The 121921-nt window shown below is 38.3% G+C and overlaps 7 protein-coding genes, 1 long non-coding RNA gene and 4 other non-coding genes across 13 annotated transcripts; 11 read left to right on the top strand and 1 right to left on the bottom strand.

Moving 5' to 3' along the window:
• Positions 1–598: 598 nt before the first annotated feature.
• LOC148188132 (uncharacterized) lies at positions 599–3438 on the bottom strand. Its single transcript, XR_015778146.1, has 3 exons — positions 3115–3438; positions 2922–3032; positions 599–1487 (listed from the first exon to the last, which is right to left on the bottom strand). It is a non-coding gene; the product is annotated as an uncharacterized LOC148188132 (long non-coding RNA).
• Positions 3439–4128: 690 nt separating this feature from the next.
• Positions 4129–59206, top strand: glis1a (GLIS family zinc finger 1a). The gene is made up of 9 exons (XM_042497823.2): positions 4129–4265; positions 27934–29033; positions 35562–35723; positions 39910–40023; positions 43472–43580; positions 44784–44940; positions 54450–54580; positions 54656–54754; positions 55544–59206. The coding sequence occupies exons 2-9, from the start codon at positions 28146–28148 to the stop codon at positions 55684–55686; spliced, it is 1803 nt and encodes a 600-aa protein (XP_042353757.1). The 5' UTR covers positions 4129–4265; positions 27934–28145; the 3' UTR covers positions 55687–59206.
• A 62-nt stretch (positions 59207–59268) lies between these two features.
• On the top strand, positions 59269–70987 carry LOC148188131 (uncharacterized). 2 transcript variants are annotated; one of them, XM_088085839.1, is made up of 3 exons: positions 59269–60810; positions 65793–65933; positions 66042–70987. In XM_088085839.1, exon 3 carries the CDS (start codon positions 66044–66046, stop codon positions 67244–67246), a length of 1203 nt encoding a protein of 400 aa, XP_087941965.1. In that variant the 5' UTR covers positions 59269–60810; positions 65793–65933; positions 66042–66043; the 3' UTR covers positions 67247–70987. The 2 variants fall into 2 exon arrangements, with proteins under 2 accessions (XP_087941965.1, XP_087941964.1); XM_088085838.1 differs by having other exon boundaries at positions 65793–65958.
• A 3138-nt stretch (positions 70988–74125) lies between these two features.
• best4 (bestrophin 4) lies at positions 74126–78099 on the top strand. Its single transcript, XM_042497441.2, has 10 exons — positions 74126–74228; positions 74297–74474; positions 75390–75490; positions 75566–75799; positions 76333–76487; positions 76602–76679; positions 76940–77092; positions 77169–77249; positions 77323–77477; positions 77590–78099. The coding sequence occupies exons 1-10, from the start codon at positions 74126–74128 to the stop codon at positions 77855–77857; spliced, it is 1506 nt and encodes a 501-aa protein (XP_042353375.2). The 3' UTR covers positions 77858–78099.
• Positions 78100–78485: 386 nt separating this feature from the next.
• Positions 78486–90819, top strand: hectd3 (HECT domain containing 3). Its single transcript, XM_042498400.2, has 20 exons — positions 78486–78604; positions 78961–79434; positions 80906–81159; positions 81258–81393; positions 82139–82260; positions 83805–83918; positions 84299–84381; positions 84500–84665; positions 84902–84983; positions 86022–86204; positions 86379–86431; positions 86857–87025; positions 87116–87229; positions 87313–87402; positions 88004–88210; positions 88364–88493; positions 89183–89257; positions 89373–89454; positions 89576–89647; positions 90594–90819. The coding sequence occupies exons 2-20, from the start codon at positions 79084–79086 to the stop codon at positions 90676–90678; spliced, it is 2568 nt and encodes an 855-aa protein (XP_042354334.1). The 5' UTR covers positions 78486–78604; positions 78961–79083; the 3' UTR covers positions 90679–90819.
• Positions 90820–91750: 931 nt separating this feature from the next.
• Positions 91751–97759, top strand: rps8a (ribosomal protein S8a). Its single transcript, XM_042498206.2, has 6 exons — positions 91751–91876; positions 93436–93542; positions 93819–93918; positions 94146–94321; positions 95402–95531; positions 97605–97759. The coding sequence occupies exons 1-6, from the start codon at positions 91873–91875 to the stop codon at positions 97712–97714; spliced, it is 627 nt and encodes a 208-aa protein (XP_042354140.1). The 5' UTR covers positions 91751–91872; the 3' UTR covers positions 97715–97759.
• On the top strand, positions 93597–93703 carry LOC121952043 (small nucleolar RNA SNORD46). The gene has a single exon (XR_006106418.2). It is a non-coding gene; the product is annotated as a small nucleolar RNA SNORD46 (small nucleolar RNA).
• LOC121952042 (small nucleolar RNA SNORD38) lies at positions 93973–94042 on the top strand. The gene has a single exon (XR_006106417.2). It is a non-coding gene; the product is annotated as a small nucleolar RNA SNORD38 (small nucleolar RNA).
• LOC121952040 (small nucleolar RNA SNORD38) lies at positions 95235–95303 on the top strand. The gene has a single exon (XR_006106415.1). It is a non-coding gene; the product is annotated as a small nucleolar RNA SNORD38 (small nucleolar RNA).
• Positions 96823–96891, top strand: LOC121952041 (small nucleolar RNA SNORD38). The gene has a single exon (XR_006106416.1). It is a non-coding gene; the product is annotated as a small nucleolar RNA SNORD38 (small nucleolar RNA).
• A 3927-nt stretch (positions 97760–101686) lies between the features above and the next one.
• On the top strand, positions 101687–110924 carry acadm (acyl-CoA dehydrogenase medium chain). The gene is made up of 12 exons (XM_042498387.2): positions 101687–101825; positions 103693–103798; positions 103922–104019; positions 104702–104771; positions 105584–105684; positions 106125–106205; positions 106574–106704; positions 106995–107103; positions 107826–107966; positions 109002–109097; positions 109359–109607; positions 109684–110924. The coding sequence occupies exons 1-12, from the start codon at positions 101811–101813 to the stop codon at positions 109753–109755; spliced, it is 1269 nt and encodes a 422-aa protein (XP_042354321.1). The 5' UTR covers positions 101687–101810; the 3' UTR covers positions 109756–110924.
• Positions 110925–111841: 917 nt separating this feature from the next.
• On the top strand, positions 111842–119949 carry rabggtb (Rab geranylgeranyltransferase subunit beta). The gene is made up of 9 exons (XM_088085837.1): positions 111842–111949; positions 112317–112424; positions 113588–113785; positions 114332–114437; positions 114527–114579; positions 114667–114777; positions 115120–115245; positions 115996–116145; positions 117867–119949. The coding sequence occupies exons 1-9, from the start codon at positions 111947–111949 to the stop codon at positions 118005–118007; spliced, it is 996 nt and encodes a 331-aa protein (XP_087941963.1). The 5' UTR covers positions 111842–111946; the 3' UTR covers positions 118008–119949.
• Positions 119950–121921: the final 1972 nt, after the last annotated feature.

Here is a 121921-nt window from a genome sequence, read left to right as displayed (position 1 = left end):
TTAATTTGGAAAGAGGTAGGAATTTTAAACAACATTGTTCCAACTGTTTCAGGGAAACTGTACTCCTTTGCAACAAAGACTCAGACAGCTGATAGCACCAAGTGACAGGCCAGAAATGCAGCTTTCCAGCTACATATAATTTCTTGTGGCATAACTAAAAAAAGTATGACAGAAAAGAAATGTCAAAAAAGCCAAAAGTCTGCACAAACAGTACATGAAGTGTGCCAATAAGCCACTCGTAATCAGGTCCCTGGAACCAGCACACCATACTGGTATGAAGTCATTATTTATGTTATTAATTACACCTGTGCTGTTCCTATTGTGACATTTGTCTCAAACCTTTTTTGGCTCTTTAAAACTAAACAATATCTGTGCACAACCAATCGCAGGTTGAATGCATTGTGCAAATTGGTTTGGAGGCACACAGCAACTTGACAGGAATTGTTCTGCAAACTGCAAGAAATTAGCAGATTTGGAAAATATATTTTAAAGACATTAAGGAAGAAGGTCCAAAAATATATATTTAGAATAATCATAATTTCATATGTTTTATGTATGTTTTGGGGTAATTTCTTTTATTATCATTTTTTCCTTTTTTTATTTATCAGGTAATTTTTTTGGCACTTTTACAATGTTTTTGCTCATTTTTTGGTCTTTTCTTCATAAGTTGCCTTTTACCTATGTTTTTAAAAGACATTAAGCAAATTTTCTTGACTCATAAAGGGTTAATTCTTGGGATCAATAAAGAACCATAGAAATGTTCTATGACAGACTTTAACATGTCACAATAGGGAAAGCACAGGTGTAAATAATAAAATGAATGATGGCTGAATTCCATGTAGCTACTCCTGTTTTAAGGTCCTATTATTGTCCAAACTGGCTCAATGTTATGGCGAACTGGGATTTTTTGATAGAATGGAGCTATTGGTAATTTTATTAGCAACACCTGTGTGTTTCCTGCTGTTAATAGTTTCAAAAGGGTCTATTAATATCTCTAAAAGACTTCTTTGCACCTGAGAAGGGAGAAAGAAACAGAAAGAGAGAAAGGATGGCAAGCAGCAGAGACCAGAACCAGCTGTCTTCTGTGTCGAGTTAGGAGATGAAACCCCTACAATGTCCCAATTTTTCATGGAGAATATGTTCTTTTGTGAATTGTTTTCAACCATCTGGTTTTGTTTGGAGCGCCATCCCAGAGGACTTGTTTACAGCTCTGTGCATCATCTCGGGAATCAGAAATACAACACGGAGTTGCAGTTTTACTGCGTAATCAGATACACAGATAAAAGGTTTCTGTGTATTTATGTCAGTCTGAATGGTGCGAGGAAGGCCCAGATGTTTGACAGGCTGTCACACAGTGTGTCCACGTTTTCGTGTGATTGGTTTAAATGTGGGAGGCACAGGGAGTACACCGTCTGACGGTATGAGGGTAATATTTTGCATTAATGTGAACCCCAGTGTACGTCAGCTGACAGATACCACAGGCCATTCTGCAAGTCAAAAGCAGGAATATGGTCAGTGTATGGCACGACAGAAATTACAGGGATACCACTGGAAATAATTACAATACATTATTTTATACTGGTTTGGCAGAGGCATTTGTCTAAAGTACCATACCATGTTTTTGTATGTATCTTGAGCAATATGAGGTTTAATTCTTTGAAACCTAAGCAAATTGGCTCAATTTCTTTCAAAAACATGGGTAAAAGGCAATGAGCAACTTAAGGAGAAATGACCCCAAAAATGAGAAAGAAGTTACTATTAAATAAAAAAAGAAAATTACCAGAACATTGGCAAAAGATGGGGAAAGAAAAAATAAAAACACAGGAATTACTTGTCCTTACTTGTGCAAAACTGTGCTTAAAAATAATTCCAACATAATTTCAAATATATAATGGTAAAAGAGTTTCTGGACATTTATCGCCAGCTTCTGGCAATTTGAGAACATTTTTTGCCAAGTTGCTAATTACGTTTTTCCTATGTTTGAAAGACATCAAAATTAATTTGCTCAGGGTTTAAAGGTTCAAATACCTGTTAAGGTGTCTGAACGCAGCACAAAAAAGTGATCGCGATCCAGGTTTCTAAGAGTTAATATGATGGTCAATATTGGGTAAAAATGGTAGCAGCGAGTTGGCAGATTGGCGTTTTTTTCCTGGCTCATGCAGTCTGCATGTTGGGCAAAATATGAACCCTAAATTGCTCCCAATGGTTATTGCATTGGTTTGTGTGTGCATTTAAGCTGAGTAGTATCAGGTGGCACCTATTGGTAACCTCGGCCAACAGTGTGTCAATGTATGTGTGACTGTAAGACCAGAAAGACAGGTCAGTTTACCATCCATTTACCAAATATATCTGCCTGTCAGCAAGCAACTAAAGTCCTATAGATTCTATCAAATGATTGAATGAGCTTTAAGCTAAATGCAGAAATAAACTGATTTAATTTGGCCAATAACTTTAAAGGCTGAATGTAAACTCTTTGAAACTAGCATGGTTTTGTAAACAGGAAGTAGACACCTTATTATTTCCCGCATAGTAAAAACACATGCTGGAGAAAGAAATGGAGATCAAATGATAAAACTAAGCAGGTTTAAACCAAGACTCTGCTACTGCATTGCCAATTTAAACATGTTGTTAACAAACAACCAAAATGTGCATTATTTTCCCTAGACTAAATGATACTGTAACGGGGTGCGGTAGGACCCAATTGCAGCACAACAAAGCAGGTGAGTAGTTGGTAATGACCTACATTTAATCTTTTGGCAGGTTTAATGGCGCAACAGCGAGTCTATTCAGGCTGCAGGTAAGAAGGGACAGTTATCAGTTCTGGGGTCGAGCAGGTGGCAGTTCGGAGCTCGGGTGGGGAAATTGTGAATGAGGAGTGGACTGGCAGGTGAATGTATAAGGTAAGTTTCAGGAACACTTACAGCAGGGAGCTTGTGGGAAAAGCGGGGAGTCCAGAGAGGGGCAGGCAGGGCTCGTGGTCGAGGAGGAAGCAGAGTTGGCGTCAGGCAGGCAGGCAGCAGAGCAGACGAATCCTGTAGGAGAAGGAAGCAGGATCAATGAGGACAGGTGGGGAATCGATGTACCATCAAAACGATAAACACCAACGGCACTCACACAGAAGAGATGTTTCGCTTGACGGCTGTAAGAATGGCGATATCTCTCAACGAAACCGAAGCAGCAGAACACCACACAGCCACAGGCAGACGAGAACCAGGAAGTGCACAAGCAACTCATGGTCGGAGACAGAAGGCTGCGAGGTTTACCGGGTCAGAGACGAGGAGAGGTGGTCAGAGGCAAGCTGAATCAAAACCAGGAAAACAGTCAGAGAGTGAGTGCTGAAGGTCAGGCATGGAAGCGAAAGGAGTGAGTGGAGATGAAGAGCAGCTAGGAGCACCAGGTGGAGGTGATGAGGCTGAGGAGGAGGACTGGCCGGGTGGAGAGAGAGGTGGGGGTGGAGTAAGTGGAAAAAATCCCACAGCAGCAGAGAGAGGCAGAGTAGACAGCCCTGGACATGTCATAGATAAGCAACAACATACATTCTAAAGCATTTTTATTTTTGAAAGCCTATTTGGGTCACAAAAAAACAAACAAAAAAAACACTCCCTAAATTGGCATTTTAGATTGCAAAAATGTGTGAATTGAAAAACTGCCCAAAAAAAATACTATACATTATTATCATTGTCCACTTTCACTGAGTAAAAATCCTTTAAATAACTTTAGTCCTCATATCAAATATTCCGTCGATTTCAGAATTTGAACTCTTTAAATGCTAATTTGTCTACATAATGCCATTGTTATTTATATTTAATGAAAAAAATCCAAAACAAACAAAAGAGTTATTTTCCCAATACTAAATGCTAAGTAGAACTGTTATTTTTATTCAAAAGAAGAAAAAAAAACTTTCACACCCATGCAGCCTTGCCATTTTGACCCCTTGATCCCTGCAGATACACAGTGAGTCCCTGTGGAAACAACAAAAAAAACATACAGTTCCGTAATTCATACTTTAAAATGTAAACACTGTAAAAAATAAAGTAACACAGATACTAAATCAGATCAGCTGCACCACATCTTCCGTTAATTAAGATTTTTTAAAAAAAATCTGCCTGTGCGTGCGTGTGCGCGCGCAGCGGAGCAGATGCAGACAGTGAGCTCGCGGCGCAGAGAGCGCTGCTGTGACAGTGGGAAGGAAGCACAATCCGCGTGCAGCCAGCGCGAGCTACAGACCAACTAACACGCTGTGAACTATGACTGGACGCAAAAAGGTAAGAACAGCCTTTTCAGTGTTACCTTACTGCTATTAAAACGTGTTTTAGACGTGTTTAAAGTTGTCGAAACCGTGCTGTCATTGAGACTTAAAGTGACAATGAAGACGATACCACGTTATTTGTGGTTTGTTTTAGATCTAAATGCGGATTCAGAGTTATTACTGTTGTCGTCAAAATCTACGTTTTCCCTTTTTGACAATGAGCATGATGGAAAGATTAAGAAAGATGTATACACATCACTGTAAATGTTGGCAGTTGCCTGTAAACATACAAAGTGATTCCAGCTGGTACAACCATTGTTTGGTGGATTTGCAACAGCTTTACAACATGTCAAGAGTTTGTGATAAATGAGGAAAAACTTCCCCTAAATAGAGGAAAATAGCTCTGCAGTCCTCATAAGAAATGTTACTATGAGGTCTAATTGTGCTTTTGTATCAGGGATTACTCAAGAACTTGTTTTGATTGTGCAACAAGCATTTGAGAAGGGCAATTAATAGATATGCTGCTCTATACTGTAGTGAACTCTTACCCAAATGTGATATTTTTTCCCTCTTATTACTTATGGGACTCTTCCTTTCCACTCCTCTGCAGCGCACTGATTTATGTAATGTTGCTGGAATGAAAAGTGCTGCGCAGGGGGTGGAAATCTGGCTTTCTGGAAGCCAAACAGATGAGAAGGCTTGTTTTAATCATTAGTCTCATGGTATCACTGACATGGAGCTTGTGCTGGGGAATCAAGGTTTATACTCGCAGGCCGCTGCCAGCGCTCCCTTTGCACAGAGGTGTGTGCAGCGAGTGCTGAGTCACACTTAATTTCATCATTTACCTCATTTAATCTTATATATATGGCAATTAAAGGGGTAATAAACAAGATTTGTGCTGGTCCGTAAAGCACAAAATGACTTTAATATGTCTTTTGGGGAGGGGGATGGTTGATCAGATTGTTGATCAATACTCAGCGATTATTTCACCAGATGCTCAGATTGTTTGTTCAAGTGCTCAGATGGAGCATAGATGGTGCTGCTAGAGACAGCAGCGAGCCAAGATTTGTTTCGCCCCCCTAAAAATTTGTTTGCCCTGGCAGTGTATGTCCGCCTCGATTTCACACCAGGGGAAGAAAATAACAAAAGCATTTCAGTTTTGTTTTTCAGCGCTGACTCTGCAAAATGTAAACAACCGTTTCAAAATGATTACAAGTGAAAGGATGAACCCCGAAACAAGGTCTATTGATTCTACAAGAGTCATGAGGTTATAGTTATTCATTTCGACTAAATGAACCCAGTCCATTTGACCACATGTAGGTGAACAAAATAAGGTTGGACCGCTATAGGTTTTTTTTTATATATTTGTTGAAATGCCTTTAGCAAATGTTAAACTGCCTTTAACAAAACGGAAACTTTCAACATCATATACAGCAAGTTCCCAGCAACTTTTTTTTAAAATGAAAATTGAAGTAAATGAATTTAGATTTAAATTTGAATAAATGAATTGTGACAACTCGGGGAAAAAGCTGTAAGTAGACCTTAAGATTAGATCATTTACAATCACTACAGTATGAAGGATTCTGATTTTTTGCCTCTTTGCTCTGTGTCTGCATTTGTCTGACCTATAATTGGCATAAGTCTTTGCGGTAACACAAGACATTATAGCAAAAACATCTAAATTTTCTTATAAAACTGTTTCATCGTTGGCTGAGGTGGATAAAGTGGACTAAAGTGGTGGAAATACAAACATCACTTCTTCACGTAATTTAGTCACCATAACATAAGACTCTACTTAAGGAACAATTCAACCCTTTGGAGAATAGGCTTGTTGTCTTTCTTTCTGAGTGTTATAAAGATTTATACCACTCTTATATCTATCAAATAGCATCTAGTAAAGTACCTGTACTAAAGCTTTCTCATTAACATGTAGCTTATTTGATGTACCAGGGAAAGGCTGGTATTGTTTTCTCTGTGTGTGTGTGTGTGTGTGTGTGTGTGTGTGTGTGTGTGTGTGTGTGTGTGTGTGTGTAGCAGGGACAACAACGGAAGCAGTTTTAAGCACTTAATACTCAAAGACATCATAAATTTGAGTTTCATCACTGTAGTTTGGGGATTTTGGAGGGAGTTTTTAATGTTTACTCCTATTCTTGGACTGTTTTGTTGTGTCTTGTCAGTTTAAACAAACTGAAAATGATCTAGCATTTGAGAGGGCTCAGATTAACAAAATGCAATAGAATTTGAGTAAAATGGAGGAAACTCTGTGGAAACAAAAGAAGGAGGGCAAGAAGATGCTTAAAAAAATCCCAGGCCTCCCATCAGTCCTAGCTGGAAGCGCAGAGAGCTGAGGTTGCTGAAGCCGTAAAAGTTCAAGATCAACTTGAGACCGACCTCCTTTGCCTCCAGCAGGAGACAGAAACAACCGGAGTTTCTTATCAGACTCAACTGGGCAAAGAAAAAGAGAAGAGAGGACCAAACTCGAGGCTGCTCTGAAAGAGGCTGAAGAGGAGATTAACACCAAACGTCTCCAGCGGCAGGAGGAGAAGTCTGCTCTCACTGCTGAGCTGAAAATGCAAGAGACCAACAATAGGAACTTTGTCTCTGCTCTAAAGACAAAGTTCGAAGACCAGCTGCACATGGACTATCGCTGATGGCACCAGGAGACAACCTCCCTGCTGCAGGAGTCAGACAGAGCAAGAGCCTCCTATGAAGCTCAGCATCAGGAAAAGGAACAGGTCATCGCAACATGTGGCAAGCGGAGAAGACTGCCCTCACTTCACAGCTGGACAACTTGCGGTAAACCCATTTTGTCCAGTTGCAGATGATCGAAAGTGACAACTGAAACCTTGTTGCTGCTTTGAAGACAAGGTTTGAAGACCAGCTGCAGAGCCACCGTCTCCTATGGCAGCAGGAGAGAACCTCCCTGTTGCTTAAGACCGAAATAGCAAGAGGCTCAACTTAAAGATCAACAACAGAGGAGCATCACCCACATGGCTGCTCTAACAAAGGCAGAGGAACAGTTGCAGAGTCGTCGCAACATGTGGCAGAAGGAAAAGACATCCCTCCTCCAGGCCTCAGAAAGCCTGAAAGAGTCTCTGCAAGAGAAGGAGCAGGCCGAGGGCTCCCTGATCTCCCAGCTGGAAGATCTTCAGAGCCAAATCAACAAAAAGAAGAAGAAGAAGAGAAAGAAGTGGTATAAGCTCTTCTTATCTGGCTCAAGACTTCCACACAAAAAAAAACTAGCAAAAATAGCAAAAAACACACGCATTAGTTGGAGATAGGATGTCGCAGGATTTAGGGACTAATTTTTTTCTTCAGCTACGTTTAAGAAAAAAAGACAAATGAATCTACCTTCTGCCTTCTAGTTCTTGTATAGTTGTGAGGATTAATCACAGTCATTACTCTTAACCCCTAGAGAGTGATTTTTGGGGAGTTAAGACTAGACTTTACACTCAGAAAGTGAGTTTCTCGTCTAAAATTTGTCCTCACAAATATATAATAACTTATGTGCACACACAAACATTAGGCATTCTTTACTTGTGAGGACTGATTACTCTTGACCCCCAGAAAGTGATTTTTGGGGAGGTTATTGACTTTACACTCGTAAAGTGAGTTTCTGGTGAAAAATTGGTCCACAAATATGTAATTACTAATGCACACACACACAGCCATCCAAGGAGAGGGGATCTATCTTTGAATTGCCTTTTCCGAGGTTTCAGTCCACGTCCATTAGGATGTTAAATGGGAGTTTTTCCTTGTTTTCATAGAAAGCTTGAGCTGGGCACCTGTTGTTGATCTGGGTCTACCAGTTACACTTTTTTAAATATAAATATTAAATATACAAAAATAATTTCATGTTTGTATGTCTGTTGTTGAAAAGTTGCACTACAGTCGTGTAATACTGAATGCTTTTTCTATTAACAAACTCAGAGACAAGCACCAATAAGTTCTAGTTTGCAGCCTGTAGCCTGAAATATAAGTGTGCCGAGTATGTGTTGGTTTACACAAAGTACAACCTTGAATGTAATATTGCTTTTATACTATTACCAACAAAATAAACACGTATAATCAAAATGTATTCATGTTTTGGGGCAATAAGCTCTCAAAATAAAAAGCTTTTAGCTTTTAGCGTTATCTCCGTTTTCATGGAAATACACAGAGTCTGACTAATAACTGGAAAACAGTCACTCGCGTCAGTAGAATCCTATTCACCTTATTCGTGAACGTGTTACTGTAGAAGTTATTATAGGTGCAACTTCCGGTGGAATAGCGGAAGTTACGTAAGTTAGTTCATTACAGTGACTTTATGGATGCTAATCTTGGTGGCTAACTGCCAACGGCAGTTCTTTAATAAAGTAATTTGCCTTGAATAAAGCAAATGCAGCTTTTTTTAAAATTATTTAATTTTACATATATTATTTAACTAACGTTAATTTATCATGTCCTTAAATGCCATTGAAGAGCTCTGGTACCTGATGATCTGTCTGTGTTTGTAACATAACTAACAACTAGGCTAAGCTAAATGTTTTGCTTCAACAACAGTGTTGATTAAGTTGCCTGAACAGCTTGTTTTTGTAACCAACGGTAAAATTTACTTACGGAGAGAACGTTAACGTCGTAGATTATATACAGTCCTTGGCTTCCATCCGTTCTGTCTTAATACTGGATTGTCCCGTAATGAAAAACAAAATGCACTGTCCTGATTGGATCAAAATGGGACGTGATTTAATTGTCTCGTATTTTTATGGTCTAATGCACACACTATGTTTTCACATTTACAAATTATGGAAGAGAATGACACCCTGAATTACAGGTCTGTCACTAAACGTTAGCATATGATATCCTTTGATATCCTCTTTGTCTTCCCCCGTCCTACACAAATCAAATGCAGCAGGCCATAAATTATGAGATTTGAATGAATATCTAAAGTTATTTATTTAACTGTGTTATATTACTGATATCACCGAACTCTTCTGCAAAATTCGGCATCATGTTTCACGCAGTAAAACTAAGACTTGATAAATCAGAGGTAGTAAAAATGTGTAGTGTGTCATTAAGGCAGACAAGAGGAGCATTAGCTGTGAAAACATTTTGTTTATTAACTTTACATGGAGGTATCAATACAGAATTACTTAAAATGTTTGCTGAATGTGTTGGCGTCTGTTTAGGAGCCGTAAGAAATCGTTAATAGTCATTTAGAAGCAGTAGCTGTTTACTGTTAGCTAGCTCGGGCTCCGTTACGTTAGCATAGCAAGGCAAGCTAACGGTTAGAAGGTCAACAGTCGATCCTTTGAGACGGCAGTTAGAGACAGCAGAGGTGTGGTCACGTTATACTGTCTGAGGTGTAACTGGTGATGTTTTCTACATGTTTTACTTTACAGTAGCTCTCAGAAAGATGATTAGCTTACTGTTTGGTATCACCAATATTAGAAAATGCAAGTCATCATGGGGACCTAGGAATAAGGTATGTAATGAAACCTACTTTACTACTCCATCAAGTAGGACAACAAACACACTGGCACAAACATTTCCAATAGCTCAAGAGCAGAGTGAAGGCCAAAAATCAAAATTAATGAAAAAAGATAGAAGTATCATCCTTTCCAAAATTCACAGCATGTTTTTATCTAACAAAATATTCTGCTTCATTCTGCTTCTTGATGCAATTTAGCCTTTCAAAAGCGTTTTCACTGCTCCCAAGAACACACAAATGTCTCTTTATGTCAGTGTTTATAATGCATCTTATCAGAACATGGTGGTTTATGCTGGTTAATGTTATCTTTTTGTTAGTTTATGGTTTACACCATAGTGAGTTGGCTTTTACTTTTTATTTGGTCAGCTGTATTTACAGCCTTTAAGCATTGTTCTTTGGTGTGATGGAGTTGATGTCTGTCGATAACTGCCCCATACATGAACTGGTATGAGAATAATATGATTTCTCTGAGGGTGGTGAATCAGAAACAGTATAGTGTTAAATTTGCTTTGAGCCACCCTGAGTGACTCGGGGACAAGGAATGAGGTGTTTGGTGTTCATCCCACGTGATGTATTCAAGGACCATCAGAAATTTAATGATTCAATGATCATTTATGTTTTTTACAGTCCTGGTGTCATTTTTGGTAATTTCTATTGTGGTCCCTTCCAAAATAAAAACAATAATTAAAAGAAAAATTGCCAAAACTGTGTCAAAGAGAACATGCCTTTTTTTCTTTTAAACATTTTAAGGTTTTTTTTTTTTTTTTTTCCTTTAGAGGTTTGGGCTCAGCCCCCAATGTCCTCAAATCCTGGAAACACCCCTGGTGGAAACACCTGTTGAGGCAAAATTTCTTTTGTTGACTTTTAGTAAATTTGATTAAAATTTAAGCAATATTTGGATGAACTCATTACTGCAATTCCCTGCGGTGGCCAACAGAGGTAATTTAAAGTCACAGCTTACTGACTAATGCCCCTTTAATACTTATGTTTACATTACATGGAACAAGATGACCTAATGTATTTAATTAAGGGTTCAAAGTCACAGAGAGGCTCAGATCATATGGGATTTATTAAAGTTAGGCAAGAAACAAATTTGCCTTCTCTTATATAAATATTTGTTACCCTGAAAAACACAGCCTGCAGTCTGAATTTGTCACATCCGATCTCATGCTAGCTCAATTGCAGTTTTATGACAGCCGTGCCTGTGTTCATACACATGAAACGGTTCGTCACTTGTTTTTCTCAGCTGCCCGCTCCCTACATACCTTTCACGGACATTAACAGTGATTGCCCTACAAGCAGAGCTCATTTTGGTTCAGAAATATTATTCCTGGCTTTGAGGTGCGTGCTCTTTTGCAACACCCAAGGGTGACACAGCTGGGTAATATGACCCGCTGTGAGTATCAGAGGTAACTGTTTCAACATTGTCTCTGGTGTGCATTAACTGCAGGCCAATGTCCTTTTAAATCATGTTTACTCGGGAAATTATTTCAAGTCGCAGAACTTTTCTTCTTAGCACAGTCCAGTGAATTAGTGGGATTATAAATGTTCCAGTTAATACATGGAGGGTAGTTTATCTCTACATGATGATTATAAACTCCAGATTCTTGCTTGGGGTTATTGTCACAATACTTGAATAGAAAACAAATGTGTTAAAGATGTATGCGTGTGTATGGAGGCTCTTTGGTTTGATTCCATTTTTAGTTGTTGGCCAACCCCTCTTCTTTCTGGTTGAGTGATTCGTTGGACAGTAGTGAAAAAGTATTCAGATCCTTTCATTTAAGTAGCAACGCTACAATTTCAATTAAATCCAGTGTGTCAGATTTAGGAGGATATATTGGCAGAAATCGATTGTGATATAATAAGCATATTTTTATTAGTGAATAATCACCTGAAAGTAATACTTGTTATGTTTTTGTTACCTTTAAATGAGCTTTTTATATCTACATTAGGAACGTGTCGCTGTCTGTGGAGATCGGCATGTTGCAAACATTGGCTCTAGATAGAGCCATGTTTTGCAAGTTGGCCACAGTAGTTAGAAGGCCATTTGCAATTGCCAGCACTGGGGTTACACTGATTTGTCATGTCAAACTGCTTTATTCGTTGCTTTTACCAGTTCAAATCCCCGGGTCCGTTTGTTTTGGAGAGGGAGAGACTTGTACAGATAATTTGGCTTCTAGTGAAAACCTCCTGAATGTGTCGATCTTAAGATATTGGAGAAAAATGGGGTCCAAAATGCCAAACAGTGTTAAAGATGCATTGATTCAAGACGTTTGACACTATATCCTCCTAAGTGTCCTAAGAAACTTATTCTTTAAATTTTTGCATTTAAAAGTACAAGTATCAGTGCCATAATTATGGAAACCCTTTTCCCAACAAATTTTTTAAAATGTGGAAAAAGTCAGTTAAGACAGGTGATAGGCTGCTTTCACATTGTCAGTAGACCAGAGCTATGTACACTGCTCTGCAGTAGACAATTAGTTGTTGCCGCATCATTTCTATTGACCAAAGAATGCATAAATACATGTAACTGAAAATGTACTAGCTGCTTTCTTGCTTGATTATTGGTCAGGTAATGGTTGATTCAGACAAATATACTGACTTTCGTTTTGTAATTCAGACAAAGCTGTGTACTGTGTGCCATATTACTGTGAAAGCTTTGCAGCTAAAGTCTGTGACATATTAAAGGTGAACTGTGTAAAATTTAGGCAGATTTGGTGGCATCTAGTGGTGAGGATTGCAAAAAACAAAGACTTCTCCCAGCTAGATTTTCTTCAGTGTTCATTGTTTCTTCGTCTTCTCCAAAACACATTGACCAGGTTATTAAAACCAGTAAAAGCAGTGAATGCGTAAATGTGTGCTCACCTTGAGTCTCTGATAACTGAAGATTGAGACATTCGGGACATTTTTTTTGGGAGCCAAACTATCTCTAGAGGTCTCTTCATCTCCAAATTAAACAGACCTGGTGATTTAAACCAATAAAATCATGTAATAAAGCATTTTCATGTTACAAATCAGTGTATTTTTGACACTGCTAATCTCACATGGGGTCTAATTAAAGTGGTCATCCTGTTAAGAAAATGTAAATGTCCCTATCTAGAGCCAGTGTTTGATTTGTCCATTCTGGGCTACAGTAGAATGGCATTGCAACATGCTCATCTCCGTAAACCAGGATACGCTATGTAGATTTAAATAGGTCATTAAGGTAATGAAAATGCAACAGTTCTTATTTTCAGGTAGCCTACAATAAAGAAAACATAAATATTATATTACATTTCATTTCTGCAAATATATCCCCCAAAATCCTACACACTGGACCTTTAATGTAATATGAATAGATTTTGGCCATTTGGGCAACAACTGGAAAAGCTCAAAACATTATCCAACATAGCATAATCTCATAAAGATTATATGGCGAATTTAGTAGCAAACTGTTGCCTATTTACACATCTGGCTGACATGATGCAGATAGCTTCAATCGGAGTAGTGTTTCTGGCCACAGGAGTCCAATATTCACTCTCTGTTTTAGTTCTGGTCTGGTTTCCACCAACTCCTGAGGGAAATATCTGTCACTTTAGCTGCTAAATGCTCCCCTATGTTGTGTTGTGTTCTTGAAAAGTTTACAACTTGGATTTGAAGACACAAGGCTTTTTATAAAGGATAACACAATAAAGCAAATTAGTTTATTTCTCAAGAGGTCTTCAGTGGGAGGTCAGCAGCACAACAGCAAGAGAGCAGAGAGTTTGATTAAATCAGTGCAACGGCAGCAAAAACTCAGCAACAGAGGAACAGTCTTAGAAAATAAAACTATTACTATGTCAAATAAAGTATATATAAAGTATAAAGTATAAATAAAGTATATATATTACAGAGCATGTAGTCACAGCCAGTAGCAACATAATGTGCTGTTTTTGCATGAGTTGGTGTAAAGAGAGGACCATGTAGAGGGAGTTGTTGCAATAAAGTTTAAATATTATTACTGGGAGCCACCTAGAACTAACATACAAGCATAACAAGTAGAGCAGTTAAATTAAAGAGATCTGTCAAGATTAATGACGCCTCGCGGAATCGACGAAGCAGGCATTCACACAGCTTTCCTCGTTTCATCCGCTCCCAGAGGAAATATGGATTTACTTTTCAAAGTTTTAGCATGAAATATTTTTTAAAAGGAGTGCTTTAAAGGATTCAGAGGCTCTGCTGGAAAGAGACATTTTAGTTTTCATAGACAAAAAACTGTTGTTTTGGCAGGAAAACATGTTGTTACACTAAGTACAGTCCTAACTTGGATCAAGTGTGTGTTTACATTATTAATTCGTTTTGGTCTAATTAAATTTTCTTTGCTGCACTGTCTCGGCTACATTCCCTCCCCTCTAATCCCAAATGTATTTGCAATGTGACTCCAAAACTTTCACTATCCTTTTTTAGAAAGCTATTGTTATCTGCTGGCATAAAGAATCTGGGCTTTACATGTATGTGCAGCCTCTTTGGCTCCCCTTCCCCTTTTAATACAGCCTTTGTCTCTCCTGTACAAATAACTAAATCAAGTAAACACACCGGGTTGTTTGGTTCATCAGTAGTGTTTTGTAACTCATGCTTTCTTTTCAACATACTATTTTTCCAGTCACAGTCTTTGGGGGTCATTATGCTTCTTCAGAACTGCTTGTTTGAGTGTAGTTTATCTCTACATCACATACTGCAGTAGCGTGAGGGTGCAGGTTTTTGGCCTTGTGTAAAAATGCAAAGACTTTGTGGAGGCCCTATTGCACAATTTCTGTATAAAAATGCCTTTTTTATTCACATATCTTGAGGTGAGAGTTCAAAGGATCCTTTTGAAAATGTTGTTCCCTCACCAAAATTTGACCTAAGTTTGTAGCTGTATATCTCCTCAAGCTATAGCTAGCTGGCCGATTCCATTTAATCATTTTACAAGATACCACTACCTTTGCACTGGCTTAAAAAAATAAGCACACATAGTCTCTTTAAGACAGTAATGTAGGTCCCCAGTCATTTTTACAAGGGGTGGTGGACATCAGAGGGGCCATGCCCCCCCCGGCTCTCTATTTGGGGCACCGCTGCACATAATGTAGGCTACTGATATTAAACCACTCTGAAAAATTGTGCCAATTGTTGCCAACAGCTGATTTCCCTCTGATTGTTATCTGCCTCACTTCTCTCTCTTTCTTTTCTATTTTGGTAGCCTTATTTAACTTTATTTTTTTAGTGACGTGATTGCTTCAAAGTTCACCTGAAGTCTCTAATGTCAGTGCTAGATGTAGGTGGTCTAACAACCAGTTAAAAAAAACATGTTCACAATTTTTCAACGTTAGTTTACTTATCATGCTAACAATGTAAAAATTCAAAATTACATAGAAAAACAAACATTAAGTCCATTCATTAACACTCCTGTCTGCTGTGTAAAATACATTCTCCCATGACATCATACGGAGGAGTGCGGCTTGAAGAGCTGGAAAGTCTTGCTTGATATAGTCCTGCCGGATCTATTGGCAGAAATACTGATGTTTCACCAAACTTAGCTCTATAAAAAGCCACTAGATGCAAAACATAATCTATTTTCACACGGTTTCACAGACCAAATACCACCCAAAATTTGTTTTGAAAGACGCATTGGAGTCAGTCTGTACCCACCACAACAGACTCAGTCTGCTGCAGAAGAGTTTTAGCAGACGTCTTGCAAAGCTGCTCCTATTTCAAGACGCTGGCAGGCCGAGGAGTCCAAGTCGAGTACATATAGGCGCTTCATGCTGCTGCTGGGCTCGCTGTAAACGGTTCACGGGCTCTGCTCACACTGTCTTGTGGTTTGGACCGAACCTCTGTCATTTCACTGGAATTTCCTGCCATCTGCGCTCAGTCAAAGTTTCTCACAGATCCACACCTGCTTGTAAATGTTTGGGCTTGCCAGGAGACGAGCACGGAGGGAAAGGTGAGCACTGATGGAGGAAGAGGGAGAGGTCCACACCTGCCTTTTGGCTCGAGTTTAGAAATAATGAAACAAAAGCTCATTTGTTTGTAAAGGAAATGTGATTTTGTTTGATGACTTACATGTGCTGAAACAGAAGGATCAGATGTTAATACCAACCTAGGAAAATAACGAAAACACATTCACATTTCCTGCACTAATATGTTATTTCCTGCAACAACACTCATTCTTTTATTTGCTTCATACCGATGGTGGAGTAACTTTTTAAATCATCTGTCCCAATGATTAAATGGAGTCTCATTTAAAAGAAAGGTTTGACATTTTGGAAATTGAGGTTATGTGCTTGCAGAGGGTAAATAGCTATGGCCGTTGTCGTTGCTTTGATTGTGGGTAGCCATGGTTGTGTTTTGGATGTTAAGACCGTTGCACCACAGTTTATAATGTGTCTCACACTCACTACATGCAGAGGTTGTGTGTGAGCAGTGAACTGACATTGTTCTGTGTTAAAACTTATCAGTAATCCTGTGGTGAAGAAATTTTTCCCATCAAAATTTGATGGCACAAAAGCAGCTCGAAAATGAGGGATGGGTCGATGAAAAGCATCCAGGTCTGTTCGCTCAAATGCCTCTGGGAAACCTTGTGATTTGACAGTGAAAAACACCCTCGTTTGGTGCCACAAACACAGCTGCAAAAAAAATGTAATGTGCCACTAAAACACTTACAGTAGGTGTGGTTAAAAAAGTTTGGTGCTACAGATGCTTCTGGGAAACACCAAGATGTGCTGCTAAAAAGATGCACACATGCAGATGGAAAATTACCATTTTTATTTTATTTTTTGTATTCTGTGTGCGTCCTTTAAAAAAAGCACAACTGTTTACATGGCGACAGAAGGGGTTGTGTTGTCAAAAGATTACACTCTGGAGCGGAGTTTCGAAAGTTTGCATTTTCTCCAAATCGTTGTTGTCGTGAAAGGCCAATCCTCAGCAACAGTTTAATGTTTCAAGCAAGAATTGTTGCCGTGTAAACAGCCTGAGTGTTTCACTTTCACTATGCCTAATGCTCTGTGCTCCAAGAGTGTCAAACAAATAACTGTATAAGTATTTCAACAGCATTCTTAATGTACGTTCCTGTTAAAAAATTTAAAATCTATATTTTGCAGCAGATGCTTTAATTGAGGCGGGCTGCCACTAACAAATGAATGTGTCAGAAGCCCTGCAAATAACTAAAGAGTAAAATCTAAAATATTTCTGTCTGAAATGTGTACTACAAGTATTAAGTAGCATATAATGGAATTACTCAAGTACCTCAAAATTGTACTCAAGTACAGTATCTAAGTAGATTCTTCCCTCCTTCTCAGTGTGTCCACGCACTCACAGTTTGACAGTTAAGACATGTCTGGTCAAATCTCGTAACCAGTTAGCAGAAAATTGAAAATGCAGATATGTGAAACATTGAAGAAAGAACATCCAGTAAAAATAAACTATGATATAAAAAACCCTCTGCTGTTAGCTTGGAGATACAGTAGATTTCACATTTCTAAAAGCTCTATTTGGAGTATTTAGCCCCTGAAGGATCACTGTGTCTAAAGGTAACAGCAGCTCATGCCTCTTGCTCAGATGACATGCATGAATTGTGATCCAATAACACATTCTTAGTTTCTGCAACATGAGACCGTGTTATTCACCTGCTCCCACTGAGTTGACTTTGACCCAAATTGCCTCTAAGAAATCCTGAAAGTGCCAAAGAATATTTTCTGGCTACAACTGAAAACTGAAGTAGCCCGCGGTATTATGGAATTGGGTGTGTTCACACATCGGTGATACAAATGATCACATTTATCAAAATATTTGAGTTTTTCTTTTTTACCAGCACAGACAATGTGAGAGTTGTACAAACTCGAGGCTACACTGATCACGTCTTTGATTTGGGGTCAAACAAATTTAAAAAAACTCTCATATATGTGTGCATGCTTCCAGGACATTTTAGGGGTACCGTAAAATTGGCTTTATCTATTTATTTATTTATTTATTTATTTATTTATTTATTTTCCAAAACATGAGAAGAAGAAAATTACCTGAAAAATTGCCAAAAAAAACTACAAGAAGAGAAAGTTAAAAAACAAAAGCAGCAAATGACTGAAAAAATATATTTTAATATAAAAAACAATTATAATAATTCTGTGACATAATTTTAAATATCTAATTATGATAATTATAAAAACATTTCACAGGACTTTTTTCTTTAGCTTTTTTAAAAATAGTCTTCTACATCTTCTCTTTTTTTGCATCTCTTGTTTACTATGCAGGTAATACTGTATTTTTTGATGCTCGTGGTGTCAGTAAAATTAACTGAGTGATTGAATTGTGGAGGTTTTTTTTGTTTCATTTTTTTTATTACTTTCCTCACTTCTGTTTCTCTTCTTTGCTCAGATTAAGAGGAATTTGCTTTGCACAGTTGAACATAAAATACAGCAAAAACCAAAAACATCTTACAAAGATTATTAAGCATGACGAGGAAGTTGATAAAGAACATTAAATTCAAGAGGTGCTAATTTAATAAAATGTGATCTTAACTTGTAAAGAATGAGAGATCATCTGATATTGTTCTTACTGACACTTATTGATTCTGCAACTTTCTAAGTGAGGAAAGGTATGAATGAGTGTGTTTTTTGTTTTCACACATACCTGATTAACAGCATTGCTACTAATGATACTGTATATATTGTATGGATATGGATTTGGATCTTGTCTTGTCATTGATCCTTTGAAATTCAGGATAATTAGACGAGTTGGATTGTCTCAATATCAACTTGTCTCCTTGTCCTCTTGGTAAACATTGAGATCATTTGCCGTGTGCCTCCTTCGGATCTTGATTAGTGGCTTTTTGTTCAGAAGGAATTTCTCTGAAAGAAATATCTTTTGCCTTTCTGTCTGCCTCTTCCAGCTGGAGTATCGATAAAACCAGGGATGGAAGAGTAATCACCTCCTCTGTTGGGGTCTTGTGGTGGTTTTTACATTCCACACTTCATTTTCAAGCTGTGTTTCCACAGTCATCAGTGGTTTTGTCACCTGGACTTTAAGCAAAGCTTCAATATTTAGACATGACTTAGCGGTATTGGCATCACCAGTAAGTTTTGTCACGGTTTTGCCGTAGCTTCTGATCGCTCATTTGGTTAGCGCAGGGATTTCTACTTCTGGATTTCTGGAAAAACTGTCATCAGCACCTTTTTCTGTAGACTTGGCTACAGGAGTCAGACTGGCACGCTGAGCTGTCATGTTCAGAAAGGAGGTGGCAACTTGCAGCCATGAGGCTCCTCATTAGTGACGTTATTGTCTGTAGACTCCTGGTCCACCTGGACATTGGCAGGACCTGATTTTCATGTGTTTGACTCCCCGTTAGCACTCAAGGTCTTTTGAAACCTTCTTGTTCTCAGTAGACCTTTTTAGGCTTTTACGCTGAGAATATCTGGCCATAAGCTTATGTTTTCGGGTTCCTTCTCCGTCAGCCCAATCCTCATGAAGGCAATTTCTCAAGAACACTTAAAAAGATTTTTTTTTTTAAATTTGGCACAAAATATCGCTTAGACTCAACAATGGACTTTTTAGATCCATTAGATCCATCCATCTTTTAATCTTAAGAACACTTAGAGTGAATTTATTCAAATTTGGCCCAAATGTGCACTTAAACCTACCCATGAACTGATTAGATTTTGGTGCTCATAGGTCAGATGTCAAGGTCTTTGTGACCTCGTCTGTGTCATTCTTGTGAAGGCAATATCTCAAGAACACCGTGAGGGAATTTCTATTCCAAGTTTGGCACAAACGTCCACTTTGAGTCAAGGATGAACTGATTAGAATTAGGTGGTCAAAGGTCAAGGTCGCTCTGATCCCAATTTCTCAAAAAGGCCTTGGGGGACTTTCCTCAAATTTAGCGCATGTGTTCACTTGGACTCAACGATGAACTGAAGATAACTGGTCACTGTGACCTCTTTCGTCACATTTCTTGTTAGTGTAATATCTCAAGAGGCCCCGGGTGAATTTCTTCAAATTTAGCAAGAACATCCAATTATACTTAAGAATAAACATATTAGGATATGGTGATTGAAGGTCAAAGGTCAAGGCCATTGTGAACTAATAAAACTTGCGCTAGTTATAACAAAGTTTCACATAAATGTGAAATAGGAGAAAAAGATGACATTTTATGTCCAAAAGTCAAAGAGCAACTTAACTATGACATCATAATATTCTGCAAAAACACTTTCGGCAAAGTCATTTCTCAAACTCAGACATTTGGTCAGAGACTGAAATTGGTGACACTGATCTTGAAACTGCACTGATCGTATAGATCTTCTGTGCTGCAGGGGGGAGATGTGTGTGAAGCATCAATGTTTACAGAGCTATACAACTGCGAGGTGGTAATTCTGGTTTTACAGTATTATTATTGCAGTAGTTTGATTGATACACAAATTATAATAAATGTGTCAGTTCTTGGTACTAACAGCAGCTTTGAAGGACTTCATTCTTGAGTCACTTTTCAGCATAAATTTGTGCTCACTTCAGTTTTTGGGGGTGAAAAAGGTATCGTTTACCTCTAATCAACACTCTGCGTCTTTGTGCAGCTTTGCAGCTTTCAGTGTCAGGTCAGCAGCATCAGGTTGGGCCTTTTTCCTCAGTATAAATAAATCTTTCAGGGAACTCCACCTCATGATCCGCTTGTTTAGGTTTCTCAGCTGAAGCTGTTTGACAGCTCGTATTGCCGTGAAATTTTTGTAGTGGTCAAAGACGAAACAAAAACAGACCATTTTGTTCAGCTGTTATGCATATTACTTACAAAGTACCAGGAAGAACAAACTCCTCTGCATATCCGATAATCCTCAGACCTGCATTGACCCCTTTGAGCAGAAAATCCAGCTGTTCATCCCACAGCGGGCAGGATTCTGCTCCCAACTAAGCAATGTGTTTGATCTGGAGAAATTAAACCTTATTTTCTCTCAAAACTCAGACCAAGACTTAACATGCTCATACAAATAATTTATTTGCATGTAGTAAGTTTTACTTTTGAGACGTTTTTTTTTTCTTAAGTGAGTTTTATTTTCTTTTGATTATTTTGTCACAAAAATGATTCCATACATGTCCCCATCTCTTTTCAAAATACTGTTTGTGTCTCTTATGTCTGATTATTGTTTTAACCACAAAAATCTTGCCTAATACGCCTTTTGGCCAGCCGTCAGATCCTTGCTGAGAATGTGAACTGATTGGCTGATTTTGCCCTGTTACACTCCAAAAAAAATCCCCCATAGGAGTGGCAGATTTAGTACTATTCTGGCAGAATTTAGCATTGTGACTAAAGTAATTATTTTACCGGACTTTATTTTTGTTACGGTAATCCCTAAATGTGTGTAGAAATACAGGAAATGGTATTCAAACACACATAAACAGACTCTCTTTTCAAACCAAAATTACTCCCTTGACCGTCACTGTGATTGCATTTTTACAGTATAAATTTTAGTTTGTTTTGTCAAGAGCGAAAATATTGCAACCTCTGTGAAAACCATAGACGGTATAAAAAAGTTAAAAAAAAGACCTAGACATCATGAAAAATTGAGTGTGAATATGAAAGTGAGTCTCCAGCCTTTTAAAAATATTACAACAGACTTTTAAGACCAATACTGACAGTTAAAAAGATGAACAACATATATTTCTAAATGAAAGTGAATTACTCTCAGGTGTAGTATTCCTCGTGCCTGATTCTTCAGGAAATCTGAGAACTTTTCTAAAGAATTTGGACGTTAAAAGAGAAAAACCTTTGAGAAGTGGTGCTGTATGTACAAGGTCAACTTTTTTATTTTGGCAAGGCAGCTATATTTATATTGCACATATTGTAAAACAGGGCAATTCAAAGTGCTTTAAAGAACAATAGAGAATACAAAATTAAGATAAGACATAAAGGTAAAATTAATTACTTAATGATTTAAATTTGTTTAAATAAAAGTCATTGGAAAAAAAAAACAAAAGTGCTTATTCATTATTATTTTAAATAATATAAAAATCTAGTTTAATAATAAGTTTACAGTCATCCGACAGGGAAGGATGCAAAAAAAGAAATGTTTTTAGCTTTGACTTTAAAGTAGTCGGGGCTTGTCTTTTCCAGGTCTGTGCTGCATGATAACAAAACGCTGCTTCACCACATTTTGTTCTAACTTTTGGGACGGTTAGTGGGCCGCCCACTGATGTCCTGAGGACCATAGATCTTTCATATGTCACAAGAGAGCATCTTGCCTACATGTTTGAAATATTATGGCTATGGGAAATCAATAAGTAGCACTTCTGTGTCTCCCAAAATCTACTCTCGTTTTTAATCTCCACCTGCACAGTGTTTAGAGAGCTGTAGTCTTTTTATAAGTTTCCAACGGGTGAATGTGTGTAAGAATGTGAAGCAGGCGGCTGCGCTCATTCAATTTCCTCTGGATAAATAAAGGTTAATGACCAGAAAGTAGAGTAAATTATAATTTACTAGCACACTCTTAGCCCACAAAATTGGTTTCACAGGATTAACCTATTTTGAAAATGGAGGCCCTGCCGCACAAATTATTTAGAGAAGTGTAAACTCTCAGCCTCCGGCCAGCTCTCTCTGTTACTGGGATACCAGTCTCTCGTGTCATTTATAAAAACACAAGCGACAGCTGTGAAACGAGTTACGTAATTCACATGTTTTCTTTCATGGTCAGCCAGCCTCATTTATGAGATTTTGTTCTCTTGCAAACATATTGTGTTAACCTGAAATATACTGCACCTGTGGGTATTTCTACCCACGAAGCCATTTCTTTAAATCCAGGAACTAAGATTTACAACACTTATTTTCCATTTCAAACACATAAAACCTCATATGATTTATATAAAAATGTAATAAAAAGCTATGTCAGGATTACAAATCAGTACCTGGAAACACATGATGCTAATTCCATATGTCTCAGTTATCCTGTTATTGAGAGCGATATGATGTGGTGATATATGTAAAAAAAATAAATGACCACACTGTTCATGCACTCGTGTGTTTAAAGACACACGATTATATACTTTACATTCAGTAAAAACAGAGTGTAAACCAGCACCTACCCAGAATAACAGATAATGAACTCTTTGTGATAATGGCACGCAGATTTATTATGCTTTTGATTAAACGTTATGTTTACAGGTTGTTCTTATGTCCCATTTTTATGAACGTGATGACTTAAGAATTTCTTCAGATTTGGGAAACTTCCACTTGGACTGATCAGAATTTAGCGATCAAAGATTCAAGCTCACTGTGACCTAACGTCCATCTCATCCTCACGAGTCTCATGCTGATTAATGCAATATCTTTTTTTCTTTCTTTTAAAATTATTTACTAACGATTTAAAAAAATTTAAGATAAATATCACCATTAAAAAGTTGCAAAAGTGCAGACAAGAGGTGCAAAAATAAAATGATTATTTAAAAATCAAGTTTAAAATTCAGTAAATATTAATTATTATTTATGAAACATTCTAAAAGCAGTTGTCAACTGTTTAATTTTATTGCATTGGGCAAAAATAATGTGTCTCTCTGTAAATGATACAATTTATTGACAAATTCAAAGAAACCTAAAAGTAAAGCTGCATTATTTTGTTGTTGTTGTTGTTGTTGTTGTTGTTGTTGTTGTTGTTGTTGTTGTTGTTGTTTTGGCCACTTCTTTGACCTCACTGTTTTCCCAGTTTGTGGACATTTACAGTCACTGTTTTTCATCTTTGAGTAAGCTGCAAACTGTTGCTGGCATGCATAACACGCCGTCAAAATGTCCCTATAGTCCCGTTCATGATCCCGTCCTGCCTGCTTTCCCTTTAACACAGACCTCGATTCAGTGCTATTACTACTTCCTGTGGTGCCTCAACGGTGAGAAAACTCTGCCCCTCCTATTCTGCTATTGTACCTTTTTTACAGAACGGCGAGGCAGCATAACAGCGTGTAATTACCGCCTCGAACAGTCAGTGTTATAGGGACTTGTGTAAATGTCTGTCCACTCTGACACCTCTGTAACAGCATCGAGGATTTCATTAGGAAGGATACAGAACGCAGGATTTTGTTTACTCTCTGTGTTCACATCTCTCATTGAGGATCTTTTTTTCCCATGTTTCACTTGAACCAAAAAGCACAAAAAAAGTTTGTAATTCAAGAACCAAAGTGCTTATTGTTGAGACAAGTACACATTTGCTTGTCCTGAAACGCCACAGCTGTGTTTAGCTAACCTCAGCGAGTGAGTCTTTAAAAGACACCACATGAGATGAGCCTGCTATTTTATAGAGTTTGCTGGCTCAGTTGAGGCTTTGTGGGACACTTTTCTTAGTTTTACTGTCTGACTCTTCTTTCTGGATTAGCACCAGAGTGGTTTGCGATCAGACACTGCTAAAATAAAATCCCCCTTTTTTGCTATATTTGCTGCTGGATTTCACTCTGTTTGGATTTATGGCAGCAAGGATGTTTACATGATGCTAAAAGAACCCGTTAGGGACTGTTCATTATTTATGAGAGTGGAGGGAGTGCAAAACAGGAGAGGCATATCAAATATTTTTTTAAGCACTGGAGGGGGACATGCATTTATATTTTGGCTTAGAAGAGGGACAGATCACTTTTAATGGCTGTATGTGCTTTAAATCAGATTTTTAAAGAAAACATGTTTTCCAAACCCGTCCACAGGTTTGAAAGTCTTTTTTTCTTTAAAAATAAGCAAAATTACACCATTTATCATAGCCAGAAACCGTAAAAACAGAAATTATCATTGAATTTTCACATTTCCAACTGTCCTTTGACACAGTATGTTGAACCAATGCTTTGTCATACAGGAGGGATGTAAAGCTTGAGATGGTTGTATTTTGTATTTATTTTAAATGCCCACTGAACCTCAAATCTTGGCAGCAGTTTTAAAAGGCATGTTTTATTTAAGTATTGCAAAATTAAACTGTAAAAACAGAAATTATTGGGGGACTTTCAAATTTCGACACTGTGTGAACAAATCATGCACGATGTAGGCTTCCATCTTAAAAATCATTTAAAGGGATAGTTCAGATTTTTTGTGGAGTGGTGTTGTATAGCACACTTATCCATTGGCAGTGTGTTACATACAGTAGATGTCAGTTGGCACACGCCCAGTTTGGAGAAGCAGGCTGCAGTCCAACACCAAATCTAAGCAATGTACTGCTGTGGATGGGGGTCAGCAACAAAACATATTCTAGCCACTTAAAAAAAGTCCCACCCAAAAAGATCATAATGAGTTTTAGTGTTTGCCATATGGAGTGTATTTTTGCTGCTTTACTGCTCTGTCAGTCAGTCCGTTCAGACAGCGAGGCTGTTAATGGCATTAGCTCCCCATCTATGCTCTTGTCACCAGACTCCATTGAGAAAAACAGTAATTTTAGCTCTCTGAACACAGGAGCTGCTGAAATACCGTTGCTTCGATCACTTAGTTAGTTTGTGTTATTGTGTGACTTTGATGAATCCGAACTATCCCTTTTAAATGCCAAAGTCACATAACAAGACAAACAAATGATAAATCGAGGCAGCAGTATACCGGCAGCTCCTGTGTTCAGCAATGTTAAATCATTGTTTTTCTCACTGGAGTCTGGGTTTGAGGAGAGTGATATTAGGGATTCATTTTCCAATTGGAAATCACTGACATTAGGGTAAAGTGGTGAAAATATTCTAAATATAGCGTCCCCTTAAACTGATATTTTTTTTAGGTAGGAATCTTTTTAAGTGATTAAAATACAGTTTCTCGTTGACCCCAATTCACAGCAGTAGTTTTCATGTCATACTCCAGACTGCTGCCTGCTTCTCCAAACTGAGTGCCGACCAACACCGACTGTATGTAAAACACTGTAAATATTTATGGTGGAAAGAGGGTCATGCATTTCCTCCAGGCAATCATTTGAGGCTCAAGGACAGTAGTTCCAGGGCGAGTCAAAATAAAAAAAATATAAATTAAATAAAAACAATGAAATCACACCGAACTACCCCACTCCTCTGATAAATAAAGAACAGTCCCTTGTAGGTTATTCCTCAGCTGTATTTTTTGTTGCCAGTCTGTCATCTCAATGTTTGTCTGCATCCAAAACTCCCAGTTTGCCCTCAAAACTCTAATATTGGTTTTAGCTCTCAAAGCCAACAGGTACTAGGTTGCAATTACCATGTTCCAAAAACCACTTCAGCTACACGCGCATCATCAATCCTGTTCGACTTGTTGACACACATACGCATCGCAACCTCTCTAATTAAGATTCAACCACAGTTCCCATGACTGCTCTGCTACATGACTCCGGTGAAGGGGGGGTGGGGGACTCCAGCGATTTACGGGAAGAATCATAAAACTGTAAACCAGACTATACCAGGAAACTATGGGCATGAACCTACACTTAGTGACTCCTTCGTCAGCTAATTTAACTACAGAAGTGAACTTACTCATCTTCTTAGCTGTGTCGGTTTCTGGCTTGTAAAATAACCATCCCATTGAATCTTTCCGATGACTAATTACACGTGGCAGGGATCCTGTTGTAAATTAGATCATCAATATCTGGCAGATGGCAGCAAACAGAGGAACTGAAGTCTTTTCTAATAAACACTCAAGGACGATTGCACAGTAGAGCTTCTGTATTTGTGACAGGGGTGGGGGGGGACTTCTGTTTGACCCACGATTTTCCAGCCTGTCCTGCAGCTAGCTACCAGAGAGATGTGGTCCATTACTCGTCCTCTGTTAACAAGCATCTGGACCAGGTTCCAGGCAATCGGCTGCCATACAACGCCCGGCTGTTTGCTTCAAGGGTGGCCTTAATGCCTGCAGTAATGAATCAGCCCCGACTGTTACAGCAGCTCAAAGGAAACCAAATATACACTCGCTGCAGCGTCACACTCTGAGCTGTTTGATTGAAGCCCGCTGACAAGAACATCGGACGCACTGTTTGTTTTAGTTTCACTTCATCTGGGACGTTCTCTGCAGGTCACCTTGCTCCATTTGTTGTCAATGATTGAACGCAGAGTCTCTGATGGCTGCAAACGGGGGAAAAACTTTCAGAGTGTGACACATTTTGGGTTTTATGTTTCAGCCGTTTGAAATGGCAAGTTGTCACAGAAGCTGAGTCATAGCTCTGCAACACTGCAGTAAGTAAAACATGAGTGAGCTCAGCTGATATAAGTGTGGTACGTATTATGCGCCGTACTTAAAGATGGATTTTACACTTTAAACTCTACAGCTGTTGGAGAGTGTACCGAATATGTGAAAAAAGTCATATGAAGCCTGTGGCTCCAGAGGAAAGGTTGGAGGAAGTATTCAGATCCTTTACTTAAAGGTCCAGTGTGTATTTTTTAGTGGGATATAGTGGCAGAAATGGAGTATAATATTCATGTTTTCATCAGTTTATAATCACCTGGAACTAAGAAGCGTTGTGTTTTTGTTACCTTAGATTGAGCCGTTGAACATTGAACATTAAGACTGAATTGAATTGAACTGAATGCATCTATTACCTTGCATGAGCAATACAAGAAAATTAAAGGTGCTACATCTGAAGAGTGCAAATCTTACAAATCACACAATGTAAAACCTCAAAAACAATAAATAAACATAAAACCAATAAATATAGATAAATAGTCAATTAGATATTGCACATATTGGATATGGCACCTGAGAATTACACTATGCTGTGTGTGAAATTTGAAGCGAGAAGTTAAATCACACATTTGCATTCACAGTTGGCCAGGGAAAGGTGATATCTCAGAAATTATTTAAATTTGGCACAAACATCTACTCTAAGTCAGGGATGAACTTTTGTTGGTCAAAGGTTTTTATGCCTCCGTGTCGGTGGTAGCCATGGCTGAAGGCATCATGTTCTCAGGTTGTCTATCCCATTCTTGTGAATAAGAACGCCTCGAGGGAATTTCTTCGAATTTAGCACAAACGTCCACTTGGACTTAACAAGGATCTTATTATATTTTTGTGGAAATTAATAAAAGTTCAAGGTCACTGTGATCTCGTCTGTCCCAGTCTCATGAATGTACTCTTGGCTGATTATACTTACAAACTTTAACTCATGCAAGATTTTGATTGCAGGACTTCATAGCTTTAATTTTTTGTATTGGTAATTTTTTTTTAGTAAAGGATCTGGTTACTTCTTCACAGGCTTGTTCTCAAAGCTGTTATGTGATATATTTCAGAGTGTTTGGTATTGTTTGTCTTTTAAAGTGACTCATCTGGGTTTGGTTTCTGTCTCCACAGTGCAGCACGAGAGATGACTGACCACGCAGCAGCAGTTTGGAACAAATGACAGAAGATTACAAACGCTGAACGAGAAGATGCCAACCGCCGAAAATGAACCTAATGTGATTACATTTGAGAACAGAAAGATCCTGTAGATGGTTTTATCTCCAATGGATTCCTCCAGTCGCTCCAAGATAATCAGCATCAGTGATTTTTCCTAAAGGGAGAGGATGTGGCCCCCTGACCTCGGGCCTCCAGACGTCCAGCTGACTCTTCCTGGTTTCGGAAGTGTTTTTGAGGATGCAGAGGACCCTCAGGCGCCGCTGTCTTCTGGTGGCTTCTGTCAGTCCTCGATACATTCAGGTGGTCTGTGCTGTCTTCCGAGGACTTCTCTGTCTCTGTCCTCGCTGGGTCGAGACCTCACCTCGCTGCTCAGCTGTAAGACAGCCCACGTAGACAAAACTATGGAGGACTTTGCCACCACTGCGCACACAGATCCTAAAAACATCACCCAGAGGTTCAGCTGTTACCCCCAGCCCTCCCTCCCGTTATCATATATGCTCACCAGCTGTGCCACATCACCTCCTTTTGGCTCCCCGCCATCCTCTCTTTCCTCTTCCTCCTCCACCTCGTCTTTTTTTTTTTCTGCACCTCCTTCTGATGCACCTGGCGGCAACAAGACTCCTCATCTACAACCAAAGATACAGGACGATTATCACTCAATAAAACAGGAGCCTGCGGATGATTTCTCGCCATGCAAGAGGGAAACGTTTCAAATCAACAACCACCAGGGGGAGCTGTTTCACGTGGGCCAGCCCCTCCAAGGTCAGGATGGCGCCGCACTTCATTTCCAGAGGCTTAACGGACCCGTAGGCCAGGACCAACCCACGGTGGACCAGCAGGACCAGCCGTGCCACTGGATCGACTGCAGCGCCACCTACAGCAGCCAGGAGGAGCTGGTGAGGCACATCGAGAAGGTGCACATCGACCAGCGCAAAGGGGAGGAGTTTTCCTGTTTCTGGGCCGGCTGCGTGAGACGCCACAAGCCCTTCAACGCTCGCTACAAGCTGCTCATCCACATGAGGGTCCACTCTGGAGAAAAACCCAATAAATGCATGGTGAGTCAGTTTGATTTTCACAGGCTGATCACAAAAAATGATTTTTGAGTGTGACAGAGAAGACAAACAAAATGTGCCTTTTTATCAGCACTTTACACATTAAAGCAAAAATCTCTTTAACAGGCATGCAGTGAGATAAAAGAAAAAAAATCAAATATTTCAAGCTCTGTTTCTTTCCAGAGCTGTCATTATTTCATATTTTACTCATAGACTGTTTAAATAATGGACGTGGCTTCCATGACGTCCCCCGTTGGCTGTGGACTCCCATTTTAAAACCTGGTGTTCGGCATTTTGGCCGTCACTGTCTTGGTTTTTAGGAGGCAGAGGTGACCATATTTGGACGAGAGGGTTGAGCTATGGAGGAGCAAATCTTTTGATTCATGTTTAATCTTTTCATTGATGGATTTATTGATTTATTTATCAAGTCTTTTATGAATTCCACTTTTTATAATCCTGTTTTTTAGATTTTTTTTTTTTTTTTGCATAAAGCAGAACAGAAAACAGAAGTACAACAACAACAAAAACAAGGTTGTGCTGGTGAGACTTAGAAACCCCCAAAGGCTTATAAAGAATTTCACCTCAATAGGGTTAATAAGCAAATACAAAAGTCATGCAAGTATGCTGGAAGCTGTTATGATTGTCCACTGTAAGTTGTTTTTTTTTTAACTCAAGGGCGACTCTTCAGTAATGCAGTGAAGGCTTTTCATTGACCTCACCCATGATTTATTCAAAAAATGCAGAAATCAAAGTGGCGACCGCGGCTGCTCAGCTCAACCACAGCTGCTGCATTCAGTCGGTCAAAACAAATCTCATCCTTTCCAAATTTATGTTGCGTTCAAATGGGCCGTTTAGAGGTTTAAGTGGGTTTGAAAGGCATTAACCTGCTTACAGTACGTCTGGACTCCTCTCAGACTGCGACGATCGAGAGTCTGTCAGACAGAGAGATGATCAAACGGTTTCCTCTCCTCACGACAGGTTTCCCTTACTCATGCGTGCCAGAGGAAGAAACGTGGCAGCGTAGAATGAATGGAGGATGTGTCTGCTGCACTGAGTGTCCAAAAACCTGCTGATTGCCCTGTGGTTATTCTGACGAATGCAATTAATTTATAGCTACTGAGAAGTGTTGTAATTAACTGATAAATCATTCATTCCCATTGAGACTACTGTATGTTTCCAGAGAGAAAACGCCCTCCTGCTTTAAAGTGTCTTGACCTCTAAAACACTTATTTATTTACATAGTTTATTTGAGAGGGACAATGCAAATTAGCAAAGTAAACTTTCACCTGTTATAAACAAGCTGTAGTAACTGATGTTTCAACTCCTTTCCTTAGTTGGGCTTTTAGTAACGAGAAGAGGAAAAATGAGAAAATATCAAGGCTACATACAATAACATACAAACAATAACAGGAATTACAAAAAGGTACATTTAATTATTTATTTAATGTTTATTTAAGACATAGCATAGTAATGAACATCAGTATAAAATACAAATGACGGCTAATTTACATACGTAGTCCCTTGGCAGGTAACAAAGAGAAATTAGGAAAGAAAGAAAGAGAAAAAGAAAACTTAAGGAAACAATACAATTCATACAGAAGACAAAAGTGCATTATCAGTAGCAATGTAAACAGTATGGCACTTACATACCATACTGTTTACATTGACTAATTTTTAGGTATTTTTTGTACTTTTTGTAATCTGAGACTGAGGTGCAATGACCGACCAAACTGTGTATATAAATATTCCAATAGTGCTCATAATGAACTCCAAAGAAATCTAAAATTAATATTTGGCGGCAGATGTTTTGATTGTGGTTGGCCACCAAAAATAAATAAATGTGTGGGAAAACTCCAAATCCCCAAATTTTCTGCTCAGTGAAAGATTAACTGGTGTAAACAACAAACTCATATTGTCTTAATAAAGAGGTCATTTTCTATCATGTCACAAGCAAGCCCTGATTACTATTGCAATCATTTCTCAATAAATAAATCAGTCGATTGACAAAAAAATAATCAACAACTATTTGAAAATCAGTTCATCATTAAAAAAAAATTTTCTAGCAAAAATGCCAAATATTCTTTAGTCTGGCTTTTCAAATTTCAGACTTTGCTGCTTTTTTCTTGATTCTCGACAAAAGTTAGAAGGAAAAACTGATAAGGTTTTGAGGTGTAATATTTTGTGTGGCAGTATTGTATCAATACTTGAACAGTATCGATTATTATATTATATTATTATTAGTTTTACCAGTACAAATAAAACTGTCAGTAGCCTATAATAATAATATGCTTTTACAGCCTGCTACATATATTTGGCATTAAAAACAACAAGACAGATGTTAACAATTTTTTGGGGACATTTGGGGACATAATTTATAGATGAAAAAAGATAATAAATCACATTATGTATTATCACAGTATTCAGCATTTCGCAAAAGGTTTAAAATTGCAATAATATTGTATCATGACTGAAGTATCGCGATAATACCGTATTGTGGGGCCTCTGGTGATTCCAACCCAGGTTACTCAGAAATTGTGAATGTCACATTAAACAATTAATGATTCATTAATAGAGAAAATAATCAGCAGATTAATGAGATAATGAAACTAATTTTAAATATATAGTGTGTGCAGTGCAATTACTTTTCTACACAACAGCAGGGCAGCAAAGTTGGTTGCCTCACTGAGGAGTTGCAACTCGGATCACTGTGGCTGCTCCTTTTTTTTACTTCCTTCAAATATTTAAAGCTGATCAAAATCCTTTTTTTCATGCGTTTGTGATGAACGTTGCGGTTTGTGATGGTGACATTATACATCAATTTTCCATTGAACTTAGAGTCCGCACAGAGAAAACTGAGCGTTTCCTGCTGTCTCTTGTGCCTGAGCAACTTCTCCTGCGAAACATGCACGATCTTTGAAAAGATGATGGACTATGAACTCAAAATGACAGAATAAAACAAAAGAAGCAAATGCATTTTGAAAAATTCTTGACACATATCCAAGAGAAAGACAAAAAAAGATTACGTTAGGTCTAAAAGGAAACCGAGAACGTGAGGTTTCTGCACTGACCATCTAAACGGTGGCCTCTGAGGAGCTTCATTTCTCTCATGAGTCATATTCTGAAACTTTTGCTGCTTGGACACGTCCATCCCATGATGACCTTCAGCTTGTGTCCAAATCCTCGTCTCTAAGACTGACTAACTCTCTCCCCGGCGACCCCAGTGACTCCACCGCTGTCATCAACCTGACTCCGATTAATAAATCATTCAGAAATCTTCACTCAGGGACTCGCTTCCTACTTTGGTGACTTAGTTCATTAAAATGACCTAATCTGCTGTTAGCTTGTAAACATAGCGCAGCGGAGAGTCGCCTGCAAACAGATTAATAAAATTAAATCAACATCAACACAGAAAAAAATGAGTCACGCTCGAAATACATAAATAACGTCATTTTATTTTTATAAAGCGCTCAGGCCAAAATATGTAAATGCAGTCATTTGTGGTGCGCCAATGGAAAAATGAATCCCTCACATGAATGTAGTCAGTGTGTCTTAATGAATTCAGCCTCATTTACCAGCTCGTAACGTCAAGACTCAGATCAGACAGGTGTTCGTCCAGCTGTAAACACCAGCTCCCAAGGCGTTTTTAAATCCACCGTGGCAGAGACGTCATTCATAATTTATGGTGCTGACATGACATTCATATGTGGATGCATTTAAAGGATAAGGCTTGTGATTTTTTAAAACATTTTTTCCCTGCTGTCAACAAATCCCATGAAAACACCAACAGTCATTAGGCACATTTACGTGGAGCCTGCTAATCTCATCAGAATAGGTTTAAAAGCCCAAACAGATTAAACGTGATCCGTTTAAACACCTCAGTCAGCTTAAACAGGTTTAAACTGCTCAAAGGCAGAAGTGTAGTTTAAACCTTTTCATTTTTATCATGTAAACAACATAGCAGATTTATCTCTGGCTGCGTTCTTTCTGTGCATGCTCCGTTCTCACATAAGGGGATGTCACGACATACTTTTCTCCACTTCGAGAAAACGGCAATTTCAAATTAGAAGTGGACTTCAGCGGAAAGTTTGTTTTTGATCCAAACTCTTAAAGATTGAATGTAAGATCTTGCACATTAAATATTGATTAAGAGCATCAACACAACAGCAAATACTGCACTAAACAGACAATAAATAATAATCAAGCCGTTAGTTTGACTTCAGCTTCCAGAGGGGCAGACAAGATGCTCAAACACAGATTAAACACAGAAAACTGGACGTGCAGATACGGGCCAGTGTGTGTGTTTGAGTGTTTGGATATTTTAGTCACCAGGCTGTTTTTTAATGACATGCTTTTAATTTCCATCCTTTTTTGTTGTTGTTTGTTGAGGGGATTTCAAACCTTGAATCAATTAATCACAATGATGTCGTGTTTTTGTACACAGAAACTAAATGAGGTGACTGACATTTACTGACTCATTAGCGAGAACTAATAAAAACCCCCAGGAATGATTATTGGGTAGAAAAAAATGGTTTCCATGTTTTCTGGATTACTTTAAAAAGGATGAAACGCTTTATTCTTGTATTTTATTTTAAGAACAGATCACGACCTCATTTGAAGACATGCTTCCAAAACGGTATTATTCCTTTTCAGAGACAAATTATTGAAATAAATCGTTTCAAACTCTTTAAAATACATGGGGCATTAATCTTATTTTAATGCCGCGTTATTCATAGACAAACAAAATGACTTTCCTTCATTTTGGTTCTTAACAATTGTTTGGTTGTTTTGATGAAAACATTTAAAGCACATTTATAACAAATCAAAATGTGTTGCATTTACCACTTAAAGTAAATTCTAAAAGTTTTAAATGCCGGAAAAAATGTTAAAATTTCTCTCCTGCGATGATCTAAATGCTCTCTGATTCCCCACTGGTTTTCCAGGAGGTTTAAATCAAACCTTGAAAACTCGTGCTTGAGAATATTTCCATTTAAACTCTGACTTACACGCCAGAAATGAAAACATTGGTCATTTTAAGTCGGTGAGATTGAATTTGACACAGTTCCTGTAAAGTTATAAAGCTGCAGTTTACAGCCTGCAGTGTGTAGCCTGCTGACTCTGATATTTGCTTCTTGTCTGGCTCGAGTCCAAAAGAAACGCTTTTACCAGAACCTACCACAGTCTGGTGTGTGTGTGCGTGTGTGTGTGTGTGTGTGTGTGTGTGTGTGTGTGTGTGTGTGTGTGTGTGTGCGCGCATGTGTGGTTTCATCCCCATTTGCTGTTTGGGAAAAGGCAGCTACCTGAAGTTTATGATTGAATAGCCTGAAATGTGTGACTTTATTACCTCTTTACTAGTTATTTCTGTTGGATCAGACTTCGGTATCACTCATCTATGATGTGAAAATGTGATTTTATTATCTGCTAGTTACAAGCCAACATAATTATAAAAGGTGCACAGGGGATTTTTATATGATTTGTATGAAAGATAAAAGTTCTGATGTTTTAATTTCTTTTGGTTAACAGAAATTACATAAAACTAAAATGTATATGAATGTAATATAATCGAAAGGTCCAATAAAATTTAACCTGCCTTGCATTTCTGCATTGCACCATTTACTTCATGGTCAATTGCAGCGTGGATGAGGTACCTTAGAGACACGCTTGAGTGAAAGTCAACAGATATTTAACCAGAAAATTACTTAAGTAAAAGCTAAAGTCACTTATTTCTTAAAGTATCGGATTTTTCACTGTGCTTAAGTGTCAAAATGGATTTTTAAGCCTTTTAAGGCATTATATTTTGGGGTTATCCGTTCATACATCCCATTCTCATTAAAGTGGTATCTCAAGAGTGTCCACTTAGACTCAAGTATGGACTGATTCAAATTTGGTGTTGAAAGGTCTAAGGTCAAGGTCACTGTGACCTTGCATCCATCTCAGTCTTGTGAACGTGATATCTCAAGAACCCCCTCAGGAAATTTCCTTAAATTTGGCACAAATGCCTACTTGAACTTAACAAATAACTGATTAGAATTTTGTGGGCAAAGGTCAAAGGTCAAGGTCACTGTGACATTCTCAAGAACACAATATCGCACAAAGACCTCAAAGGTTTACTCAAATTTCAGCAGTGAACTGATTGAAACTGCAGCTTTAAGAGCAAATGTTTGTGCCTTAATGTGTTTAACCTATGACCTCACCTGCAAGCTGCACCACTGATTCGCCAAACTGATTTTATTTTGTAGTAACAAAGTAAAGAACATGCATATGGGAAATTAGGAAATGTAATGGAGTAAAAGCTGACAATAATATATAAACTTGAGTACAGATATTCACAAAAATACTGTGGAGAAGTATTGTTATTTTGTTTCATTACATCACTGGTGAATTGTTCCACAGTTTATCACGCGTTAAATATTTGTCAGTACTCAGTAAAATGAGTTGTGTTAGCATCCTTATGGAGGCCCAGGACCACTGTTCTTACTTTACAGCTGCCTTTAACTCCCGTCACCGTCTGACTGTTTGTGTTTTCCTCGTCAGTTTGAGGGCTGCTCCAAGGCGTTCTCACGTCTGGAGAACCTGAAGATCCACCTGAGGAGCCACACAGGAGAGAAACCGTACATCTGCCAGCATCCCGGCTGCCTGAAAGCCTTCAGCAACTCCAGCGACCGAGCCAAGCACCAGCGCACACATCTGGACACGGTCAGTAACACACAGCCCTCATTACACTTTATTCTAGCACATATAGTATGAAACCAGCGTTATCTATGTTAAAACATGTTGCTCAAATATAGTGAAACTCCTCAAAAAATGCATCAGGAGCCCACAGCACAGACAGAGACTGCATAATTACCACGTGAGGATCACTCATATAAATGTATCACTTCATTGACATCTTTAATGCAGAGACAAAATAAAAAACAAAGAAACAAAAAGACTACACATGACCCAGTTTTAATTTAGTAATAGCAATGAATGCATTCATCTGCTATGTTTCTGCATATATGGTGGTAAAGTCGAAAAGTTGTGTACCAAAATTTTTAGCAACTTTCAGAGTCGTTGATCCTACTTGATGGGGCGATTTCGTGAGTTTTCCCATACGCAAACTAATTTTTCAGATTTTTTGGTTTGTTTGGTTCATGTAGTTTGCTCAGTATTTACATTTTATGCTACTTTATATTTATATATCACTATTTATTTGACAGCTGTAGGAACAAGTTATTGTGAAGGTTTATTGTCGGTGGTTAAGTTGCAAAAGAAATGAATTGAGTGAGTTTTTAGTTTGGCCCATGTCCCCTCTGCTAACTTTGGGGGATTTGGGGTTTATGAGCTATTCTGCAGCCAGCCACCAGGGGGCTATTGAGATATTTTGGCTTCATTTTTGGGGAACTAGAATAGAATAGAAATACTATTAATCATGTGAGGGAAATTGTTTTGTTACAGCAGCAAATAGAGAGCAGCAACTGACTACGATATTTGTTTTAAAATGCAAAATAATGCAAATTTAAATACAAAGGAAGGCACTTAACATAGAATAAAATGAAATAAAATAACATTAATAATAATAAATATATGTACAGTATGCGCAGAGAATAGACAAACAAAAAAGCCAAAAAAAAATTAAAAAGAGCAATAAAAAGAAAAAAAATGTAAATAAGTGTGTAAAAAGTGAAGATGGATGTGTCCTGAGCTGTCACGTCGTTCATCTTTATATACAGTCTATGGTGTGAAGCAAAAAAAAAAAAACGACATTTGGCAGCGCAGTGCCCCGTTACGTGAAGGATCTCCCATTTAATTTCATGTCTACATGAAGTCATCTACATCCAAATGGCGATAAGCAGTCACTTTAACACACAGATGAAGCAACATTTCATGTCTGGACAGAGCTGTGGAGAAAAAAACCTCGCCCTCCTGCAGGCTTTAAATACACAGATTTCTTTACGATACAGTATTTGTTGGTACTGAGGGGTTCACGTGAAGTTAAAGTGCCACCGCTCCCCTCTCTCCTCCTCTTTCTGCATACAGTACAGAACATTCTTTCAGATTGTGAAACGACATACCTGCTGTGGAGTTATTCTACAAACCACAGTTATTTTTACTCCTGCTGACAAGCGATGAGGACTTAGCTGTAATCCGGCAAATCAGATCTCTTATTACACGGGCGCGATGGAGCTGTACGTTGCACTCCAGTGTTATTACAACAAGAGGAGAAAGTTATTTTCTCCTTTTTGTGGTTTCACGCTGGCTAATGGCGGCTTCGCAGTTGCGTCAGGAATCAAGAATCAGACACATCTGGCGCCATCACGAAGCCCCAGATGTGTCCCAGAACTGTCTGAATGTAAATATCTGCTGAATATAATGTAACAACCCGCCAAGAAAAGACCGGTGTCAATACAAGTTATTTAAGTTTCACTAAATATCTTGTATTGTGTTACCAATGTTATGAATAATAGTGTGTCAGAAAAGATTTGTTTCCAAAATGAGGTCAGTCTCATGCAGACACGTCTCAAATGAAATTTGCAGCTCATATAAACCAAAAATTAGGCTAGTTTGGGGATTTTTAATCAGTATAGCAGCCTCCTCCTCCACACCTGTTTCTGCAGGAATTGTGACTAAGTGCGCTTTTAAGACTCTCATGATTTTCTAGATATAGATAAATGAGCAAATGTTGACATCAACAAGACTAATCAATGGTGAAATGATAAGTGACCAGTCAAAAGAGTAAATAAAACACAAACTTTATTCATTCTGTAACATCTTTCGGCGTCCCCTCTCTAAATTCGGACATTTTTGCAGGTCTGTGAAAGCAGCTTGTCACAAGTTCTTTTTTCTTCTGCATTTTGAGAAGTTTGAGTCACGACATGAATAATTTATCTGTCAATCTGGTCCGAGCTGATCAGATCGATGGATGAGACGATCAGCTGCTGCAAAAAGCAAACTTCTGGGTCTCCCAATTCTGACTCCATGGCTACGACTTTTTCACAAATCATACTGACTTAGATGCCACATTTTCCCCATTTTAAGAACTTCAATGACTATAACAATGTACCCAAAGCATGCTGTCCCACATTCTCAATCATATAGGGTTAGTTGACTAAAACACATGTTCACCACTTAAATGCGTGTTTTAATTGTGTCAGAATCCTAACATTGACATGACACATTAATGTCCCAGAATACCCAAATTCACTCCTAGTAGTAGCAGTGGTTGTTGTTGTATTTGGTTGTTGTTGTGTCTTTTTAATTAATTCATCATTTGTGCTTTTAAACACAACCAAAAAAACTCTGAATGTTAGAGCCCTTAATTTGATAAACAGTGGGTTAGTTAGTGTCACAATGTAGATCATTGTTTCTACTTGTCATGTTCAGATTTTAGTACATAATCCTACAAGATTCAGCTAAATAATATACATGTGTTTTCATGGAAACTTAATTCACTCCACCTGGTTAAACACTCTGTAATGACAAAGGGGAAAAAACCTGTGAGGAATTAGATTCATGGAAATGAGCTCATTTACTCATCCAAACTCAAAACTTTGACGAGATTGTGAAATACAGAAGACACAATCTACAAGAGCAGAAACTTTTACGTGAAATGGTACAAAAAACTGTCTGTATGTACGGACTTAATTGTTTTCCCCAATAATAATTCACACTATAACCACATTTGGAAGCATATTACTTGATGTTTATTATGGCTTTTATTTTGAAATTACCTTTGAACCTATGCTATGAAAGGTTTATTCTGTCTAGTAATTATTTGCTAAAATAAATGGACTTTTATCGTCAATCAGTATTTACATACTGACAATGATCTAAAGTTTATGTTGTGAATAAAATGATTTTTGGCTGAAGTTTTTCTGAGCTGTTTCTCTTAACTCGTCTCTCTCTTCCTCTCCTTACGCCTGCAGACGAAAGGTAAATATACTCTATTTTTGGTTGAGAAGTGCGTCATGTAAAATGTTTACATAATCTTCATGTCCTTCCTCTCTCTGTTAGTACAGATGTCACACCAGTAACCAAATTTACAGCATTTATCCTAAATGTTTGTGTGTATAATACACAAGACGCAGTACACAATACCAAACCTGTAAAACCACCTGGATGTGACTCAACCTCTACTTTTATTTGTAAATGCAGTTATATTTTGTATATAACATCATATCCACAAATCATATAGTGGTGAATGTTGTGAGTATATAAAGGAGGGTTCAGTCAGGGCCATTGTCCAGTGGTGGAAAGTAACTAAGTACTTTTACCCAAGTACCTCACAACTATGTACAGTTTTGAGGTACTTTAGATTTTATGCAACTTAATATTTTTACACAACCACATTTATTTGACAAATAAAGTTAGGCTGCAAGTTACAGAAATAAATAAATAAATAAGTACATAAATAAATAAAACATATGAGCAGTTTATAAAACACAAATAAAATACATATTTTGGTCTAGTTTGGTCCTGTAACATTTTTTTCACACACTTTTATTTCAATAAATCTGAAATAAATTAATCCCATGTGGATAAACTAAAGGTTAGGAACTTTAAAAAAAAAAAAAAAATCAGATTTCTGTAAAAAAAAATTAAATAAAATCATATTGTGCCTCCTTAATATAAGAAGTATATAGTAAAATAAAATGAGAATAATAATAATTTCATTTAATGTTTTAACAAAATTAAACGGAATATTATGGATGTGTTTTGTATATTTTATGGTCTATTTTGTTATTTTGTTGCATGTTTTTTTTCACGTAGCCGCAAAAAGTGTCATGTTTTGGAAATGTTTTATATAAACACAATTCAGAGTACTCTACAGTATTTTCTGCTCGCATTTTAATCTCTTTTTTCCTCACTTCTCTTCACCTTCTTTGTCGTGTTTCGTTCACAGAAGCCATACGCCTGTCAGATCCCAGGATGCACCAAACGTTACACCGACCCCAGCTCGTTACGAAAGCACGTCAAAGCTCATTCAGCCAAAGGCCTCCAGGAGCGGGAGGTCAAGGTAACAAAAGCAATTTAGACATTTAGCTTTAGATTACCCGTCTGATCACCAAAATCGTCCAGAAAACCTTCCTGTGTCTGTAAAACTAGAATAGGTTGGATTCTATGAGATTAGATGTGGTAGAAAGGTTTTTTTATAAACTGTTTTCTTTTGTTCTAAAGTAGTTTTTATTGCTTTTAGTGGTATTTTTATGCTTTTATTGGACAGGGGACAGTGGAGAGTGATATACAACGAAGGTACACCGCTGGATCTGAACCAGTGGAATTTGCGGATTATATGGTCAGGGTCTTAAACCGCTCGGCCACCACAGAGACCCCATAAACTATTTCTTTATTACTTCAAGGTCAGGTCATCTGTCTGCTTGACCTCAGAGGCACAACAATATTGTAAAAATTCACTGAAATTTTATTTTGTACGAAAGCAAGATCTGTTTCTGTCCAGTGTATCTTGCTGTATTTAGTTGACGTTCCATTTATTTTTCTAGTTTCTGAGTTTCCTTAAAGGTTTTTTAGGGACGAATGTTGCAAACTAGCATTCAATATAGACACTATGACACTGGAATTAATTCTAAGCTTTCAGTTTGTCTGTGTGTATCTGTCCCTATCAAATTAAAAAAATGTGTTGTAACCCAAAGTTAAGGAGCTCATACTTATTAATCTTGGTTGAAGTGCAGTTTTTAGATGTTGCAGGTATCGTTTAAGAAGCTTTTCTGCCACGAGAAGAATAAGATTTAACATAAAAGACACAATTTATGACTTTTTATTCCTCCGTGTCGGTGCCAGAGGCATTATGTTTTCGGGTTGTGCTCATGTCCGCACATGCGTACGTCCCATTCTCATGGGCGACATATCAAGAATGCCTTGAGGGAATTTCTTCAGATTTGGCACAAACGTCCACTTGGATTAAGTGATGAACTGATCAGATTTTAGGGGTCAAAGGTCACTTGGACTTTGCAGCCGTCTCATTCTTGTGAATTCAATATTTTAAGAAGACCTTGAAGGAGTTTCTTCAAATTTGGCACAAACGTTCTCTTGGATTTAATAATGAACTGATTAGAAAGTGTTGGTCAAACATCAAAGTCACTGTGACCTTACAACTGTCTCGTTCTTGTGACTGCAATATTTTAAGAATGCCTTGAGGGAGTGTCCTAAAATTTGGCACAACATCCACTTGGACTCAACAATGAACTGATTAGATTTTGGTGGTCAAAGGTCACTGTGACCTTGCAGATATCTCATTCCCATAGATGGTGCTGAGCGAGAGCCTGTTGTTCATCGGCTCAGTGCCTTCAGCAAACACGCCCTTTAGTGTTTAGAGCAGATAATATTGCTTTTTCACAATTTTAAAACCCAATTTTATAAGATTGGCAATTTTTTAAATATAGCTCGGTAGTTTAAGAGATAGTTCAGATTTGAAGTGGGGTTGTATGAGGTACTTCTCCATAGTCAATGTTTTAGACTGATCGAAGCAGCAGGAGACCAGCAGCTCCTGTGTTCAGCGAGCTAAAATTACTGTGTTTGTCGATGAAGTCTGGTGGCTTTGATGGGAGCATAGATGGGGACTGAAGCCACTAACAGTTTCCCCATCAAAACAGGCTGTCTAATGGGAAGGCAGCGCAGTAAAAATACTATCAATATAGCGTACACTTTGCCTGATTTCTTGCTGACCTGTCCACGGCAGCACATTACTAAGCTTCTTGTTCTTGTCATTCAAAGAACCTCTTAGAGAGAAGAGTTTCCTCGGGGATCGTGGTTCTAGGTAGCACCCTGTGTCTGTACGAAGACCCTCGTTTCTGAGAGAGAGAGAGATGGAGAGCAGCAGGAGGAGAGAGTCGGCATGTTTATGATTCAGTAGGATGAAATACAACAAAACAAAGTATTACACACACTCCCTGGAAGTCAGAATAGGGAGCCTATTGTTCAGCGTTATCTGGGCCTTGTTTGTTTTCTATGGACCGTGAGTGACACTGGGGCTTTTGTGTGTATTCCCATGCCTTGTTTGGTTTAAACAGAAACACGTGTGCTTGTAAGTTGTGACATGGCTAACACGCCCTGCGCTGCAGTAAACCCTGTGGGGCTAAAGAGAACTTTGAAATATTAAACACGCACTTCATAAACTCCTCACGGTTATACATTTCTTCGAGCTGATGCGTCACAGCTATTGAAGTTTGTATCTCTATAAACACTGGTTGGGGCGCATTTTTCGCTGATTATTCATAACTCTTTTGTGGTTCCTGGGTGTCCTTCGCGAGCTTCTCAGTGAGTCCCGGAGCTGTCCATAAATTGTTTTGGAAAGTCCTGGGGGATCCTCTGTTAGCACTGGATAATAAAGTAAATTGTCTTGCCTTAACTTTGTTAGAACATCTTGGAATAAGATTGCCTAACAAGATTTCTGGATTTTGTACCTCAACAAGCTGGATCGCAAGACGAAACAAGAACCAGGCATCTGGTACAAGCATCATTTCTTTGAAAAATGAACAGTAGAAAGTCGCCTGCGGAAATCTCACTGTGTTTCCAATTGATCTACTGTATGTAATCAAAATAGAAGTGAATCATTTTAAAGTTTAGCTCCATGGGAGCTGTGTTGCCCAACAGCAAAACACAATTGGAAAACAACTAAGCTGCAGATTTAACATAATTGCTCACATGCAGGCAGGCATCTGCACATGCTCACCAACGTGAAATCTACTAAATGAACCACTTTTATCATCTTTATGAACATCCAGGGATTATACGGTCATAAAGGACCTGGAAAAGTCATGGATATTACAAAAAGCAATTTCCAGGCCTGGGAAACTTTTGGAAAACTAAATATACCCTGAAAGCTTTGGAAAAGAGAACGAGAATTTGTGCATTTTCAGTTTCTGTATGTGATAAATGGTGTAATTTTAGGTGATTTTTAATAATAAAACACAGCATTTTTTTCTTTCTTTCTTTACTATTTAAAAAAAAAACATTGCACAAAAATGTCAAGAAAAAATCACCCAAACTTTTCTTTAAAAATTGCCAAAAGTCTTTAAAGGAAAAAATCTTTAAAAATTGCAAAAAATGTTTGAAGATGATTAACATCATCACAAAAAATTACCAACATTTTTACAGAAAAAAAATCACCATTTAAAAAAAATGACAAAAAATTAGAACGAAAAATAAATAATAATTACCTCCCCAGTGCTTAAAAACATTATCTGACATGTGTCCCCCTTTATGCACCACCCCCTCCCCTCTCATCAATAAGGAACAGTCCCTTAGTTCAATTTAAATGCTCAGTTTTAATCCTGTTCTGAATTAATTCCTTTTTTTAATAATATATATTTAAAAAAGCTATTTATAGTCATGAACAAGAACTTATAAGGGGTATCGATGTTGTTTCAGAGAATGTTTGGTCTTTAAAGTTTTATGGGTTAAAATGTGTATGAACCCTGAACATCTGTATCTGGTCTGTTTGACAGGTTCAGGTGCACACGATGCTGGAATCGGACATTTTGAGCGATTGTCTGGCGAGGCAGCATCTCCACCAAGGAAACGGCTCACCTTTAACCAGCCTAGACGACTTCACAGGTATGCACAGACGAAACGGTAGCAAATGGAAATCTACGTTTAGCCTCCAACACCTCGCTGGAAATTAGTGAAAACAAAGAAAAGGGTAATTGCCGAAACACCTGGGCTGTTAAGCTGTCTCTTTAATTTTCTCCCATGGCCTCATTTGCTCCTTTTCCTCTCCCTCCTCTCCCATTCCTGCGATGATAGCTCATCATGCCAGTGTTTACCTTGTCCAATTACCGGGCACTGACTGCGGGCGAGTTGGCCCTCTCCCCGCCCGTCCCTCAGCTTCTCCAAACCGGTTTTCCAGCCAAGCTCTTTTTCTTTCCCTTTCAATGGCTGAACTGGGATCAAGAAGCTGTCAGGTACACTGAGGCTCAGTTGGCAAAAGAGAGGGGAGAGTGTCCAGGAGAGCTGTCCATGTCTATTACTTCAGACTACTTGCAGTTTTACCCAGAAGACTTTGAGGGAAAAGCCTCAAACGGCACACTACCAGCTATGTTTATTCAGGGTGAAACAAGCATGTCAGTGTTTAATTTTGAAAACGTCCCAAGAGGACTTTCTCCTTATCAGAAATGGCCAAATGTTACTTTCTGACTGTTATGTATGAACCTGAGTATGTACATTACTGAATGTGTGTGCTGGATTCATGGTGACATATGCTATCATCATCAGCCGCCCTTAAACTCAAAGTCAAAGCCAAGTGTTGAAAGCTCTGCAGGTATTTGTGGTGTAGATTTAAATGAACACCACCGAAAAACTATGTTTTTAGTTTCAAACGCTCCTGAAAGAAACTTCCTGTAGGCTCGAAGCGTTTTTTCTGAAGCTCTGTAGCTTGAGTCGAACGGCAGCCGCTGTCAGCGTGGATTGATTTCTTTTTTTTAAATGTTTACAGAAGCTCATCAAATCACTAAAATAGCATTATCCACTTCTCCTCTGTCCATGTATATGTGTCAAATGTGTTTAATAACTTTTTGAAGATGTATTTTTGCCAAAATAAACGATAATATAGTTTCTGTTTCTTGCTAGCGCAGTTCACCACGTAACTGTTAGCTTGAAAAAGCGAATGCCACTGTCATTTTTCTCTATTTTCTCTGCTTATTTAACAACAATTTCAAAATTATTTGCATCTTCTATAATAGAGACAAACTAGTTTTATGAACAAAAAACATCTTTCTAGCAGTGAAATACTTCTTTAACAAATCTTTCTCTCTTTCTCAGGTGTGTACTCAAACAGCAGCTCCGTCCAAAACAGGGGAAATTCACAGTTCCTCCCTCCATCAGCAGACACCAGCTCCAGGTATCGAGGCTTGGAGGGAAACTTTGACGCCAGCGGTCCAATATCTTCACTGACAAGTGCCGGGAGCATGAGTGAAGGGTGAGTGTAAGATGTGTTGCATCCAAAAACAATGATTTATTTATTAAATAAAAGGCAAACACATGGCCTTCTTCAGCAATGCTGCAGTTAGCAACATTCGCTTCTTAAAACTTTTTACAGCTGGTCTTTAGATGTTAAGTGCCTTGCTCATGGGCAGCTCACCTGTAGTTGTGACAGGAGAGAAACTGCGTTGCCGTGGCAAGAAGCATCATGTTTTTGGGTTATTGCTCCATCCATCCATCTGTCTGTCCGTCCAATTAGCTTGAACATGATATTTCAAGAAAATTTTAAGGATATTTCGTAAGATTTCGTTCATTCCGACTTAAGAATGAACTAATTCGTGTTAGGAGATCAGTAGGTGTGTTTCAATGGCGGAAACCTCAGAGGCGAGAACATTTACAGGAACGACCTCGTGGTCGGTCCTCTCAGGCTTTGTGCCTCCATTGCGGTGTAAGTCCGCAGTTGGACCTACTGGACTCTAAAGTTGACGTAATCGTTCTGCTTCTTCTTCTTCTTCTTCCTCTGTTGGGTTTTATGCTGCGTTCATGTGATATCGGAATGTCGTAGTTTCCAAATTGAAAAGTTGTTGTTTCGACTCGTGTTCATATGCTTTGAGGTTGTAAAGAATCAGCATGAAAGCTAAACCGGAGGCTGATAGCTGTTTCCATTCGTGAATTAATGAAAAAGTTTCTTACCGTTAACTCAACATTGACTTTTATGTATTTATGACGTCAAGTTGACAACTCGTGTTATAATATGGAGTTGTCGAGTTGTTTTTCCAACATGAGAGGCCGTTCGAGTGAATTTTCCCTGTGGGAAAGTTGACACTCCGATTATTCAGACATGACATGAACGCAGCATTAAAAATGGCGCCTGTTTTAGTGATGTCCCACCCAGCAGTTTTTTGGGGCCACACTGAAGTACCTACCCAGAGGCAGGGACTTGTTCACCCCTGTAAAAGTTCTGCAAAATTGTCCTATAGGGGCGGTTCCTGCGATGGAGACATGCACCAACAGGTGAGACGATGTAAAACTAACCCCGAGTTCCTGCAGTGGAAACGGCCATAAAGTCAAAGGTCAACGTGACCTCGTCGGTCTCAATCTTGTGCACTCGAGATCGCAGCTTGAGGGAATTTTATACAGTTTGGGAAAAAATGTTCACTTGGACTCAGGGACTAACTGATCAGAATCTGGTGGTCAAGTTCAAGGTCAATGTGACCCCCAAAATATGTTTTTGTCCACATTTTTTTAAGTCAGGAGAGCGGGAGACGTTTGGTCAAATGCTGAATTCGTGACACCAATCTTGGGTGTGATGACTTCTGAGAGGAAGCATCCATGTTTTTATAGACATGGATGTAAACTGTCAGTGCAACTTAAGTGGTTCACAGAGGCATACACACTTGAGGCAGTAATTCTAGTTTGCTTGATGCTTGATAATTATCGGGACTAATAAAATATTGCCCAATAATGGGACTTATAACGCCATACCGATAATTCCAATAATAACGTTTTTTTGCAGATAAATAGAACCGATAATAATAAGCATAAATTGCTTTGATTTCGCCCGTGTTGCCATGGTTTTGCTCCGTCAGTACTACACACACTGCATTATGCTGCGTGTCACTGTGATGACGTGTTGTGGACTGATCTAGCAGTGCAGCAGAGATCAGTCCACAACACGTCATCACAGTCAGCTGCAGGGTTTCCTCCATTGTTTCTCTTTTTAACTCTTTCCCCGCCATTGAAGAGATTTTCCGTCAGTCTGTGTTTTCACTGTAGTGTAGGGGACACTGTTACAGATGTTATGCAATAAAACAACATCTCCACGTCCAAAAACAAACGAACAAGACGATCTAAGGTCCCAGGGTGACGGAAGGAGAGGACTTCTAACGTGCTGACTTTATCGCTATTTGGTGGCTTTTCAGACCCTCTCGGCGGCGTTGTTTTAAAAAAACAGCTCTAACAACGCTTATTCTCCACCGGTGTCTCTGCCGGTGTCTCCGCCGGTGTCCACTGGGCTCTTATTCTCCGCCGTTGTCTCCGAATGTCCACTCCACTCTCATTGTCCCACAGGCGTCTGCAGCAGGTGTTTGTCCTACCTACCGGCCTGCCGCAGGTTCAGTAATCGGCTAATGTCCTCTATAAGTGTCCAGATGCACTCAGGTGACTTTAGCAGAAGCTCCCAGCAGCCGCTGGAGAAGAGCCTTCAAATCTGCATTTACATATCTCACTGAAGCGGGAACATTTAGACAATTATCTCTGAGTAACTGCTGTTATCGTGACTGTTGTTGTTGTTGTGTATATACCAATCCAATGCCAATCTCCCCTAGGGCACCGAAATGTCTAGATCTGGCCCTGATACTGTCATTTATTACCGTGCTTGCTGCTTACAGTAACCGCTGAACACCGGTGTACGGGGCAGTTTGAAAGAATAAACTGATATCTAATGTTTGATTCTTTCCAACAACAAGCAGAACATGTAAATATGCAGAGATCACAACAAAGCCGTTACTTTGGTTATCGGTATCTTATCGGCCGCAAGAAGCTGGAAATTATCGGTTTATCGGTATCGGTTGAAAAAATCATTATCGTGCATCACTGATTTTGAATTTGTTTCGAAAAGTGAAGTCACCACTAAGACAAATACCACGCTCATGCCGCTCATACCACGTGACGCAGAAGTTTCCTCAATAAAAGTGAAAAGATATAGTTTTATGTTTTCACTGTCATGCATTTTAAAATTAAATTGCTTTTATTTCTTGGAAACAGAGTATTTTACTACTACTGTACTAATGATGTAGCCAGAGGCAAACTCGAATGGTCAGTTCATCCAAATCACTCTAAAAAAAAAAAAACATATTTTCCCTGTGGTGGTGTTTGGCAAGCTTTTGACTTATCTGCTGCAGGGAGCGCTGCTGCCAACCAGATACAATGGAGCTGAATGGGATTTCATTTGCATTTGGCAGTTTTCATGCGGAGCTATTTTCTGTGAAAGATAAAAATAGTGAAAACTGACCACAGTCTTCTGCTCCTCTGTTCATTTTCGGGTGTTCGCCCCAAAAATCTTTACTCATTGGATGAATCTGGTACTAAAAGCGTTTCCAAACTGCTCAAAACAGTTCCTCCCTGCTCTATGTCAAACCGAGAAATCATGTTTCAACCTCGAAAGCCATGAAAACCCTGTTGTGATGTGACTTTTTTTTGTCTTGAAATCACATGCCCAGAAACAGAGAGTGATGTGAGCTTGTGCATTCTTGAATAAACCAGAGACATTATCACCAGAGATGGAGTTATGGCTTTGTGGTTGCACTGATTGGGTAGTTGGAGGCCACAGAACTTATGTGTTCTGTAAACTGAGACAAATTTTGTCTAGCCCAGTATAAAAGTAGACGTGAGACTAAAAAGATACAGCTGAAAGCCTCCGGGGCAGCAGTTTCTGGACAATATGGCCTCAAATCATTGGTCATTGAAGAATAGCCTGTAAACTAACTTTTATTGGCACAACAGAAACAACAAAGGCAGTCTAACCCATAAAAGAGAGTTGATAAGGGCCAAACATTTTGGGGGTTTAATAAGTGATATAAAATCTCCACATACGATGCACATAGTTTCACATAAATTTCTCCAGTATTTCCAGGAAACGTTTTCAAATGGGCTTTAGGTCTTGGCAGAGGAGCTGAGATGAGCTGTTCTCTCTGAATTTAAACCTCTAAATTTGAGCTTATTGACCTTGGAAAAATCTCAGCTCAAAGTCCACTTACTGGAAATCCTGATTTAGTTTAAAAGCTGATTTTTAAAAATTTCAGCCACTTTTTGTCAAATTAAAACAGTGTTGTGATGTTAGTAAGGAGACTGTATCATTGTGCTATTAGGTGTTAAGCGTGCAGTGCTCAAACACATGTGTGTCGACCTCAAGCAGGACTCGAAATGTCCTCCTGATTGCAATACACCTTTTCATTCTGACCCTGCCTGTTTTGACTGTTATTTAAAGGATATTCTATAAATTTTCAATCAATTCTGTGATGCACCGTCAGTCTTACTTCAGTCCAACCCATCACCACACATTTTCCCCTTCGTTTTGGAATTTAGGGCCAATAGACCTTGTTTACATAAGTATAAAAAACATATTTTGACAGCAAAAGATTTCATTTGGGGTCAGATTGACCCCAATGATAACACAAGGGTTAAAAAAAAGGTTGGAGCAAAATAAGTCATGTTCAAGGTTCAAGGTTTCTTAATTTTTTTACCCAAGAGTAAATCTGTTATGCAGACAGGAAATTCAGCAATCCAAAATGAGACATCACAACAAACCAGATTTAAAAGACATTAAAACAAAAACATTAAAACAAGTATTATCTCGTGTTAAATGAGTATAAGAAAAAGTAAAAGAAGAATATCATGACAAAGTGCCCTTTTATACACAAACTCACCCACTCACTGCAAAGCTTAAAGTGCCAAGTGCATCATTTTGTGCTCACTTTGTTCAACAGTGCAACAGCAGCAGGTACAAACGTGTTTGTTTAGTCCTGCACGTGGGGGCCACAAGCTGAGAGCGAAAAAGCTGAAATTCACTATTTAAGGGATGGAAACAGTCTGGAAGAATAGAGCTGGCCTTCTGCTGCAGCTGTGATGTTGATGGATATCCTTGAAAGTACTTTATTTAAAAAAAAAAGCAAATACTTTACTTCTGGCACCTGTAGCAGGATTTTGCCTGAAAAGATCACTTTTGGAAGTAAAATTAACCAATTTAAAGTTTTTTAGAGTTCACCAAAGAAAGCCATGTTTTAGTTCTTTAATTCGATGTTCAGGTGGAGTTTTCAGGACACAAAACTGCAGCATCTCTCAGCCTCCATCTCCTCTGAGTCTGCAGCCAGAGCTTCCATGGCGCTCTGCACAGTCTGTCCATTGACGTCTCTTTATAGACACTGAGGATGTCATAGAATCCCACTGGTGCCCGCAGTACACGACGGCCTGCCAAAGCCAATACCAGACAAGCACTTGTTTTTCCCCCAAATGACTTAGCGAGACGTTAAACACGTGAAAGTAAATTATCTGTGCTTCACAGCGTCGAGCTCTGACCTCATAGCCAGGCGCGTGTTTACTCTGGCTGAGACGAGCCATTTCGACTTCTTTTAATTATTTAATACTTGAGGGACTCGGAGGCCCGCGTTCAGGCCCGTCCATCAGCGGGTATTTGTGATGTGCAGTGTTTGTGTGTTTTGCGGTCAGGGGGAGGGGGTGGGGGGCTGGATTGGCTTTTTGGAGCAGCGTCTCCATCAGATACAGGCACACTAACCGGGATGGCTCTCGCACAGAAACACTATTATACAATTTGAAGGAAAGACAAGTAATGAAGTTTACTTTGCAGAAGCTCCGGCTGACATCGGATCCAAATAGCCGGTTTAACTGAAATGTTTTGACACATTTTTGTATTTACCGTATCTCTAACATGCAATAAGTGTTCTCTAGTTTCTCTAAGTACTTGATTGGTAGCGCTTAGATCACATTAAATCTCCATCTGTGTAACATACATTCAACACGATCCTCTGTGATCCAGTAAATCTCCGTCACAGCATCTGTCCTCTGCCAGAGCTGAAAACTGATCGGTTTAGCGTGCACGAGCTGGCACCTTTCGGTAAACCGACTCATCCCCTGCTCTGATGCAGTCCAAGTGTGCTGCTATTAAAAAAGCCGGAGTTGAATGCAGTATAATGTGCATATAAACAAAAAATCTGCAAGCGGGATTCTTCTCATTCCAGATGTGAGGAGGGAAACTGGCTGCAGTTAGTTAGAAAGAAAAGAAAACGATGAGGCCGGTAAAATGAAATCAGAGAGGAGGTTTTTTGCACTTAGTCATTTAGCAAAACACATTTTTAGTTACTCACTTAACTAAAAATGTGTTGAAGTGAACTTTACTTGACTGAGCTATCTCTACCGTTCGGTTTAGATGTGTTATGCTAAAAAATACACTAAATGTCGTTGTGTCTTTAGTCTTTCTTTTCATTTTGCCTCATACATGAAGTTAGTAACACAAAAGTCAGTCCAGACATGAGGGCTCTGTGTGGGGGGTTTCAAATGTAGGTATGCTTTTTCAACATGTTGTTGTTAGAATTTTACAAAAATACCAAAAATATAATCTAATAAGTGCCTTTTTTTTTAATATGCTCCACCAAACTGTTTCTCCTTTGATGGTAAAGCTGCACAGCTAAGCTAATAAGCTAAAAAGAAGTATTGCCTATGAAATAAACAAAATCATGAATTGCTTTTAAAATGATACATTTAATGTTATCCATTATATATATGCTGAAATAATTTCAGAAGTGTGGTTTTTGAACAGTCTAAAAGCATGTTCAACCAAATGGTTTGTCATTTTATAGTCAAGGTAACGATGCTTAGATGATATATTTATCATTTTTATAAAGCAATAAAAAGGGATGAATATTCACTGTTGTTAATACCATATATTTAATGTAATTTCATTATATATTTAATGAAAAACTTTATATCTGTATTTTTGTCATGTCAAGTGTTTTGTAACTTTATGTTTGAAAGTGAATACAAATAAATGAATGATAATAATAATTATTATTAATAAAGTATTGTAAAATATCTGGAATAAATATCTGGAAATAATACCAGTACTGGTAATACTACTAATCCCATGGTTACAAATTTATATACTTTGTGCTTCCCAGATTAAAAGATTTACAAAATAAAATTGAAGTTTTAGAAACTCATGTAGCATCTCCCAAAATTAACAACATTATGAATGTTAGAGCAAAAATATTAAATAGCACTGCATAAATGAATAGATGGGTATGCAAGTGCAAAAATACAATTTCATAGATAAATAAGTAAAATGTAAAAGAGAATCAAGCTCATATACGCAGATATGGTGGTAAACTAACAGAATACAAGCATTATAACAGCACATGGTTTGTAACTTTTTTTTTTCTTTCCGTTTTCCTTGAAGTGACATTTCAACCACTTGGCAGAGGCCTACATTTAAAAAATGTTGGGTTTGTTAAAAACAAAACAAAAACATTGATTTTTGTTATTCTTGCCCCTGAAATCCATCAGTTCCATTGTTTTTTTGTTCTTAACAAGGACATTAAAGGGTTAAACTCTTGCATCTGTGAAGTTATTGGGTAAACCGGCCGCAAAACGACAGATCGACCCAGCAGGGCCGCGCACGGGACGGCTCAGACATCCCAGCTATGTTGTTGCAGCGTGGCAGGAATGTAAGCCGTGGAGCGGCCGCGGTTGTTTATAGTTAAGGTCAGCTCTGATGGTTCTGGGGCCGCAGAGGGGGAATCCAGAGAAGTGTTGAATTCTTGGGGCTCGCAGTCATCGCGGCACATTCATTTCAGCAGTCGTGCTATATCAAAGCCCACTTTGTTTACATAATCCTATACAAAGGCTGGCTTTTATTACCCTGGGAAGCCACGGCCATCTGTAAGTGATATCACTTTCAAAAAGTCCTTCTGATTAATTCTGGCTTTTATTGTATTTCTCCGCTGAACGCTGTTAAATTAAATGTAATAGCATTTGACATGGGAAATGGGTAATAAAGAGACCCAGGGATGATAAATGATAGATATGTAAAGAAATCTCCAAACATTTCCTTTTTTTATAGCTGAGAATATAGACGGCGCTTTGGGCCGCAGCCATCAGTATCTCTGACAAGGCCTGGCTTGTTTATGAAGCCCACTAAAACCCGTCCAGCAGAAACCAAGGCCATTTGGTCCTCGAGGGACCAATACGCTACAGTACATCATCCAGGAGAGTTCTCAGGCCACATGAGAGCGAGCTCTTTGAAGGAGCAGGAAAAGAAGGGGGGTTCAAATACCATATTGGGGGTTTCAGCTGCGTATCTCCTTGGAGAGATTTTTCTTTCTTCTCGTCGACTTGGCTCCACTGACTCACTCGTTTCCATGTTGAGTCAGAGTGTTTGTGCACAGTCAGCACATTCTTGCAGCGTAACGATGGATACAGCGCCGCTCCAAAAACCCGCCTGCATTAGCCCCCCTCGAGGTGGAAACGCTTCCTCGTATAAACTGCACTGTTTGTACAAGAGCTTTAAGTATTTACGTGTTTGTGTGTGAAAACACAGCTGCTTCCAGATAATGGTTATCAGCACAAAGACTCACTCTGGCTTTGATTTGATCGGAGATGTGTGTTTTAAGCTTTGTTGAAACCTAGTTTTTAACAATTATAGCTACAGTAGATTGAAAAACTTAAAAACCATTATAGAAATAACCACAAAGGAAAGAAAAGCAGTGTTGCACATTTCCAATCCAGTAGCATAATTTGCTTGTTTATGTGAACATCACCATCCCCATGAATGTCCTGCTGTACCACACTCAAACTCTATGAAAAAAAAAGGGATGAATAGTCGAATATTCATATTGAACAGCCAAAGCTGACTCGAATCACATATTCGATTCTCGTCGTTCATGACTGGACTTTGAACAGTATTAAGTTTGTCTTCAGGCTACAGCATCACAGAGAAATTAACAATAATTAACACGAAACAGACAAAAAAGAATCCATTTAACTTCATCACCTGATTACTTACTGATAGAAAAAGCACGAATATTAACAAAAATGACCAAATCAACAAAATCTGTAAAAATCTGACCATGATGGCATGACAGAACAAAACTGGGTTGCAGAGGAATTGTCCCTCCTGACTCGCTTTAAGTCAAGGTGACAGCAAAGGTAACAAAAAATGGGGACTTATTCATAACACATCACGCCTAACTTCACTGGATCGTGAGGTGTTCAGGGCGTGTCCCACCGGTAGGAGACCCCAGGGAAGACCCAGGACACGCTGGAGAGACTGTGTCTCACAGCTGGCCTGGGAACGCCTCGGGATCCCCTGGGAAGAGCTGGACGAAGTGGCCGGGGAGAGGGAAGTCTGGGCTCCCTGCTTAGGCTGCTGCTACCGCGACCCAACTCCGGATAAGTGGAAGAAAATGGATGGATGGATGGATATTTCTATTGTAGTCACTAAAAAAATATTGCAATATACTAATAATATGGCCGTAATTTCTTTGTCTCATGTCAGAGGTTTTGGTATCCATAAAGTGTTTTTGCCGCAACCTGGTGCTACACATCATGAGCTATAAAAGTGAAAAAAGTGTTTTCATTGCAGTTTTGTGAAATATGGCTTTTTGGAATTGCCTGAAATACCACCTCATGCGAGCATGAAAACTTTTTTTGGGGGGGGGGTTGCAGTGTTTCCATTAGGCATATTTTGTATTCGTAATTTAAATTTTTGCAATTTGAGGGTTAATGGAAACCCGCCTCATGCCTATACCTGGAGGTTTTAATGATTTATTAAAGCTGACAAACACATGATCTACTCCATTCCCTTTCATCTAAATATGCCATTCTATTCCTTTAATGTTTGAAGCAACAGAAATCATAAATAAAACATAAATTAGTTTAAATATTCATCATGGTTGTATGATTTTCTATACTCACATAAATGTTCATGTTCACCAGGAACAGACCAGCATCGCTGTTCATGTCCGCTGACGTCAGCCCGGTGAGCTCGTCCTCAGACAGAGCGGACGTCCAGCTGCAGGCTTTCCACAAAACCTACAGCCACCAGCAAGTGTTTTCACAGCAGCAAGGTACGAACAGTGTTCAGAGCAAGTCCTATGTGTCGTTTTTGGTCTTCTTGACATTTTCTTCTGTGGTTCTCCAAGGCTGTCTGTACGGAGAAGGAAAGGCGGTTCAGCCAGTCAGTGACGGAGGCTTTGAACCGCCCAGTTACTTCACAACCTCCTCCGCCTCTCAATCGACAGGTAAGACGGCAAGAAAGCAGAGTAAATTATTCCAACCACACCTTCTGAAATTAAAATTATTTTGTAACTGGCTGAGGTTGAAAAGTTGGTTTATTGATAAAATGCGAGAAAGAGCAATGGACAATATATCATAACATACATGAAGCATGTGACCTAAATGTCCACTGAAGAGACAAAAACGGCTGCTGATCCGTGTGGAGTGATGAGGAGACTGTGACCCTCCTCAAATAAACATGGATGCCACATTTCCATCATGTTTTCTACATTTTTCCTGCTGTTGACTGGCTCTTTAACCCTTTGAAACTAGGTTAATTGGCTCGATTTCTTTCAAAAACATTGGAAAAAGGCAATGAGCAACATAACAAAAAATGAAACAGAAATTAGCAAGAAATCTTTTCAAAATCATTTGGAAATTACAAAGAAAAAACAAAACAAATTAACATAAAAACTAGAAAGTCAAAAAAAGAGGAAATGATTGAGAAAAAAACTTTAAAAATGAAATAAAAATGATAATTTTTCTGTAAAATAATTTTATATATATAATTACTACATATAGTTCTCTTGGCTTTTTACGTACTGTATTTTTTAAAATATATATATATTTCTAAATTTACTAATTTCTCAAAATTTTCAGGACATTATTTGCCAAGCTGCTCATAGCTTTTTCCCATCGTTTTAAAAAAATCAAACCAATTTTCTCAGGTTTCAAAATAAATTGAATTAATAACATCATCAGCCGTTTCTTTCTTTTCACACAGCAATGAACATTTTCTGTTTTCCTGCCGTCAGGGTTCGACTTGCTGCAGGATCTGCAGGGCCAGGCGGGGGGCGGTTACTCCATGTCTCCCTGCTCAGACGACAGCTTCCTCTTCCAGGCAGGAGGCGTCGACCGCTGCCTCAACCAGATCTACTCCATCTACCTAGACTCATGATCGGCCACCCAGAACCAAAAAAACAAAGCAGAATCGCTCTGTTCTCCTGGAATAATGAGGTGAAGTGTGTAAATGTGTGACGGCAGACGATCATAGCAACAATATAAACTGTTTATTCCAGGCTCAAGTTGGTCTCATTCTAGACAGACGTGGAAAAAAAAAAAACAGTACAAACTTAAGTGCAAAATTGACCACAGACACAACTGTGGCAAAGAGGAAATCTGTTCAAATTATAAATGTGAATAGCAGTGACTTTTTTATTCAGAGATGACCACAGCATTTGTGATCTGGATAGGATGAGCTATGAGCTATTGTTTGGTAGTTTGGACGTTTTTAGTTAGTCGTGATCTTATAATGAAGTGGTTCCCAACCAAGGGTCTATAAATAAATCTTTCGGGGTCAAAAAAAGATTAAGAAGAAACTGAAAAAACAGAAAAACACAGCACTGCGGCAGAAATTATTCACATTTATATGCCTCCGCACCAACAATAGCTGGGTCCAGACACATTATTTATTCTGGTTGCACGTCTATTCCATTCCTGTGAACAAGACATGTCAATGACACCTTGAGAAATTCTTCGAATTTGGCACAAACTTCCACTTTGATTCAACAATGAACTGATTAAATTTAGGTGGTTATAGGTCAAAGGTCAAGGTCATTGTGACCTTGTCTGTCTTATTCTTGAGAATACGGTATCTAACAAAGAAATTTCTTCAGATTTGGCACAAACGTACACTTGTACTCAACTATGATCCGAAAAGGTTTTCAAGGTAAAAGGTGACCTTGCATCTGTATTCTGTGCATCATTCTTGTTAAGATTTAATCTATAGAACACCTTGAGAGAGTTTCTTCAAATTTGGCACTTTGAGTCACGGATGAACTGATAAGACTTTGGTGGTCAAAGGTCAAAGTCACTGTGACCTTAAAAAGCATGCGTGAAAACGGCCAAAATTAGCTTAATTTCAAAGTGTCAGAGGCCAAATAAAGGTTGGGAACCAGTGTGTTTTTATGGATGATGAGTCTAATTTAAGCAGTCCTGGCAACAGAGCAAAGAATAGTTCAACATTTTGGGAGATATCCTAATTTGTTTCCTTGCTGAGAGTTAGAAGAGAAGGTCGACACCATGGTAAATGTATAGCTACAGCCAAATTATGTTAGCTTCACTTAGCATAAAGACTGGAAACAGTTAGCCTGGCTCTGTCTACAGATCTCCCCACCAATAACTCTAAAGCTCAAATATTTCCCAACTACTTCTTGACTCTGATGACTCCAGGAAGTCACTGCACTCAGCCAAGAAATAGTCCGGCACATAACCACCCGTGAAACCACAACTTGTCATTTTAATGGCTCCATGTCGGCAATAGCTTAAGCCAATATGTTTTTGTTTTGGTTATCTCGTTTTGTGAATGCAATATCTCAAGAGCATCTTGAGGGAATTTCTTCAAATTTGGCACAAATGTCAACTTGGACTCAATGATGAATAGAGGTTTTGGTGGTCAGAGGTCAAGGTCATTTTGACATCATCTTTGTCATTATTGTATATGCGATATATCAAGAACAGCAGCTCCATGGATTTCTTTTTCAAATTTGGCACAAACATGCTTTTGGACTCAACGATGAACTGATAAGATTTTGATGATCAAAGGTCAATGTGTCTTTGCATCTGTCCTATTTTTATTGTGTTATTCTAACAGCACCTTGAGGAAATTTCTTCATATTTGGCACAAGCGTCCACTTTGAGTCACGGACGAACTAATTAGATTTGGTGGTCAAAGGTCAAGGTCACTGTGACCCTATTTATCACATTCTCATGAACTGAGTGTCTTAAGAACACCTTGAGGGAATTCCTTCAGATCTGGCACAAATCATCACTTGGACATAACAATGAACGCAGATTCGAATTTGATGGTCAAAGGTCCCTGTGATCTTGCGTCCTTCTCATTCACACGCATGCAATATCTCAAGGGAGTTTCTACAAATTTGGCACAAACGTCCACTTGGACTCAAGAATAAACTGATAAGAATGTGTTGGTCAAAGGCCAAGGTCACTGAGACATTTTTTTAGCCATAACTCAATAATTTATACCCTAATTATGACAAAGTTCCACACAATTATTGGAAAGGGTGGAAAAGTACTATATACAAGATCACAACAACAGCACTGAGTCTTTCAAGAGCTCTCTCTTCAGGCAAGAAAAACAGTTCATTTGGCAGCCACTCAATTCATGTTACCTGAACTGGAAACACAAACACTTGAAAAAAAGAAGAAATTGCCTAAATTTTGCATCAGTTTAGCTGAGTTGAAACCAGAGCAAACTGGCTTGACTTCTTTCAAAAACATGGGAAAAATGCAGCAAATTCAGAAGAAATGGCCCAACAATTAGAAAAAAATGTTAAAAGTAAAGAAAACTACCTAAAAAAGATAGAAAAAAACAAAGATTTTTTAAAAAGTGAATTTATTATTATTATTATTATTATTATTATTATTATTATTATTATAAATAGTTTTTCCCAAGCCTTATAAAATAAAATAAAAATCCAAATCTAATTTCATGCCATTTGCAGAATGGACTCATTGCCTTTTTTCCCTTTTTTTTTTTTTTAAAAAAAAGCAAACCAATTTGCTCACATTTTGAGGGTTAAATAACGTCTGAACGCAGGACAAGAAAAGTGATGCTTCTCCAGGTTTCAGAGGGTTAAACCAGCACATCTTAGAGGAACCAGTAAAGTGTTAAAAGTTCATTGATGTACTCTGAATAAGGAGACGTATTTCAAAATGTATTCATAAAGAAACCAGTGATAAACAGGCTTAAACTGGGGGACGTGAGAACTTTGTGGCTGCTGGAATAGTTTCGATCTTCTTGTCGAACTCTTGGCCAGAGAGATAATAAGTGTATTTCCCCACAATGTCAAACTATTCCAAACTATTGTTTTAAGGTTGTAGCGTGTAACCGAAGTGTCATTGAGAAACCTCCTGTTGATTTACATTTTGCTGCATCAGAGGGAAGTGCAGGAGCGTACAGAAAACTGCCGCAGTGCTGCCACCAAGTGTCTGAAGGACTTTATATAAATACACGACACATACAGTCTGTGGATGACTCCTGGGACTCTAAAAATGCCAAAAAAACAAAAAAACTGCACTAAAATGCTTCAATTTGTCTGTTGTGGACTCAGAAGTGCAGACAAATATGTTTCAATATGTGTAACCTAGCAACAATCAAGACCGTAACATAATCTCCATTTTTTATATTGTCTCTTGTGTTTCTTTCCATGTGTGTTGTATCAGTGTTATATAATTCAGTGAGAGGGAGGTGTGCATTGTTTACAGCGAGTCCTCTGCACTCTTTTCTGTCTCATCACAGAGACTTTAAGAAAATGACCAACCAGAAAAAAAAAATGTTTACACTGATTTTGTAGCAATTCAGAGATTTTCTTATTATTGTCATTGAACCGTGTATATAGACTGTATAAAAATGCACCTGTCTTTTATATCTAAATAAATAAATAAATCTGTTTGTATATGTTTGTGTTTGTAGTATTAACCCTTTAGGACCTGGATCGACGGCAGTGTTGTTGTGCTGACATCTTTCACAATCACAGAAACCTCTCAAACCTGAAAAAAAATGTCTACTTTTTTTGAAAACAAAAAAGGTAAAGAAACATCTGGCACATTGCCAAAATTAATGTGTATTAGCATATGTAATATGTAGTAGCCAATTTGCTCACATTTCAAAGGCTTTAGGCTTCAACTGATGCTTACTTTTAAAGATTTAATTTAATCAATCAAATATAAAATGTCAGAAAACAGTGAAAACAATGAGATGTCATCCTCACCTTTCTTGTGTTTTTAGAATATTCGATATTTACATTACAATCACATATGATAACAGAAATAGCAAATCCTCACATCTGAGAAGCTCCAATCACTGATTTTCTTTTTTACATTTTGTGTGAATTGTGATTGAATTAATAGATTATCAGAATCATTTTTTGTCCTTAAACAAATTGGTTATTAGTGTTTTGTTGTTGGAAAGCTCGTAAATCTATTTTTAGAGGATAGTTTCAACTTGTTAAGTGTCGGTTAATGCTGCCATCTGTTGGTCAGACTTTTTTAAAAAAGATTTTATTGATTTTTGAACTTATCAGCAGAGAAGCTGTGCTCTCCACTTTCTCAGACACCTCAGATTAAAAGCAAACAGACAAAAGAAAAAGAAGAAATTCATAATAATAAGAAGAAGAATAAATAAATGGACAATAATTAAAATATAGAAATTTGACAAAATACACAGGGAAAAATGATCAGACAAAAACAAAAAAAAGTTAAGTAAAAGCTCTAAAAGTCCACAGACAGATCACATGACCCAGCTGAGGCGGGAGGGTGAAACAAACACACCTGCCTGGAAAGGCTCCACCTCCTCAGGTGTGATCACTTTGGTTGATTAGAGGCTCCTCGTGCTGCTCTCCTCTTTTTCTTCCTTTTGTGCAGCAGCTTTGAGCGTCCTTTAAATTAATTTCTACTTAATTTATCTTGCAAATGGAAACTGCTTCTCTTTATTAGCTCGTGTCATTTAAGTCAGTCAGTGTGTGACACGTAATTTTACATTCAAAATTGAAATGATTATACTTTTATTTCTACTAATTTTCAGGTCATTTTCTTTGTCATCTTTTACTAATTCCTTGAAAGAAAAAAAAATGAACACATGACTTTTTCTTTTAACAGAGACTTTTGAGAGTACACGGAGCCGGCAGGGGGCGCTCTGCGGTCACAGCCGCTCAGTTCAACTCTGAGCTGAAGTCTGGAGCTCAAATCTGTCAGCGTCAATCTCAGATAAACGCACTTTAACTGAACTCTGAGTGTGAATAAACATGATTAACTCTGTCACACACACAGCCTTCCTACACACACACACATACGCACACGCGCACACACACGCACACGCGTACACACACACACAGGCCGACTGGAAGCAGTATTTCCACATTCCGGCCGGAGGGAGACACACCCTCAGATCCGCTGGAGGAGAGCTTCAGCGCGGGCAGCTGATGGATGCAGAGAGGAGAAACACGCTGCTGTTTCAACATTTCGTCTCTCGCGAGCTTCTGACTGGACATGCCAGTCACAGGTAACACCTTTTGTCATGTTTTCTGTCTCCAACAGGTGTGCAGTCATGTTCGTGAGATGTATATCTGAGTTGTTGCATATTTGTAAGAGCTTTAGTCGTGCACACAGGGGACTGTTGCAAGTATGCTTTAAATTGTATTTATGGTGTGTTTTGTGCAAAGATGCAGCCTGATTATGAGTAAAACTGAGGGTCAGTGTCTCCAATGCAAACCCCACCACTTTCAAAAAAGACGTCGAGACACCAACAAAGAACATGAAATTATCTCATAAATTGTGGTTTTTACATTGCATTAATCCAGTCATCTGTTAGATTATGTTATGTAAAGTTTATTTCCCTGCGAGCTGTTTAAAAGACCTCCCACACCCGTGAAGAACTGAATCGTGTAGTCTGTTCACTTTATTAAGTTTGGCAAGGCAAGTTTATTTATATTTCTAATTTCTGCAACAAGGCAAGTCAAAGTATCAAAAGTATGGAGACATGGTGCAAAAGAAAAACATTATAAAAGTACATGTAAATGCTATTTAAAAGGTAATTAAAGAGCAGGAGATGTGAAAATATACAGAGCTAACAAAGAAAGATAGGTAAAAAAAATAAAAGAAAATTAGAGGGACAGTGTGAGAGTTGAATATATAATATAATAAAAGGCAGCGGTAAGAAAAGGCACTAAAAATAATTTAAATATACATATAAGGGAATCAGCCTTTAATCCACTGACCTGATTTTTAAAAAAATGTTTTTCTAAAACATGGGAACGCAACAAGCAATTTAACAAAAAAGGCCCAAAAAATTAGCAAAAAACATTACAAAAAAGTTACAAGAAAATTATGTTAAAATATGCCAAAAAAAGGAAATTTCTTCAGAAAATAAACATTGTTTTCATTGTTCTGTAACATGATTTTAAATATATAATTAAGAGACTTAAATTTTCTGGACATTCTTCATGCATTTTTTGATAATCTCTAAAAATCCCCCCCGGTTTATTTTCATATAATTTTCTTGTCACCTTTTACTCTTTTTTTTTTTTGCAGTTTACAGGTTGCAGGATATTTCTTGTCAAGTTGCTTATTTGGTTATTTGGTTTTTTTTTTTTTCAAAAACCAATATACAAGGAATCAAACCAATTTTCTCAGGTTTCAGAGGCGTCTGAATGCAACATAAGAAAACTGATATTGATCCAGGTGTTAAAGGTTAAAAATTAACCTTAAACACCTTAAACCAACCTTTAATTCCCTAGAAATCCCTAGAAAATATTTCCCTTTGTGTCTTTGTCGGCTGTCCAGCTGCAGCCCTGATTTAAAGTGCAGATATTTTACGCTGAAAAGTTTTATGAAAGGAGACCGTTATTTCAGAGGAAGCTCTGCTGCCTGGGAGGATGCAGCAGCTCACATTGTTAGTGGGTGAGATCACCCATTTTCTCCAAATTTAAACCTCACTCCCCTCGCTGTGGGCACTCCTCACACCCCGAGAGGAGACGAGCCAACTTTCTGTCTGGATGAAGACGCTTCACGCACTCCAAAGATCAACTCACCTGTCAATATTCAGCGTGCTCTCTTGACACAAATATGCAGAAACCTCGAAAAACACAGATATCCCTGAACTGTCAGATTCCTGAACGTGTTCAGAGGTGAGCTGAACCTTTAGACCGTCTCTGTTATCAGAGATGGGAGTTATCTCACCTGGTGAATGCGTGGAATCACCAACACAAAAGTCTTACTCAAAACTAGGACAAAAACATCCAAATGTAAGCAAATTATTATCTTTTCCTCTTCAGAGCGATATAGCTTTGAATATATCGTCTGTCGATCGCTATCAGTCAGGACACAGAGCACAGCAGCATGCAAATAAAAAGTTAGAGGTTGTAAAGTGCTGCAGGAGGTTCAGTTCACGTAGTCTTAATTTGAGATAAAAGTTTGAGATTAGAAGCAAACTCAAGCTTATCTGTAAACAAAAGTTTATCACCTGATCTGATAAATTCGTTATTGTCTTTATCACACATTCAGCTGCTTATTCTCCATTAAAGCTGCAGTTGGTAACTTTTATAACAATAGATTTTTTTGCTGAAACGGTGACTATATCCAGACAGTAGTACATGAGACAGAAAATTTGTCGCTCTTTTTACTCAGAGATCGTGCTGTAGGGCCGATACAAAGTCCTTATTTTACGCCGCCTTTGCAATTTTTACACAAAACCAAACAACATAATGCCACTCCTGTGTGTGATTTTTAGACAGCATGCCGGCATCATAGAAGCAAAATTGGCGTGATCTGCGAGACCTTTAACAACAGCATCTGCCTCTAAGTGTGACATATAACGCACCAACACATTGTCACATATTGTCGCTTTATCATTGGATTTTTGCGTCTGCATATTACCACTAGGTATCCTCCTGCATCTGCTGTTGACGTTCCAGGATGCCGAAACAAGCGGTGCAATGAGAACAAAAGCACGTGTTTAGGATTTGTGAAAGACCTGCCTGAGGAGAAAAGGTTCACAGAATCAGTGACCTCTTTTAAATCATCTCTACTTTTGCTTTTATGCTTTTAAATTTCAGATGATCCGCTCAACTTTGGAAGAATTACACGATGCAATAAAACCTCTTGTAGCTCCTGCTGCATCATGAGGGAGCCGGTTCCTACCGACAAATGTGTAGAATCATGTGACGTAGAAAAGCAAAAAAAAGTATAAAAAGTAGTAGTCAAATTGCATTATGCGAGTGTAAAAACTTTTTTCAGTACATATATATATATATTTGTGCAATTTGAGTAAGTGTACAAGTACCTCAAGATCGGACTGAAGTACTTGACTAAATGTACTTGGGGACTTTCCCTTGGATGTTGGCTGAGTAACTCCGTGTTAGATTATTATTTAATACAGTCATAAGGCAGTCTAAATAAAAATGGATAACATAAACAACTCCCCTTCATACCTACAATATCTCATCCTCTCTCTCTGTCAAACACTCTTCACACGCTGGATATATGAGATCATCTCTACGAGCAGCACAGACTCAGAGTTTCTTTCCTTTGACGCACACTTCCTGCGTTTGTTAGAGACTTTTGCAGCTCCGCTGAGGTCGAGGCTGACAGTCTGCATGCACCTATTGTTTATTTCTCAGTTCAAATGCTGATGTCACTTATAATAAAACATATTTCAGTAGCCATGCAATGTTCCTGTATTTTGAGTTATGAGCAGTTTGGAAACAGAAAAATATCTTTTTCATCTCTAGTACATGGTGGTATTTTATGTTAAAAAATAATAAAAAGGCCAATATTCTGTGTGATTTATAATTAACCCTTTGAAACCTGCAGTGACATCAATTTTCACAAGTGTTTAAAACTTTAAACCTTTGAGCAATTTCTTTAAGAAACATGGAAAAAAGATAATGGGCAATTTGATAAGAAATGTTACACAAATTCCAAGAAATAAATCAAATTAGAAAATCATATTTAAAAGAGCTAAAAGAGTCCTTTTCACCAATTTCTTGCTATTTTTTGGGTCATTTCTTCTCTTGTTGCTCATTGCCTTCGTTCCTTTTTTTGTTTTTTAAGATTCATGCCAATTTTCTGAGATTTCAAAGGGTTAAACTGGGTTGGGCAACGAAGTACAGGACAGTGCTTGGGCAGGTTGATGTTAAAATTATAAGGAAAAAGCATGAAAAACATCAAAACAAAGTAGAAAACAGCATAAGTGACCTCAACGAGGTTTGGAAGGTCCCTAAAATAATGCGCTTTCACTGTAATTTCATGTAGCAGAAATTACCGCTGTGGGACTATTTTAATCTCAGGTTTCACTCCTGCCGTGAGTCGCACTTAGAGACTGTGACATGACAACATTTGCTGCTACTGGAGACATAAAAAAATAATTGCTGGTCACTTCCTTTAACTCGTATGTACTCAGTGACGCTGCTGAACATAAAAGCACATGTGGTCGACATAAACAAGGCCTGCGTTTTCTGAGTTTACGCGTGAAGCGGGCAGGAAGAGAGGCAGCGTGTTTGGTCGTGACATCAGACTTCCTCACACGCACCACAATAGAGCTGAAAGCTGCTCCACAGTGAGGAGGCAGGAATGTGCTAACTCCCCAACAACAGGGCCAATTCATGACCAGCCGAGGGTTTAAGCAGGACCGCCGCCGTCAGCTGTGATCATCTGACCCACAGAGACCTCGGCCCCGAACCGTCCCACAGCAGGCTCACCTGTGACGCAGTGACCTGATCGAACAATTTTAATAAGCTTTTAAACCTGCGGAAACTGAGAAAATTGGTTTAATTTATTTGGTTTGATCTCTTTTGAAAATATGGGGAAAAGGCGATAAACAACTCTTAACGAAATGTCCAGAAAAAACTTCTTTTTTTAAAAAAAACAAGAATTTGACAAGAAAATGACTTAAAAATTAGCTGTGGGAAGAATATTAGATATTGTCACAAAAAAGAAAAAATATCTATAAATACCCATAAAAATTTAAAGCTAGAAAAAATAGCCCCAAAAAAGCTTATTTATAATTAGCATTATTTTGTATTTAAAATTACTTTCTGTAATTATTTTTATATTTAAGGTTTGTTTTTTTTTAGATTATTTCCTTTTGCTTGCTGTTTTTTTTTCTACAGTGGTTTATTGTCAATATTTATAGGTAATTTTATTGTTCTTTTGGCTTTTTTTTGCAAATTTTTGGGTCATTTCCTCTTTCATTGCTCAATGCTTTTTTTCCAATATTTTTGAGAAATCAACCCAGTTGTGCCAAAGTGTTACCTAACACCAAGTGTGACAAATTTGAGTGAAATATATCTACTGAGTGCATTAAAAAACAAAAGTAGAATTTTTTTTCAGTGTGCGTCGATTTTTACTCTGTAGGTAAACTTGATAACCTGCTTGTTGACCTACTTTAGGCTCCAGCTTCTTTACCTTCAGGTTATGTTTGTACAACCAATTAACAGCACAGCCTCCACGTGAAAGTCACAGTAGCATCTGTTTCCTCTCCAACAGCCAAACACTGGACTCCTGATCCCTAGTGACCCGTATCACCATGCCAACTCCCGCGATCCTCACAGCAACCGGGAGTCCTCGGAGGAGTTGTTAGGTTCACAGCTGTGAGGCCTCATAAAGTGGATCCCCTCCAGGAGGCAGGTACGGCTGCCGGAGAGCGAGGCAGGTACGGCTGCCGGAGAGCGAGGCAGGGGACTCTGTGGTGCAATATGACGAAGTTACAGTGTTTTACTGTGTTTTGTGTTTCAGAGATGGTTTGCGGGTGGCTGATTGTTACGTTGCTGGTGAAGTTGGGACTTGCTGGTGGATGTGTGTGTCCAGCAGCCACCGTTTTGTCCCAGTTTCCCTCTGAGGTTCCTGCTGACGTCTGCTGCTTGAACTACTCCGGCTCCGCTTTCAGCCACGTGCCCTGGTCTGTGTTTACCAATGAGACAAACATACAGACACTGGATCTCTCCTTCTGTAATATTTCTTATGTTAATATGAGTGGAAAAGGTTTCTCTACGCTGCAGAAGGTTTACTTGGATCATAACAGGTTAACAACGTTGCCGAGGGAGTTTCTGGCCAGGCAGCCCAGTCTGGTGGAGGTGGATCTGAGCGGGAACCTGATTCAGGAGCTTCCTGAGGGTTTTCTTCAGGACTCAGATGGCGTACAGAAGCTGTATCTACAGGGAAACCAGCTGCGCTTCCTGTCAAGCTCAGTCCTGCAGAAACCTGGTCTGCAGACCCTGGAGCTGGATGGGAACCCTTGGGACTGCTCCTGTTTGTTCCTGGAAGGTCTGGACGATGCAAAGAGGGTCAACAGGACCACTAAGGTGGAGCTTCTAGTTAGGAACTTGACCTGCGTGTCTCCGCGGCACCTGTCCGGCAGGATCGTGTTCTCGGTGAGGCTCAGCGACGCGTGTCGCCCGGCTGGCCTCACCGCGCTCTTCATCGTGCTTCCTCTTCTCATCCTCTCCGCCCTGGTGCTCTGCTGGTGCTGCGGGAGGAAGAGGAGGAGGAAAGAAGCACCAGTGAGCACGGCAAAAAAGAGAGCGTCCAGCTGCAACGGGCAGAAGCATCGCAGCAAGCCGAAGCCTGCGGCCACTGAGCCGAGTAAAGCCGGAAACAGTGAGGGCATCCTGAAGAACCAGCTGCTGCTACGCCCGGCGTCCGGCCTCCTGGGCAGCACCAGGGACATCTATGAGGAGGTGGAGGCGAAGCTGGGCTCAGTGGAGTCACTTCCCCGAGTCTCCTCACGCTGTTCCAGCTCCACTGAAGGCAGGCAGGGCCCCGAAGGGCCAGACGGGACCAAGACTGACCTGGACACAGTCAGCGTGACCGAGGTGATGAAAGACTCAGCTGACAGGGAGAAAGCCTACCTCACCCAGTCGACTGAGTACTACAGCCTGGTGCCGGGTATCGAACTGGAGGACTCGGACCACGGCGAGTATGAGAATGTTGACCTTTCGTGATCTTAAAGGAATAGTTCAATATTTTGGGAAATATGCTTTTGTTGTCATAACGAGGAGAAGATGAGATCACCACAGATCAGCTGTTAATGCAGCAATGAAGGACCGTCCCCATGTGCCGCTCTCCTCCTGCTCTCTCTGCACGTCCGAACACAACTCAAAGGGATCTCATCATTACTCGTCACATTTTGCCGCATGGGTAGAAGCCTACCAGGCTTGTGTTCGACATCCAACAATTTGCAGTTAAACTCCCAACACCAAAACTGCACGACTGTCATTAAACCTTTATGTAACCATTGGGTAAAGTTAGCCTTGTGATGCAAACAGTTAGCCCTGTCACTGTGTGTCTTTAGCTGCTTTTAACGGAGTTCACACTTAGGACAGCAGCGAAATCCCCCCTTTATACCGCTCCTGCATTTTTACACAGAACCATATGATGGCTCCAGTGTGTGGTTACACACTGCATCCCTGCATCCCTGCATCCCACGATCAAAAGAGGTGTGACAGACGTGACGTTTAACACGTGACATATAACATACATCAGCAGCATTTTAAAAAACAACAATGGCATTAATGTGTCAGTCACAGTTATTTACCTTGTCTGTTACATGGTGGCTGGTCTCATCCTCTGCTCAGAGGGTACAGAGATCCTAAATCTCAATGTTTTCCCAGTTTGCGGACATTTATAGCTGCCCTTCTTCTTCTTTAAATTAGCCGCTATGCTAACAACTGCTTTTTAAATCTCCCTCAGTGGGTCGTTCACATAAACACATAATCATTTTTGGTTTTACACAGACCTCATTATGGCTGTTACTACCTCCATTCCCGGCTCAGAGGCAAAACAACTCTGTCAACCCTTTATCGCGATCGGACTTTGTATACAGAACGGCGGGACGGCAAAATGCAGCTAGAGAAAGGGACTGAGCGAATCAACACGCTGCACACAGCTCTACAGTGACATCAGATTTTACCAGTTTTTAAAGCGATAAAACTTGCAGTAATTGAACATAACTGCACAGTCCTGCAGAATTCGTGGGGACTGGCTGAATTTGCATTGATTGTTGCGACTGCAACAATGTAAAATCCTGGAGGGACTGGTTGATGCTAAGCTAGGCTAATCACCTCCTGGTTCCAGCTCCGCATTTAATTCACAAACAAGGTGGATCCATAAGAGCCATATTTCACAAAATGCAAACATTATTCCTTTGAAGAGAGACTGTGTGTGCATGTGTGTGTGTGTGTGTTACAGAAAAAATGAGTTATCTGTCGGCACAGAGAGAGAGAGGGAGGTCTGACCACTGTAGTATCACAATGTCAGAGGAAGTGACTTAATCCGGAGCCTTTCCTGTGGGACCTGAGGAACGCAGTGACGGTTTGAAAGGGAGGCTCACTTTTTTTTTCACTCTGGAAAAACCTGAACAACTTTAAACACACAAAGACTTTTTTTCTATTTAATGTTGAAAACCATGCAAATGTACATTATTGTTTCCAGGACATGTTTTTAATGCTTACTTATTTAAGTTGAGCAAACTTTTGCATGTACTTTTCTTTACCTCACCCATGCGTAATTGTTATATGCATTCCAGTTTGACTTGGATACAGGATGTTCTAGATACTTTGTCTTAAGCTGCACATCCAGAAATGTAGGTGCAGAGCAGTGACTAATCCCATTACAATGCTCGCAGTTAATTCATTGTGAAATGTGGAATGTAAAGCTCAGATGAGAAGTCTAATTTTATATATGTCATTCAGCGAGGATGAAAGGCGAGCACGCTTTATGTCACATGCGAAAATGTGCATATATGTTGGAAAATACGAGGCCGGTCAGATCTAAATGCAGGTGCATGCCGGTTCAAGATAAAAATCTCTGCAGTGGCGGTTCAGTAAACTGAGAAGCAGAGCGTTTCTGCACAGCGGTGCTACAACATAATGACACTGGAGAGGAGACCCAGACAAAAGACAAACGCTGAACATCAGGGTCACGGCGGAGGTGCAGCATGCAGACATTGTTATCTTAGATGTGGAAAACAGACAGACATGTCACTCTCACACAGACGCTAATTGGTTCTTGTTCAGTGAGACAGGCGGAGAGGGTGCAGCTGTAAGGGTGTGGAGCTTCCTGGAATTTAAACCAACGGAGATGCATTTTCCAGAAGGGTTTTTAACGTATTTTCCATCAAAGCTTTGTTCATCGACATTTTAAGGTTCACTGCCAGAAGCCCTTAGGTCCAAAAAACAAGCAGATTTAATTTGGCTGGAGCTACTGGCCACCATGTCAGGTCATGTCCTCCGTATTTTCATTTTTAGTAACATGTAGGTAGGATATTTATTTCTTCCATGTGTGATTATTATTGATATACGCCCATCAGACTGCACTTTAGCAGTTAAAGGGAAACTTTTTTCAACCGGCTCTGTGTCACTGCGGTGTGTGAACAGTGCTTGGCTTCGCCTGGTGCTGCCACCGGTTGCCGGCAGAGTTGCACCGGGAGACCAAAACATCGGTGGTGCGGTTCTGCCATGCCAACTACTGAACTGTACGTTAAAGCGGATAAAAACACAAGCTATAGCTATAGCTCAGCTAGCAGGGAACGCTCTCATAACACTGGCTAACGTTACCTACAAGTTGCAATAATGTTTTTAAGAAAACATTTTAATGTTCAAAGAACGTTTTAAGGATGTTTATCATTTCAAATAATGTTCCTATAAAGGTTAAATGCTGACTGAGACGTAACGTTTTGACTGCATTGTGAGGATGTTTTAATGGTGTTGAGAGGTGACAGATCATACAATGTTCTGTTATGAAACGTTCCCACAATGTTACATGAGAACAAAGAAATAATGTTTTTAAAGAAACATTCAGAGCACTGCGATTACACGCCTTTTTTAGATGAAAATTTTATGTAATGTGATATGTTAACAATATTTTTTTTTTATGTTTATAGAGAATGTTCCCTGAACTTTAAGAAGAACGTTCTGGGAATATAAAGAAAACGTTATTAAAACGTTCAGTTGTTGCATTGAGCTGTTCTCAGAACAGTTTTAGAACCAAAACCAAAACTAAACAGCGGCGGCATCATGTCGCTCCAGTTAGTGATTTTAGGGGCCCTTTATGCGGCAATGGTTCTTGCATGAAATGTTAAACTTTTGTTTGGCCTTTCGAACACATGACAGTGTTTCGGGGGCCTGAAAATGCAAATTTTAGAAACCAGGTTCCAGTGTGTAATCTTTTGAAAACGCCACCCTTTTTATCACTGTGTAAACTGGTAATGTGCATCCTGTGACGTCACAGCCGCACTTCTAATATGCGCATTATGATTCGGACAAATAGCCAAATGGATGGAAATTATAACCTATTTGATGGTTAAATGAATAGTAAAAATATTAATGGATTTAAAAATCCAAATGTAGAAATGTTGTTTTTGGTTTCTGGTCAAAAATCTGAGTAATGAGGCCTGTGACCTCAGTATTTCTAAAACTCTGGTAAAGATTGTGATTTAATTGTAATTTAAAGTGACATTAGGCCTCATGGAGTGTTTGATGGTAAAACTGCTGCAATAACAGCTACTAAATAATAAACAGTAGCATTAATAATCCTCCTTTATTAAAACAAAATGGGCATACTGGTATGAAACGTAATAAAAGCACTGATTTTCATCATGTTTATACTGGCAGATGCACTATCTTGATTGTTTTTGTATGCAAACAAAATCTAATATTGAATAAAAAATCATGCTTTTTTCAATATTTCTGCCTGATGATTGTGTTTGATGATTTTGACAAACCAGCAAGAAGAGAGGAAACAAAACCCAACCTGCATCATTAGTTTTCTATATTTTTTTTACGAGCATGCTCCACATCTTTTCATCCATTCTCCGCGGCCCCGCAGCTCTTTCTGCCCCGACAATGACCCAGACCGGCCCCTGCTACCTGAAATCCCTCTTTTCTTTTGAGCTCTAATTTCACTCACCGTGGGAAGTTGTAATTACCGCATTGGGTTACCCATACGATCAGTCCGTCCTGTTCTCAAAGGTCTGAGCCCTCGACCAGTCATTTCCAGTAGCCAGGAAATGACTAGGCAGAAAACAGTTGATGGAGTGTCCATGGACGCTAATCTGGAGTTTATTTCATCTAGATTGAGATCACAGAGCAGCCTTTGACTCCAGATTTACACCGGATGGAGACACTCACATTAAAGTGGAAAGTCCCTGTGAAATAGTCCTCAGAAATAAATTGCACAATTTTTACAGCTGTGAAAGAAGCACTCAGATCTTTGTAGTAAAAGTAGCAACTGTAAAAAAATCTATGTTGTATTAATTAACAAAGACTGTGAATCCAGGTATTTAACCCTTTGAAACCTAGACTGACATCACTTGATGCAGACTGTCTCGAAACGCCTTCACAAGTATTTAAAACTTTGATTGCTGAGCAAATTGGTGTCTTTTTTTTTCTTTTTTTTAAAATGTGGAATATAAGCGATAAACAATTTGACAAGAACTTTTCTGAAAATTGTAAGAAATTGGTACATTTGAAATATTATTTTTTTTAAAAAGCAAGGGAACAGATAACCAAAAAACAATATTTATAATTATCATTAATTTGGAATTTAGAATTACCATCAATAATTATTATTATTTTTAACCACTTTTTTCAGGACATTTTCTTGTTCTTTAGCTGTTTTTTATTGTGTTTTTCCCCTAATTTTAGGCAATTTTCTTGAAATATGTATATAAATATATTTGGTGCAAATTTTTGGGTAATTTCTTTTGTTGTTACTCATTACTTTCTTCCCCGTGTTTTTGAAAGAAATTGTGAGCCATTTTTCTCAGGGTTTCCAAGGGTAATTCTCTTTTCAAACTGAATTTTGACATATATTTTTCATATATTTTAAAGTTAAAAACAGTGGAAAAACAGATGTTGTTTCAGTACTTAAAATGTACAGAAATGCTGAAACACTTAATATTCTTGTTTCCGATTGCCCCGACCACACTCCCGTCTTTGGTTTTTTTGGTCTTTATCAACATGTTGTTTCAAAAAGTCCATGAGGCTCCCTCATATATTTCCAAAAACTGCCAGCTTTTCTTTTGTAATATATGTTAGGTTTTCCGAGGTAACACATGTAGATAAATCCTTAATATATTGCTTTATACTCAGTTTGTTCCACCTTTCTGTCTCCTAGCTATTGCTCTCTTAGGTGGTAAAAGACAGTAAGATTAAAGATAATGGAAAACTGTGTTAATGTCTTCACCGACTAATGTGCTAAATTTGTCTCATAAACAGGTGAAATCTCAGAAAAAGTGTGCAGAACAAACAGCTGAGCAGCACTCAGGAGCATTAAAATGCTCGCTTTTAATATGTCAGATGTTCTTTTACTGTTTTCTGTCAATAAACGAGTCTTTGTTTATGAGATAAATACAGACGGGACAGTGAGGCTGAGGGCCGAGGCTGAGGGCCCTGCTGCACATCACAAGAGCACCATCCAGTGTCAGCCATGGAAACTAACATTTATCAGCCAAAAAAACAAAAAACGTTAACGTATTTTTATGAATATATTGGTGATAAAGTCAAAGATGCAGACAGTGTGATGGTCACTGCAGGGCACAGATTCAGACAAATAAAAGGGAAGTCTGCAGTGATGACCTGTGACCTCTGATAGAGGATTGATGACCTCCTAAATATCCTGTCAGCGGAGAGCAAACAGAGTCAGCGGGTAACACGGGCTCAGATTTACAGCAGACGGCTGTAACGATGTGAAAAACAAACGTGAGCAGAGCTCAGCGGCCAATGACAAAAGGCTGAGAGACGTGTGGGACGGACCACCTGACACAGTAAAGATGTTTGCTGTTAATCACAGTCACAGTAAATAAAACTGTCTACGGGCCTCTACTGTGCAAATCAGTCTCTGTGTGTTTGGTTTGATATGTTATGGTGGGGCATTAGATGCATTTACATAACAGGTCTAAAGTACTTGATTTTTGTTGCTTCTGGAAAAAGGCTTGTTAAGAGGAATAATGTTTTTTTTTCACTTGATTTCTTGCAAAAACATGGGAAGAAGGCAATCAGCATTTACAGAAGAAACCACCCAAAAATTAATCAAGAAATTGGAAAATAAATAAATAAATTAAATTAAATACAAGAAATTAATTGACAATTACTAAAAAAATAAAACTAAAGATTTAAATTAAAAACAAACATTGAATTGACCTGGAAAAAGTGTTTTAAAAATTATAATAATTTTGTAACATAACTTAATAATATATTGATAAATATTGTTTTTCCCCTCGCTTTTTTATTGTTGTTTTTTTTCTATCAAGAAGTTTTTTCCCTGCCTTTTGTTTTTTGCCCACTCATTTTTCCCCAGCTTAGAAAAAGTTTACAAATTTCTTGCAGTTTGTGAATTTATTATTAGGTTGGTCACTGCCTTTTTCCTTTTTATTTTTTTTAAAGAAATCAAACCTATTTGCTCAAGATTCAAAAGGTTTAAACACTTATGAAAGGCATCCAATAATAATAATTATTATTATTTTTATTTAGGGTGATCTTGTGACAGGTAATTTTTCATTGTTTTCCAAATCATTTAGTGATTAATCCATGAAAATAATTTGCAGATTAATTATCAGTGAAAAGTCCACAAAATCAGAGTTAAATTAATAGTCAAACATTACAGAACCACAGCAGTTCTGTGAAAAACTCTCTTATCAGCTAACTAGCTGAGAAAAGTATAGATAATTTTGTTATAATGTAATTAAATTTGATGATATCTAAAGCAATGACGACTGATCACCCAGCAGAAGTCCCTCACTATTACCACCTGAGGGGAAAACAGCAGTAACTGTAGGTGTGTATCTGTGTATCTGCTTCAGGTTCCCAGGTAGTAAATTTAAAATGTTAATTTATGACGACACAACAGAGAGGTTTAAATTGAGTTGGAGAGGAAGAACTTTTCTTCCCAGGACAGCGGGACTCGACGATACACCTGCGTTCACAGGTAGGACACCTGTTTATATATGTTTATATAATGTCATGATTTACGTATCAAAATTCGATATTTTACAGGACTTTTCTGCAGAATAAACGCAGAAATGACAGTTTCTTACACCGTTGAAGTGGCCGATGCTCGATTTGGCGGCTTCTCCAAACTGCTGTTCAGGTGGAAAGGAAGCATCTACAGGCTGCTGTACAAAGACCTCCTGGTGTTCTGTGGAGTTTATCTGTTCTTCAGTGTGTTTTACAGGTAAATTAGCTAAAACTTCATTTTTTAACATTTTAATGTTTGCTACAGTCTGATTTTATGGAAGCCCATTTGTGCCAATGTGATGCAAAAAAATAATGTAAGTCTTTATAATAAGAAACTAATCAAAATAAATTTTTTTATATATATATGTATTTTTCTAGACTGTTGAGCTGTTGGCACCTTCTAACTTTATGTTACTATTTTTGAACCTTGCTTTCTTATTATACTTGGCACCTTGGTTTTTTTTTTTTTTACTATTCAATATTTTTTATATTTGTAATTATTTTTTACTATTGTATGTTCTTTTTTGTCCTCTACCTCATAGCTGCTGTAACAATGCAAATTTCCCCACCGTGGGACTAATAAAGGATGATCTTATCTTATCTTATCTTATCTTATCTTATCTTATCTTATCTTATCTTATCTTATCTTATCTTATCTTATCTTACCTTACCTTGCCTTGCCTTGCCTTGCCTTGCCTTGCCTTGCCTTGCCTTGCCTTGCCTTGCCTTGCCTTGCCTTACCTTACCTTACCTTACCTTACCTTACCTTACCTTATCTTATCTTATCTTATCTTTTTCTTGATGTAATTTGTTTTCAATAACAGCAAAGTGTTTTCTTCGCTGCTTTTGTGTTGCTGAGCACCAATATTATTGCATAATTGCAGGGATAAATAAACAATTTAAAGGGATAGTTTGGATTTTTTCTAGTGGATCATTCATCATTATTTTGAGAAAGTTTCTCATTATTTAAATATACTAACTTGTTATTTTCATATATTAACTAATTATTTTTTATAAAGTTCCTCAATTTAATGGCTAACAGGATTTTTTTCTCATCAAACTGGCAGAATTGGGCTTTCATATCATGGTGTGTTTGTGGCTCATCAGCAGAAGTTTATTATTTTCGTCACAGGTTCCTCCTCACACCAAAGCAGCAGGATCTGTTTGAGCGGATCGCTCTTTACTGTGACCAGTTCACCAACACCAACTTTATCCCAGTTCTGTTTGTACTGGGTGAGTCTGACTGAACTGGTTCTTTCCTACAGAAGCCAAATGTGAAGATAATAATTCATATATTTTTTGTTTCAGGCTTCTATGTGACGCTGGCCTTTAACCGATGGTGGGGTCAGTACACCAGCTTCCCGCTGCCTGATAACCTGATGATGGTTGTGTCCGGGAACGTCCACGGCGCAGACGAGAGGGGTCGTCTGCTGCGGCGAACACTCATGAGATACGCCAACTTATCCTCAGTTCTCATCCTTCGCTCCATCAGCACACGAGTCCGCAAGCGTTTCCCAACTTTGGAGCACGTGGTGGAGGCTGGTAAGAACAGCAGTGCACAAATTAAAATATTGCTCTTTAAACTGCAATTATTTTTGCCTAATTATTAATGACTTTTTACAAAATGGTTTTTAATAAAAGAGATGACACATTACAGAAGTTTAAGTTACCCAGCATAAAAGACCAAGCAGCTGAACTAGGTCTTATAAATCAAAGACAACTTAGCACAAAAAAACACAGGGGATGTCCATAAATTGACGGATTTACATTTTTAGAATTCAGCTAAATTGCCTATTATATGGGAATATATAGAGATTTTAAACAAACATGTTTTATTTTTTAGTTAAGTCAAGTCAACTTAACTTAACTTAACTTAAGACTTATCTTATCTTGTATTAACTTAACTTATTTTTTTCCAACTTAAGTTATAACTTAATTAACTTATATTAATTAACTATTAATGAATACTTAATTAAGATATTACTATTGTTTCTCAAGAAAAAGACTGATGACATTCAAGTATCTGAAAATGTTCTTCTCACTTGGTGCCAAACTGTCATTAAATCTCTGTTTAGGATTCATGACCACACACGAGCTGAAGATGTTCGAGTCTCTACACTCTGATTTCAACAAGTACTGGATGCCTTTGACCTGGTTCTCGAACCTGGCGGCCAGAGCCAGAGAGGAAGGTCGAGTGAGGGACGACATTGCCCTGAGACTGCTCATGGATGTGAGAAACACTACACTTAATATGTAAACACTGTGGGAATGAGAAAATTCACTTAAAATCCTCTGTGTGTCCACTCCTTCTGTATAAATGTAAAATTTGCATTTGTAACTGCAGGAGCTGAATAACTACAGAGGCAGGTGCAGCCTCCTGTTCCACTATGATTGGATCAGCATCCCTCTGGTCTACACTCAGGTAGGAGCAAACGCTGAACGCCGAGTCCAGTTAAAGTCTGACTAAAGGGTGCACATGACAGAATAACTCCACTTTTAATTTCATTATCTTGGCTCTCGTTAATCTCGTTAGTCCAATGTCATAAAATTCAATTTAGTCCCGTTTCAAATGTTTACATGTATTTTAAAAGTCCAGTTTTAGTCGGACTGACAGAATAATTTGACCTTTTCTAACATCACGTAAATGCTGACATGGTTTTGTTTTTTCTTTTACCTGTGCAGGTTGTTACTTTAGCAGTTTACTCTTTTTTTGCCTTCTGCGTGATCGGACGACAATTTCTGAACCCTGAGAAAGGATACAAGGGACACTCACTGGACATGTACGTCCCTGTTTTCACCCTGCTGCAGTTCTTCTTCTACGCCGGATGGCTCAAGGTGAGACGACACATTAACTTGTGGGAAACAGATTTTGTTTTGAAGGGCGATTTCATGATGTTTCTCCACGTTGTAGGTCGGAGAGCTGATCATTAATCCATTCGGCGAGGACGATGACGACTTTGAAACCAACCAGCTGATTGACAGAAACATCCAGGTTGTTTCCCTCTAATACAGCCAGTCTAAACACCTAAAATAAGCACAGACTGTTAACTCTTTCTCTCCTGTAGGTGTCAATGCTGGCTGTAGATGACATGTACCAGAACTTGGCTCCAATTGAGAAGGACAAGCACTGGGCACAGGGACATTTCTCCATCCCTTACACTCTGTCCACAGCAGCAGAGACTCTCAAACCGGCCTTCAAAGGCTCCACCTTTGACATGAGGTCCCCCAATTTGGCTTTAACGTTTCAGTGCATTTTGCTGCTTCTGCACGGTCAAATAAAATTGCAAACAAAATGTCATATTACATATTTATATTTGTTTATGATCATGCAGGATGAGTGCAGAGGACCTTGAGATTCACCAGCCTGCAGACGCTCCTGGAAAGAAACAGTATTTCCCTCTGAGAGGCTCTCTGGGAGACGGTCTCGACTGTCTTCTGCAGAGGGGTAAAGGAATCCTGCGAGGTGGGAGCCTGCCGTCTCTGATGGACGTCTCACCACACCTGAATGAGGAGGACAAACCTTATGCGTCCCCTGAGGGCGACGCCACCAACCACAGAGAACAAGGCGATGCTTTCATCAAAGTTGACCACAACTTTTGAAACTGTGAAACATAAGGGACTGTTCTTGACTTTGTTTTTTGTTTGTTTGTTATTTTAGCGTTCCTAAAGCTACAAATAATAATAAATTGAACATCTGGGAAGGGTCATGGTACAAAAAATACACAACCCAGCCACCCCCTACTCTAATAAACAAAGAACAGTCCCCTAGTTATTGCAAACAGTTATTTTGGGCAAAATTTGAAATTAAATTTCTCAAATAAAAGGATTTTGATTAAAGAATATTTGACATGCCTCATGCCTTGCACAGCCCCCCCCAAACACATTGTGTGTGTGTGTGTGTGTGTGTGTGTGTGTGTGTGTGTGTGTGTGTTTTAACAAGAAACTTTTTTTTTAATGTGTAACATTTATTGATTTGTCACAACTACATCAAAATGTGAAATAAAAATTAAAAGATATTAGAAAAAAGTGACAAGAAAATGACATGAAAATTTGTTTAAAAATAGAAATTATTAGAAATTAATGATAATAATAATGAAAATGTCCTGAAAACTATTGTTATAGTATTAATATTGTCATTATACTTAACCCCCCCCCCATTTTCTTGGAAAATTTCAGCTAATTTTCTTCCAACTTTTAATTTGTAACAAGCTTGAAGTCGGTGGTTAGACTTTTATTTTGTAATACAAACAACGGAAGTTGGAGAGGGTCAAAAGTCTCGCTCTCGCTTCCGCGTTGTGATAAATCGAGAGAGGAGTTGCATATTTAAATTACTACTCGGCAGAAAGGGTACGTTTATACTGTTTATAGACAAAATTCTGCCTTTTAGCTCACAATACCTTATATTTCCTTAACTTTCGATTAAAACGAAGGCGGTTTTGTTTTTAAAAGCTGCCGCTAACATCCCAAGATGTACTAATTTACCCAGCTAGCTTGCTAATGTTAGCTTACTCACTGTGGCTGAGAAGGAGCAGATACTTTACTTACTGTGTCTGCGGACTTTGGTCGCTGATTCGCGGATATTTATTTAACCTCTTAGACTCTGTAAACGTACTGTTTAAGACAAAATTGAGTCAAACCAAATCACAGGAGTTGGCAGCTGTTTATTGAATGTTTCTCGGGAATATTCGGTTTTGTTTTGACAGGATCATCCCCGCGGGACCAGGCAGGACAACAAAAGAGCAGGACGGCGGTGTAATGTCAGCTGACGCCCCCCCGCTGCCGAGCCGCTGACTGTCACCTCCATCATCACCATCATCGTCTTCATCATGTCCCTGGGCGACAACCCTCACCTGCTGCTGGGCAGGATCCGCTTCCTGGACAGGTGCATTGAGTGTTTCAAGAGGAGCGAGCCGGTGCCGGAGTGTCTGTGTTACATCCCCAAAGAGGTGTGCTACAAGATCTGCAAGGACTCATCGTCCAACTCCTCCGCCTCCTCCGGGGCATCCACAGGAGGCTCCGTGGGGAAAACACTCGTGTCCGTCTTTGAGAGTCCACACCAGACTCCACACGTGAAGAAAGCATGCAAGTACAACTTAGAGCCAAAGAAAGGGACTTGTATCCGGACAACAGGGGAAGAATACTGCAACAGCCAGGGTCTGTGGGTCAAAATCAACAGGGTGAGTATGCAGACAGATTTGAATCTTTGTCAATTTAAAACACCTTCCACAATTACAAAAAAATTGTAATATCACAAAAATATTTAGAAAATATAAAACAGATCTGCAAATACACAAATATGGAGATAGAGTTCTTTCAGTAGTATTTGTGTGTAACAAAGATTGGCAGTCTATTTGTAAATGTGTAATCTGTAAGTATAAACATATTCATTTATTAGCGGCAGCCCACCCTGATTATAACATCTGACTTGTTTTTGTGTTTTTGGAGCTTGACTGTTCATTAGGAGCCCTTTTAGAATATATATATTATTCGGTTCTGCATTGCATCACATTCTCGGAGCGCGGAGCGTACTCTGGGTACAGACGGAGCAGCAGAATGGCAGGAGCTAGAAAAGTGACACTTACCAGTTCTTTCTGCTGGGTCTTAATGATTGATTCACTGGCAGCAGCTACTCCTCCTATCCATCAATCTGATCAGCTGTGAACAAATCAATAGATTAATTATCCACCACGAGTCACAAACTGTTGTTTAGATTTAAAAAAAAGCCCACAGACCCACAAAAACCTCTGAATTTAGAAAGTAGACATAGAATGATACAGAGATAAACACACAGACACACACACACACACACATATATATATATGTAGGAAGCAGTTATATATGTAGGAAGCAGTTGGTTGAGAAGGGGTTGGATTAAATAAGTTTGTATTTTTTCTTTCTCCTCTTCGAGTATGTAAACCAATCATGTATTTATGTGTTTGGCCATTATATGTTTTTATTGTCTGTAATACGATGCGATGTGATACACTTTATTGTCCCCGTAGGGGAAATGTGTCCTGGACTTAGTTCTGCACAGATAATGCCTCCACACTTACAACAAAAACAATAATCACACCATGACATTAAAAACACAACACCCTGAACAAAAACAACACCAGATATGCAACTGCACATAGTCAAAGTTACACTTGATACAAATTGTGCACACATTGCACACGACACCTATTGCACATGCCCAGTAATAAAAACACCATTAGAGTATATGACACACAATTTCCCAGGCAGCACTGTTTAAATATTACTACTTTTTTTTGTCTGTCTGCTTGTTTGTATAATCATTTCTCTATTTTCTTTCACGTGTTTGAAATAAATAAATGAAAACTGAACACATATAACCATAAAACTGGTTAACTTAAAATGAGTAGACAGACCATCTTTGAATCTGTGAAATGATGTTTAGGATCGTATATTTGAAGGCAAAGCCGATCTGAAGGCACCGTAAACTTGAATGCTCTCTTGCCAAATGTTTTTATGACGGATGGAGAAGAAAAGGTGTGTGTAATGCTTTAAATGATAACATGAGTATGGTTGCAAGAATAGTTGTAGTAAATAAGGATAGTTAAGATGTACACAGATGTGGTGGGTAAGTACACTGTGGGCAAACACAGAATGATCCCCGTCTGTGTGCAGGAGCAGCTGGAGGAGCACCGTCCCGGCCAGGAGCTGGAGGAGGGCTGGATCCTGGTGTGTAAACACACGGAGGGAGGCGACAGGCTGGTGCCGGTGGAGTCACCGGAGACCATCAGCAGGCAGCAGCAGCTCTTCGGCTACGACCACAAGCCCTGCAACAGGTGGGAGCAGGTGGTGAGTGTGGAGAACGCGCTTTTTATCGGCTCCAAACCCAAAATCGCTGAGAGTGATGATGCCGCCGTCCAGAAGCTAAGGTGAGCGTGCTTCTGTTGAGTCAAATGAGGGAGTAAAGACTTTGGGGGTTTTGTTTAAGCGACGGCAGATTAAGCTTTTGTTCTTTTAAATCTTCAAGGTATGTTCCTCCCACCTGGACGTACGAATGTGACGAGGACCTGGTGCACTACTTCTATGACCACATCGGGAAAGAGGACGAGAATCTGGGCAGTGTGAAGCAGTGCGTGACCAGCATCGACGTGTCCTCGTGTTCGGTGAGTCACATACACTCAGTGTATCTTCATAGAATAGTCTGAAACAATCCTTTCCAAAAAAACCCCCAAACACACAGGGTAGGGGTTTTAATTTTTGATCGGGAAATTTCAAAATCTGCAGCTGTGAATATTTTCTTCAAAAAAAATGTTAATTAGAATAAAGTGGTTTGATTATTAACCCTTTAAAATACGTTTCCTTGTGTTACATTCCTGAAAAGAAACTGGTAATAAAACAAAACCTGGGAATTTGTTTTTAAATGGAAAGAGAGAAAATTATACATAAAAAGTAGGGAAAAATGTCCATGAAACATTTTATTTTTTAATTTTCTAGCACTTTTCCCCCGGTAATTTTCGTGTACATTGTTATTTTTACTTTTGATTTCTTGCCAATTTTAAAGTAATTGTTTGTGTGTTTTTAACTTATTTTTAAGATTATTCCCTTTTTATTTGTTTTTAACTTTTATTTCTTGCAAATTTTCAGATGATTTTCTTGTACCTTTTTACTCCTTTTTTGTTGTAATGTTTTGTTTTTTTTTCTTGTTAAGTTTCTCTTTGCCATCTTCCCTTGTTTTCTAAAAGAAATCGAGCCAATTTGCTCAGATTTCAAAGGGTTAAAGTCTGCTTATCTTCTACTTTTTCACCCTGATTTTATCACAGATATAATAGAAATTGAACATAATAATTGTTATATTGAGTCTATAAAAAATAGCTTTAGAAATTGAATTATTTTGCTGTTTTTTGACAGGAGGATCCCAGCGGAGGGGCGAGCTGTCTGACAGACGGCGACACTGAAACGTACTGGGAGAGCGACGGCATGCAGGGACAACACTGGATCCGCCTGCACATGAAGAGAGGCACTGTGGTCAAGTGAGGAAGCTTCCCAGCTACAGAGTGACAGGAAATTAATGAACAAATTTAACTTCTTTTCTTTAATGTTATTGATTATATTAAATTTTGTTTATGAAGCACATTAACATAAATCACAGTTTGCCTGAGATCATCCCTCTGTCCCTGGACCCTCACAGCGGATACGGAAAAATTCAAGGCGAGCCTGAGCGAGCCTTAATTATGAGCTGTATCAAAGAGGAAAGTCTTAAGTCCACTTTTAAATGTGGAGAGTGTGTCTGCCTCCTGCACCGAAACTGAAAGAACTGGACTCATTGTAATAATACTAATAATAATACTAATAATAAACTTTATTTGTATAGCACCTTTCATACAAGAAATGTAGCCCAACATGCTTAACAAGAAAGAAATTACATGCACCAAGTGCTTCACATCAAAACACGTAGAAGACAAAAAGAGATCATAAAACTAGAGATGCAGGATAATTATCGGACCGATAATGAGACTTAAGACGTCATACGATAATTCGATAATAATATTTTTGGCCGATAAATAGAACTGATAATAATAATAATAATAAGCATAAATTGCTTTGATTTCAGGGCGGCCCTTGGCATAGGCGATATAGGAGGTCGCCTATAGCGACGCACGCTGGAGGGGCGCCGCTGGTTGCGCTCAAAAAACAACCAAAAAAAACGATAATAAGTTGCTGCGCCCGCTGCGCTGCGGACTAAAAGAGAAAGTCGGGGATGAGTTACTAATGCTGACTGATGCGCTCTGCTCTCACTCTCCACCGGCGTCTCCGTCTGTGTGTCCACTCCACTCTCATTCTCCGCCACTGTCTCCGCCGGATTGGAATCACCTGTTGAAAATGAGAGCAGAGCAGACATTCGGAGACACCAAAGGACACGTAAAATGGAACATGTGAAAGACATGAAATTAAGGACAATAAAACATCTTAAATATGTGCAGCAGTACGCAAGTATGCAGAGCAGCTAAAGTAGAGCTGGTTAAAGGCTAAAATGAGAAGATTGTAATCAAAACCCTAAACTTGCAGTGTTTGATATTTTTGTCAGTAATTTCTTGATGTTTCAACTTATATTTGTATCATATTATTCTTAATTGCATTTTCTCTTTTAAATAAAATAGTAGTTATTGGCTTGCACGACGTGAGATGCATATTTTTAACCGTAGTGTTATATTAGGAGGAACTGACACTGCAGGCAGACAATAAGCTGCTTAGTCATTCAGTCATTGAATAACTCACACAGGGACGCTGAACTGAGCCGACAATAGACACGATATGAGAGGCAGTAACGTTTAATTGTGCTGGATGATCTAATATCTGAAATGCAGTTAATTGGCTTTTAATTGTTGTTTTTATTTTGATTTACTCAGATCAGTCCCTGCTTTCTCTCTTTAGCTATGCCTGTCCAATTTTACTGTGTTAATAATTCATAATCTTTCACCCATGATGCATTTCATGCTTGTATTTCATATGAACTTTCACCCTGTAATTAAATTGTCTTGATTGTGTGTATAATGTGCTCCTCTGTACTCTTTAGTAAGCTGATATTGACGGTGGACTCTACAGACGACAACTACATGCCAAAGCGAGTCACAGTTTTCGGAGGAGAGGGAGACAACTTGAAGAAGCTGAGTGACGTCACCATAGACGAGTGAGCCTTTTTATAAGGACTTCTGTCAAAATATTTCACAAAAAACTTCTCAGGTTTGATAGATATGCTTGAGATTATAGCATAGAAGTTTTAGAAGACAAACTCATACCTCTATTGTATTAAAGCAGCTGTCAGACAGCATTTTGTGTCAGTATTTCATATTTGAAGCAGCTTTTTTAGGCAGCATGACCCACAAACCGTCTTCAGTTGGTATAATCATATAACAATTAACTGCTTTTTGGTGCATTAAATGAAAAAGTAGAAAACCAGAAGGCCATTTTTTGTAGAATTTGTTATTTTGAAGCATATTTGCCCACCACACTGAGCATTTCAATCTGGATTAAATTCACGTATTTCAACTCTGCTCTTTTTGCCCGTAGTAACCTGATTGGAGAAGTCTGTGTGCTGGAGGATATGACGTCCCACCTGCCTGTGATCGAGGTTCGGATTGAGGAGTGTAGAGGTAAAGATTTTTAAAGCTACTGTGTTTATTTAACCAGATATTTCTTACATTTTAAACACTTAAGTTGATTTCTTTCTTTGGCCGCAAACAATGTTTTTTCTCTGCTTTTGCTTTTTAGATGAAGGGATAGACGTCCGGATCCGAGGCTTGAAGATCAAGTCTTCATGTGAAAGAGACCTCGGTCTGAACGCTGATGTTTTCCAGTCCTCTAACCTGGTGCGCTACCCCCGTCTGCAGGGCAACACGCCCGACGTCCTGTACCGCAGAGCGCTCGTCATCCAGAGGTAACGTTCACGTTGCTGCCGTAGTTCTTACACTCATTGGAGATTTCATGACTTCAGTATTTATCACCTGATTGTGTTTTTTTGGTAAAAAATATCATGAAAATCTGCTTCCAAACAACTATTGACTCCAGAGTTATTTAAATATCAGAAAAAACAATCAGGTGCAATGTTATATTGTCTTTTATGCATTTCTCAGTGTTTGTGTTTGTTCTTTTCCTCTGTCTCGCTCTCTGCAGGTTCATCTGTCTCTTGGACAGTGTGCTCCCACACTTGGTACCGGCCTGGGACTACAGTCTGGGTACCTTCAACCAGATCAAAGTGAGTCAGTGTGGAGCTTTTTAATATTTAAGACTGAAACTGAATAACAGCTAAACAACAAGAAGGTCAGTCAGAGGACGCAGACCTCCGCCAAGGCCAAATACCCAAATCTCACAAACCACCCCGGGACATGGATCTGCTCTAAAATGTAATGGGTTCTTCTTGGCCTGTGCACCAATCCTCCACCAAGTTTCATTAAAACTGGGCGAGTGTTTTTTCCATAATCCTGCTGAAAAACAAACTAAAGCAAAAACATAACCTCCTCAGCGTAGATAATAGGCAGCAATAATAAAAGTCATAAAAAGCTGGTTTTTTTCCAGCTAAATATACAAAAAGGCAGCGCCCTGTGTGACTTTTAGTGAAAAATGAAAAGAGCTCGGGGATCAAAAATAAAAGCTTTCTTAAAAATCCTTTCACATTTTTCAAAACACTCAAGGGTCCAAGTCAAGTTATAACTGATCATAATCCTCTCCATGTGATGATTTTATTTCTTCAGTGCTCCAGCGTACACAATAAACACAAAAACGGGTTAAAATCTGACAACATGTGTCGTCGTTTGTGGAGCCTGAAGTGTCAGATTTTCACCACACAAATGTTGTGGCTAAAAGAGTTCATGATAACTATATTATTGCGACATCTATTAAAAAATTGAAAAAAAAGAGAAAAAATTGGAGAAAAAAAATGGAAAAGGAGACAAAGTAAGAACTTAAAGAAAATCTTTTAGCGCGTGCTGAAATATTTACGTGATCTATCATTTGTGTATTATTAACATGATATCAGTATTTCATTTTTAAATATCACAGTAATTGTCAGTATTGGTATATTTGAACACTCTTGACTGGCCCCTCTGCTGATGTCTATAACTATAAAAATATTAGTTTTGAGAGAATGTGAAACAAAGGCATTTATCCCTAATGTTTTAAACAGTAGCTAAGCTGTCTTGTCTTTACTTAAAAACTTTATATGTCTCAAAATGAAACTCCACTAAATCTGATTTTATATATTTTACATATTTGTGTGTACTGTGGCGCCCTCTAGAGCATAAAGCAGTTCCTGCTGCTGTCCAAGAGGCGCTCAGCCCTCATCACACAGTGCCTGAAGGACTCGGAGACCAGTAAGCCGAACTTCATGCCCCGACTCTACATCAACAGACGTCTGGCCATGGAGCACAGAGACAACCCGTCTCTGGACACCAGCTGCAAGAACGCCGTGTTCAATCAGGTGTGAAACACTTTCTGAGCAGTGACATAAACTTCTGTGCCACAAGATGTATTTGTGCAAAAAGGAGCATTTGGGGAATATAGTTTGGAGAAATATGAGCCAGTTTTCATCAGTTTGTCTGACTCGTATGGGTGCTGTTAGTGCGCTTTATCATTGTTTTTTCTCTACTTGCAGGTGTATGAAGGCCTCAAACCGTCTGACAAATTTGAGAAGACTTTGGATTATAGGTGTGCATTTTTAGGCAATCTCAGACATTTCTTGCCTGAATTTAACCCTAAGGGCTGTTTGGCACATTTTACAGTTAATGTTGCTGCAAATCACTGACATATCCCAGACTGTGATAATCAAAATCTACATAGCATGTAGTCTACTAAAAATTATATATGTTTTGTGGGGTTTTGGGGTTTTTTTTTTCATCTAAAAACATAGTGGCACCATGACAAAAACCTGGCATTTAAAGGGTTAAAATTCTGAAAATTAATTGATATTTGAAATTATAATTAGAACTGATGTTGGTTTAAAAAATAACCCAATAAAAGTAGAAAATAACATCGGTTTATCATCATTTTTGAAGCTTGATGTGATGTGTAATATTAAAGCGGGCCCTAAGGGTTAAACTTCTGTGGATTAAAAGTCTACCGTCTCTGCTCAGGTGGCCCGCTCGGTACGACCAGTGGTGGGAGTGTAAGTTCATTGCAGAGGGAATCATCGATCAGGGAGGTGGATTTCGGGACAGCCTGGCTGACATGTCTGAGGAGCTGTGCCCCAGCTCAGCCGAGTGTCCCATGCCTCTGCCGTTCTTCAGCCGCACGTCCAACCAGGTAATCCCTCACCATCGCCGCCTGCACGCTGTCAAAATCCGAAAGGACAGAGTTCTTATTGTTGTTTTTCTTGATCTGCTGATCTCTCAGGGCTCCTTAGAGGCCAGAGATTATTACGTCCCCAACCCGTCCTGTAAAGAGTTCCACAAGTACGAGTGGATCGGTCAGCTCATGGGCGCCGCGCTCAGAGGAAAAGACTTCTTGGTGAGTGATGCTCCCTCGTTAGTTTATTAACATTACTGTAAAAAGGAACGGGTTGATGTGGAAACTTCTGTCCGATGCTGCAGGTGTTGGCTCTGCCCGGGCTGGTGTGGAAGCAGCTGACCGGAGAGGCTGTCAGCTGGAATAAAGATTTCCCCGCAGTCGACTCTGTGCTGGTGAGGACGTGCAAATTATTACACCTGCTGAACGTGTAATTTTAGGCTCTGCAGAGTTTCAGACATGTGCAGCATCTTAAATCTTTAACATTCTTTGGTGGAAAACTTATCAATATTTTATATATTTGGTAATTTTTTAAAAATAGTTTTGAATTTGACGAATGGTTTTCACTGCATGACATGACCTCTTTTAACACTTTAAACATCCTTCTAAATAATGTGGGAAAATATATTGGATCATTTTAACTTTTACTAGTTCATAATTATGGTAACTACATAAAATTCCTTTTAAATTATGTGAAATTTTGATGAGTAGTTAACTTGAAATGTGTGCTCATAAATATGGTAATTAAATACTTAATTTCCATAATGATTAAGTTGATAAACCGCACAACTAAGTTTTCCACATTATCTAAAAGAAATTCTTAAGTGGTATTACCATATTTATGAAAACACATTTTAAGTTGATTACTCAAAATAAAAAAACATTTTTTTTCATATTATTTAAAAGGGATTTTAAAGTTTTAACTTTCCCATTTCTGCACTCCAGTGGAGGTTTTTCCGAGTTATTGTCTCAAGTTAAATTTGGATGTGTCTCCAGGTGAACCTGCTGGAGGCCATGGAGAACATGGACCAGGAGACGTTTGAGTTCAGGTTTGGTGAGGAGCTGGTGTACACCACCCTCCTGAGCGACGGCCAGATGGTGGAGCTCGTCCCCGGCGGCAGTAATGTGGCCGTTCGTTACGAGGACCGCAGCGAGTTCATCCGCCTGGTGCAGAAGGCTCGGCTGGAGGAGAGCAAGCAGCAGGTGGGCCTTCTTACACTCTCTAACATTACTGCTGTAGGTGTGGTTGGTTTCTATTCTTCAGTTTCAACTCATCCAGTAGTCATGGTGCGTGTACAGAGTTGCTGAACTAATAAAGTGTGTGCATGCGACTGATAATCCGTATGTGTGTCACAGATTGCAGCCATGCAGGCGGGGCTGCTGAAGGTCGTTCCTCAGGCGGTGCTGGACCTGCTCACCTGGCAGGAGGTGGAGAAGAAAGTGTGTGGAGACCCAGAGATCAGTGTGGAAGCCCTGAAACGACTCAGTAAGTGTCCAGATCGGACTCTGTCTCCGCCTCTTTAACCCTTTGAAGCCTGAGCAAACTGGCTCGATTTCTTTCAAAAACAGGGAAAGAAAGGTAATGAGAAACTTAACAAGAAATGACCCAAAAATGAGCAAGAAATTAATAAAACGTTACCTGAAATTAGCAGAATAAATAAATAAATATGTGTGTGTATATATGTGTATATATATATATATATGTATATTATAACTATTATGATTATCCGATTTTCTAAATGTATAATTAAAATGCAGATTTCTTGATATTTTGATAGCTTTACCTGGTTATTTGGTAATTTTCTGATAATTACTATAGATCTACATTTTGTCGCCTTTTTCTGGTTTTTGTTTTTGTTTGGTTTTTGCAGTTTGCAGGACATTTCACGCACGGTTGCTGATTGCCTTTTTCCCCATTATTAAAAGAAATCAAACCAGTTTGCTAATTTTTCAAAGGTTTAAACGATTGTGAGAGGGGTCTGAACGCAGCTCAAGAAAACTGGTGTCGATCCAGCTTTCATAGGGTTAACATACATATTCCCTCCTGGCAAGAATTATCCTCTAAGAAGTTGCAAAGCTAATAATTAAATGAAAGAAAAACTCAGAAGGTGCTTGATTTTCGATTTTCTTTAATGAAATACTGTATTATGAACTCTGTTTCTGTCTCCCCACCAGCACGCTATGAGGACCTCGAGCAAAGTGACGTTAGAGTGCAATACTTATGGGAGGCACTGACGAACTTCACCAATGGTCAGTTCACTGTTTGTTTATCAACATGTCTTATAACATAGTCATAGCTGTAAGACTGACGTGTAATTTGGTGTATTTGTTGTGCCGAAAACGTGGTTTTGGATTTTGTTTTCAGAGGATCGCAGCAGGTTTCTGAGGTTTGTAACTGGTCGAAGTCGTCTTCCTGCGCCTATCTACGTCTTCCCTGACAAGCAAGGGTGAGTGCAAGTCCAGCACTAAAAAAGAAAATACAGAAAAAATACTGTTTGCTATTAACAGTTCATTTAGAAAACTTATAATGGAACATGATATTAATAATGTTTCTGTTTCCTGATTTAGCTCTGAAACAACCGATGCACTTCCACAGTCCTCCACATGTTCCAGCACTCTTTATTTACCCAACTACCCCAGGTATCCTAATGTTCTGTGTTTTGTATATGCAGACTCTGTTACTGTTTACTGATGTGTACATTTAATATACATTTGTGTTTAAGATGTGCTGTATGTGGGCACTGTTACCACGAAACAACATCATGAGCAGCAGGAAAGGGAGCGCTTCCACAAGAGTAAAATGTAGTATTTGCAAAATCCAACTTTATGTTGCAGCTGATCTAACTCAAATATGAGACATTCATACTGTTGAAAGCAAAAAATGCACCAAAATCATTCAAAATGTCATTTTTGACCTCACAGCCATCAAAGCATAAAATCATGCATTGTATTATTTCTGGGTGTCATTCTGGGCTTTTGCCTTGGATTTTATTTTATTTTTATTTTTATTTTTTTTTACTATTTTCCACCTGATAATGTCATTTTTTTTTTACCACATTTGGCATATGGAGAAAAAACATGCTATTTTTACTAGATGCAGTGTCACAATCAATGTTGCTGCAAATCATTGACATATTCCAGGCTGTGATAATTTTAAAAAATTTACTTCGCATATAGTATTTTGATAATTATATACTTTGATAATTATATACTTTTGTTTTTAGAAACATCATGACAAAAACCTGGTATTTAAAGGGTTATATTTCTGTAAATTAATGAATATTTGATATTTATGATTAGGACTTACGATGGTTAAAATTAACTTAATGAAAGTAGGAAATAATATTAATGTATGATATTTTTTAAAGCTTGATTTTGAAAGGTGCGTTTTCTGCGCAGAGTTTTACCAGTGTGTGTAATATTAAAGAGAGCCCTAAGGGTTAATCACTATAGAAAGTCAAGTAAAAACCAGTTTTATAATCCTACACTTAATTAAATTAGTATAATGCTCTGAGCTCTTTGACAGCCATGCTACATTAATTGCTCCCCTTCTTCTCCTCTCTTCCTGCTTTTTTCTTTGCTGCAGTGCTAAAGTTTGTGAGGAGAAGCTGCGTTACGCCGCGTACAACTGTGTGGCCATCGACACCGACATGAGCCCCTGGGAGGAGTGATCTCTCTGCTGCTTCGCTCAACAATCACTTTACGAATCACTGTTTAATGGAGAGAAATCTTGCCAAGTTTATCACCATATCTACACAACTGCCAATTAATCCTCGCTGTATATAATAAAGAAGTCTATGGAAACAGGGAAATGACTTGTTATTGATGACTTTTTGAATGAAACATTGAGTGACTGGATGTGTTTAGTAACATTGTACATTTTTTTGTATCAGATTAACTGGAGAGTGCAATTAAGCCAATTTTTATTAACTTAAAATCACGACGAGAGAGCGCCATGAGCCATGACCATGGTAATGTAATGTACTTTGACAAAATAATCTTAATTTAATTGATGGATAGATTGTCTCTGTTGATAATTTTTCACCTACTTTATAGAAATTGGTAAATGCAAATATGTATTTAATATATTAAATTACTCATATTTAATATTTTATGTAATTAAATATTGTTTAAATATAATTAAAAGTAGATGTAGTAAACAATAAGCACATGTAAAAATTCAATTTTTTTTAAAAAAAAGTAGTAGTAGTATGTGTGTAAGATAAAAATGTAAAGAAATACAGTAATAGCCAATTAGCACTAATATGTGAAAATGTAAAAATGATAATATGGAAAATGTGCTGGGTGCGTAAAGTGTGTAAAATATAGGTGTGCCTTATGCTACAATACAGCATATAAAACTAGTATGTAAGTTTAAAATACAAAAATATAAATATGTGTGCAAATGTTGACTGATTATATTGCATTATATTTAATAAGCTTGATTCAACCTACATATTTATAAGATAATACAAAAAAGGCAGCAGAATAACATATTTTTTTATTCATTTACATAAACTTCACAGTAAAGTACGCAAGCGTATTGCTGCCACTCTAGAATAAAAAATACGGATTAGCTATAATGTGAAAATGATCCGTATTTTTTTTTTATAAAAGTCATAAAAGTTGTAAAATTTAAATGTGAAAACTTTATAAAAGTTTCAAGTTATAACGTTATAAAAAATTACACGTTTGAACGTGAAACTGATCCGTATTTTTTTATTCTAGAGTGGCGGCTTACGTAAAGACACTGAATGAAACCAAAAGAAAGTACCGGTCCCTGCGCGGCGAACTCTCGCGAGATCACGCGGCTTCAAACCTCCCCATGAGCCTTTGCGGTTCCTCTTTCTAGCCGGCGCCTGAGAATGGGTACGTGTTTTCATGCTCGGGTCGGAGGGAGAATCCTTGTCCATCTGATGTTTTAACGAAGGAATATTTCTAAAATGGTTTGCTATGTTGAAGATAAACGCTATTCGAACAGACGTAGCTTCATCTTTTTTCTCGTTCGTCAGATTGTAGTATTTTAATGAAATAATTTGTGAAGGATGCCTGAAGTGCTCCAAGATGGCTGCCCTCGTTAGCCGTGTAACTTCAGTTAGCCTCTGCTGCTGAAGTGCGCTTTAAAATGGTACATTTGGCTGTTTGTGAGGTTTAAAATGTTTATTTAGGGTTCAGTGTTGTGTAGTAAAAATGTCAGCTGAGCGGGAGTTTTGCTAAATGTCTTTAAGAGCGCTGGAGGAATAGAGAGGGAGTGTTAGCATGAATGCTAACTAGCATGATGGTCGTAATGTCACGCTGCTGCACTGAAACTCTTCAGAGAAAAACAAGAATATTACTGATTTAAGAAGCTTTTTTGTGCATTTTATGTTGTTTATTTAGACGTTATGACAGTAAATAAGTTGATGAAAGTGTTTATTATTTCGCCTGATAGGCATGCGGGATCCTGAAGGCCAAAGTTTATTATAATAATCTGGAAATTGCTGCTAAAATGAGTTTGCTGTTGTATTATGTCAGTTTATACGCGTTTAAGAGCAGGATTTGAAGCACAGATTGCTTTGTATGTTCATTCATTCATATAGGACATCGCTTTATGTACCTTCCTTCTATATCGCTTAATATAATCTAATATTTTGTGCATCTACACGAACACGATAACCCGATTTATGGCTCATCGAAGTGACGATCACATTTCAGATATAAGCATAGAGAAATTGCATTTGTCCTCCTGTCTTTTGGAGTAGTCCTGCCAGCATGTTGAGGTGTCTAATTGACGCAGTTTCGTGTGAAATGTCCAAATATGAAATCTGTATTCTCAGAAAACTGAGTAGAAACAGGTTTATCATGTCCATGTAAACACGTGTGAGAGCTTAACAGTTACATTTGCAAAAGAACTAAAGGAAGTAGATGTTTTAAATGCATTTTGGATTAGAAAAGTCTGCACAGCCACTGTGGAAATAAGTGTTGAAGGTAAAGAAAACTTGCTTGTAATTTTCAGGGATTTTAAAATTAGTTGGTCAGAAACTGCAGAAGATGATTAAAACATTTTGATGCAGGGAAGCAAACGTTCAACATTTAACAAACATGGAAAAAGATTTCTGAGAGCTTAAAAAACTCTTTAAAGGTTTATAGCATTGTATTAAGAGGATATTAAGCTCCCCAAATTGGAGCTTTTGATTACAGTAATCCTAAATCCAGTTCACCATGAGGAAGAAATCTAACAAACACACACGCCTATCAGCCATGAGGGAGCTTCAGATTGCTTGAGCTACATGATGAAACTCTTTAAGCGGAATCCAAATTAAAATTGCGGACAACCCTACCTTGGAGAACTGATCGCTCAAGCATTAGAAAATATTTTGTGTTGAACGTCCAGTGTTGTTTGTGATCTAACACCTGCGTCTTCCTTTTTTCCCTCCCAAATTATCCAGGTATCTCAAGGGACAACTGGCATAAACGCCGCAAGACCGGCGGTAAACGCAAGCCCTACCACAAGAAAAGGAAGTATGAGCTCGGGCGCCCTCCTGCAAACACAAAAGTGAGTGCAAACCAGTGGGTAACTTTTTTAACAAAAATGTACTTAAAGTGATGTAGCGTGAGTGATGAAAACGTGACCTTAGGTTTGTCTTTTTGAGCCGTTTTGGTTCAAAGCTCTGGACTTACCAATGTTAGGACTCGTCATAGTTACACTGACACGCTTCATTACATGTGCAACGCTCTGTTTCTCGACAAGACGTCAGAATATTCAATCTTCATACACGAATAACCGGAATCGTAATAGTGCCGATACTAAGAACACGTCTTTTTCCTGTAGATTGGAGCTCGTCGCATCCACACAGTGAGAGTCCGCGGTGGGAACAAGAAGTACCGTGCTCTGAGGCTCGATGTCGGCAACTTCTCATGGGGCTCTGAGTGTAAGTTTTTGAGTGCACCTTTATGTCATAGTACTTTGTCTGATCATATGCATCTTTCCATGATGAAAACTTTGTCCAGTTCTGCTACTGAATGCTGGTGGTGATACCAACGACACCTGAGAAAGACCCGTTTCCTGTAAAGATTTATCTGAACAGTTTTACTGGGTGACGAGTGAAACGGGGCTGAGATTCACATTTCCTAACAGCTGTTGAATTTGTGTATGCAGGCTGCACACGTAAGACCAGGATCATTGATGTGGTCTACAATGCCTCCAACAACGAGCTGGTCAGAACCAAGACCCTGGTGAAGAACTGCATCGTCCTCGTCGACAGCCTTCCCTACAGGCAGTGGTATGAGGCCCACTACGCCACTCCTCTGGGGCGCAAGAAGGGAGCCAAGCTGGTACGTTGACATTTGCAGCAGCAGGATATCGCTTTTGTTTTGGCTCTATGGCGCTGCAATCAAAGCTGATAAAAGTTTAAAATGAGGACAAGTCTTCGGTGAAACTGTGGCCATCTGCGTGCAGAGAAGTTTGTATCTTTTTGTGTCCTTTTAGCTGCACAAAAGTGACATTTCCTCTGACAATACCAGAGCTTAATGTTCTCCAGAGATGCATCGGTTAGGGAACGCTGGTCTTTCTGTGTGTTGCTTTAATGCCACCCTACAGGCATACCTCATTTATACCTCATTTATCTTCAGTCGATAGATATTCTGCGTTTGATGAAGCGGTTTTGTTATCTTTGTCCAATTTAAAAGATAAAGTTTTGTATATGCAGTGTCAATTAACCCTTATAAACCTTAGTAAATTGGCTTGATTACTTTCAAAAAACATGGTGAAAAAGCAATTGCTATGTATGTATAAATAAATAATAGTGTTGAAAGAAAAAAATCCAAGGAAATGGCCTCAAAAAGTGCCTAAAATTAAATTTTTAAAGACCTTTCCCCCTAGCTTTTTAAAAAATACATGTCCAAATCTACTTATTTCTTGCAGTCTGCAGAACTCTTCTTGCAAAGGTGCTAATTGCCTTTTCTCCATGTTTCTGAAAGAAAACAAACCAATTTGTTCAAAATTTCAAGGTTTAAATAGCTGTAAAGGCGACTGAATGCAGCAAGAGAAAAGTGATGTCAGTCTGGGTTTCAAAGCGTTTAAACCATTGAAAAGGAAACCTTTTAGGAGCAATTTTAGGATGTTTTCTGTTTGAATAAATGTAATAACATGCAGTTTAATGGGCAGGGTCACGATATAATTATATTAAAAGGCATTTTCTTTTCATGGCGCCTCTATAATAAAGTGCTGTCTGATCCGGTTCTCGTCTTTCCGTGAAGATAACTTTGTCCAGTTCTGCTACTGAATGAAAGTGGTGATAACAAAGACTCTGAGAAAGACCTGTGACTGACGCCGCCGGCGTGGCCCCGCAGCTGAAGTCTGATCTCAGAAGTTATCGATGTCCATCTAATGAGCTTTATCCCTCTTTTCTGCAGACTCCTGAGGAGGAAGAGGTCCTGAACAAGAAGAGATCAAAGAGGACTCAGAAGAAGTACGATGAGCGTAAAAAGACTGCCAAGATCAGCTCTCTCTTGGAGGAGCAGTTCCAGCAGGGAAAACTTCTCGGTGAGTCTCAATAGTCACTTTGACTCAGAGATCTTGCAATAGGTCCACTACAAAGTCCCCCGTTTACACAGTTTGCATTTTTACCGAGAACCAAAACGACGGCGGCATTATTCCGCTCTGTGTGATTTTACACCATCACGGCATCGAGACGTTTAACACGCGAGCATCCGCCTTTATATATAATATTTGCGTAGGCAGCACTTTCTGTCTCTCGGCTTTACATTTTACACAGACGTCTTTATGCGTCTGTTACTGCCTCCTGTCCCAGCTCAGAGGCGAGACAACTCTGTCCCCTCGTCCGCGATAGGACATTATGAACAGAACACCAAGGCGGCGTAACGGCGTGATATTCCCGCCTTGATCGGGCCGTGTAAACGCAGCTGATGTGTATTGTTCAGCTGTTAGCTGCCCCAAAAAGCTTTCATTATAAAGTTTGTACCTGTATAACCGGTGCATCATTTTTGGAAAGACTTGACCTTTGATTGACTGTTCCTGAAGTCACTTAGTCTCCCAGCAGATAACTTAAAGGAAAAACTGTTATTTTGCATGATTTTTTTCAAAATTTGGGCCTCTGGTATGTGACTTCAGGTAAATGAATTTTACTTTCAAGTCATGCTCATACGTGTTACTGTAAATGCGTGAAAGACTCCTGCGCTCTGGTCACCTGTCATGTTTTCGACAGTAGCTGTTTGTACAGAGGTCGAGCTGTAGGGTCACTATGAAGTCCCCTCTGCACATTACAATCATTCACCGTCCCGGTTACGTCGCACCTGTTCTGCTCGGAGGGTAAGCACCAGCAGATTTGCCTGCTGGCTCATTTAAATCTCCCGCCGTCAGTCACACACACATAACACGCCACACCTGTAGCGTTCTGTCGGTTGTACTTTTACACAGACCTCGATGCTGTGCCGTTCCTGCCTTCACTGCCAGATAAAAGGCGAGACAACCGTCAGCCCTCCTTCGGCTAAGCAACATTAAACTGCGATAGTCTCGCCTTGAACAACCAGTGTGAATTTGGCTAATGAGGTTATTTAAGAGCTCCAATTATCTGCATCTGCAAACAACATTCATCTGTCAAGGGAAACGTGTGCTGAAATCGCACAAATCTAATCTGATGGGACCCGATCCAGGTTAATCAGGCTTAAGTTTTTGACGTGTAGTGTAAAAATGAGTGTGCACAGACACTTTTGGCACAAAAGACAAAATAAAGAGTCACAAAACGACCAAATTAAAAGGTATTTTCTCTTCAGAGCATCTCTGTTACGAAGTGCTGTCTGACCTGCGTCACGTCTTTCCATGAAGATAACTTTGTCCAGTTCTGCTACTGAATGAAAGTGGTGATAACAAAGACTCTGAGAAAGACCTGTCACCTACGCGGGCGTAATTAACCCCGTCTTCAGACTGACGCTTAGAAAGTTAAGTCTTTGAATCCTGAGTAAATTGGCTTGATTTCTTTCAAAAACATGGGAAAAGGGCAATGAGCAACTTGGCAAGAAATATCCTATATATTGGGAGAAATTAGTAAAAAGGGATGAAAAAAATGACCAAAAAATTAGTTTTTAAAAAGCAGAGTGGGCATTATTTTGTTAATGATGAAAAAACTTAAGAAAAAATGTCCACAACATTTATAATTAATATAACTGTTAAAAATGAACTAGCTAATTTTGGGGCCATGTCTTGTAAAGTAGCTCATTGCCTTCTCCCCACGTCTTTGTTTTAATTTATTTTTTAAAATAAATTTGCTCAGGTTTCAAATGGTTAAATAATACTTCATGGTGCATTTGGCTGTAAAGTAGCAGACAGCTGTTTCTGAACTGGAATATCAGTGTGTGTATTTGAGTAGCTGAGAGTGCTGCAGGACCACTCCAGATGTGTGTGTCAGCTCAAAACCTCCAAAAAATCCTGCAGACTGTTGGTCACTCACTCAACACATAACTTGACTTCCTCGTCATTAATATCGACTTTATGGTCTCAACATTTCTGTAACTTCTATAACTTCTGTTACCTGAGGTTTTGTCATTATACAGGATTTTTTGACTCTGCTGATGATGCGTCTTCTTTTCCCTCCTGCAGCTTGCATCGCCTCCAGACCCGGCCAGTGCGGCAGGGCAGACGGCTACATCCTGGAGGGCAAGGAGCTCGAGTTCTACCTGAGGAAGATTAAGGCCAAGAAAGGCAAATAGATGTACAGCTGTTTGATACGTCAATAAAATCCAAACGCCCCATAACTGTCTCCTGTCGCTGCTTCAGTCTTTCTCACTTCATCTGTGATGTGAGGTTCAGTTTATTTGCACAATGAAACTGCGTAAAAAACACATGAATAAAAAATGTGTCAGGAGAGGTCAAGAAGCCAGAGGCTCGTACAAATGAACCCCCTCAACTTGAAAACAAAAACAAAGGAAAAACCCTAAATTAACATTTTACAGAAAAATAAGCAAAATATTAATAACAGCAGAAAAAGTAACCAGTCAGCAAACAATCCAATAAAAAATACACAGAAGACAATACAGAGTGTATAGGAAAGGGTTTATTTAAATGCACACACATCCAGAAATAAACATTAATTTAATGATTTCATTTTAAAGATGAGTTCTTGGATAATGTGTGTGTTTATCTGTAAACTGTGATATCAGGAAATGCTGGTCATGTTTTGGTTTTTAAAATGGGTGAAGCTGTTGAACTAAAATAGGAATGAATCTGAATTTAGAGAAACTGGATGATGGTATAGAAAATGGTAAAAATACGTATTTAAATATAAACACACCTGAATATTTGTCATGTACTGAGAGAGGTGCAACAGAGGCATCTTAAGAGGATGAGCTGACAGTCTTAAAAGCTGTTTTTGAAGCAAAGTTCCTGAAGATTGGAGGGTTATGTATTTGCCTAAACAGTGTTACCATAAATCATATCGGGATAAATCATGGATTAGTATAAAGTTAATAGACAAGATATATTTGTAAAACTTAGTTTGATGGTGATCTCCATAACTTAAAAATGTGTTATTAATGTCATTAATAAAATAAATGTTTTTTCCATTGGTGCAACTCCAGTGAAATGAGATCGTACATGCTTTTTCAACCCGTGCTTTTTAATTAAGCTCCTTTTTGTCTCTTACATCGGCTGCTGCGTGAAAATGTTCTTGTATCCGGACTGGCTGCAGGACTTACAAACTCAAACAACAAACGCACACACCAAATATTTAATGTTCAGAAATGTCCTGCAGCACTTTTTAATGGGTAATAAAACAAACAAGAAATAATTGCGTCAGGGCCCTGTTTAGGAAAGCAGGTTTAGTGAAAACTTTAATTTTAATTTGATCCCTTTTATGAGCATGAAAATCTGCCAGTTATGAATAAAAATAATCTGAAGATAGTTTGTAATATTGGAGATAGTGTATTACCTGGAGTGAGCAGTATCCTGGTACGGCTGCATAATGTAATGATGTGGATTTTTGTTGAAAATAAATATATATATAAAAAAAGAAGTTGTTATTTGAACATTAAAATTACCTCACAATTGGTTTTCAAAAAAGTAATAAAGAAAGAAAATAACCTTCAGAAATTGGAGGGGGGGGGGGGGTCTAATATTTAATTGTAAAAATTGCAAATATTGTTTTCTGGACATCTTTTCCTAGTTTTTTTTACTTAATATCTAGTATTTTCATGTTTTTTTTGTCACATTTAACTAGTTTTTAGATTAAAAAATATATATATATTTTAGAATTTTGCAAAATGTTTCTTATCAAGTTGCTCTTAAGTTTTCCACCATGTTTTTCTTAAAAAGCATTTTTTTCAGGTTTCAGATGTTTAAATGCTTGTGAAAGGCGACTGAATGCAGCACAAGAAAAGTGAAAGCAGTCCAGGTGTTAAAGGGTTAAAAATGAAGCCTGCAATATTATGCAAGCGAGATCTTTTATGTAATTTAAAGGATTTAAAGAACAAAATCCATTTGTCTTCCCTCCCTCCCTTCATTCATTCATTCATCCCTCCTTCCCTCCCATTTCTGTAGTAACAAAGATACTTGGGGGAAATGTCTCAGGAGTAAAAGTATACATTTTATTCAGGAAACGTAGTTGTGTTAAAGTGAAAACTGACTTCTATAATCCACGTTCATGTAATGTTACATTATTAATTCTGCTTAATGAGGTTGTGCTTTAAGTTTACAGTAAGTATTGTATTTTTCTCTCAGTGGGAACCTGCAGTATTTCAGAAAAACAGAGATATTAATCATGTTGTTTTCTATAATTTCAACTTAATTTTTATTAAGTCATTGTTGCTTTCCCTGACCCACTGAATGTTGTTAAAGTGTTCCTGATTCACCTTCTCTGAGAAAACCAGACGGGCCTGTCAGTATTCCCTGTGATGCAGAGGAAACGTATTTAACCTCTAACTTCAACAAATAAGACTGATTATTGACGTTACTTCTTTAAAGAATTAGTGTTCGTAAATGTCTGCAGGGCTAAAAGGCTTCACTGTGGGACAAGTTGGGCTGCAAGCTGTCTCGATGTACTGGAAGACAAAAATGCTCAACTTGTCAGACAATCAGTGTTTAAAGAAGAAGTCTTAGAAGAAGACTTAGGGACAGTTTGGCACTTTGTACACACTAATCAGTCTTTACCACGCTTCTTTTTTTGGATAATTTTGGCTGTGTTCATGCATAAAGAATACATGTTGTCAAGATTGTTTATTTTTGTTTAATCTTGGAATATCCTGCACAGCTCCTATAATAAGTCTAAAACACACTGTGGAAACAAAATTGTGACACTCAGACTGTTAAGTGCAAAAACATCTGCCATTGAAACCCATTCAAACTGTAATTTTTGATCCCACAGCCACCAAAGCATAAAAAACATGCATTGTATTATTTCTGGGTGTCATTCTGGGCTTTTGCTTTGGAATTTGACATTTTTACTATTTTCCCTCCTGATGATGTCATTTTTTGCTTGTTTGTTGTTGTTTTTTTGGAGAAGATACATGCTATTATCACTACGTGCACTGTCACAATCAGTGTTGTTGAAAATCATTGACAATCCCCCCCAAAATTGACTTTGCACTTAGTATATTGAAAGCAATCATGACAAGAACCTGGTATTTAAAAGGTTAAAATTCTGAAAAATAATGAATATTTGATATTTTTGATTGGAACTGATGTTGGTTGGATAAAATAAACTCAATGAAAGTGGAAAATCATGTTAAAATATAAAAAAAAATCATAGCCTGATTTTGAAGAGCAAATTTTGTATTTGACAAAAAAATAATAATGTATAAAAATCGATGTTGCTGCTAACCACTAACAAATACATGGCTGTGTTGATTAAAAAAAAAATCTACTTAGCCTGTAGTATACTGAAAAAAATTCAATTCTGTGTGTGTGTGTTTTTTTTGTTGTTTTTTTTATCTAAAAACATAGTGGCATCACGACAAAAACTTGGAATTTAAGATAAGTTAAGATAGAACTTTATTAATCCCGAAAGAAATTATTGTGCCAAATTGCTCCATATATACAGTATCAAAAAAAACTACAGAGCATCAAAAAAGTGAAAATTAAATTAATATTAAATATAATAATATTAAATTATATATTTAATATATATAATCTAATAATATATATTAAATATAATATTTTATTAATTAATAAAATACAAAGTGTCTGAAATAAAATAAAATACAAAGTGTCTCGTAATAATAATGTTTAAAAGTAAATAGTAATTAACATTAAGTAATTATAAGTAAAAAAAACCATTTTTAATTAAATTGTTAAAATACTGAGTTAGTATGAGTTAGTAACGTTATGAATATTTGACATTTACGATTAGGACTGATATTGGTTAAAAATAAATAAATACACATTATATATGTGTGTGTGTGTGTGTGTGTGTGTGTGTGTGTGTGTCAGAGGTGGGGGTGGAAACAGAGACAACAGCAGTGTCACATGCTGTCATTCTCTGCTCCTCCCTGCACAGTTTGTGACGCATTACTCTTATTTTTGCTAATATTTGTATACAGTAATATATATGTGTGTATATATATATATTTATTTATTTTTTTTTTTTAACCTGAGATAATGTAAAAACACAGCCATGTCTGCATCATGGCCGTATTCCAGTCTGAGAGGTTAGGTTAGGTAACTAACTGGGGGAAAAGTCATCCCCCCGGATACCGAGAGACGACACGTGACCAATCCCTGCTCTGTGATTGGCTCAGAGCGGCGCATATTAAAATGTAGGCCAGAGGTTGTGTTCCATTCTGTTTCTGCGCTTTGTACGTTAGCGACACAACAATGCTGCTCAATAAGGTAAGAGTCCATAAAAAAGCAGTTTAACTACATATTTATGTAGGTTTTTTTAAATTATAAATTATTCGCTTCAGCTTGTTGTCGCTTTGATCCACATTGTTTACTTTTCGAGTCATTTAAGTGAAAGCTTTGCTAGCTAACTTGCTAACGCTTGCTAGGTAGCGCCGTTAACCGTTATGACACCTTAAACACTGTTTCTATTTCTGGTCTTCACACTTTATATTTTACACATTTTACACATTTTTGTTTGTGTCTGCTGTGTTTTATCGTCAGTTTACACTCGAGTCAAAGCTAAGTGTATGTTTTTCTGTTAAAAATAAGCTGTCTACATAATCTTTTAACGAAGGTCGTTTGACAAACTTACTAAAAGCAGACCAGAAACAGGTTTATTGTCAAGTAGGTTTTTACATAAAAGGGATTTATTCTTATGTTTAGGTGCATATTTAACAGTAAACAGAGGAAGTAAAAAACTGAAAGCAAGTGCAGCTGAGGTCAACAAAACAGGACAGAAACATTTACAGTGAAAATGATATATCACATTAAATCCGGAAGTAATAGTAATAAATAAATAATGTTTATGAGTGAGCGGGATTATCATTCGGTATCCTTAAAAAATGAAAAAAGTAAGAATATGTACAATATATCTGTTTTTAAAATGAAGATCGTAAATAAAAAGGCCATTTTAACTGAGATAATTTTTTGTTTAAGTATTTTTTTCTCTACAAGCAAACATACAAACTATAAGTTACAGGATTGGTGCACAGAAGTTATTATTATCAATTATTTACACGACTTTGAATTAGCCTTAATATTAGTTACTACTTTATTACTTAATATAAGTACGTTTTCACATGCAAAGAATTTGCCCTCATGTTTGGTGCAAAACTGTAAGCACAGTTAAGGGAAAGTAAAAATCAAAAGTTAGAAGAACTGTCAAGAAACTTAAACATTGTACACTAAAATATGAAAAAAATAAAGTTTGTACAGTATTTAAAATTACATAATTTACATGGATAATTTACAAGTGATTCTTAAAATTAGTTGTAACAATGTGTAGGCTATACACCAACGCGGTGAATGGTGAAGTGAATAAACTGTAATATCAACAGGATAAAATCAATAAAACCTAATCTAGGTATAACCTAATGTACCCTAACCTGTATGTAAATTGCAGCGTTGGCATGTATAAAAAATAGTGGAAGTGGTATAAAGGTGAAATGTACCAGTGCAGTGTGGGTAAAGAGTTCAACAGTCAAAGGACAAAACATGAGAAATACAATTTATTATATTGTAGTCCAGGACAGCACCACCTTCATTTATGACCTCAGTGTCACCATAAAACTGAGCATTATGAGCTTAATGAAAACAGATGTTATGTCATACCTAATAATAAAGGGCGCACGGAGCATGTGTTTTTACCTAATATATACAACTTCAACCAAATTAATGAAAGATTATTATCAGTTTGTTGTGTCATATTATTAAGTATGTTCATGCAAATTATTCCATTCATTCTTTTCTTGTGTGTGATGTAAAAAATCACAAGTATGGTGTATGTAATTTCCTGACGGCTGGAGAGGAAAGCTTGAGAAATTGTTAAATCTTTTTTTATTATGCAGCAGATATATATACATATACATACATATATGTATATATACACACATATGGTTAGAGGAGTCTTTAAAGACTCACCCGAGAATTAATGTTTAATTTAATTGATCTGGGTATTTATTTTTGGGTGAATGAAAACACAAATTGGGGCTAATTACAGTTTTACTAGATTTTAACTTAAAAGACTGAAAGGTGTGGAAGTGTCCTGTTTAACTTGAACATTGTTGCATGTTGCTGTTTCCTCCTCCACGCCCAGGTTCTCAAAGCCAGTTTGCGGTCTGGGATCCGGCTGCAGAGCTCCAGCGCGGCTGCAGCCAGTGTCGCAAACTCTCACGGCTCAGCACAGCTCGGCTTTTCATTTGGTGAGCAAGATGCAGAAACTCATTCTCCTCTTGTAGTATAGGGACACAGTTTAGCTGCTAAACCCACAGACAGTGTGTTTTAAAGTTGCTTATCGTGGGTCGTCTTGCTGCTTTGACCCACAGAGCTGACGGATCAGCAAAAGGAGTTCCAGCAGCTGGCGAGGAGGTTTGCGCGTGAAGAGATCGTTCCTGCTGCACCTATGTATGACAAGACGGGGGAAGTGAGTACAGCCCAGAGATTAGGCAGCTGTGAGAATGTGGAAGATTAATTTGGCTTGACTTGATAGTTAACTGACATTAATGCTACAAGGTTTTATCATGCTGCATATTTTCTGTCTGTGTCTTTGAGTGACTTGTGTGCACATGAAAAGCAAAGTTCAGAGCTTCCCAAATACTTAGAGCCCAACTGCACCTTTCTAACAGTATTCCTCCGTCATGCAACACTCTGGGGACGTCCACTGAATGGACGTTTTAATCTTTTAATTATTCTTTTTTGGAGCCAAAATGCTTAGTGTATGAATCATATTATTTATATCTCATTTAAAATAACTATTATTGAAGGAAAAAAAATCCTCATTAATAATCATTATTCCAGTTTAGATGCAAAATGCAGGACATAGTTCAGACATTCAGACAGACAGTTTCCTTATATAAACCATGACATTACAATGTATATATTGCATAAAGCTTTTAACATTATCTCTGAATTTTAAATATTTATATATTTATATTTTATTTAAAGAGTTTTTTTTTTTAATCTGTTTTCTTACCTCTCAGTCTGTCTCTGTTCTGCTATAATGTGTACATTTCAATTCAGGAATCTATCAAGTCTTTTTATCAGAGATCAGAATTTCATTGTTTAAAAAAGCCTAAATAACTCATAAATTTCACGTCATTTTGCAGTATCCCGTCCCTATTATCAAGAAAGCATGGGAGCTCGGTCTGATGAACGGTCACATTCCCCAGGAGTATGGTATGTTATTTTGTTGCTCATTAACTATTTCAACATTACCTGACATATTTTAACTTTTGCATGATATTATTCTGGTTGCTCCCTTTGTGGTCGGCCCCACAGATCCTGGCACATCTCATCTTGCAGCAGTTTAGTTTGTTTATGATGGCCTAAACAATAGTCACACTTTATAAATATAAATATACACTGAGATTTTTGTGTGAAATAACATCTCTGTCTAACACTTGAAAACCTGGAGGACATCAGTTTTCTTGTGCTGTTTTCAGACACCTTTCACATTTATGTACTCCTCTGAAACCTGAGAAAATGGTTTGATTTCTCTTGAAAACATCTGGAAAAAAGACGTGCCAAGAAATTCAAAAAATCAATATTATTTAATATTATGAAAAAATAAATAAAAATAGGGAAAAATTACTGAAAACATAATTAGATATTAAAAATTATGTTACAGAAAAAGTAAAAATAAAAAATATATTTATATTTTTTAGTACTTTTTTATTAATTTTTTTTTTACTTCTTTCTTTTTTCTTTCTTATTTTTAGGTAGTTTTCATTTTCATTTCAATTTTTCATGTAACTTTGTACTAATTTCTTGCTATTTTTGGGCCATATCTTGTTGAGTTGCTCATTGCCTTCTTACTGTGTTTTTGAAAGACATCCAGTCAATTTGCTCAGATTTCAAAGGGTTAAATGTGTAAATTTATATGTTTTTTTTCCCCATCAGTCGAAATGGTTTATTTCAGGCAAGCTGGCTGATTTCTGTCTTGAAACACTGTGAGAAAACCCTCGTTATATCCGTTTTTTTGTTTTCAGGTGGGATGGGCTTGACAATCTTTGACAACTGCCTCATCACAGAAGAGTTGGCGTTCGGCTGCACAGGAGTTCAGACCGCCATCGAAGCGAACTCTCTGGGAGTAAGTCCTTGTTGTTAATTGGGGTTACAAGAGATTCACTGGTTCTTCACCAGTTTTTAAAGAGCCGGTTCATTCACATCACAGAAAATACAGTCCCTTAGGTGTCTACCGCGATGGTTTTCTGGAACGTTGTCCCTGCAAATCCTCAAAAAGTCTTAATCCATTAATCTTAATTTAACATCTTGAGTCAATCTTAAAAAAATGCTATGACGTGAAGCATGAATTTATGATTTTTTTTTGTTCAAATGGTCTCAAATCTCTAAAATAAATATTACTATTATAACATTTATTTTTTGTAGATGTTTTACCAAAATGCGTCTTGCTTTAAAGTCACACAGACTAGGATAGTGGAAACAGCAACACTTACAGTATTTTACAGTGATTAAAAACAGTTGTTGTAGCCCAGTGAGAATTAAATGATGTCTGTTTCTCCCACACAGCAAATGCCTGTGATTCTGGCCGGCAATGAGGCACAGAAGAGCAAATACCTGGGAAGGATGACTGAGGAACCTCTTATGTGTGTAAGTACTAAATCGTAGAAGGACATTTTTAAACAGTAGTGGAAAATTAATAAGTATATTTAATCAAAGAGGTACTTGTACACTACTTCAGCCATAGAAATAAAATGTTTCTTAATTTTTTATGGCCAGGATTTTCCTCATCATATTTAGCTAACTGAATGTCTTTGCATTTAAAAGAGTTGCAGTCCCAATAAATAGAAAGTGTCCTAGCTTTTTTTTAACATGCTGAGGATCATAAGCTCTGACATATTGTAGTGCTACTTTGTTACCGTGTGCTGACTGCAGCAAAAACGGTGAAAAAAAACATACTGCTCCGTACTGCATTAAATCAGACGGCGTTAACTTGCTGTGTGGTGTGTTTCGGGCAGGCGTACTGTGTGACAGAGCCGGGGGCGGGCTCTGATGTGGCCGGCATCAAGACCCGAGCCGTGAAGATGGGCGATGAGTACGTTGTTAATGGACAGAAGATGTGGATCACCAACGGTGGGAAAGCTAACTGGTGTGTACTCGCTACTGTTGCTCTTTTTTCTAGTTTCTGTTGATCCAGTGTATGATCATTTTTGAGGCTGCAGTTTGTGGTGCTGTTGATTCAGCGCCACAGTTTCAATAATGTATAACGTTCAACAAAAAGTGAACATTATAACCTTCCTGAAGGAAAGATTAACTGCTGGATTTTCTACCTAATAACCTGTTTATATACACTTGTCCTAAAAGCTAATGAATACAAAAAACTTCTGTTTGTTGCTTTGAAGATGATTTGACTTTTATGTGTTTTTTTTATTTTTGTAGGTACTTCCTCCTGGCCCGTACTAACCCGGATCCTAAATGTCCAGCCAGCAAGGCTTTTACTGGCTTTATTGTGGAAGCTGACACACCAGGAATTCAAATAGGAAGAAAGGTAAACTGAGGCTAAATTTTTATTCTTTAATGCATGAACCAGTTTTGTGCAGAGATCAGTGTTTTTCTTTGTGTTTAGAAACATATGAAAGGAGGAATTTAGTTTATAAGTGATACATGTCTTGATGTTTCTAATAGCCATGTCAGTTTGAAGAAAATAATTCTCTCTTGTATTTTTTGTTGAATATTTCAGGACATTTTTATGGCTAACCAAGTTTATATGTCAACGATCTCCTTTATGTAACTGGAAACGTGCTTTAGGATTACATTTCTTTCATATCTATATTTAGGAATACATGTAATTGTACTGTGCAACATCACATGTATGTTCCAACAGCTATGATAGTAAAATACAGTAGATGGCAATGTTTCTACATTGCTGCTATTTCACAATGAATTAGAAAATGCGACCTATTACTGAGCTTCTAAAGATTCAGAGATACCGCACGAACACCGTAACTTAACGATTTACCATCTCTGTTTGTTTTCTCTCTTGGAATAAGCTCCATGGGAATTTGATGCTGTAAAATTAACTAAATGTACAATAAAAACCTTTAAAACTACTGAATAACTTTAAAAAGCAAAACTTTATATACATTTTAAGCCTTACAGTGATTAGATCAGAGATGGAAACTTGATGATGATGATGGTACCATAATCCAGTCTGATAATGTACCGATATGCAAATCACAGGATCGCATGTTTTTGTTTTTGTGCTTGTAGGAGATGAACATGGGCCAGAGGTGCTCTGACACCAGAGGCATCACGTTTGAGGATGTGAGGATACCGAAGGAGAACGTCCTGATCGCAGAGGGAGCTGGCTTCAAAATTGCCATGGGTGCTTTTGACAACACGAGGCCACCAGTGAGTCTTCTAACTAACTAACTAACTAACTACTAATATGAATTGGTTACACAATCTATAAATGTCTCTATTTTCTTTTGTTATTAAAAAAAAAAAAGGAATTAGTTTATTGGTTTATTTAGAAAGGAAATATAACGAATCAGTTGGACAAATAATCTGTTTGGTCGGGGTTGAAATCACCAGAGGCTCAATAATTCGACACTATCATGATACATAAATCATGATGCAATATTACTGCAATTTTAAATGTGTTGCGATGTGTATTGCGATAAAACATATTGCAATATATTGCTATGTATTACATTTTTTTCAGCTGCAAATTGTGTCCTCAGAGGGAAAAAAGTCTTATATCTGTATTATCTAATAAGAAAGTTTTTGGACTGTTAAACTTTAGAGCAGTAAATTGTATCTAGTGGACTGAAAAAGCAATTGGTATATAATTCTAGCAGGCTACCAAAACTTTAATTTGTATTTGTGATATTAATGAGTTAAAATGATACTTGGCGTCTCTATAGTAATACAATATTGCACCATAAAAAAATGTCGATATACTATGCTGTATTGATTTTTTAAAAAAGTTTTTTAATTAAAAGCCAAGGGGGGGGGCATGAAAGGGTCTGTGGTTAACCGTTAACCATTAACCATTGCTAAAAAATGCAGATATCATATTAGACTTATGACCGAAGACATCCATTGTTATCAACCAAGCTGTGCTATTTTACGGAAATTTATTGGAAAAACTTCTAAAATTACACAATTTATCAGCCAGAAACTGAACTATAGTTGTTTATAGTGTAGACAGGGTCATGCATTTTTGCCCCCCTGTACTGACAAATAATGTGCAGTTCCCTGCTGTTTTTCAAAATAATATCTCTGTGCACTGGGGTCCCTGAATTGTCTTGGAATTGCATAAATGGGGAACTTTGTACTCATTCATTAGCCCATCCCTCCCCCAACCGATGCCTGACCCCTGCCCCAAAATTCCTAACAGCTGTCCTGGCTGAGATGTCTACTAATGTGATGAATGTCATGCAGGTGGCTGCAGGAGCAACAGGTCTGGCACAGAGGGCGCTGGAAGAAGCTACCAATTACGCAATGGAGAGAAAGACCTTTGGCAAAGCCATCGCTGAGGTTTGTTTCATTTCTGTCTTCAGGAGAAAAACACACAGCTTTTATCTGCTATACACAACGATATAGTGTATAACTGCTTTTTAATTCACTGAATTACAGGATTTACTGAAGAATGCCGTTTATTTATGCAAATAACAACACTGTCATTACTGAAACCATCATGATATCTGACTGTAACACTGTTCAGCTGTGTGGTCACCTGACAGAAAATTAAGATGAGCCCAGGATAAACACACGCCTCCGTCTCCTTCTGTCTCACAGCACCAGGCCGTGTCCTTCCTCCTGGCCGAGATGGCGATGAAGGTGGAGCTGGCCAGGATGGCGTACCAGCGGTCCGCCTGGGAAGTGGATCAGGGCCGCAGAAACACCTACTACGCCTCCATCGCCAAGGCCTTCGCAGGAGACATCGCCAACCAGGTGGCCACTGACGCCGTGCAGGTGTTTGGAGGCAACGGCTTCAATAGCGATTACCCGGTGGAGAAGCTGATGAGAGATGCCAAAATCTACCAGGTGGGTGATGATGCTGTGAAAATAATCACTGCTAACGAGAGAATTCTGAAAACTTAATTTTCTTTATTGTCTTTAGATCTACGAGGGCACGGCGCAGATCCAAAGACTCATTATTGCCCGAGAACACCTGGGAAGATACAAGAAGTGAATGCCGCTCACCTGATTTGTCATTCAAATGTACTTTGTTGTAACTTCTGTTTAAACATACGTGTGTTCCTGGAAACAGATCTGCTCACTTATTCTCACAGGATACTGTCGCAAAATGTCGTTTGCCTTAAAAGCACTTCATCCTGCCTTGGCTTTTTTTTTTTTTTTTTCAAAACTCATCCACACCCTGAATTTATAGACACCCATCCATCTTTCCAATCAGAAAACATCAACAAGACCTGTGTCATTTTTAAAAGGGTTTGCTGAACGTAGCTCAGACCTGTGGCCTTGTTCTGTGATCTCATGAGTTGAGGATCACGTGACCGCCGCGCCCCGTCAGGCTGCAGACTCTGGAGGCTGTAAATAATGGCAGCCGGGCACAAACACCACCACAGCCTCCGACAGCAGTCTGGACATTGAACTGTAAAGTTTTTTTTAAAAGTCATATGAACATTTGGTGTCTGTTTTCTAGGGTAGGTTGATAATGATAGACTTGGATATGTTTCACTTTATAAGTTGACAGCCCAAGGCGAGATCATATTATTCTGGGGAGAGTAGGAGGTTCAGTGTGTGTAACTCTTGTAATAGTGTTGCTTTTGGCAGTGAAAGCGGGTCAAATCAATGATGATGAGGAGGATTATTTGTCTATAATGTCCAGATCATGCCTTATTCTGCCTCTGAGATCCTCGCTAAAACTTGGCTATCCCTATTGACCGTCTACGCTCATTCAAAAAATATAACCCATAAAGTAATTCTTCAAGCTTTTGTGGATGCATTGCAAATGTTTCACACAGCAGAAACAATTTAATCTTGATCAGTATAAATCCATTTCTCATTAGAGTGTGTCGGAAACAGGACTGTGTGTCTAATGATTTCTGTAACAGCTGTAAAAATGCATGTTGTCAGAAAATGGTTTTCTGTCTGATTTAGAATTGAGGTCCTTAATATGACGTTACGATGCAATATCCAACATAAAGACGCATCAGCTGTATACAGGATCATAGAGAATCTCTGCAGCAAGTATGGATGTAATATGTACAGTAGGCTGTGGTTCAGTTGTTACTCTGTTATTTTTTGACAACACTTACGACATAATGTTGAATTAATCTAAAGCTTTTAAGTCTGTATATCATTTATTGAATAAATTATTCCATTCTGTCTAGAACTGGATATGGTTGTGTGCCTTTTCTTCTATTAGACATCAATTATTCAAAAAAACATGCTTTCATCTTGAAGTTAAATAAACCAAAAAAAAATTGTTTGATTTTTGAGTTTGATTTTAACCATCAGGGGCTGTTTGGTGCGTGCTCCTACAGTTAGTCTAAAATACATTGTGTAAACAAAATTGTTGCATTCACACTGCTAAGTGCAAAAACTGCACCACTGAAACCCATTCATATATATATATGTATATATATATATATATATATGTGTATATATGTGTGTGTGTGTGTATATATATATATATATATATATATATATATCCTAGGCTGTGATAATAACAAACATCTACTTGACATGTAGTATAGTAGTATATTAAATAATAATTCATTTTTTGTTTCTTCATCTTTCAAACTCAGTTTGTGTAGGAAAATAATAATAAAGTATAATATTTTTTAATGCCTGATTTTTTAGTGTACAGATTGGTATGAATGTGAGTATTTGACACTGCACAAAAAATAAATGTATAAAAACCAATGTTACTGCTGATGGCTGACATATCCTAGGCTTTTCTAATAATAATAATAATAATAATAATAATAATAATAATAATAATAATAATAATGATAATAATGATAATAATAACAATAATAAAACATCTACTAATAATACATCAATTAAAGCAGGCCCTAAGGGTTATATTTTTGTTCAGTGTACTGCCCTGGAAACAAATATAATAATAATAATAATAATAATAATAATAATAATAATAATAATAATACAAATAATATTAATAACAGTAAAAATAACAATAATAATAATAACACTTTTCTTATTAATTCTTTTAATTTAATTTATTATTTCTTTAATTTTCTCTTTAAATTTTATTTTTATGCGCCAGAGGAGGCATGATTTAATCGGTTGTTCACCCTCCGAAGCTGAAGGTGGCGGTATTACACGTAAAACCAACCGCATTTTAAGTCAAGAAGAAGAACCTGAAGAAGAAGCCTGATCATGCTAACGTTTTCAGAATGGTAACCGGCGTTATGTTATATTTTTTCAGTTAGTCGGGGTAGTTTAAGATAATATTATAGCCGAAGTCGGTATAAATCTCCAATTGTCTCCATACCGTCCAAAATTGAATTAACATTGACCGCTGACGTGTGAAAGCAGCTAACAACAGTAGAGTGGCTAACATGCAGCTAGCATCAGTGTTAGCTTGTAGTTAGCTTGTTGACATCAGGACTTGTCAACAAACCGCTTTCATACTCTGTCATGTATCTTAAAAAAGAGTTTACTCAGTGTGAGGTTTGGCAGCGACAGCGTGGAGGTTTTCGCGGTGAAATAAGGTCAGTTAGAGTGTGTTTCATGTTGTAAATATGTTGATGTGTCTGCTGTCAGGGTACACAAGTGAAAGATGTCATCATTAAGCCTGATGCTCCCAGCGCTCTGCTGCTGGACAAACACGCAGACTACATCGCTGCCTACGGCTCCAAAAAGGATGACTATGTGAGTAAAAGGCAGTCTTTATTTTTATTTTTAATTCATTTTTATTGGCAGCCAGAAAATTTACAGAATAAGGCATTTACAAAAACTTCATTTTAAGCCTGTTCGGGCGATAACAAATCAAAACACCTCTTTAATATGCTGCATTTTCTTTAATTTTATGCATTTTACACACTTTATTTTTTGCCTTTTTTTTATTCATAATGTCAATGGGTTTTTTATTTTCCATCTTATGTTATGCATTCTATGCATTCAATTTCTATCCTTATTTTATTTTACTTTTACTATAATTATAAAGTGGGTTTTATCCGTGTGAAGATTCATTCTTCATTCATGTATTGTATTCTAATCTTATTTCATTTTTACATTCGGGTTTTATTTTGTTTTTATGTCTTCTGTCTTTTGATGTGAAGCACTTGTTGCCTGTAAATTCTTTCTTGTAAAACACATCGGGCTGCATTTCCTGTATGAGAGGTGCTATAAAAATAAAGTTTATTACGCCTGCTTGTTGTTGGAAGGAATCAAACATCAGTTATCAGTTTATTCTTTCAGCATAACCGAGCTGGAAACTCACTACACCTGAACTCAAACCGCGTCCAGCGTGTCCTCTCATCATGTCCTCTCATCATGTCCCCATCACACACACACGGAGCAGAAGGAGGGAGGGGGGATACAGCGGCCGCTTACACCGGTGTTCAGCGGTTACTGTAGGCGGCGAGCACGGTGATAAATGACAGTATCAGGGCTGTATCGAGACATTTTGGTGCCCTAGAAGAGATTGGAATCACCTGTTGGACAATGAGAGCGGAGTGGACACCGGCGGAGAAACCAGCAGAGAATGAGAGTGGAGCAGACATTTGGAGACACCGACGGAGACACCAACGGAGACACCGGCGGAGACACCGGTGGACAATGAAATTATTATTGGTTGTTTTTTTGTGCGCGTCCAGCAGCGGCCCTCCAATGTGTGGCACTCTAGGCGACCTCCTTTATCTCCTAATCGATTAATCGATCTGCAAATAATTGTTATCATCCCTAATACAGACTTAAATTTAAAAAGTCTTTTGGACATTTGGTATTCCAGCTGTATTATTTCCTGGCTTTAAATAACATGAATAACGGGTCCTGTTCTCCTCTTTATTATGGCCGTGTTTGTGTTTGTCCAGGAGTACACGCTGTCAGAGTATCTGAGGATGAGCGGCATCTACTGGGGGCTGACGGTGATGGACCTGATGGGGCAGCTGCCCCGCATGAACCGGCAGGAGATCATAGACTTCATCAAAGCCTGTCAGCACGAGTGTGGAGGCATCAGCGCCAGCATCGGACACGACCCCCACCTGCTCTACACCCTCAGCGCCGTCCAGGTGACGGAGAGTCAACATGAAATGTGACAGATTGACAGTCTTATTTTTGTTTTCTCAACTTTTATGCTAAGAGAGGTTGGACCTGATGCCAAATAGAAAGACGATACGTTGCTCTGATTTGAGGTCGATGAGATGTCATTTCCTCTACTATCTATCAATGTAGAAAGCATGAATTTAAAAATATTCTAGTTACTGTCATTCCTGGATGACAAACAGAAATACAAAATAAATGTGGTGCACACTGCTTTTTATTTACTAATTTGATTGAATTGGAATCTAATTTACTGTCATTTTATCGCAATTTCGGTGGTAAAAACTGTCAATCTCTTGAGCAGCCTCGATATCTGATTTTTATTTATTCTGATGGACATTTTTTTTAAATCTTTTTTTATTTATTCTTTCAGCAAAACTACTTCTTAGTTTGTCTGTTAACTTCAGGTTTGTAAATTGGCTTGTTTGCCCTGTAACCTTTGTGTTTTGTATTTTCTGTTTTGTTTTGTTTTTTAATTTAATTTAATTCTATTTTTTGTTTTTTCTCTTTCTCAGATCCTGTGCCTGTATGACAATGTGGATGCACTTGATGTGGACAAAGTGGTGGAATACATCAAAGGGCTTCAGCAGGAAGACGGCTCGTTTGCAGGGGACAAATGGGGTGAGCAAGATTTAAGGTTATCCCAGTAATTGACTTAAAACTCTGTTTAAAATAGGCTTTATTGTATTAACAGTGCTTTGTCTTTACAGGAGAAATAGACACAAGATTTTCCTTCTGTGCTGTCGCTACACTTGCTTTGCTGGTATGTATATCACTAGCAGTCCTCTAGTTTTTTGCTTTACTCTCATCACTGTTACACTTTATAATCTGAAGATGTCTCCCCCAAAAGGGCAAGATGGACGCGATAAATGTGGACAAAGCTGTAGAGTTCGTCTTGTCCTGTATGAACTTTGACGGCGGTTTTGGCTGCAGACCGGGTTCAGAGTCTCATGCTGGTCAGGTGAGTCCACTCATGTTCACATACAGTGCAAGGCAGTCGCTGTGGGACTTTCTTTGATATATTATTAAACATTCAGTGTTTAATCCTGAAGAAATCAGATGTTAAGTTCCCACATGAGTCAGACATTTGAGTTATTACTCTCACATCACACCTGTGAGGCTGTAGGCAGGTCCTGTGGGAGTCTGACTCATCAGTGAGACGCTGTCAGACCCCGTCACAGACAGAATGAAATGTTCTCACTCTGGAAAGTGGCGGATGTCACATTCACACCCCTCCTGAGCAGTGACGTGTTAAAATTCATCTAAAACCTAATCTCCGTGGTCTTACCCTTCTGTCTGTCAGATTTACTGCTGCTCTGGCTTCCTGTCGCTCACCGGTCAGCTGCACCAGGTGAACGCCGACCTGCTGGGCTGGTGGCTCTGCGAGAGGCAGCTGCCATCTGGAGGCCTCAACGGGCGACCGGAGAAGGTTTGTGCTCTCCAAATGCTGTGATGTGAAATTAAATACCTCACTGTTGGGGCGTCAGTGGCTGAGTGGATAAAGCAGGCGCCCCATGAATAAAGGCAGTGTCCTTTCTGCAGCGGCCTCGGGGTGGACTTTGCTGCATGTCGTCCCCACTCTATCTCCCCCGTTTCACGCTACTGATCTGTCCTATCTAATAAAGGCTAAAATGCCTAAAAAATAACCTTAAAAAAAACCCTCATTGTTATTGTTTTAATTTTATCCTTTTGCGCTGGTGATAGCCATGGCCGGGTGAATTACATTTTCAGGTTGTTTGATCGTCCCATTCTGGTGAAAGCGATATCTCAAGAACGTCATGAGGGAATCACTTTAAATTTAGCACAACCATTAGGACTCACACTGAACTGGTTAGATTTTGGTGGTCAAAGGTCAAGGTCACGGTGACCTTGTATTCTTCTCATTCTTGTGAACGCAGTATTTTAAGAACACCTTGATGGAATCTTTTCAAATTTGGCACGAATGTAGACTCGAAGATGAACTTAATAAATATGCTGGTCACAGGTAAAGGTCACTGTGAACTTGCGTCAGTCTCCCTATGCTGAACTCAACATCTCAAGAACACTTTGAGGGAGTTTTCTCAAGACTTTTGTAAAACAAAATGTAATATCTACATCTGAACAAACTGCAAACTGAACTGAAGCTGAAATGTAGTTGCAGTACTGACTCGGCTCTGTTGTTTTTCTTTGTCTCGTTCAGCTTCCAGATGTGTGCTACTCGTGGTGGGTTTTGGCGTCGCTGAAAATCATCGGTAGGATCCACTGGATCGACAAGGCCAAGCTGCGATCGTTTATTCTGGCCTGCCAGGACGAGGAGACCGGAGGCTTTGCTGACAGACCGGGAGACATGGTGAGCTGTCAGCTAACTCCTGCACGCTGCAGCGGGAAGGAGAAACGTGTTAGGCTTGTCTTTTCCTAAAATCCTGTCTCCTGTTTCATCTCCTGTAAGCCTGCCTGTCCCTCCATGACCCCGTCCTTCGCCTCTCTGTCTCACACATATTTTCAACTAGTGGAAAGTTGTGAGATAAATGTTATCTTGCAGCAGATACACACAGGAGGAAACGAGGAAACTTCTACAGGAAATGTTTCACTGCTGCAAAGATGAGAAATGATTGTTGCATTCACTGTTGCTTCAGAGATGGAAAACCTACAGCTCCCAGAATGCACTGCGGCACAGCAGACCAATAACAATCCTTATTATTGAGCCAGAAAGACAAAAGAAAGTTTTCTTCACGAATTTACCTCAAAACAGGAGATAAGTCTATAAACAAACGCTAAATTTGTGGGTGAAATATTCTTTTAAGCAGTAAGAGCTCCACAGAGTGCTTCTAATCTCTGCTGCTTTTAATCATCACACATCAGCCACCACTTGAGCCAGAAATACTTGACTCTCCGTGAGGCCTCTCCTCATATTTCTGCATCACAAAAAGCTGTGCGAAGATGTTCTGTTACGACGTGTCGTTACAACCAAAGCTGTTACTAAAAGGACGACGCACAACTCTTTCTGTGCCTCTGCGCCGGCGAGGATGTTACGATCATGTTTTCAGGTTGTGTTCCTCCCGTTCTCATGAACAGGATGTTTTCAGAACACCTTGAGCGAATTTCCTCAAATTCAGCACAAACGGCCACTTGGACTTGGTTTTTAGCCATAACTGGATAATTTATACGATAATTCTGACAAAATTTTACACAAATGTCTAATACTATTCAATTATCAAGTGATGTTTTTAAATCTAAAAGGTCAAAGATCAGCTTCACTGTGACGTCATAAAAGAAGGGGAAACATTTGGTTAGATACCGAAGTGATGACATTAAACTTGAAACTGTGCTGATGTAGAAATCTTCTGCGCGGCTCCACGCTAACCCTCAAATTACACAAATTCAAATTGCGAATGTAAAATATGACTAATGGAAACGTTAATTTAGAAAAGAACTCCGAAAAGTTTTTGCGCTCGCATGAGGTATGTCAGGTGATTTTAAAAAAGCCATTTCCACACTTTTTGGCTTTTCTAGGTCACATGATGCTATGGTCGTGTGCTTGTCGTCAGAACTGGCTCCCTCATGATGCAGCAGGAGCTACAAGAGCTGTTATTGCATCACATAAAAAGTTGAGCGGATCATCTGGAAGATATGAATCCACAATTCCTCTGTGAAATAATGGATTATCACCTCCCAGAAATCCCTCATATGTGGCCGCTCCCACACATAAGGGTCTTGCCTTTCTGTTACTGCTCACAGAACACGCCTACGATTGGAAATAATGACGGCTACTGCGGTGGCTGCAATAGAAATAAAGCTGCTAATCTTTTGAACATCCATCGCCATGCCTCTTTATCATCAGAGGAGAAGTTACATAACATCACTCTGTGGAAACACGGTCATCTCGCTGCTGTCTTTTATCCATTTTTTTATAACATCGCTTAAGTTTTGTGCAAATCCATAATGGAAACCCGTCTACAAACATGATTGTAAACTGTAACTGCAACTGGTTTGTGGAGGCATACAACAGCGAGGTGGTCATTTCTCTGATTTTCATTAACACTCCTGCTCCCTCCCTCCGTCTCTCTGCAGGTGGATCCTTTCCACACTCTGTTCGGGGTTGCAGGTCTCTCTCTTCTCGGAGAGGAACAGATCAAGCCGGTGAATCCTGTTCTGTGCATGCCCGAGGATGTCCTGCAGAGGATCAACCTGCAGCCTGACCTCCTCAGTTAGCCCTCTGACTCCATCATCCCACCACACACACACACACGCACACGCACACACACGCACACGCACACACACACAAACACGCACGCACACCGCTGCCCTGCTGGAACTACCATGGCTGGACGTCAGGAGCAGAGAGAGGACCACCACACATCTTAGTGTTAGATCAAGTCTACAGACACATTTTAGATACCGGTCTCTGTCTCCACTCACTGAGGACACATAGAGTTACGCAGTTCTGGATTGATTCCTCTGTTTTTGCGCCATCATTATGTTATCAAGTCCCTTTTGTTGGTTTTGCTGCTGAGAATGGTTTAGGAACGAAATGAAGTGTGGCCGCTGTCGCTAAAGCCCATAAATCATGAAGCAACATTCCTTAACTTGTCAGCGAACTCACCACGTCAGTGTGTCTGGGGAAAACGAGACTGTTAGCAAAATGTAGTGGAAATCAGTTGTGCATCTCTTACTCATCACATTTTCAGGAAGTTATTACTGTACTTAATTACTGGACAGAGACAGAGGGCAGAGGCGTTCATTGGTTCAGATTTTTTTATGTGCGTTACTTGAATGACGAGGAATATAAGGTCTAACCCTAACCCTAACCCAGATTTATGCATTTGAAACCGGTCGTGTTGGGTTAAGTTTGCTCTGTGGTTTTTGTGTTGTGGAGCCTAAGACACTTGACTAGTTTAAAGATGAACCATCTTTGTGTTTCTCTTTTTGTCTGAGGGTTCTGCCTTTTTCATACACCTACAGCTCCATATCAAATAACTCCCGTATTTGGAAAGTGAGAGCGTTCGAAGGACAAACTATTCTCATTCTGTTTACACTTGAGCAATCACACTTCAACAGGTCAAAAGGTCCCACAACTGGATACGCAACGCGGGGCTTGTTGCAAACAAAGACAGTTTTATTAACCCTTTTAAAAGCAGAGCAACATCCGTTTTTTTGTGCTGTGTTCAGACGCTTTTAACATTCACACGCTGTGTGAATCTTTGAAACCTGAGCAGATTGGTTTTGAAAACATGGGGGGAAAAGGCAATGACCAACCTGGCAAGAAATGTCCTACAAATTGCGAGAAATTAGTAAAAAGTGGCAAGAAAATTATGTAAAAATAAGTTTTTAAAAAAAGGGGAGGTTTTTTAGAAAATAATCCAAACAATTAAGGAAAAAATGTCCATAAAACTATATTTATAATTCTAATGAATTTATATTTAAAATTATGTTACAGAAAAAAATATAATAAAATATATAAAACATACATATATACTATATTTTTATTTTCAGCACTTTTTACATCATTTTCTTGTTTGTTTTTGCCTGTTTCAGGTTTTTTTTAAACTAGATTTAAGTTTTTTGACTAAGTTGCTTGTTTCCTTCTCCCCATGTTTTTGAAAGAAATCAGACCAACTTTCTCAGTTTTTAAAGGGTTAATTCATTAAACATGTCCAGTCTTATGCTTTGATGATCAGCGAGCATCTCTTCATGCATTTCGGTTTTCACACTTTTTTTTCCTTTTAGGACTAACTTATCTTTTTTTCTTCTGCACTCGTTTTCTTACTAAATGCAAATTTTATCCGTTGTTAGATAACTGTTCAGCGTTGGCATCGTTACAGAGCGAAAATCTAAAACAAAATCAAATAGTTCTCAGGTTGTACCCAATATAAGTAACTGACGACTGATAGATATATGAATTGACATCGTTTTTCAAAATTAACATCACATTTCACAAGAAATTGTTCTGTTTAAAGATGATTCAAATGTCAAAAACAACTGTAAACCTTAACTCTGTCCTGAACAAGGTGTTTATTAACCACTCGGTCTCGTCTTTGTGTCGTGGGGGCAGCTCTGATCCAAAAAGCTGCTCACTGTTGCACAACTATATGTGTATATTCAGTGTAACTTATTTGTTATATTGGTTGGCAATAAATGTATAATTTCTCCTCAACTGCTGTTTCAGTTTGTTTTTGCACTAAAGGAGCATGTTTAAGAAGAAGGCGTCCATGACTTAATATGGTTTTGAACTATTATTTAGTGCAGAAGAGACTTTTAATCAGAAAAGTAAAGTTTACCCCAAGTTTCTTTCGTTCTAACAGGCTGAGTGAAATATAATTAGAAATATTGAATAAATAACAAGCTGAAGGGAGTATCATTTTATATAGATACATTGATTTTTATTACTATTACTTTTTATTATTTTAACACATATAACACAAAGTCTGAAATTATCAAATGTAAATTTTATTATTATCATTAGCATTATTATTATTAGTGGTAGTAGTATTTTGTTGCTGTTGTTTTCTAATGTGCTATATTACCATGTTAAGAACAAAAAAGATATAAAGACCCCCCCAAAATTATAACGCATAAAATACAAAGTGTGGAATTATAAAATGTAAATGTTTTTTTTTTTAAGTATTTAATAAATATTATTATTACATTTTTTATTTTTTATTTTTATTTTTAATTATTCTTATTAACATTATATATAAAAATTCTATTGTCATTATTATGAGATGTTTAACATTATTATGGTTAACATTATTATGAGATGTTTTATATATTATTCGTTTTTTTAGGTTGTTTTTTTCCTAATTTTGTGTGGGGGGGTGGTGGTCTATTTATCTGTCGTTCTGTTAATGAACCTGTGCACATAAAGAAAGTAAAATAAAAAAAAAGTATATTTCTATTTTTTTTTAAATTTATTATGCAAACCCGCTGAGGAGTCTCAGAGATGGCGCGCGCAGAGACCCCTTACCCGTCCTGAAAAAACGTGAGTACGGCCCTCTTACCTGTCACCTGGCACTGCAGGAGTCTGATTGGACACCTGAGCCTGGAGGCGGGATTTCCGCTCAGTTTGAACGCGTCCTGACATCAAACCCGCAGGTCAAAATAATCAGTGACGAACCGGTGACGAAATGAAAGCTAATTCGACAAAAAACATGTGTTTTCAAATTTTCGGTCTCGGTGTGTTTATGTGTTTATTTCGGAGAAGAAGTCACGCTAACGTCGGCTGACGCACCTGGTCAACGACGTTTGTTCGTCTCCCGCGCGCGGACGACCAAACATGTCAGCGGCAACATGGCGGAATTTGGCTAAAAATCAACCCGAAGAGACAGACAGCATGTTGAGACAGGTATGTGCTCAGGTATCTGTCTGCGGGCCCTAAAACGTCTCACATACCACTAAATAAATATTTGGACTTCTAGGTCATTACAATTTCTGAAATTGCGTTTTACATTCATTCTGATTTTATAATTTTGGTTTTGCTCTTGCATATGGCATACATTTTGGCAAGATTATGTACTTTTGTTTAATCTTTGGAAATTGTTACATTTATACTCTTAAGTGCAAAAACAATGTACCATTGAAACCCATTTAAACAGCAATTTTTGATCCCATAGCCACCAATGCATAAAAACATGTATTGCATTATTTCTGTTTGTCATTTGAATTTGAATTTTTCCAAAGTGGTTGTTGCCCCACCATTTCTTTTCACCCAAAATGTCACAGTGTGTGTGTTTGTGTGAGAGAAGTTTGGCCAAAAGCGTTATATTCATCAGAATATAAAACTCACAGGGACTTTAGGGTGATTCGGGTGAAGTCGGGTAATGAGGGACACTTTTGTGCTTGAGCTTGTGATGGATCTCTGCCACATTTCTATATGCCTGTTCCTTTGTGCAGTATTGCCTTCAAAAGATGTGTGTGAATAATAATTATGGCTAATTTTGGACTCACTGTGCCATATTTAATCATTTTTTTAAAGTGACAAATATCTGTAATATTACAGGATGACACACAGCTGCATAACACATGATTTTATGGCATCGTGGCTGAAAAGAACATACTGGTTTCATGTAGAAAACTTTCCCATTTCACCTGAATATATTAAAAAGTAAAGTAAAAATTAAAGTATATTG

Source organism: Plectropomus leopardus, chromosome 12 (genome assembly GCF_026936395.1).
Source record: "Plectropomus leopardus strain MGB_pleo_1.0 chromosome 12, ASM2693639v1, whole genome shotgun sequence".
Taxonomy (NCBI): Eukaryota; Metazoa; Chordata; class Actinopteri; order Perciformes; family Serranidae; genus Plectropomus; species Plectropomus leopardus.
Note: the sequence above shows the minus strand (reverse complement) of the source record. Positions and strands in the feature narration are given on the sequence as shown.

Bases quoted from the DNA above. Each gene is read 5' to 3' on its own strand.
- glis1a (XM_042497823.2), top strand. From the start codon at position 28,146: ATGTGGCCCCCTGACCTCGGGCCTCCAGACGTCCAGCTGACTCTTCCT. The intron at 40,024-43,471 runs GTAACAAAAGCA...TCTGTTTGACAG, and splicing joins TCCAGGAGCGGGAGGTCAAG to GTTCAGGTGCACACGATGCT. The intron at 44,941-54,449 runs GTGAGTGTAAGA...CATGTTCACCAG, and splicing joins GCCGGGAGCATGAGTGAAGG to GAACAGACCAGCATCGCTGT.
- LOC148188131 (XM_088085839.1), top strand. From the start codon at position 66,044: ATGGTTTGCGGGTGGCTGATTGTTACGTTGCTGGTGAAGTTGGGACTT.
- best4 (XM_042497441.2), top strand. From the start codon at position 74,126: ATGTTAATTTATGACGACACAACAGAGAGGTTTAAATTGAGTTGGAGA. The intron at 74,229-74,296 runs GTAGGACACCTG...GATATTTTACAG, and splicing joins CGATACACCTGCGTTCACAG to GACTTTTCTGCAGAATAAAC. The intron at 76,680-76,939 runs GTAGGAGCAAAC...TTACCTGTGCAG, and splicing joins TCCCTCTGGTCTACACTCAG to GTTGTTACTTTAGCAGTTTA.
- hectd3 (XM_042498400.2), top strand. From the start codon at position 79,084: ATGTCCCTGGGCGACAACCCTCACCTGCTGCTGGGCAGGATCCGCTTC. The intron at 84,984-86,021 runs GTGAGTCAGTGT...GGCGCCCTCTAG, and splicing joins GTACCTTCAACCAGATCAAA to AGCATAAAGCAGTTCCTGCT. The intron at 88,494-89,182 runs GTAAGTGTCCAG...TCTCCCCACCAG, and splicing joins GGAAGCCCTGAAACGACTCA to CACGCTATGAGGACCTCGAG.
- rps8a (XM_042498206.2), top strand. The intron at 93,543-93,818 runs GTGAGTGCAAAC...TTTTTCCTGTAG, and splicing joins GCCCTCCTGCAAACACAAAA to ATTGGAGCTCGTCGCATCCA. The intron at 94,322-95,401 runs GTACGTTGACAT...TCTTTTCTGCAG, and splicing joins GCAAGAAGGGAGCCAAGCTG to ACTCCTGAGGAGGAAGAGGT.
- acadm (XM_042498387.2), top strand. The intron at 104,020-104,701 runs GTGAGTACAGCC...GTCATTTTGCAG, and splicing joins TGTATGACAAGACGGGGGAA to TATCCCGTCCCTATTATCAA. The intron at 105,685-106,124 runs GTAAGTCCTTGT...TCTCCCACACAG, and splicing joins TCGAAGCGAACTCTCTGGGA to CAAATGCCTGTGATTCTGGC.
- rabggtb (XM_088085837.1), top strand. The intron at 112,425-113,587 runs GTGAGTAAAAGG...GTGTTTGTCCAG, and splicing joins GCTCCAAAAAGGATGACTAT to GAGTACACGCTGTCAGAGTA. The intron at 114,438-114,526 runs GTGAGCAAGATT...TTGTCTTTACAG, and splicing joins GTTTGCAGGGGACAAATGGG to GAGAAATAGACACAAGATTT.